The sequence below is a fragment of the Anomaloglossus baeobatrachus genome, chromosome 11, assembly GCF_048569485.1.
Source record: "Anomaloglossus baeobatrachus isolate aAnoBae1 chromosome 11, aAnoBae1.hap1, whole genome shotgun sequence".
In the NCBI taxonomy this organism is placed as follows: domain Eukaryota; kingdom Metazoa; phylum Chordata; class Amphibia; order Anura; family Aromobatidae; genus Anomaloglossus; species Anomaloglossus baeobatrachus.
In genome coordinates, this window is record NC_134363.1 from 179,479,730 (window position 1) to 179,623,908 (window position 144,179).

A 144,179-nucleotide genomic window follows, 5' to 3' on the forward strand; every position below is an offset into this window, starting at 1 on the left:
GCGTTGCACACTCCAACGAATTATAACTAAGCCATTATACTAGCACACACTCAGTGTACCTAGTGGCATCCTATACGTGGCTATTGGACTTTGCTATAGTCCCACTAGTGCAAAGACATTAGCAGAGCACATCTGCCTGCATTGCACACTCCAAGTTTTTTAAACTAAGCAATTTTACTAGCAAACACTCAGTGTACCTAGTGGCATCCTATACGTGGCTATTGGACTTTGCTATAGTCCCACTAGTGCCAAGACATTTGCAGAGCGCATCTGCCTGCGTTGCACACTCCAACTAATTATAACTAAGCCATTATACTTGCACACACTAAGTGTTTTTTAGTGGCATCCTATACGTGGCTATTGGACTTTGCTATAGTCCTACTAGTGCCAAGACATTTGCAGAGCGCATCTGCCTGCGTTGCACACTCCAACTAATTATAACTAAGCCATTATACTAGCACACACTCAGTGAACCTAGTGGCATCCTATACGTGGCTATTGGACTTTGCTATAGTCCCACTAGTGCCAAGACATTTGCAGCACGTCTGCCTGCGTTGCACACTCCAACTAATTATAACTAAGCCATTATACTAGCACACACTCAGTGTACCTAGTGGCATCCTATACGTGGCTATTGGACTTTGCTATAGTCCCACTAGTGCCAAGACATTTGCAGCACGTCTGCCTGCGTTGCACACTCCAACTAATTATAACTAAGCCATTATACTAGCACACACTCAGTGTACCTAGTGGCATCCTATACGTGGCTATTGGACTTTGCTATAGTCCCACTAGTGCCAAGACATTTGCAGCACGTCTGCCTGCGTTGCACACTCCAACTAATTATAACTAAGCCATTATACTAGCACACACTCAGTGTACCTAGTGGCATCCTATACGTGGCTATTGGACTTTGCTATAGTCCCACTAGTGCCAAGACATTTGCAGCACGTCTGCCTGCGTTGCACACTCCAACTAATTATAACTAAGCCATTATACTAGCACACACTCAGTGTACCTAGTGGCATCCTATACGTGGCTATTGGACTTTGCTATAGTCCCACTAGTGCCAAGACATTTGCAGCACGTCTGCCTGCGTTGCACACTCCAACTAATTATAACTAAGCCATTATACTAGCACACACTCAGTGTACCTAGTGGCATCCTATACGTGGCTATTGGACTTTGCTATAGTCCTACTAGTGCCAAGACATTTGCAGAGCGCATCTGCCTGCGTTGCACACTCCAACTAATTATAACTAAGCCATTATACTAGCACACACTCAGTGAACCTAGTGGCATCCTATACGTGGCTATTGGACTTTGCTATAGTCCCACTAGTGCCAAGACATTTGCAGCACGTCTGCCTGCGTTGCACACTCCAACTAATTATAACTAAGCCATTATACTAGCACACACTCAGTGTACCTAGTGGCATCCTATACGTGGCTATTGGACTTTGCTATAGTCCCACTAGTGCCAAGACATTTGCAGCACGTCTGCCTGCGTTGCACACTCCAACTAATTATAACTAAGCCATTATACTAGCACACACTCAGTGTACCTAGTGGCATCCTATACGTGGCTATTGGACTTTGCTATAGTCCTACTAGTGCCAAGACATTTGCAGAGCGCATCTGCCTGCGTTGCACACTCCAACTAATTATAACTAAGCCATTATACTAGCACACACTCAGTGAACCTAGTGGCATCCTATACGTGGATATTGGACTTTGCTATAGTCCCACTAGTGCCAAGACATTTGCAGCACGTCTGCCTGCGTTGCACACTCCAACTAATTATAACTAAGCCATTATACTAGCACACACTCAGTGTACCTAGTGGCATCCTATACGTGGCTATTGGACTTTGCTATAGTCCCACTAGTGCCAAGACATTTGCAGCACGTCTGCCTGCGTTGCACACTCCAACTAATTATAACTAAGCCATTATACTAGCACACACTCAGTGTACCTAGTGGCATCCTATACGTGGCTATTGGACTTTGCTATAGTCCCACTAGTGCCAAGACATTTGCAGCACGTCTGCCTGCGTTGCACACTCCAACGAATTATAACTAAGCCATTATACTAGCACACACTCAGTGTACCTAGTGGCATCCTATACGTGGCTATTGGACTTTGCTATAGTCCCACTAGTGCCAAGACATTTGCAGCACGTCTGCCTGCGTTGCACACTCCAACTAATTATAACTAAGCCATTATACTAGCACACACTCAGTGTACCTAGTGGCATCCTATACGTGGCTATTGGACTTTGCTATAGTCCCACTAGTGCCAAGACATTTGCAGCACGTCTGCCTGCGTTGCACACTCCAACTAATTATAACAAAGCCATTATACTAGCACACACTCAGTGTACCTAGTGGCATCCTATACGTGGCTATTGGACTTTGCTATAGTCCTACTAGTGCCAAGACATTTGCAGAGCGCATCTGCCTGCGTTGCACACTCCAACTAATTATAACTAAGCCATTATACTAGCACACACTCAGTGAACCTAGTGGCATCCTATACGTGGATATTGGACTTTGCTATAGTCCCACTAGTGCCAAGACATTTGCAGCACGTCTGCCTGCGTTGCACACTCCAACTAATTATAACTAAGCCATTATACTAGCACACACTCAGTGTACCTAGTGGCATCCTATACGTGGCTATTGGACTTTGCTATAGTCCCACTAGTGCCAAGACATTTGCAGCACGTCTGCCTGCGTTGCACACTCCAACTAATTATAACTAAGCCATTATACTAGCACACACTCAGTGTACCTAGTGGCATCCTATACGTGGCTATTGGACTTTGCTATAGTCCCACTAGTGCCAAGACATTTGCAGCACGTCTGCCTGCGTTGCACACTCCAACTAATTATAACTAAGCCATTATACTAGCACACACTCAGTGTACCTAGTGGCATCCTATACGTGGCTATTGGACTTTGCTATAGTCCCACTAGTGCCAAGACATTTGCAGCACGTCTGCCTGCGTTGCACACTCCAACTAATTATAACTAAGCCATTATACTAGCACACACTCAGTGTACCTAGTGGCATCCTATACGTGGCTATTGGACTTTGCTATAGTCCCACTAGTGCCAAGACATTTGCAGCACGTCTGCCTGCGTTGCACACTCCAACTAATTATAACTAAGCCATTATACTAGCACACACTCAGTGTACCTAGTGGCATCCTATACGTGGCTATTGGACTTTGCTATAGTCCCACTAGTGCCAAGACATTTGAAGCACGTCTGCCTGCGTTGCACACTCCAACTAATTATAACTAAGCCATTATACTAGCACACACTCAGTGTACCTAGTGGCATTCTATACGTGGCTATTGGACTTTGCTATAGTCCTACTAGTGCCAAGACATTTGCAGAGAGCATCTGCCTGCGTTGCACACTCCAACTAATTATAACTAAGCCATTATACTAGCACACACTCAGTGAACCTAGTGGCATCCTATACGTGGCTATTGGACTTTGCTATAGTCCCACTAGTGCCAAGACATTTGCAGCACGTCTGCCTGCGTTGCACACTCCAACTAATTATAACTAAGCCATTATACTAGCACACACTCAGTGTACCTAGTGGCATCCTATACGTGGCTATTGGACTTTGCTATAGTCCCACTAGTGCCAAGACATTTGCAGCACGTCTGCCTGCGTTGCACACTCCAACTAATTATAACTAAGCCATTATACTAGCACACACTCAGTGTACCTAGTGGCATCCTATACGTGGCTATTGGACTTTGCTATAGTCCCACTAGTGCCAAGACATTTGCAGCACGTCTGCCTGCGTTGCACACTCCAACTAATTATAACTAAGCCATTATACTAGCACACACTCAGTGTACCTAGTGGCATCCTATATGTGGCTATTGGACTTTGCTATAGTCCCACTAGTGCCAAGACATTTGCAGCACGTCTGCCTGCGTTGCACACTCCAACTAATTATAACTAAGCCATTATACTAGCACACACTCAGTGTACCTAGTGGCATCCTATACGTGGCTATTGGACTTTGCTATAGTCCCACTAGTGCCAAGACATTTGCAGCACGTCTGCCTGCGTTGCACACTCCAACTAATTATAACTAAGCCATTATACTAGCACACACTCAGTGTACCTAGTGGCATCCTATACGTGGCTATTGTACTTTGCTATAGTCCCACTAGTGCCAAGACATTTGCAGCACGTCTGCCTGCGTTGCACACTCCAACTAATTATAACTAAGCCATTATACTAGCACACACTCAGTGTACCTAGTGGCATCCTATACGTGGCTATTGGACTTTGCTATAGTCCTACTAGTGCCAAGACATTTGCAGAGCGCATCTGCCTGCGTTGCACACTCCAACTAATTATAACTAAGCCATTATACTAGCACACACTCAGTGAACCTAGTGGCATCCTATACGTGGCTATTGGACTTTGCTATAGTCCCACTAGTGCCAAGACATTTGCAGCACGTCTGCCTGCGTTGCACACTCCAACTAATTATAATTAAGCCATTATACTAGCACACACTCAGTGTACCTAGTGGCATCCTATACGTGGCTATTGGACTTTGCTATAGTCCCACTAGTGCCAAGACATTTGCAGCACGTCTGCCTGCGTTGCACACTCCAACTAATTATAACTAAGCCATTATACTAGCACACACTCAGTGTACCTAGTGGCATCCTATACGTGGCTATTGGACTTTGCTATAGTCCCACTAGTGCCAAGACATTTGCAGCACGTCTGCCTGCGTTGCACACTCCAACTAATTATAACTAAGCCATTATACTAGCACACACTCAGTGTACCTAGTGGCATCCTATACGTGGCTATTGGACTTTGCTATAGTCCCACTAGTGCCAAGACATTTGCAGCACGTCTGCCTGCGTTGCACACTCCAACTAATTATAACTAAGCCATTATACTAGCACACACTCAGTGTACCTAGTGGCATCCTATACGTGGCTATTGGACTTTGCTATAGTCCCACTAGTGCCAAGACATTTGCAGCACGTCTGCCTGCGTTGCACACTCCAACTAATTATAACTAAGCCATTATACTAGCACACACTCAGTGTACCTAGTGGCATCCTATACGTGGCTATTGGACTTTGCTATAGTCCCACTAGTGCCAAGACATTTGCAGCACGTCTGCCTGCGTTGCACACTCCAACTAATTATAACTAAGCCATTATACTAGCACACACTCAGTGTACCTAGTGGCATCCTATACGTGGCTATTGGACTTTGCTATAGTCCCACTAGTGCCAAGACATTTGCAGCACGTCTGCCTGCGTTGCACACTCCAACTAATTATAACTAAGCCATTATACTAGCACACACTCAGTGTACCTAGTGGCATCCTATACGTGGCTATTGGACTTTGCTATAGTCCCACTAGTGCCAAGACATTTGCAGCACGTCTGCCTGCGTTGCACACTCCAACTAATTATAACTAAGCCATTATACTAGCACACACTCAGTGTACCTAGTGGCATCCTATACGTGGCTATTGGACTTTGCTATAGTCCTACTAGTGCCAAGACATTTGCAGAGCGCATCTGCCTGCGTTGCACACTCCAACTAATTATAACTAAGCCATTATACTAGCACACACTCAGTGAACCTAGTGGCATCCTATACGTGGCTATTGGACTTTGCTATAGTCCCACTAGTGCCAAGACATTTGCAGCACGTCTGCCTGCGTTGCACACTCCAACGAATTATAACTTAGTTACATTGTCAGGGATATTTATTCTTTATTATTCTGCTGTTAATAAAGCTAGACCACCACTGCAATCTTCACCACCTCTCAATTTTTACTACCACATTTTCAGTCCACAATCTTGTCGCAATCAACATGAGTGGCAAAATGACAGATGCTGGTGGAAAGGGGAAGAGGCGTGGTGGAAAAGGCAAAAAAGGTTTTGTCAGTGGGGAAGGTGCCAAAGCTCCATTATCATCTGCTGAAGATAGACCATCTACTAGCAAAAGTAAGATGTCTACTACTTATTGTGGACAATCCGATGTGCTCCCTTTTTTACGGACACGAACAAGAGGAACAAAGGTAGATGATGGGCAAAAAAGGAAAATGCTTGAATGGATCTCAAGTGGTCCAACAAGTGCCCTCTCAGCCACTTCAAGTACCGCATCCAAAAAACACCATTCCTCTGAGTTGTCATCCCAATCACACTTGATTTCTCCCAGCTCTGAAGTCTCCATCAGCCCTGCACAGTATGGTGGAACTGAGATGGCTGAGTCTGCAGAGCTGTTCAGTCACACTATAGCCTGGGAATCAGAGGTCTGCTCCCAAGCTACAGTGAGTACAGAACAGGAAATGGTCTGCAGTGATGCCCAGAACCTTTGTGACTCAGATTCAGGCCGTGAGGACCAAGTTTCTGAGCATAATGTTGACCCTTTGTCACAAACTGTAACACCTGTGGTTATAGACAATGAGGAACATACTGATGAAGATGAGACGCAGATACCCGATTGGGATGACAACTTAAATATTCGGTCAGGGCAAGAAGAGGCTCGGTCTGAGGGGGAGGGGAGTGCGAACACAACAATTGATGATGACGTTCTAGATCCCACCTACTGTCAACCCCCAGTCAGGCACTCGAGGAGGTCAACAGAGGCGGTGGAGGAGGATGCAACCGACGACGAAGTTACCTTGCGCCTTCCTGGACAGAGTCGGAGCACTGGTAGCACGTCTACAACTGCATCCTCAGCCACCACTCTGCCTATGAGCATTATTCGGGGTGGATCAACAGGTCGCATGGCCTCTAAGCCTTGCCTAGCCTGGGCCTTTTTTCACATCGAAAAAGATCGCCCAACTCATGTGATATGTAACATTTGTCATGATTCTGTTAGTAGAGGTCAAAACCTCAGCAGTTTGACAACTTCTTCCATGAATCGTCACATGAATAAATATCATAAGTCCCGGTGGGAAGCTCACCGTGCTGCAATGCCGGCTAGCGGAGCGAACCATCCACCGCCCGCCCCTTCCAGTGCATCCGCGCGCTCTTCATCTTCTAGGACTGTGGGGACAGCTGTCACACCTGTTTTTCCACGCAAAACTTCCACCACTGTAACCGCAACAGGCAGTTTGCTTGTAAGGTCGTCAGTTGGTTTGGAAGGGGAAACAAGTGAGTGTGTACAGCTCTCTCAGACATCGATAGCACCAACGTTGGATGAAGGCAACATCATGTCTCCGCCTGCACTTTCCTCACAAACCTGCATTTTTCCAGGGACACCCTACTCAACACCGTCTACACACAGCAGCCAGATCTCTGTCCCTCAGATGTGGTCAAATAAAAGGCCACTTCCTCCGACCCATGACAAAGCTAAGAGGTTGACTCTATCCCTCTGTAAGCTGTTGGCTACCGAAATGCTGCCTTTCCGCCTAGTGGACACACAGGATTTTAGAGACCTTATGTCTGTCGCTGTGCCCCAGTAACAGATGCCTAGTCGCCACTACTTCTCTAAGAAAGGTGTGCCCGCGCTACACCAGCATGTCGCACACAACATCACCGCTTCCTTGAGAAACTCTGTGTGTGAACGGGTGCATTTCACCACCGATACTTGGACCAGTAAGCATGGACAGGGACGTTACATGTCGCTGACTGGGCACTGGGTAACTATGGTGATAGATGGTGAAGGGTCTGCTGCACAAATCTTGCCGTCCCCACGACTTGTGTGTCAATCCTCTGTCTGTCCAAGTTCCGCCACAGCTTCTGCATCCTCCACCTCATCTGGGTCCTCCACCTCCGCCCCAAGCCTGCCTGGTCAGGCCACCAGCGTTCTCACTGCGCAGAAGGAATCACGCACGCCTCATTACTATGCTGGCAGCCGAGCGCAACGGCATCAGGCGGTCTTTAGCTTGACATGTCTTGGTAATAAGAGTCACACAGCTGAGGAGCTGTGGTCAGCTCTGCGGTCCGAGTTTAATAAATGGTTGTCTCCACTCAACCTGCAGCCTGGTAAGGCCGTGTGCGACAATGCTGCAAACCTGGGTGCGGCCCTTCGCCTGGGCAAGGTGACACACGTACCTTGTATGGCTCACGTGTTGAACCTTGTCGTGCAGCAATTTTTAACACACTATCCCGGCCTAGATGGCCTTCTGAACAGGGCACGAAAACTGTCTGCTCACTTCCGGCGTTCAAGCGCCGCAGCTGAGCGACTTGCATCGCTACAGAAGTCTTTCGGCCTGCCGGTTCATCGCCTGAAATGCGATGTGGCGACACGCTGGAATTCAACTCTCCACATGTTACAGCGACTGTGGCAGCACCGCAGAGCCCTGGTGCAATACGTCATGACGTATAGCCTGGGCCAACGAGATGCAGAGGTGGGGCAGATCACCCTGATGGAGTGGTCTCAGATCAAGGACCTATGCACCCTTCTGCACAGTTTCGACATGGCGACGAATATGTTTAGCTCTGACAATGCCATTATCAGCATGACGATTCCAGTCATTTACATGCTGGAGCACACGCTAAACACTATTCGGAGTCAGGGGGTGGGACAACATGAAGGGGAGGAACTACAGGAGGATTCATATGTGCAAGGGACAACAACATCACCAAGGTCCAGACGTTCATCATCACCAACGCAGCAGGCATGGGACCATGGGGAACAGGGATCGACAAGGGCGCATAGTAGCAGGCGAAATGTTGAGCAAGGTGCAGGAGAACATGAAGAAATGGAGGACGAACTGTCCATGGACATGGAAGACTCAGCGGATGAGGGAGACCTTGGTCAAATTTCAGTTGAAAGAGGTTGGGGGGAGATGTCAGAGGAAGAAAGAACGGGTAGCACCTCTATGCCACAAACACAGCGTGGACTTGGTCCGCATGGCTGCGCAAGACACATGAGTGCCTTTTTGTTGCACTACCTCCAACATGACAGTCGTATTGTCAAAATTAGAAGTGATGATGACTACTGGATTGCCACACTATTAGATCCCCGGTACAAGTCCAAATTTTGTGACATAATTCCAGCCATAGAAAGGGACGCACGTATGCAGGAGTATCAGCAGAAGCTGTTACTCGATCTTAGCTCGGCTTTTCCACCAAACAACCGTGCAGGTGCAGGGAGGGAATCTCCCAGTTGTAACTTGACAAACATGGGACGGTCTCGTCATCTTCACCAGTCTACCCGTACCAGTAGGACCGTATCTGGTGCCGGTAACAGCAATTTTATGGAATCTTTTCATAATTTTTTTAGACCCTCTTTTGCAAGGCCACCAGAGACAACAAGTCTGACACATACTCAACGGCTGGAGAGGATGATACAGGAGTATCTCCAAATGAACATCGATGCCATGACTGTGCAACTGGAGCCTTGCTCCTTTTGGGCTTCAAACATAGAAAAATGGCCAGAGCTCTCCAGTTACGCTTTGGAGATTTTGTCGTGTCCAGCTGCCAGCGTTGTCTCTGAACGTGTATTCAGTGCTGCTGGGTGTGTGCTGACAGATAAGCGCACGCGTCTGTCCAGTGACAATGTGGACAGACTGACGTTCATCAAAATGAACAAGTCATGGATCCAGAAGGAATTTACTACCCCTGTGTCATCCTGGGGAGAGTAAATGCTTGTGGATTTGGAATGTGCTTGATGCAAATCAAAACATCCTGTTTGCAACTAGGGCCCAAGTGCTGCCACTGATGGGGTGGGTGTCTGTGTGGCCCAATTTTTGGAAAAAAGGGAGACTCCGCTTGGAGTAACCCTTGCTTACATTGTTTTTAAAAGAAGCCAAGATGAACAAGTCATGGGTCAGCAAAGACTTTGCTACCTACCCCGGTGTCATCCTGGGGACGGTTAATTATGGGGTATTTTTGAATGTGATTGATGCAAATGTAGCTGTGAAGTGTACAACTAGGGCCCAAGTGCTGCCACTGATGGGGTGGGTGTCTGTGTGGCCCAATTTTTGGAAAAAAAGGGAGACTCCGCTTGGAGTAACCCTTGCTTGATGTGTTTTTAAAAGAAGCCAAGATGAACAGAGCTGGGATCAGCAAAGACTTTGCTACCTACCCCGGTGTCATCCTGGGGACGGATAAGAATGGCGTATTTTTGAATGTGCTTGATGCAAATCAAAACATCCTGTTTGCAACTAGGGCCCAAGTGCTGCCACTGATGGGGTGGGTGTCTGTGTGGCCCAATTTTTGGAAAAAAAGGGAGACTCCGCTTGGAGTAACCCTTGCTTGATGTGTTTTTAAAAGAAGCCAAGATGAACAGAGCTGGGATCAGCAAAGACTTTGCTACCTACCCCGGTGTCATCCTGGGGACGGATAAGAATGGCGTATTTTTGAATGTGCTTGATGCAAATCAAAACATCCTGTTTGCAACTAGGGCCCAAGTGCTGCCACTGATGGGGTGGGTGTCTGTGTGGCCCAATTTTTGGAAAAAAGGGAGACTCCGCTTGGAGTAACCCTTGCTTGATGTGTTTTTAAAAGAAGCCAAGATGAACAGAGCTGGGATCAGGAAATACTTTGCTACCTACCACGGTGTCATCCTGGGGACGGATAAGAATGGCGTATTTTTGAATGTGCTTGATGCAAATCAAAACATCCTGTTTGCAACTAGGGCCCAAGTGCTGCCACTGATGGGGTGGGTGTCTGTGTGGCCCAATTTTTGGAAAAAAAGGGAGACTCCGCTTGGAGTAACCCTTGCTTGATGTGTTTTTAAAAGAAGCCAAGATGAACAGAGCTGGGATCAGCAAAGACTTTGCTACCTACCCCGGTGTCATCCTGGGGACGGATAAGAATGGCGTATTTTTGAATGTGCTTGATGCAAATCAAAACATCCTGTTTGCAACTAGGGCCCAAGTGCTGCCACTGATGGGGTGGGTGTCTGTGTGGCCCAATTTTTGGAAAAAAAGGGAGACTCCGCTTGGAGTAACCCTTGCTTGATGTGTTTTTAAAAGAAGCCAAGATGAACAGAGCTGGGATCAGCAAAGACTTTGCTACCTACCCCGGTGTCATCCTGGGGACGGATAAGAATGGCGTATTTTTGAATGTGCTTGATGCAAATCAAAACATCCTGTTTGCAACTAGGGCCCAAGTGCTGCCACTGATGGGGTGGGTGTCTGTGTGGCCCAATTTTTGGAAAAAAGGGAGACTCCGCTTGGAGTAACCCTTGCTTGATGTGTTTTTAAAAGAAGCCAAGATGAACAGAGCTGGGATCAGGAAATACTTTGCTACCTACCCCGGTGTCATCCTGGGGACGGATAAGAATGGCGTATTTTTGAATGTGCTTGATGCAAATCAAAACATCCTGTTTGCAACTAGGGCCCAAGTGCTGCCACTGATGGGGTGGGTGTCTGTGTGGCCCAATTTTTGGAAAAAAAGGGAGACTCCGCTTGGAGTAACCCTTGCTTGATGTGTTTTTAAAAGAAGCCAAGATGAACAGAGCTGGGATCAGCAAAGACTTTGCTACCTACCCCGGTGTCATCCTGGGGACGGATAAGAATGGCGTATTTTTGAATGTGCTTGATGCAAATCAAAACATCCTGTTTGCAACTAGGGCCCAAGTGCTGCCACTGATGGGGTGGGTGTCTGTGTGGCCCAATTTTTGGAAAAAAAGGGAGACTCCGCTTGGAGTAACCCTTGCTTGATGTGTTTTTAAAAGAAGCCAAGATGAACAGAGCTGGGATCAGGAAAGACTTTGCTACCTACCCCGGTGTCATCCTGGGGACGGATAAGAATGGCGTATTTTTGAATGTGCTTGATGCAAATCAAAACATCCTGTTTGCAACTAGGGCCCAAGTGCTGCCACTGATGGGGTGGGTGTCTGTGTGGCCCAATTTTTGGAAAAAAGGGAGACTCCGCTTGGAGTAACCCTTGCTTGATGTGTTTTTAAAAGAAGCCAAGATGAACAGAGCTGGGATCAGGAAATACTTTGCTACCTACCCCGGTGTCATCCTGGGGACGGATAAGAATGGCGTATTTTTGAATGTGCTTGATGCAAATCAAAACATCCTGTTTGCAACTAGGGCCCAAGTGCTGCCACTGATGGGGTGGGTGTCTGTGTGGCCCAATTTTTGGAAAAAAAGGGAGACTCCGCTTGGAGTAACCCTTGCTTGATGTGTTTTTAAAAGAAGCCAAGATGAACAGAGCTGGGATCAGGAAAGACTTTGCTACCTACCCCGGTGTCATCCTGGGGACGGATAAGAATGGCGTATTTTTGAATGTGCTTGATGCAAATCAAAACATCCTGTTTGCAACTAGGGCCCAAGTGCTGCCACTGATGGGGTGGGTGTCTGTGTGGCCCAATTTTTGGAAAAAAAGGGAGACTCCACTTGGAGTAACCCTTGCTTGATGTGTTTTTAAAAGAAGCCAAGATGAACAGAGCTGGGATCAGGAAAGACTTTGCTACCTACCCCGGTGTCATCCTGGGGACGGATAAGAATGGCGTATTTTTGAATGTGCTTGATGCAAATCAAAACATCCTGTTTGCAACTAGGGCCCAAGTGCTGCCACTGATGGGGTGGGTGTCTGTGTGGCCCAATTTTTGGAAAAAAAGGGAGACTCCGCTTGGAGTAACCCTTGCTTGATGTGTTTTTAAAAGAAGCCAAGATGAACAGAGCTGGGATCAGCAAAGACTTTGCTACCTACCCCGGTGTCATCCTGGGGACGGATAAGAATGGCGTATTTTTGAATGTGCTTGATGCAAATCAAAACATCCTGTTTGCAACTAGGGCCCAAGTGCTGCCACTGATGGGGTGGGTGTCTGTGTGGCCCAATTTTTGGAAAAAAAGGGAGACTCCGCTTGGAGTAACCCTTGCTTGATGTGTTTTTAAAAGAAGCCAAGATGAACAGAGCTGGGATCAGGAAAGACTTTGCTACCTACCCCGGTGTCATCCTGGGGACGGATAAGAATGGCGTATTTTTGAATGTGCTTGATGCAAATCAAAACATCCTGTTTGCAACTAGGGCCCAAGTGCTGCCACTGATGGGGTGGGTGTCTGTGTGGCCCAATTTTTGGAAAAAAAGGGAGACTCCGCTTGGAGTAACCCTTGCTTGATGTGTTTTTAAAAGAAGCCAAGATGAACAGAGCTGGGATCAGGAAAGACTTTGCTACCTACCCCGGTGTCATCCTGGGGACGGATAAGAATGGCGTATTTTTGAATGTGCTTGATGCAAATCAAAACATCCTGTTTGCAACTAGGGCCCAAGTGCTGCCACTGATGGGGTGGGTGTCTGTGTGGCCCAATTTTTGGAAAAAAAGGCAGACTCTGCTTGGAGTAACCCTTGCTTGATGTGTTTTTAAAAGAAGCCAAGATGAACAGAGCTGGGATCAGCAAAGACTTTGCTACCTACCCCGGTGTCATCCTGGGGACGGATAAGAATGGCGTATTTTTGAATGTGCTTGATGCAAATCAAAACATCCTGTTTGCAACTAGGGCCCAAGTGCTGCCACTGATGGGGTGGGTGTCTGTGTGGCCCAATTTTTGGAAAAAAAGGGAGACTCCGCTTGGAGTAACCCTTGCTTGATGTGTTTTTAAAAGAAGCCAAGATGAACAGAGCAGGGATCAGGAAAGACTTTGCTACCTACCCCGGTGTCATCCTGGGGACGGATAAGAATGGCGTATTTTTGAATGTGCTTGATGCAAATCAAAACATCCTGTTTGCAACTAGGGCCCAAGTGCTGCCACTGATGGGGTGGGTGTCTGTGTGGCCCAATTTTTGGAAAAAAAGGGAGACTCCGCTTGGAGTAACCCTTGCTTGATGTGTTTTTAAAAGAAGCCAAGATGAACAGAGCTGGGATCAGGAAAGACTTTGCTACCTACCCCGGTGTCATCCTGGGGACGGATAAGAATGGCGTATTTTTGAATGTGCTTGATGCAAATCAAAACATCCTGTTTGCAACTAGGGCCCAAGTGCTGCCACTGATGGGGTGGGTGTCTGTGTGGCCCAATTTTTTGAAAAAAGGGAGACTCCGCTTGGAGTAACCCTTGCTTACATTGTTTTTAAAAGAAGCCAAAATGAACAAGTCATGGGTCAGCAAAGACTTTGCTACCTACCCCGGTGTCATCCTGGGGATAGATAAGAATGGCGTATTTTTGAATGTGCTTGATGCAAATGTAGCTGTGAAGTGTACAACTGGGGCACAACTGCTGCCACTGAAGGGGTGGGTGTGTGTGTGGCCCAATTTTTGGAAAAAATGGAGACTCCGCTTTGAGTCACCTTGCGGTGTTTTACATGATTTTAGAAGGGCGTGCCATGCCTATATCTGTGTGTCCTCCTCTTTTTCCTTGTCCAGCTGTTTTGTTTTCGCATGAGTATATGTCCTTGTCACTTTCCAATGTGTTTGAGTTGTTTGTCACCTTTAGGACACCTTTGAGGGTGTTTTCTAGGTGTTTTTCTGTGTTTGTGATTGCCTGCCATTGTTTCCTATGCAGTTCGAGTTCGGTTCGTCGAACGTTCGACGAACCGAACTCGAACGGGAGGTCCGTTCGGCGAACCAACCTCGAGCCGAACCGCGACCGGTTCGCTCATCTCTACCCACTAGTGCAAAGACATTTGCAGCACGTCTGCCTGCATTGCACACTCCAACTCATTATAACTAAGCCATTATACTAGCAAACACTCAGTGTACCTAGTGGCATCCTAAACGTGGCTATTGGACTTTTGTCTAGTCCCACTAGTGCAAAGATATTTGCAGCACGTCTGCCTGCATTGCACACTCAAACTCATTGTTACTAAGCCATTATACTAGCAAACACTCAGTGAACCTAGTGGCATCCTAAACGTGGCTATTGGACTTTTGTCTAGTCCCACTAGTGCAAAGACATTTGCAGCACGTCTGCCTGCATTGCACACTCCAACTAATTATAACTAAGCCATTATACTAGCAAACACTCAGTGTACCTAGTGGCATCCTAAACGTGGCTATTGGACTTTTGTCTAGTCCCACTAGTGCAAAGATATTTGCAGCACGTCTGCCTGCATTGCACACTCCAACTCATTATAACTAAGCCATTATACTAGCAAACACTCAGTGTACCTAGTGGCATCCTAAACGTGGCTATTGGACTTTTGTCTAGTCCCACTAGTGCAAAGATAGTTGCAGCACGTCTGCCTGCATTGCACACTCCAACTCATTGTTACTAAGCCATTATACTAGCAAACACTCAGTGTACCTAGTGGCATCCTAAACGTGGCTATTGGACTTTTGTCTAGTCCCACTAGTGCAAAGATATTAGCAGCACGTCTGCCTGCATAGCACACTCCAAATCATTATAACTAAGCCATTATACTAGCAAACACTCAGTGTACCTAGTGGTATCCTAAACGTGGCTATTGGCATTTTGTCTAGTTCCACTAGTGCAAAGACATTTGCAGCACGTCTGCCTGCATTGCACACTCCAACTCATTATAACTAAGCCATTATACTAGCAAACACTCAGTGTACCTAGTGGCATCCTAAACGTGGCTATTGGACTTTTGTCTAGTCCCACTAGTGCAAAGATATTTCTAGCACCTCTGCCTGCATTGCACACTCCAACTCATTATAACTAAGCCATTATACTAGCAAACACTCAGTGTACCTAGTGGCATCCTAAACATGGCTATTGGACTTTTGTCTAGTCCCACTAGTGCAAAGACATTTGCAGCACGTCTGCCTGCATTGCACACTCCAACTCATTATATCTAAGCCATTATACTAGCAAACACTCAGTGTACCTAGTGGCATCCTAAACGTGGCTATTGGACTTTTGTCTAGTCCCACTAGTGCAAAGATATTTGCAGCACGTCTGCCTGCATTGCACACTCCAACTCATTATAACTAAGCCATTATACTAGCAAACACTCAGTGTACCGAGTGACATCCTAAACGTGACTATTTGACTTTTTTCCAGTCCCACTAGTGCAAAGACATTTGCAGCACGTCTGCCTGCATTGCACACTCCAACTCAATGTTACTAAGCAAACACTCAGTGTACCTAGTGGCATCCTAAACGTGGCTATTGGACTTTTGTCTAGTCCCACTAGTGCAAAGATATTTGCAGCACGTCTGCCTGCATTGCACACTCAAACTCATTGTTACTAAGCCATTATACTAGCAAACACTCAGTGAACCTTGTGGCATCCTAAACGTGGCTATTGGACTTTTGTCTAGTCCCACTAGTGCAAACACATTTGCAGCACGTCTGCCTGCATTGCACACTGCAACTCATTATAACTAAGCCATTATACTAGCAAACACTCAGTGTACTTAGTGGCATCCTAAACGTGGCTATTGGACTTTTGTCTAGTCACACTAGTGCAAAGATATTTGCAGCACGTCTGCCTGCATTGCACACTCCAACTCATTATAACTAAGCCATTATACTAGCAAACACTCAGTGTACCTAGTGGCATCCTAAACGTGGCTATTGGACTTTTGTCTAGTCCCACTAGTGCAAAGATATTTGCAGCACGTCTGCCTGCATTGCACACTCAAACTCATTGTTACTAAGCCATTATACTAGCAAACACTCAGTGAACCTAGTGGCATCCTAAACGTGGCTATTGGACTTTTGTCTAGTCCCACTAGTGCAAAGACATTTGCAGCACGTCTGCCTGCATTGCACACTCCAACTAATTATAACTAAGCCATTATACTAGCAAACACTCAGTGTACCTAGTGGCATCCTAAACGTGGCTATTGGACTTTTGTCTAGTCCCACTAGTGCAAAGATATTTGCAGCACGTCTGCCTGCATTGCACACTCCAACTCATTATAACTAAGCCATTATACTAGCAAACACTCAGTGTACCTAGTGGCATCCTAAACGTGGCTATTGGACTTTTGTCTAGTCCCACTAGTGCAAAGATAGTTGCAGCACGTCTGCCTGCATTGCACACTCCAACTCATTGTTACTAAGCCATTATACTAGCAAACACTCAGTGTACCTAGTGGCATCCTAAACGTGGCTATTGGACTTTTGTCTAGTCCCACTAGTGCAAAGATATTAGCAGCACGTCTGCCTGCATAGCACACTCCAAATCATTATAACTAAGCCATTATACTAGCAAACACTCAGTGTACCTAGTGGTATCCTAAACGTGGCTATTGGCATTTTGTCTAGTTCCACTAGTGCAAAGACATTTGCAGCACGTCTGCCTGCATTGCACACTCCAACTCATTATAACTAAGCCATTATACTAGCAAACACTCAGTGTACCTAGTGGCATCCTAAACGTGGCTATTGGACTTTTGTCTAGTCCCACTAGTGCAAAGATATTTCTAGCACCTCTGCCTGCATTGCACACTCCAACTCATTATAACTAAGCCATTATACTAGCAAACACTCAGTGTACCTAGTGGCATCCTAAACATGGCTATTGGACTTTTGTCTAGTCCCACTAGTGCAAAGACATTTGCAGCACGTCTGCCTGCATTGCACACTCCAACTCATTATATCTAAGCCATTATACTAGCAAACACTCAGTGTACCTAGTGGCATCCTAAACGTGGCTATTGGACTTTTGTCTAGTCCCACTAGTGCAAAGATATTTGCAGCACGTCTGCCTGCATTGCACACTCCAACTCATTATAACTAAGCCATTATACTAGCAAACACTCAGTGTACCGAGTGACATCCTAAACGTGACTATTTGACTTTTTTCCAGTCCCACTAGTGCAAAGACATTTGCAGCACGTCTGCCTGCATTGCACACTCCAACTCAATGTTACTAAGCAAACACTCAGTGTACCTAGTGGCATCCTAAACGTGGCTATTGGACTTTTGTCTAGTCCCACTAGTGCAAAGATATTTGCAGCACGTCTGCCTGCATTGCACACTCAAACTCATTGTTACTAAGCCATTATACTAGCAAACACTCAGTGAACCTTGTGGCATCCTAAACGTGGCTATTGGACTTTTGTCTAGTCCCACTAGTGCAAACACATTTGCAGCACGTCTGCCTGCATTGCACACTGCAACTCATTATAACTAAGCCATTATACTAGCAAACACTCAGTGTACTTAGTGGCATCCTAAACGTGGCTATTGGACTTTTGTCTAGTCACACTAGTGCAAAGATATTTGCAGCACGTCTGCCTGCATTGCACACTCCAACTCATTATAACTAAGCCATTATACTAGCAAACACTCAGTGTACCTAGTGGCATCCTAAACGTGGCTATTGGACTTTTGTCTAGTCCCACTAGTGCAAAGATATTTGCAGCACGTCTGCCTGCATTGCACACTCAAACTCATTATAACTAAGCCATTATACTAGCAAACACTCAGTGTACCTAGTGGCATCCTAAACGTGGCTATTGGACTTTTGTCTAGTCCCACTAGTGCAAAGATATTTGCAGCACGTCTGCCTGCATTGCACACTCCAACTCATTGTTACTAAGCCATTATACTAGCAAACACTCAGTGTACCTAGTGGCATCCTAAACGTGGCTATTGGACTTTTGTCTAGTCCCACTAGTGCAAAGATATTTGCAGCACGTCTGCCTGCATTGCACACTCAAACTCATTGTTACTAAGCCATTATACTAGCAAACACTCAGTGAACATAGTGGCATCCTAAACGTGGCTATTGGACTTTTGTCTAGTCCCACTAGTGCAAAGACATTTGCAGCATGTCTGCCTGCATTGCACACTCCAACTCATTATAACTAAGCTATTATACTACCAAACACTCAGTGTACCTAGTGGCATCCTAAACGTGGCTATTGGACTTTTGTCTAGTCCCACTAGTGCAAAGACATTTGCAGCACGTCTGCCTGCATTGCACACTCCAACTCATTATAACTAAGCCATTATACTAGCAAACACTCAGTGTACCTAGTGGCATCCTAAACGTGGCTATTGGACTTTTGTCTAGTCCCACTAGTGCAAAGACATTTGCAGCACGTCTTCCTGCATTGCACACTCCAACTCATTATAACTAAGCCATTATACTAGCAAACACTCAGTGTACCTAGTGGCATCCTAAACGTGGCTGTTGGACTTCTGTATCGTCCCACTAGTGCAAAGATATTTGCAGCACGTCTGCCTGCATTGCACACTCAAACTCCTTATAACTAAGCCATTATACTAGCAAACACTGAGTGTACCTAGTGGCATCCTAAACGTGGCTATTGGACTTTTGTCTAGTCCCACTAGTGCAAAGATTTTTGCAGCACGTCTGCCTGCATTGCACACTCAAACTCATTGTTACTAATACATTATAATACCAAAAATTGAGTAAACTTAGTGGCATACAAGAAGTGGCTGTTGTACTCCATTAGTGCCCCACTGGTGCCAAGCTATGTGCAGCACGTCTGCATGACACCCTCCTGCTCTGTTTTTAATAAGCTATAATGATAGCAAAAAATTATGCCATTTAGTGGCATCATAGAACTGGCTGTTGTATTCCATTAGTGCCCCACTGGTGCCAAGCAATCTCAAGCATCTCTGCATGACACCCTCCTGCTCTGTTTTTAATAAGCTATAATGATAGCAAAAAATACTGCCATTTAGTGGCATCATAGAACTGGCTGTTGGACTCCTTTATTGTGCCACTTGTGCCAAGCAATCTCAAGCACCTCTGCATTCTACCCTCATGCACATTTTGCTATGCTAATTTTATAGCAAACTCAGGGAATTCCTTGCTGCATTTGATCATTAGGAGGGATAGAAAGTGAGGCTTCTTTTACTGTTCTGGTACCCACAGAACACGGCCACTGTACCCATCTGTCCACTTTTGCCACGCTATTTAATTTGCACAAAGAGCTGACTCTTTTTCTGCCATCCTAAAATTTTCTGGAATACTAAGTTAGTGTTCCTTTGCTTTCAAGCAAGGTACAACACATGTGCATTCTACACTCCTCCATTTCTGGAATGCAATTATTAACTGCAGGTAATCCAGGCAATCTGTGACGAAGGTGCAGGCGTGGATATAATGAAGCCTGCATCCAATGGTGGTTCTCTCGATGTCTGACAGCTCAACAATACCTTCTGTTTCCACTTCCAAAACAAGTGATGACCTGCCAATCACACTCCCTGTTGCGGGTTAAGGAGTGGAAGTTCAGTGTGAAAAACCATGTGTGACTGCTGTCCCCACAGTCACAGAGGATGAAGAGCACGCAGATGCACTTGATGGGGCAGGCGGTGGTTGCACAGGCACGCTAGGCCGCATTGTAGCACAGTGAAATTCACATTGCGACTTATGCTTCATTTTAAGTCGTGTACAGGGTGGGCTCCCCAGTATGCAGCAAAACCAGGCAACAGGAAAAGGACTCTAGGCAGTTGGGTTGATAAATGATTGTTTAACTTTACCAAAACAAACAATAAGAACCATGCATACAATTTAAATAATTGAACAATCTATTCTGTTGCCTACTACCTGCTAATCCCTCTGTGTAGCAGTAATTGTGTGTTTGTGCGTGTGTGTGTGTGTGTGTGTGTGTGCGAACACGACTTACCAGTGGCGCATCACAAGAGCTTCCAAGTTATCTACCGAAACATAGACAAAACACATGACCCCCCCTGAATACCCTTGTTAGCTGAAGCCTCACAGATAATGCAGATGATAACAGTGTGAATGCAAACCACACAGCTCTGCAACACAGTCATGGAAATCTTGAAAAGCAACAGTCAATGCAAACATGTGTTGCTGTCCCTCTATGATTTAAACTGTACGTGACAATTTGACAGTGCAGAGGCAGCAAGTCTTATTGTCTATATAGTCGGCCTACCCAGAACAGATATGTGTTTTGCTAATAAAACAAAGTGTTGCGTGCCCGCATTATTGTCTGGGCACAGCCTACCGTACCCGGGTACTGTGATGTCCAGTTGCCAGAAATACAGACTTTACGCTCCTCTCACGGTAAACAGTATAGGCAGCACCGTAAGAATGTTGGTCTGTGGCATAGGATGCTGCTCACTGACGTTACAGTTCTCATTATCAAAGTACAACCCAACTCCCCTCACAATTGAACGAAGTGTTTCCACGGTGGATCCTTGCTCTAACACACACCTTTAGCTTTTCCTTCTGTTCATAAACAGCATCTCTAAGTCCACCCCCGAAGAGCAATTTTCTATTGCTATAGTGACCAAAGGCAGATCCAAAAAAACAGCAGCCCCTTGTGTGTAGTCTGCAACAATGCATGCAATGAACGGCAAATAAGCATATTGCGTTGACAGTTGCTAAAGCTGAGCAATACACCTTCACGCTGTCAATTCATATCCATGTGATACTTCATGGAGGAAGTACTCAAAAGTGTGAGTTTTTGCCTTCTACTTACAGATTGTTGACAAATCTTACAGATTCCATGACTTGGGTGATCCTTTGCGATGTCCAAAAATTCACAGGCTAGGAAAGGCTTACAGCCCATGCGACCTGCATAGCCAACACGACATCTGCTCAGAGTCAAAGTTGTGGTCCAGGATTCAGTTGTTGACATGCTTCCAGTACTTTGTCTCTGGCCAGGAAGACGCAACGTAACCTCGTCGTCAATAGCATCCTCCTCCACCTCCTCTGCTGACCTCATCGACTGGCTGACTTTGGTTTGACAGTAAGTGTGGTCTCCAACCTCATCAATAACCCTGTGTGTTTTCATTCCCCTCGTCCTGAGTCCTCCGAGACAACCTCTTCCTGCCCTGACCGAATAGTAAAGTTGTCCTTCCAATCAGGTATCTGTGCTCCTCATCATGTTCCCCATTGTCTCCACCAGGAGGATTTACTTTTTGGAAATGAGGGTGTAGATTAGGCTCAGCACCTTCTTCATCGGGGCCTGGATCACAGTCACAAAGCTTCTGGCCATCTGCGCAGATCATTTCCCCTGTCTCATGGAACTCGCTACCTCAACACGTTAGATTATCTGCTACACACGCAAGCTTCAAACTGAATCTGAAAACTCATGTGTTCAGAAATGACTATAACCTTCAATGACACCACCACCATATGTACTTGACGCTCAACCTAAACAACTCCTACTGTCTCCTCCCAAAAAACTTTTAGAATGTAATCCCGCAAGGGCAGGGCCCTCTTCCCTCTGTACCAGTCTGTCTATAGTTACTTGTATATGTATTCTGTATGTAACCCCCTTCTCATGTACAGCATGTACAGCACCATGTCTTCAATGGTGCTCTATAAATCAATAATAATAAAAATAATAATAACTTCCTTGTCTGTACTCATTGCAGCTTTGGAGCAAACCTCTGATTCCCAGGCTATAGTGCGACTGAACAGCTATGCAAACTCAACCATCTCTGTCACCCCATACTCAGCAGGGCTGGTGGAAACTTGAGAGCTTTTAGGAAGCAAGTGCGATTGGATTGACACCACAGAGGAATGGAGTATTTGGGATCTTGAAATTGGGGTGGAGGAGAGGCCACTTTATGGAGCATTTCAGATCCATTGAAGCAGCTGCTGATTTGGCCTCATCTACATTTGTTAGCGATGGTCGTGTCCATGAAAAAAGGGATCATATCAGATTATCCATGGGAAGAAGTACACCTGTTCTTTTGGATGTTATTTGTTGTTACAAAACGGTGACGCCTTAAACGCAAGCAGCCTGCTGCGGTTTCAGTTGCGCCCAGGCATCAGCTGCCATTTAGGCCTGTGCCTCGGGTTGTCCAGCTGGCTGCTTTCTCCTCCACGTCTAAGTGTGGAGAGGCAGCTAGTGCGCATGCGTGTGCCGATTTACCCCAGCCGCAGCCTAACTCCAGTGTTTCGCCTAGTGAGTATGCTCAGCCTGACTGTGCCATTCCTGAGGCTAAGTCTTCATTTCGGGCTACAGCGCATGCTCCCACACTTAGTGCGAAAAGCCTCTTTGCACAGGTACTTGCACTCCGTGCCGGGTCTAAGTCCTGTGTTGTGCATAGACACCATGCTAAAGCTGATAGTCTTTTTTCAGAGACTGTATTTCATGCAACTGACCATGGTCAGGCACTTACTGCATCAGAAACTAGGTCCGGTAATGAACTCTTTGGCCCTGCCCCTGATGTGGGGGGCCCATTTAGACGACAGGGCATCAGGTGTCCTGACAATGTGGCCAGGCCACTCCCAAATGGCTTGCAGAGGCCCGCCCCTATGACTTGTCACCTCATTATTGATGGTCAGACGATAACTGGTGAGGTGTTTGGGTCATGACAGCCATGAGGTCATCATTGAAGTTGCGGTTCCAAATAGGACGCTAGTTATGCCACTCATGACGTATCACTCTGCTTTTGTCTCCAGGAGGTGCATTGTGGTCCACCCTGGTTTGGGGCGGACCCAGGTTATAGAAGGGGCTAGAGACAACAAGGAGGTGCGCAGTCTTTTATTATGCTCCGAAAGAGCACACCTCCATGTGTTGAACCCATTGCGGCTTTAGGCCAGAGGAAGGCAGGGATAGCGCGTCGATGCAGGCCGCCACCACAGTTGGTAACGCAGAACGGTTAAGACCAGCTCCTGTCCTACAAGTCCTGCTTGTGCAGCCCAGTGGCATTAACAGGCCTGCTGCTGCTGATGCGCCTGCTGTTCACAGGTGTGGCCCCAATGCACACGGTCAGCGTACTGAATGGCCCCTGTGATGTTAACAGGGAGTTCCTGGGCTGGGTGGGCGTGTGGACCCTGTGACGCTAACAGGGCTCCCATCCTCAAGATCCGAGTGGCGTCTAACTTGGTTCAGGCTACTATTAGTTTCATAGCCACAAAGCTCTGTATCCTCCACCGAACCTTCCAGTTGCCAACCTCTCCTTTTCCATCTGGGAGCACGGTGGACACTGACTGCTGATGGGGATATATACCTTTCTCTTTCTTTTCATATTAATTTTCGTTATATAGCGGTAACATAGTATATACCACCTTATCCAAATCTGCCAGTCCCACCATAACAGATAGTGTTTCTTCATCAAATGTTACTTTTGCTTAACCACCAAACCCACGGACCAAAACTTTTTTCCCCTTTCCAACACACCTGTTCCCCTTTTCACCAGCATCTGTCCTTTTTCAACTCATTTTGTATATGACCAAAAGTGCAACTCTGCAGGGACACCGTACTCAATGCCATCTCAGCACAACAGCCAGCCCTCGGTCCCTCAGATGTGGACAAGTAAAAGACCATTTCCTCCTATCCAGGACAAACCGTTGAGATTCACTCTGTGCAGCACTGGTGTTTAGTGGAAAAGCAGATCTAAGATTGCGTACCACCTTCTTAAGATACTCCTGTACACGTGCGTCCCTTTCTATGGCAGGAATTATTTCACCAAATTTTGTCTTGTACCGGGGATCTAACAGTGTGGCAACCCAGTAGTTAGCATTACTTCGAATTCGTACAATCCGAGGGTCATGTTGTAGGTAGTGCAGCAAGAAGACGCTCATGTGTCTTGTGCATCCAGGAGGACCAAGTCCTTGGTGTGTTGGTGGCAGAGAGGTGAGAATCGTGCCTCCTTCCTCTGCCCTCTCCCCCCAACCTCGCACAACCAAAATGTGAGCAAGCTCTCACTCATCTGCTGAGTCTTCCATGCCCATCGCAAGTTCGTCCTCCATTTCTTCATGGCTCCTGCACCTTCCTCAACAATTTTTGCTGATACTATGCGCTCTTGTTAATCCCTATCCCCCACCATGACTGCCGCCTAGGTGCCGCTCAACGTATGGACCTTGTACATCTTATTATCCCTTCTGCATATGACTCCTCCTGTAATTCCTCCCCTTGCTCTTGGACCAACACCTGACTCCGAATAATGCTTACAGTGTGCTCCATCTTGTAGATGACCAGAATTGTCACGCTGAGAATGACATCGCTAGTGCTAAACATCTTCGTCGACATTTGTAAACTGTGTAGAAGGGTGCATAGGTCCTTGATCTGACACCACTCCAGCAGCGTGATCTGCACCACCTCTGGATCAAGTTAGCCCAGGGTATACGTCATACCATATTTCAGCAGGCTCTGCGGTGCTGCCACACATGCTGTAACATGTGCAGATTCCAATTCCTGCGTGTCGGAACATCGCATTTCCGGCGTTTAACCGCCAGACCCTAAGACTTCCGGAGCGATGAAAGTTGTTGAGCTGCTGGGTGTGAAGGATGAAAGTGACCACATAGCAGCGTGCCCGCTGCACAAGGCCATCTAGGCCGGGATGGTATTTTAAAAATTGCTGGAGAATCAGATTCAACACGTGAGCCATACAAGGCCCGTGTGTCACATTGCCCTGAGAAAGGGCTGCAGACAGGTTTGCATCATTTCCGCACACGGCTGTTAAGTCACCAACGTAGTCCACTCAATCAATTTGTACTCTGGTCCCAATGAGAAGACACCACACCCTTTTTTAGGCCCCTCCTGTCTGCAGACCAGTGCCAGACAAAGCTATGAACCTCTTGTTACTGTTACCCCCAGTTCAGTTGTATGAGTTTGTGTGCTTGTTACCTGACTATGTTTCCTGCTTGCTGTTTATGTACCTCGTTGGCTGATCCGCATTTCACCTCTGCTTGTTTTCTGATTAAGTCCTGGCCGTCCCATTCTGTTCCTCTTCCTCAATTAATGTTTTTGACCCTGCATGACTACTAATCTCTGGAACTGCAGCCTTCCACAGGTATTGATCAACTTGGGCCCTGTGTAATTCCAAATCACTGTATAGGGGTTAAAGGGTTTCAGGGTTCTGGGTGTCCAGCTTGGTGAGTGGCTTGCCTCTAGCCTATCCTTTACAGCCCATCTGAGTGTGTCGATCCAGGCAGGTGTTACACCGTGCCTTCTGCAGAAGGCCATGTAGGCCGGGATAGTGTTTTAAAAATTGCTGGACAACCAGGTTCAACACGTGAGCCATTCAAGGCACGTGTGTCACATTGCCCTGAAGAAGGGTCGCAGACTGGTTTGCATCATTGTCGCACCCGACCTTCCCTGACTGCTGGTTGAGTGGAGACAACCATTGATGAAACTCGGTCTCACTCTCCAGAGCTAACCGTCCACAATTCCTCAGTGGTGTCTCACATTTCCCCTACATTTCAAAGTAAACATTTGACCGCCTGATGGCCTTGAGCTCTGCTGCCAGCATAGTAAGGAGGTGTGTGGGATTCCTTGGGCGCAGTTACAAGGAAGGGTGGCCTGACCACACAGGGTTTGGGCCGAGGTGGAGGACCCACACAAGGTTGAGGAGGCAGAAGCAGTGGAGGAACTTGTACATACAGAGGAAGGATTGACACACAAGTCGTGGGGACGGCAAGACTTGTACAGCAAACCCTTCTCCATCTCTCACCATAGTTACCCAGTGCCCAGTCAGCAACATGTAACTCCCCTGTCCATGCTTACTGGTCCAAGTATCTGTGTTGAAATGCACCCTGTCACACACAGAGTTTCTCAAGGAATCGGTGAGGTTGTGTGCGACCTACTGTGGTAGCGCGGGCACGCCTTTCTTGGAGAAGGAGTGACGACTGGCCATCGGCTCTTGGGGCGCTGCAATGGGCATAAGGTCTCGAAAATCCTCGGTCTCAAAAGGGTGTAAAGGCAGCCTTTCTGTTGCCAACAAGTTTCAGATGATGAAACTCAACCTCTTAGGCATGTCATGCCCTTTGAAAATCATGTAAAACATAGCGAGGGGACTCCAACCACAGTCTCCCTCGTTGCCACTAATTGTGCCACACACCCCACTTGACTGGCATCAGTTGACCCCCCTTTTGAAAAAGAAAAAGATGCTTTGCATGAAGCACTCTCAAAAATACTCGTGCCTTTCCCGTTCCCTAACTGACCCAGGGGAAGAAAAGTCCTCTGAGAGCCATGACTTGTTCATCTTGGTTCTTTTAGAAACACAGCGAGGGGACTCCAACCACAGTCTCCCTCATTGCCACTAATTGGGCCACACACACCCCACTTGACTGGCATCAGTTGACCCCCCTTTTGAAAAAGAAAAAGATGGTTTGCATGAAGCACTCTCAAAAATACGCGTGCCTTTCCCGTCCCCTGGCTGACCCAGGGGAAGAAAAGTCCTCTGAGAGCCATGACTTGTTCATCTTGGTTCTTTTAGAAACACAGCGAGGGGACTCCAACCACAGTCTCCCTCGTTGCCACTAATTGGGCCACACACACCCCACTTGACTGGCATCAGTTGACCCCCCTTTTGAAAAAGAAAAAGATGCTTTGCATGAAGCACTCTCAAAAATACGCGTGCCTTTCCCGTCCCCTGGCTGACCCAGGGGAAGAAAAGTCCTCTGAGAGCCATGACTTGTTCATCTTGGTTCTTTTAGAAACACAGCGAGGGGACTCCAACCACAGTCTCCCTCGTTGCCACTAATTGGGCCACACACACCCCACTTGACTGGCATCAGTTGACCCCCCTTTTGAAAAAGAAAAAGATGCTTTGCATGAAGCACTCTCAAAAATACGCGTGCCTTTCCCGTCCCCTGGCTGACCCAGGGGAAGAAAAGTCCTCTGAGAGCCATGACTTGTTCATCTTGGTTCTTTTAGAAACACAGCGAGGGGACTCCAATTACAGTCTCCCTCGTTGCCACTAATTGTGCCACACACACCCCACTTGACTGGCATCAGTTGACCCCCCTTTTGAAAAAGAAAAAGATGCTTTGCATGAAGCACTCTCAAAAATACGCGTGCCTTTCCCGTCCCCTGGCTGACCCAGGGGAAGAAAAGTCCTCTGAGAGCCATGACTTGTTCATCTTGGTTCTTTTAGAAACACAGCGAGGGGACTCCAACCACAATCTCCCTCGTTGCCACTAATTGGGCCACACACACCCCACTTGACTGGCATCAGTTGACCCCCCTTTTGAAAAAGAAAAAGATGCTTTGCATGAAGCACTCTCAATAATACGCATGCCTTCCCCGTCCCCTGGCTGACCCAGGGGAAGAAAAGTCCTCTTAGAGCCATGACTTGTTCATCTTGGTTCTTTTAGAAACACAGCGAGGGGACTCCAACCACAGTCTCCCTCGTTGCCACTAATTGGGCCACACACACCCCACTTGACTGGCATCAGTTGAACCCCCTTTTGAAAAAGAAAAAGATGCTTTGCATGAAGCACTCTCAAAAATACGCGTGCCTTTCCCGTCCCCTGGCTGACCCAGAGGAAGAAAAGTCCTCTGAGAGCCATGTCCACATTGTCAGTGGACAGACACGTGTGCTTATCTGCCAGCAGACCCCCAGTAGCACTGAAGACAGGTTCCGAGAGAACGCTGGCTGCAGGACACAACAAGATCCCCAAGGCGTACGTGGCGAGCTCAGGCAATTTATCCAGATTGGAAGCCTAAAATGAGCAGGGCTCAAGTTGCTCAGTAATGGCATCGACGTTCCCTTGCATATACTCATATCCTTGTCTCCTCCTCTTTTTCCTTGTCCAGCTCCTTTGTTTTCGCATGAATATATGTCCTTGTCACTTTCCCATGTGTTTGTGTTGTGTTGTGAGTTGTTTGTCACCTTTTGGACACCTTTTGAGGGTGTTTTGTAGGTGTTTTTATGTGTTTGTGATTGCCTGCCATTGTTTCCTATGCGGTTCGAGTTCGGTTCGTCGAACGCTCGACGAACCGAACTCGAACGGGACCTCCGTTCGGCGAACCGACCTCGAGCCGAACCGGGACCGGTTCGCTCATCTCTAATAGTAACCTACTGAGCGGGTTACTATAGCAATGGGGATCTCCGATCAGCTGATTCCCGGGGCTGCTATGCACTGGCTCCTGCATAAGCCGCCATATAGCGGTGCCGGTAAACAGGGAGCTAACTCCTGCGGCTCCTGCAGGAGCCAATGCATAGCGGCCACGGTAATCAGGTGATCGGAGATCACCGATGCTATAATAACCCGCTCGGTAGGTTACTATAGCAATCGTGGCATCATGTCACCTAGTACCTACACTACCTACACACTAAATCTGTCCCTGGCTCAGCAGCACCTCCCCCCTACACATGCTGACTGTGGATCACACTGCCGAGCACAGCGCCATCAGGTGTCATATACAGTGATGACGTTGTGCAGCCAGCCAATCACTGTAATGCTACAGCCATGTTGGTTGTGGCATTACATGGTGTGACAGCCAATCCCTGCATGTGGGCTGACACTGTAAACAGCGCCCACATGCAAGGAGGGGGAGCCGAGCATCTACCCGAGCATCTCGCCGGTACATGGCGCACGCTGAGTATACTGAGCACTGAGATGCTCGGGCGAGCACCGAGTAGTGGTGAGCTTGCTCGCTCTTCCCTAGTCATCAATGTCTAATTGGCCAGGGTCCAACACCTTACACCTCCATCGAACAGCTGATCTCAGTCCAGGCAGCAGCAGCTAGGAATGCTCAGTTTTGGAGGTTCTCCGACTTCTGATAGTGGCCTCGACTGCATGCTGCAAATCCGCCACCACCTATTTGAACCAATAGGAGGGGGATGGGCAGCTCCGGAACTTAGCCTTTCCAGCTGCCTACTGCCGAAGCCAAAACTAAGAACTGATCAATAAGAGTGCCGGATGTTGGACCCCGACCCATCAGACATTGATGACCTATCCTAAGGATAGGTTATCAATGTTAAATAATGAACAACCCCTTTAATAGCTTAAACATGTTTTTGTTTTTTTGTTTCAATTTTGTTAAATATTTGTATGTAAAGATCTTTCAAGTCAGATGTAAGTAATTGTATGATCCCATGACTCTCTACATTAAGATGAGATCTCATGATCTTATAATCAATCAATGCCAACCTGCTTTGTAAATTGAATCCTACAAATTATATAAAGCACTTGAGCGTCTGTAAAAAAACAGTCACTCCGCTTGTGATACAAGATTATGATGATGGATTCCTGTCCCTATAAGCGCTACCATGAAGATGGATATGATTCCAGACAATGTCTGGAGCATTATTTTTCCGATAAATCTGATATGGTCTTTGCAGAGGATGCATTGATATTTCCCATTGAAAATCTTATAAAAACTTTCACCGAGGGTATGTATCTTAATCTATCTATGTCTAGTTAATTGATATTTATTAGTTTGGGTAATCAAAAGGGTTAAACAGACTGCCCCATTGATATCCAGCTGAGGAAGCAGAACAAAGCATAGGATGAAGAATATAGAGTCTCCGACATCAATGTTTTCCCTTCTGTTTTCTCCAGAATCCTGGAAAACATGTGAGCATGGAAAAATGATACTGTAATTTAATATTTGAGTTATTGGTACAATTATGATATGTAAATGAGATTTCTTGAAAACTAACATTACACAGATATCCTATTGCTTTGAATGAGCTTTGCGTGCTGAATGAGACGCTCTATTTTTTTTTTTTACATAATAAAGAATAATGCGCCGGCTCTTACGTGCCTGTGTATACCTGCTTTAGTTTATGTGCCATGGGTGAGTTTTATGTACTATACCCCTTAAATTCAGTGCAGCTCTTCCATAGTTAAAGTCTAAGTTTGGGTTTTGGGGAGTTCATTGTAATAATGAGCTGTTTCTTATAAGCTCATCACCACAAATGTGTCATAAGCCCTCCGCCATAAAAGTATCCTTAGCCCTCCGCCCCCCACTGTCAGACAGTAATCATGGCAAATCTGACATTAAATATTCTTAAAATAATAAACCCTAGCCAATAAATTAAGTAATATTACATGCAAGGATGCATACTGAAATAGTTATCTATAGACAGATTAATCAACCAAAACATCACTCCATAAAGATGTTAAATGTAAAAAGACAAAGTCAATGATGGAGTAGGAGAGGACTAGGGCAGTCGTAACAGGACTATTATACATAAGAGGAAAGAAAACGACCAAAGAGCTCAATTGCAAACAGTTAATCTTTATTGAGTTAGTGGTGAGCGGCATACGTAGCAAGAAGGACGCTGACACAGGGTTTCCCAGGGAAAGAGTGACAATGCACTATTGGTATAAACATGAACAAGGGTATATCATATACACAGTATAGATGATGGTAATTCACTAATCCTATAAGGATGGATACAAGAATATACACAGTATACAAGCGGTGCAACTGTAACTAATAAAGATAGTCGTGACCATCCATTATAAGAAGAATTAGCCAAACAGATCATACATATAATTCCAAATGGTGGATAAATAGAATATTATATCATGGGGACCAATTGTGGCTAGTAGCTGGTGTAAGAGATACCCCTTATGCAGTGAGTCATGTAAAGTCCAAGGGACGGATGCCCATCATGAGGCTTACATACCACAAAAATCCGGGAGACCGAATAGCAGCGTCCACCCGACGGCCGTTTCGGCGGAAGAGCCTTCGTCAGGGGGAGCCTCCCTTGTTCATGTTTATACCAATAGTGCATTGTCACTCTTTCCCTGGGAAACCCTGTGTCAGCGTCCTTCTTGCTACGTATGCCGCTCACCACTAACTCAATAAAAATTCACTGTTTGCAATTGGGCTCTTTGGTCGTTTTCTTTCCTCTTATGTGAAATAGTTATCTGGCAAGTAATGGGTTTTCAAGGAAGACGCTCCTCTTCGGCGTTTGTAGACGACTATTAGTGGCACTCTTACAAGACTTGTCTCTAATGTCATCGTCAGCATTGCAAACTTAGTATAAGGTGCATGTGTGTAGAAGGAGGCCCAGCATGCGTGACCAACTAGAATGTGACCACCAGGAGCTGGGATCCAGGGATGGTTGGTCCTCCTGCTGAGCATGCACACCTTATGTGCCACTGGCCAGAGGATACTACTGTTCTGCCCACACAGTACAGCTTTTGCTCCCTCAAATATAATCAGAAGAAAATGTTTTCTGTGTGTTTTGTTAATTAGCTACAGCTTGTGATAATTTTCTCTATTCAGTCATAATGTTCCCCATTTTGGCCTCCATTCAGGAATAATGCCTCCAATGCTAAGTTATTATTTTAAGTAAAGTTATGACAGCAAGTTGAGCACTTGAGAAAGGTGGGGGACCCTAATATGTGACCCCAGGTGTGGATGTTCCATTCTTAATGCAGCACCTCTGCTTAAAGAGTACCAACCATCAGGATTTTCATATATAAACTAATGCCAGTGCTATACTGATGCTATTATGCTGATTCTATACATACCTTAAGTTGTGAGATCGGATGTATACTTTCTGAAATATAGGCAAGTAAAGTTTGTGAAATGCACTGTTACTTGTTGAGGTGCAACAGAATATCTAATAGGTCAGTTGAGTATTGCTAGTTATTCCTGCCACTGTCTGCTGCCTGTCCTTTCTCCCCCTGTTCTTCCTCCTTTCTTCCTCCCCCTGTAATAACAGAGACAGGGAGAGAATTAACAGGCAGCAGACATGGGCGGGAATAACTAGCAAAACCCGACCCACTTAATAATTATTCCGTTGCACCTATCAATCAAATAACAGTGAATTTCACAAACATTACTTGCCTGTATTTCAGAAAGTATACATCCGATCTCACAACTAAAAGGTATGTATAGAATCTGCCTGATAGCACCAGTACAGCACTGGCTTTAGCTTATATATGGAAATCCTGGTGGTTGGTCCTCTTTAAGTTAACTGCAATGGAGTTTTCCATTTTGTCTATGACTCTATACACTGGGGTAATATAGATGATAATCCTTTTGTTGAAGTTATTAGAAAGATGACTGTATATTTCTATCTTTAATATTTGATGTTTGCTAAAAGAAAAACACTGCGGTACTGCCTACCTTTGCATGATTGTGACTTTTTCGTCTGTATGCATGTTTCAATATTCAGGTTTTTTTGCAGGTCATATTAAAGGAGACATCTTGATTGACCTCAATATTACTTCCATGGTTCACCATTTGTTTGCAGCCTGTGAATTTTTCAACCACATTATAGTGCTGAAGGCGAGAGACAGATGCATTATGGAGCTGAAGAGATGGGTTGACTCACGAACAGGAGCTTTTGATTGGAGTCATGTCACAAGACTTCATGCAGACATTGGAGAATGCAGGTGAAGTATTTTACCAAAAATTCTGAAAATCCCATTATCATTATTTCTACAGTATGAAATATATGACTGCAGGTTTAGTATAATATTGTGTATCTTCTGTCTGCCTTATTTTTCAATTACATTTTAGAAATTGATTGCAAAGTTTATATTTGTCTACTCGGGACAAAATGCTCAGTCTTTTTAGCTGTATAATACTGGGTACTGTTGGAAGGGCGCATTAAAGGGTACTTTACACGCTGTGATATCGGTACCGATATCGCTAGCGAGCGTACCAGCCCCAATCGGTTGTGCGTCACGGGCAAATCGCTGCCCGTGGCGCACAACATCAATAACACCCGCCACATGGACTTACCTGCCCTGCGACGTCGCTATGGCCGGCGTTCCGCCTCCTTTCTAGGGGGGGGGTCGTGCGGCGTCACAGCGACGTCACACGGCAGCCGTCCAATAGCAGAGGAGGGGCGGAGATGAGTGGCCGGAACATGCCACCCACCTCCTTCTTTACACATTGCCGGTGGACGGAGGTAAGGAGATGTTCGTCGCTCCTTCGGTGTCACACATAGCGATGTGTGATGCCGCAGGAATGAGGAACACCATGGCTACTTACCTGACAACGATTTTTGGTAAATGAACGACCTCTCATTTGCCAACGATTTTTGACTCTTTTGCGATCATTTAAGGTCGCTCCTGCCTGTCACACGCTGCGACGTCGCTAAATACGCCGGATGTGCGTCACAACAACCAAGACCCCAACGATATATCTTTAGCGATGTCATAAATGGCCCTTTATGCTCTGGTTATATCACATTTGATTCAGAGGTAATAACTGAGAGCTCTGTTGTGCTTCTCCAACATATTCAACTGATTGCCCACTCTATAGAGTGGGAAATTATCGCCATTAACGAAATTGCAAAAAAAAAAAACATAGCATTTTTTCTAATTTCTAATTTAGAAAAAAAAGTATGTCCAATACCCCTGGTTAAAACTACTTTTATTGTGAACAGTTAGGTAAGTTGAAGATGAAATGACCTCTAAAAAGTATAATGTTAAAGATGACACCTTTCCTTTGCATTTTATCCAAAAAAAGTAATATTTTACATTTTAAAAATGACAAAAAGGAAAAAGGGCTGATGCAAAAGTTTGGGCACCCTTGGAGATTTTTGGGCTCTGATAACTTTGACCGAGGTTTCAGCCCTTAATTAGCCTGTTAGGTTTATGTTTTGTTCCCTATCAATGTTAGGAATAGGCAAGAGATGCAAATTTCACAGCTTTATAAAATCCCAGCCTCTTCTAACCAAGTGCCAAAAAACATGGGTTCTTCTAAGCAGCTGCCTAGCACTCTGAAAATGGTGGTGGCACACAAAGCAGGAAAAGGCTATAAAAAGATAGCAAAGCATTTTCAAGCTGCCCTTTCCTTAGTTCAAAATGTAATTAATAAATGGCAGTTAACAGGAACAGTGGAGGTCAAAATAAGGTCTGGAAGACCAAGCAAAATGTCTGTGAAAGCTGCTCATAGGATTCCTAGAGAGGCAAATAAGAACCCCCTGCCTGACTGCAAAAGACATTCAGAAAGATTTAGTAGACTCTGTAGTTGTGGTTCATTGTTCTACTTTTCAGAGACACCTCCACAAATACAGTGTGGCATTCATGGAAAAGTCATCAGAAGAAACCTCTTCAGCATCCTCACCATAATGTTCACACTCCTAAATATACATAAGAACATCTAAACAAGCCTGATGCATTTGCAAACAAATCCTGTGGACCGAAAAGGTTAAAATAAAACTATTTGGCCACAATGATCAAAGGTATGTGTGGGGGAAAAACGGGCTGAGAACTTCAGAAAAAAAACAACTGCCAACCATTAAGTATGAGAGTTGATCAATTATACTTTGGGGTTGTGTTGGTGCAAATGGCACAAGGATCATTTCACAGAAGAGTGAAGAATAGATTCAATGAAATTTCAACAAATTCTTGATGCAAATATAACACCATCCGCAAAAAAGCTGAAGTTGAAAACAGGAGAAAAGAGGAGAAAAGAGGCTGGCTTCTACAAATGGATAATGATCCTAAACACACGTCAAAATCCACAATAGACGACCTCAAAAGGTGCAAACTGAAGGTTTTACAATGGCCCCACAGTGCTCTGATCTCAGCATCATTGATAATCTGTAGCTAGACCTTGAAAGAGCAATGCATGCAAGACGAGCTAGGAATCGCATAGAACCGGAAGACATCTCCAAGGAAGAGCAGTGAATGCAAGACGAGCCAGGAATCTCACAAAACTGGAAGTCACTTTTCCAAGAATGGAGGAAAACAAGACTTGAAAGACTCTTGGCTGACTACAAAAAGTGTTTGCAAGCTTTGATACTTGCCAAAATGGGTTCTACTACCGTATCCCCAAAAATAAAACATATCCCAAAAATATGCAAACATTGGAAATCCAGCAATGCAAAGTAATTGAACCAGATGAGAAGGAATATGATAACAAATGACTTCCTTGATTACATCATTTAAAATGTCAATGTGCAGGGCTGCAGGCATATCATCCATAAAAACACAGAGAGAGGAAAAACACCAACATGCTTTGGGTTTGCTAAGCCTTAGTAATGGTTACACAATGTAACTTCACAGACACCAATCTATATATACAAGTGTATATGTATTACCTGTATATAGATGATATCTGTGAAGTTGCATTGTGTCTGCACATTAACATTTTAAATGATGGAATAAAGGAAAGATTTTTTTGCATATTTCTTCTCATGCGGTTGGATTTACTTTGCATTGCTTGGATTTCATTGTTTGTATATTGTTGGGTCTAGGAGTTTTACTTGCAATGCAGGCAGTCCAAGCATACGATAATCAGGTGAGCCGACATTCATGCTTTTAACCTGAAAATAAGCCCTAGTTTAATTTTTTGGAGGCTTTTTGGAGTATGCCTAAAATATAAGCCTTACTCCAAACATGAGCCCTAGTTGCGGTTTCACAAGGAAGTGTCCAAGCAGCTAAAAAAAATTAAAGAATACAGTAGTACTCTCCATCAAAGAAAGCAGACATACCCAAAATAAAAAAAATCCTACAAAATAACCAGAGTAGATAGCCAAAAATGTAAAAATTGATAAATCTTTATTGAAAAACATTTTAAACTTTTTAAAGATTTATCAATTTTTACATTTTTTGCTATCTACTTTGGTTATTTTGTAGGGATTTGTTGATTCTAGAGTTAGCTGCTTTACATATTTGGTCATTAATTGGTATCCTCAAAATATTGCAGACAACCTCAAAAAAGAAAGACACCCCCCAAAAAAAGGAAAAAATCGCACTCATCAGACCCCAAACAATGGCAAGTGCCGATGGTGCATGGGCTCTCACACAGAGATCTGTGTCGCTGATAGGTCTCTTGCTGTTTCAGCTGCATTGCACTTCAGCTCTCACAAACCAATCAGGTGCCAGTATCACTGCCTTCCAGTCACCAGGAAGCTCCAACCACTGTAGAACACAGGGGGACCTTACAGTGACGCAGGTTTATATGTGAGAGGCCATTCACTTGCCAACTCTAATTGTTTGAGGTCTGGTAAGTGCAATTCTTTTAGAGGGTGGCTGCTTTCTTTTGGCTTTAAACTTATAAGTACATAGAGAATAATACATTTAAGAAGGAAATTTAAACCTTTGTAAATATAATCTATACCCACCACTACAGGATGGTCCTGTACCATGAGAATAGCAGATCAGATAAGAAAATGAACATCTGAACCAGTAATAGGATTAACATTAAATGTTGATGTTCAAGAATGTGATTACATGATTAAATATAAAAATGTTGATTTTTGGTTCAAGAATAAATGTAGATTGCTGTTTATGGGAAAATATAAGACATCCCTTGAAAATAAGCCCTAGCGCATATTTTAAAGAAAAAAAAGGATATAAGACCGTGTCTTATATTCAGGAAAACATGAATAGGTACTAACAGGGTACCAAAACTTTGGTATCTTCCCATTTACCTTTTTCATTAATTTTAAAATGCAAAACATGAAAATTATTTTTTTTGCTTAAAATACAAAGCTAATGTGTCCCCTTTAACTTTATGGGAAAAGGTGTATTTTCCAGCTAAGTTCCGAAACAAGGTAAAATCCAATCTTTAATAGAAAATATCCTTAAAAAGTTTTTGTAACATCATACACAAAAACAAAGATAAAAATGCACTTAAGAACAAATAATTAAAATATATACAATAGTTTAAACATGAATAGACAACCATTGCACATAAGATATAATTGATATTAATAATGGAGCATGATCTCATTTCTATGATTTAAACCTGTGGGAGCCTGAGTTCCCAAAGAAACATATCCAAAATGCTTCTCTATTTTTCAGGGCTTGTTCACAATCTCATCCATGAATACGTTTATCTATGGATTGAATAGCATAGATTTGGGAATTACTAACACTGCGGTTATGATGATTTATGAAATGTTTGGCTGCATTCGATATGTTTCTATTTGACATATCCGTAATGTCATGTAAATGTTCTCTTATTCTGCATTTGAGTTTCCTAATTGTAGATGCCATATACTTTAAATCGCATTCTTTACATGAAATAATATAAACACAAACAAAAAATCGTATGCAATTGAATAAAAATATTTAAATCTTTATTAAGGAATAAAATTAAAAATATAAATATATAAAAAAAGATGTCTCAAGAAACTGAAGAAGAAGCATTGTTAATGTGAAAAGTGCGTCGGGTGTGTGGAACACCATTGTACTTCTCTCCTCCTGATTCCCTTTGTAGGTAAACCATGTGCCATTATGGAACCTTTTTCATGTGTTTATTTTCTGTGATATAACTCTTGTTTAACACATAAATGACACACTAGTGTCTTTAACCTAGGATAAAATGTATTATTATTATTATTATTATTATTATTATTATTATTATTATTATTATTATTATTATGATACTTATATCAGACATGTAGTTAGATTTACTGTGATCTATTTATTTATTTAATACTGGTCGGGTTCTGTTGTTAGATATTAGTATACAGAGGTTTCAGCTAGGTGTTCCCAATATATTCCATCTGCCCCTTTTTTTATATATTAATATTTTTAATTTTATTCCTCAAAAAATATTTAAAACGTGTTATGCAATTGCAGAACAGTTTTTGTTGGTGTTCATATGCAGTGTCGCCAGTGTTCCCATTTTTGAGATTGTGATATAGGTGCTATTATGAAATAATATACACTACAAACTCCGAGTTGCAGTTTAAAAATGTAGTGATTTTTTATTTTTCACTGTTATTATGAATATTGAAATCTCATTTTTTTAAAGAATGATTGCATGTTTTACATGGGAAAGATCCACACTTGAAATATCCACTAGTGGACAACCATGACTTTTCCAGATGCAGTTTATTTTGGGACCCAATTAGAAAAGGAGATAAATATTTCCCTAAAGTTGGGGATTTACAGGGCATTACTCTAATACCTTTTTTAAAATAGAATCAATTACCGGAGTCCATCTTTTAATAAACATATAATTTTTGGTTTACAATATTAGAAATATTTTTGAAAGAACTATTGTATGTTAATACTAATGTAGGAATATTAGAATCAATGGTTGTCACGATTCCCCTGTGCAGACAATCTTGCACACAGTTGATACTCTGCTGTGCCTTCCTGAACTTCAGAGCCAGCAGGTACATTTCCTTTGTGCAGAGCATTTTCCATTTGGAGATGCTCTGCTGTGTTTCTTTGAGCACTAGCTGGCAGGTTGACTGACAGTGCAGGATTCCATGCAGGTTCTGGGAGGTGCTGATTACTCAGGAGTTCCATCTTACTGGCAATTGCTCTGGTTCATTACTCAGCATGCTCTCCCAGAACCTTGCCATTCATACTCTCTAGTTCTGCAGTTGTGCTCTTGGCTTGTGTTTGTGCTTGTGTTCTGATCTATGTTTTTTGACCCCGGACTGTTCATTGACTCCTCTCTGCCCGCTCCCTGTTCTTGTCGTTACCTCCTGGCTTCTGACCTCGGACCATTTACCTGACCACATCACTGTCTGCTCTCTGAATCTAATATGTACTCTCCTGGAATTCTGACCCTCAGCCTGTGACTCGACTGTGCTTCTACTTACTCTCTGTGTCCGGTCGTGTGTTCCTGTTTCCTGACCCCTGCTTATGTGACTACCCTTCTGTAAGTAGTGACTAACATCACACTGATATTATATGATTGGTTCATGTTTTTAATCAAATTTATCCTATCTTTATTTTTTACAATTCTCTGTGAACGTTCCAGAAACCAGGAAGGATAATTTCTTTGTAAAAGATGATTTTTTTTATATTTGCTGACTCTTTCAAAAAATGATCTTTCCTACTACATTTTCTTTTTGCCCGGTAAAATTTCCCACTGGAATCGATTTAATAGTATAGGCCAGGTGAAAACTGTTCGCATTTAATATTGTGTTGCCAGCTGTGGATTTGCAAAAGATTCCACTACTGATTTTTTTTTCCCCATGATAACCTGTAAGTTGTAGATCCAAAAATGTCACACTATTTTTATGAAACATATGAGTAAATCGCAAGTTGAATTCATTGTTATTTAAGTAGGATATATACAGAGGAATATCATCTGTGCCCCCTCCCATAAGATGATCAAGTTGTCTATATACCTTGCATACCACATAATTCGATGAGAAAAAGAGTTTTGAGTATTGTAAATAAAACACACTTCCCACCATGCCATGACTAAATTAGCCACGCTGGTGAGAACTTGAGACTCATTGCTATGCCACTTTTTTGAAGAATTTATTTTATTAAAGTTGAAATAGTTGTGAGTCAAGAGATATGATAGTACTGTATGGATATAATTCTGTAATTCAGGTGTATAGTTGCTATAATTTTTTAAATGATGATTAACTGCTAATAGGGCAACATGTTGTGGGGGTATGCAAGTATATAGCAAAATGATGTCACATGTGAGCCAGGTCCAATGTTCAGACCTGATAATTCAATCATCAAATAATTCCAGGACTTCTCGTATGTCTCATGCTAGAGCAGTAGCAAGATCTCAAGCTTCTAACCATCAGCAACTAAGACGGTGTCCGTGGTGATCTCGTGTTACGGAAGCAGATGGTTTGAACTAAAAAATAATGAGGGTCCATCTCATCAAGTGCGGGCAATTCAAAGCAGCCCGCAGTCCACCGGCAGATCAATAGTGCTCACCACCGCGACACCCCATGAGCCCACAGCATTGACCATCCTGCGCCACCCCTGCTGCCCCTGTAGGCCATATACGGTTTGTAAGACACACACCCATTTTTCCACCAGTTTTGGGGGAAAAAAGTGCATCTTACAAACAGAAACATATGGTATATCCGAACACATCAGAAAAATTAATTAGCTTATTTTCTTAAAACCAAGAGCATCAGTCTTAAGCCTGCTTTACACGGTACGACCGATTGTGCGATTTCACAATCGATCATACCCGCCCCCGTCCTTTTTGCGTCACGGGCAAATCGCTGCCCGTGTCGCACAAAGTTAGTAAACGCCGTCACACATACTTACCTATCGTGCGACCTCGCTGTGGGCGGCGAACGTCCACTTCCTGGAGTGGGAGGGACGTTCGGCGTCACAGCGACGTCACACGGGCGCCGGCCAATAGAAGCGGAGGGGCGGAGATGAGCGGGACGTAAACATCCCGCCCACCTCCTTCCTTCCACATAGAGACGGCGGCGGCCGCGGGAGGCAGGTGAGCTGATCATCGTTCCCGTGGTGTCACACGGAGCGACGTGTGCTACCACGGAAACGATGGTCAACTAAAGTAACCGATATTATGGAACCTAACGAGCAGTACCCGACTCACGATTTGTGAGCGATACTGCGTCGCTAGGAGGTGTCACACAGGCCGGCATCGCCAGCGATGCCGGATGTGCGTCACAAAATCCGTGACCCCGACGATCTATCGCACGATAGATTGCCTGGTGTAAAGCAGGCTTTAGTTGAATTCAATTGTTTGCCCAGTACTGTAAGCCGATGAACCAGTGCTAACCAGTGAACTCTAATGCCGTAATATTCATAATTGACGAGGAGACATTATTTCATGATTTTTTTCCATTTATTTCAGTGACCTGTTACAGGACAAAGAAGGAAAAGTGAGATGAGCCCTTCAGCATGTTATGAAATATGACCTTGAGAAAGAAAATATGTTGGATCCAATTGAACTACCACTTGCAGATTGTATCATCAGTGCTTGGCTTCTAGATGTAATCAGCAAAGATCAAGATGATTTCAGGAGATATATTAGGAAGTTCTCAAAGTTGCTGAAACCTGGAGGACATTTCATACTAATCGGGTGTTTAGAAGAAACCTATTTCACAGTTGGGAAAGACAAATTTCATGCTTTCAGTTATGACGAGGAGGTTGCCAGGAAAGCTCTAGTTACAGAAGGTTTTGTTATTGACCGCAGTGAGGTTAAAAAGAGAACAGTTGTAAGTGATCTTATTGATTATAAAGCCATGATATTCATTGCTGCTCACAAAGAGAAGTAGGTCTGAGATGACACAAGTTGCATCTCCATGTCAAGTGTTATATATAAAGCTAAATTCTATTAATATTCTTAAAGAGAATCAGACACTAGGTCAAAAGTGGGAGTGTATGTATTGGGGGGGGGGTTTACATTTTTAGGCTGCTCTTATTTTTAACCAGTAAGACACCACACATTTGTAAATGTCCGGAAAGCTTAGTACTAAATGCAAGTGCCCAAATTTCTGGTACCATGTAGTGGATTTAATAAAAAATGGCATGTTCAGAAACATCAGAAATAAAATAGGAAAAGAGCTAGTTGCTTCCTTAATTAGTGCCTAGTGCATGATACCAGTGTATAAAAATATATGTTCCCTGTCTTTATTATAAATAGTTTTGTGCACCATGAATTAAGGGGAGAATTAACTTTTTATGGTGAATAAAACTGATGATCATCCCATTATCACTTGTATCTTCATTGCAGCCATTGGATGTTTAGTATTATAAGTGCAAACAATAAAGTTGTTAAAAGGTGAAAGATGTCCAGATTATCTATTTGTGTTCTTTACTACAATAGAATTTTTCATGCTTACATGCTCTCAATTTGACAAAAACTGATTTATGAAAAATGATTGTATTGAATTGAATGTATCCCCATGTTAAGTACAAGAAGTATCCAACACACCAGATGAGAAATATTTGTTTTCGATCAGCATCTTGTGCCATGAAATGGTGCCAAACAGATGTGGAATTTTTGTAAACCACATTTAATAGACCTCAAAATGTATTTTAACGTGCATACCTTCAACATTAACCATTGGTAACAACAATTCATATAACTGATGCAATATATGCCTGGCCTAACTTTAGAACTGAGCGGATGCTGCTCCAGTTTTTTTGTGTGCTGGATTGATTTCAAACAAAAACAATGTTTTTGACATGTCAACTTGGGCTAAATGGAGTCATTGCTTTTTCATATTCTATATTTGCCATCTCTTCTTCCTAGAGAGAAATTATTTGCGAATCAAAGGCTCACCTACCCCAGGAGTTTTTAGTGTCTGTTCAGGATAGGATGCACTTAATTTTTTCAGTCTGGGATAAAATTCAAAAAGGAAAATGTGATATCTCGCTGGGGCCTCCAAATTGTCAAAGATGAGAAGTTTTCTCACTCAGGAAGAGTCAAGGATTGGCACAGTTATACCATGGTGGAGACGAAAAAGTAAAGACATACACTTGTATATTTACTACTTTATTGCTCATATCACTGCTCTTTATATAGAAACCTTTGAATTGGTTAAAAATACATCACATGGGTACTGGAATATTACTATAACAAAACAATTGGCTAGATATTATGGAATAAAGCTTTATGACACATAGACCTTGAACCCCATGAGGGCTCTTGTTGCCCTTCCAAGGACAAAAATAACAATCTTTATTCCAATAAACAGAAAAATAATTCTGACAAACATTTATATGAAACAGTTCACAGCAATACCTATGTATTACTGAACATCTCCCACTCTTTATGAAAACCATCTAGTTCTTAATAGAGATCCGCAAAAACAAGTTATAAAGTTCAACAAAGAGACAAGTCAGTGTGTACAAAGTTCATAACAGATGAAGACTAGGGCCTAATGAAAACATGGTAGCTGCAGACAAAATGGCCTTGTCCTAGAAATATCTTTCACATCATATGGATATCTGTCTGGATTTATATAAGGGTCAGCAAGACACACGCTTGTGTCTTGGTATTAAGACTTTCCTGTGTCCTGTCTGCCTGCAGCCTCTTCTCAGTCTCCTGTTTTCCTAAGGCCTCCAATGCTTTGCTATCTACTTCCCTGTTGCCTCACCTAACTGCTGCATGTGCCCACCCAGACTTAGACCTTGTAGGATCCATGTCGCCAGGGGAACTGAAACACTTTTATTGTCATTCCAGCCAGAGCTTCCATTTCTTAGGTCCATATTGAAACATGGAATGAGATACACATCATCATTAGAGATGGACGAACAGTCAAATATTTGGGTTCAGATTCTTTGTGCCGAATAATTTCTATTATTCGTGTATTCGTACGAAATAAAAAAACAATGTAAGTCAATGGGAAACTTGAATAATTTTATGGAGGACCTTGGAAGTAGGTCTTGGTGGGCTGTAAAAACAATGCAATGGATGGAAAAGTGTTGAAACTAAATGGGAACAGCATGAGGAAGATGTCTGGATGAATTTCTTACTAACAGCTGGCTTCTGGGAATAATGTCAGATTATTATGGGGATCAAAGCAGGAGAATTATACTTACAGTTTCCCATTCCCATGGCTGTCACATTGCTTCCTGGTCTGATCATTAAAGTTCATGAATATGCACTGCTTCCCCTGCCCACCCTCTGCAACAATGTCTGTGATTGGTTGCAGTGTAAAAATATATAAATAATTGGAAAAAAATGGTGCAAGGTCCTCCATATTTTTATACCCAGCGCAGATAAAGCAGACAGCTATAGGCTGCAGCCCCCAGCTTTGTGCGTTATCTTGGTTGTGTATCAAAATACAAGGGACCCCATGCTTTTTTTTAATTATTTAAATAAATAATTTAAAAAACATTAAGAGGTCCCCTAATTTTTATACCCAGCCAAGATAAAGTGGACATCTGAGGCCCTGCCCAGCTTAAAAACTGCAGCCACCCCAGAATTGTCACATCATTAGATGTGCCAATTCCAGCACTTTATCCTGCTCATCCGAATTGCCCTGGTGAGGTGGCAATCATGGTAATAGAATTGGTTAATGACAGCTGTGAATGGTCAAAAAATTACAGCTCTCATCAAGCCCAAGGTTAGTAATAGGGAGGGTTCAATGAGAACTAAAACACAAAACACAAAGAAAAATCCTTTATTTAAAAAGCACCCTCTTTCTCAAATTTATTAACCCCCAAAATACCCTTCAAGGTCCAATGTAATCAGCAGATGGTGCCACAACAATCCCAGCTCTGCTACATCTGAAGTCGCAGTGCATGGTCACATTAGAGGACATTAGGCTCACTGTGGTGTTAGGGACACAGTGACGGAGCCGCAGCTGTGAGTGGTGATGTCAGTAAGTTCACTTGACATCATAGCTGGGGTTACATGAGATGAACTCATTGAACACAGTGACCTCAGTGAAGTCATTGAAGTCAATGCACACATTCAGTATTTGGTTGTGGATATTTCTGCACCAAATCTGCATCTCCTGATAAAAAAATGCACCGATATTGCATCAAAACAGTCAGGGGAAGTCACTGAGTTCAATGATTTCACCTTAGGTCAGTTCACCTGATATCACAGCTGGGGTACCGTGGAAACCCCAGTTATGACATCAGGTGAACTCACTGATGTCACTGCTCACAACTGAGGCTCCATCAGTGTGTCCCTGACACTGCAGTGAGCAGTCACATTTTCAAATGTGACTGCACACTGCACCCTCAGATGTTGCAGAGCCGATCGTCGGGGGGTCTCCTGAGTGTTACATTGGACCTGCAGGGTTGTTTTAGAGGTTAATAAATTAGAGACAGACATTGTTTTTTTTTCTTTGAAATAAGGTATTTTTCTTTGTGGTTTGTGTTTATTTCTTTTTACTTACATAATTAGTAATAGGGAAGTCTCATAGACCTCTCGCCATTACTAACCTCGGGCTTGATCACACCTGCCCCATTTTTTTCCCCAATTTTTTATTTACTAGCTGTAGATCCCTGTGTTGCCCAGGATAGTAACTTAGTCTCTTTCTCCCTCTATGCCCCTCTCCTCCTCTCCCCTCCTCTTCCCCTCTCTTCTTCACTCTCTCACACTGTCTCACACTTTCACTCACACTCTTTCACTCTAACTCTCCCACTCAATCACGGAGAGCAATACCGCAGAAGAAATGCTACCACAGGCCCCCTGTATCTATCCATTGTTTCAGGTGCCCCACATCCTGGATCCTGGATCTGCAGTATTGCTCTCGATGTGTCTTTGACAATTCAACGCAATGGACAGCACTTTGATCACATCCTTTAATAGGTTACTGTCGTTGTTTCATGTCACAAACGTGTCAATAACTCAATAATGAATAAAGCTACATTAAGAATGAGTACACCATTGTTTTTCATGTGCAATTCTCTATGTGTTTGATGTGTCACATGACCCCCTTCCCATTGAAAAAATTAAAGTTGAATTCAAAAAGGCGGATTTGCAGATGGCCACCATGGGCGTCACCTGGCCTCAAATTTTTAGCCCCTCCCATGTACTAATATGCCATAAACGGTAAGGTGATATCAGCAATCACCTCAATTTTATCAGTGTGTATCCATACTTATGGCCAATCCAGTAGATTGTAATGGTAGAGGATTTGCACTGAACTTAAAAGGTCTATAGATCAGTAAATCAGTTAGAGACAGTTTTTAATATTTGAAAATTAGTTTCTATTTTCTTTTTGAGATATTTCATGTTATTTTTTGGGGGGAAGGGTACAGCCATTAGCTGTGTTGATGCAAAAATGTATTAGTTTATCAGTTTTTTCGTGCCAAAAAGTAAACTAAAATATGTGGTGTACTTCTGAAAGCTGGGTCCTTTTTGAGTTATATATTTTGTTTGATCATGTTTTTATTATAATTTCACCTTTAAAGCTCTTTCAATCACTATGTTAATATAAGATCTCATGACTTTATAAGTGAAAATAAAAACTCATTATATATGTACTCACATGCTTTGTGAATTGATTTTTGGTGATGATATAAAGACCTCGAGCACCGATGTAAAAGCAGTCATCCAGGCTGTGATACAAGAGTGGATAATGGATTCTGACACCTATAAGCTCTACCATGTGGATGACTTTGATTCCAGACAACTTTTGGAAGATTACATGTCAGATAACCTTTTTTTTAATTATTTAAATAAATAATTTAAAAAACATTAAGAGGTCCCCTTATTTTTATACCCAGCCAAGATAAAGTGGACATCTGAGGCCCTGCCCAGCTTAAAAACTGCAGCCACCCCAGAATTGTCACATCATTAGATGTGCCAATTCCAGCACTTTATCCTGCTCATCCGAATTGCCCTGGTGAGGTGGCAATCATGGTAATAGAATTGGTTAATGACAGCTGTGAATGGTCAAAAAATTACAGCTCTCATCAAGCCCAAGGTTAGTAATAGGGAGAGTTCAATGAGAACTAAAACACAAAACACAAAGAAAAATCCTTTATTTAAAAAGCACCCTCTTTCTCAAATTTATTAACCCCCAAAATACCCTTCAAGGTCCAATGTAATCAGCAGATGGTGCCACGACAATCCCAGCTCTGCTACATCTGAAGTCGCAGTGCATGGTCACATTAGAGGACATTAGGCTCAGTGTGGTGTTAGGGACACAGTGACGGAGCCGCAGCTGTGAGTGGTGATGTCAGTAAGTTCACTTGACATCATAGCTGGGGTTACATGAGATGAACTCATTGAACACAGTGACCTCAGTGAAGTCATTGAAGTCAATGCACACATTCAGTATTTGGTTGTGTATATTTCTGCACCAAATCTGCATCTCCTGATAAAAAATGCACCGATATTGCATCAAAACAGTCAGGGGAAGTCACTGAGTTCAATGATTTCACCTTAGGTCAGTTCACCTGATATCACAGCTGGGGTACCGTGGAAACCCCAGTTATGACATCAGGTGAACTCACTGATGTCACTGCTCACAACTGAGGCTCCATCAGTGTGTCCCTGACACTGCAGTGAGCAGTCACATTTTCAAATGTGACTGCACACTGCACCCTCAGATGTTAGAGACAGTTTTTAATATTTGAAAATTAGTTTCTATTTTCTTTTTGAGATATTTCATGTTATTTTTTGGGGGGAAGGGGACAGCCATTAGCTGTGTTGATGCAAAAATGTATTAGTTTATCAGTTTTTTCGTGCCAAAAAGTATACTAAAATATGTGGTGTACTTCTGAAAGCTGGGTCCTTTTTGAGTTATATATTTTGTTTGATCATGTTTTTATTATAATTTCACCTTTAAAGCTCTTTCAATCACTATGTTAATATAAGATCTCATGACTCTATAAGTGAAAATAAAAACTCATTATATATGTACTCACATGCTTTGTGAATTGATTTTTGGTGATGATATAAAGACCTCGAGCACCGATGTAAAATCAGTTATCCAGGCTGTGATACAAGAGTGGATAATGGATTCTGATACCTATAAGCTCTACCATGTGGATGACTTTGATTCCAGACAACTTTTGGAAGATTACATGTCAGATAACCTTTTTTTTAATTATTTAAATAAATAATTTAAAAAACATTAAGAGGTCCCCTTATTTTTATACCCAGCCAAGATAAAGTGGACATCTGAGGCCCTGCCCAGCTTAAAAACTGCAGCCACCCCAGAATTGTCACATCATTAGATGTGCCAATTCCAGCACTTTATCCTGCTCATCCGAATTGCCCTGGTGAGGTGGCAATCATGGTAATAGAATTGGTTAATGACAGCTGTGAATGGTCAAAAAATTACAGCTCTCATCAAGCCCAAGGTTAGTAATAGGGAGGGTTCAATGAGAACTAAAACACAAAACACAAAGAAAAATCCTTTATTTAAAAAGCACCCTCTTTCTCAAATTTATTAACCCCCAAAATACCCTTCAAGGTCCAATGTAATCAGCAGATGGTGCCACGACAATCCCAGCTCTGCTACATCTGAAGTCGCAGTGCATGGTCACATTAGAGGACATTAGGCTCAGTGTGGTGTTAGGGACACAGTGACGGAGCCGCAGCTGTGAGTGGTGATGTCAGCAAGTTCACTTGACATCATAGCTGGGGTTACATGAGATGAACTCATTGAACACAGTGACCTCAGTGAAGTCATTGAAGTCAATGCACACATTCAGTATTTGGTTGTGGATATTTCTGCACCAAATCTGCATCTCCTGATAAAAAATGCACCGATATTGCATCAAAACAGTCAGGGGAAGTCACTGAGTTCAATGATTTCACCTTAGGTCAGTTCACCTGATATCACAGCTGGGGTACCGTGGAAACCCCAGTTATGACATCAGGTGAACTCACTGATGTCACTGCTCACAACTGAGGCTCCATCAGTGTGTCCCTGACACTGCAGTGAGCAGTCACATTTTCAAATGTGACTGCACACTGCACCCTCAGATGTTAGAGACAGTTTTTAATATTTGAAAATTAGTTTCTATTTTCTTTTTGAGATATTTCATGTTATTTTTTGGGGGGAAGGGGACAGCCATTAGCTGTGTTGATGCAAAAATGTATTAGTTTATCAGTTTTTTCGTGCCAAAAAGTAAACTAAAATATGTGGTGTACTTCTGAAAGCTGGGTCCTTTTTGAGTTATATATTTTGTTTGATCATGTTTTTATTATAATTTCACCTTTAAAGCTCTTTCAATCACTATGTTAATATAAGATCTCATGACTCTATAAGTGAAAATAAAAACTCATTATATAAGTGCTCACATGCTTTGTGAATTGAGTTTTGGTGATGATATAAAGACCTCGAGCACCGATGTAAAAGCAGTCATCCAGGCTGTGATACAAGATTGGATAATGGATTCTGACACCTATAAGCTCTACCATGTGGATGACTTTGATTCCAGACAACTTTTGGAAGATTACATGTCAGATAACCCTGATATGGCTTTTAAAGAGGATTCCTTGATATTTCCTATTGCAAATCTTACAAAAACATTTTCAGAGGGTATGTATCCTAATCGTTCTGTTTAGATGGTTTTAATTGAATGAAAATTAAGTAAACTAGATTTTTAGTAATTTGGGAGGGAGAATGCAAAGTGACCAACTTATATCAAGCAAAGGAAATAAAACAGAGGTGTATATATTCCATGTGATGAATGCTATAGGATCTTTGGGGTTAGTAGTGTAATTGTTTTCTCCATAATTTATATCACACTGGAAAATATATTAAGAATCATAATAGGTTAAAGTATTTGAGTTGTTTGTACAATTACTTTCAAATCTGATGCACACTGATGTTCACATTTACAAATGTTGTAATGCAGATTTTGCTGCAGATCCATGAAAATCTGCATATACAGCCAAAACAAATTGTAAAGGGAAAGATTTGATGTGGCTTTTGATACAATTTGCCATGTTTCCATCCATACCTGACCTACATAAACAGTGTGAGGATTTTGGGGTTGGACACAATGAACTTGCAGGTCTTTTCCAAATCTAGCATTTTATGATTCTATGACCCTGCAATAGGTCATTCTTCCACAGTATGCTACCCCCATAGTTTCCCAAACAGTGTTATGGCCAAACTTCCCGCCCCCACACAGTATGTTTTCTGAAAACAGCCCTTCACAATATTGTGACTCAGTACTAGAGTTGATCGAATCCGCCAAAATTCGGGACCAGCGGATCACTGCCGGATTGAAAAAAAAATCCGGATCAGCTCCGGATCCCGGTGCCCACATGAATCTATGGGGACCAGAATCCAAAGATTAAAAAACGGTGGTGGAAGGAGTAGGGGGGCAGGAACGCATGCGACATACTCACCCGAGGCTGTGTCATGGCAAAGAACCCCTTCTTGGTCACGCTTTCCCTTCTGGAGCCAGAAATTCAATATCCATCGGTGCGTGTAATTGGTTGCAGTTAAACGTACCCCCACCCTGAGTGGTATTGTGTCAGCTGACTGCAACCAATCACAGGTGGCAGGACAAACAGTGGGCGGGACAAGCAGTGCAAGTGTCTACGGGTCAGTATAGTGAACATGCATGTGTGCCGGTCATGCGATGTCAGACTTGTACAAGTCTGACATGACATCAGCCGCCACAGCCTGTATTCTCAGCCCGCAGCCGCCCTGTCTTGCCGCATCTATTAGATGTGACAAGCCCGGTTCTTTACTGCCTCTTGTCAATTCCCCTGGTGCGGTGGCAATCGGGTTAATAAGGGGTTAATAGCATTGCAGAGCTGCTACTAAGCCCTAGGTTAGTGATGGCACAGGTGTCTATGAGATACCTGCATCACACTAACCTGTACTGAAAGTAAATAAACACAGACAGCGATAAAAATCCTTTATTTGGAATAAAATACAAACACACACCCTCCTTCACCACTTTAATAACCCCCAACACCCTGCAGCTTGCAGCTCCACATTAACCCACACGAGGTCCCACGTCTTTTCAGCTCTGCTACATAACACAGCCAGGGGCCATAGACCATGACTGCAGGCTGTGCAGACAATTACTGAGCCGCGATGACTGCATTTCAGGCAGATACGGTCACAGGCTGGGGGCATGTTTGCCGGCAACCAATCACAGACGAGAGGACGGCCAATGGGCAGGGAAAACAGAAAGCTTTGTGTATACGATGCACAGTACAGGAAGTGAATGCGCGACCTGGAAGCAGTGTGCTGCTATGACACCGAGCCTCGGTAAGTATGTAACACTGTTATAATTCTGTTTTTCTTTATTTTTCAATTATTTTTCCCAGTGCCGTATCTGGATTGTGCACCCGGAATTCTGGATCTGGATCCATCACGCGGAAATCTTTGAAACAGTGCGGATCCGGAGATTTACAATCTGGATCCGCTCAGCCCTACTCAGTACATTTCCCCATACAGCATGATGCCAACACTGAATCCACTATTTTTTTAATCACATCATTTTTATTAAAAACTAGCTGTAGCACCCGGCGTTGTCAGGGATAATAACTGTTTCTCTGTCTCTGTCTCCCTCTATATCTGTGTCTCTCTCTCTATGTTTGTCTGTCTTTTTCCCTGTCTGTCTCTCTCTATTTGTCTATCTCTTTCCCTGTCTGTCTGGCTTTCTCTCTATCTCTTTCTCTGTCTGTCTCTGTTTGTCTCTGTTCCTGTCTCTTTCTCTGTATTTTGCTGTCTTTCCCTGCCTCTGTCTCTTTGTGTCTATCTGTGTCTGTCTGTCTCTCTCTTTCTTTCTCTGCTTGTCTTTCTCTCTGCTTGTTTCCCTGTCTGTCTCTATCCCTGTCTGTCTGTCTCTTTCCCTGTCTGTCTCTTTTGATGTCTGTCTGTATCTGTCTGTCTTTTTCCCTGGCTGCATTGTGACACACCAACATTCTATTCAAGGGCATGGCTGTGCATTCTTCTGAAGTTCTGCATTGTGGCTACCAGCTCCATTGACATTAATGGAGGCAGGTTTTTTGGCGAATAACTGTAAAGCGTGGGGTTAAAATTACAGCTCAAAATATAGTCAATGACATTCCCTGAGTTAAATGGGGTATCTGTTAAAAAATGTTGTGATTGTACATGCAACGGTGTGGATTCCTTTACCGGACACATATACACATACACATAGACATGCATACATACACCCAGCTATATAAATTAGATAAAGTAATTGGTAAAGAGCAAACAGCAATAGACTGTGCATGATGTGTATACAAGTATAACATAGCAATTTAGGTGTCGTAATATTCTGCAAAGGTACAAACCTTCCCTCCGTACAAATCTACATGACCATTTTAATTTTCCCCCCAAAATAAACAGTTAAAGAGTCGAACTGCATAAATAAACACAAATTAACAAAAATTGAAGATTAGATTTAACAACAGTGCCTCTGTCCAGCTTAAAATTTGTTTGCCAGCCGCACCACTCCATAGCATACCCCTGTTTATGTCCACCCTTCTCCCTCCCACCTGGCCATCAAATCAATCTCTTTCAACCTCTTCCCACAGCGCCCCCCTGAGTTCATGACAACATCTGGGTTAGCCAAATCCTTAACTACAAAACAACTCCCTTAATTGCCAACATAATAGCAAATGATCTAACATGCCATCCTGAAGCAACACACCAGAGGGAACACCCGGGACATCCATCCATGGTTGCCAAATTTTGTAAAATTTACTCAGTGCTTTCCTTTTTAAGTAAACTCCTCTCTAAGGACATTATTCATCTTATTTTTAGCTCCTTTACAGTCGGAGGTGAAGGGTCCAGCCAGTGGTAAGCCAACAATGTCCTGGCTTAATAAAGAATACGCACTATACCCAAAGCCACTAGAGAATTCGGATCCACCCCCCACCCCCACACACCTACCAAACAGATATGGGGTGAGGTCTGTATTTGAATATGACACACCTATTCTATAAGTCCCAGGGATTGTCTGCAGAAGTCCCCGATATGACCACATTCCTACATGACATGCATTAAATTGGCATCGTCTTGCCCACACCTGACACATTGTGCATTCATTCTCAGCCCTATCTTATAAATGAAGCTAGGTGTTCTATATACCCTATGAATAATGAACAGCTGAGAGCCTCTGACACTCTGAAACTGCCATTTTGGGAATCTGCTCCAATATGTCAAACCATTGGTCCTCAGTTAAAGGGCAAAAGTCCCGCTCCCATTTACTTTTGACCATTAGCGGATATCTATCCAAATGAGCAGGCAGTAGTCTCTTATATATTTCAAATATTAGGCCTCTAGAGGATTCAGATATAGCAAAAGTATGCAACATAGAGTTATGTGTAACAATCACAGGACCTCCATTGCTTCACAAGTGCATGTCATAATAACTGTAGGTATTGATAGAAAAAAGTGTGTGGGAGGTAAAATTCAGCCGCAATTGTTCAAAACTCTTAATGACATTATTTTGCACAATATGGGACACCAGGCAGACCCCTCTATGTTCCCACCCTTTAAATCCTACATGCTTCGGAATTTCTTGCAGATCCGGGTTCTGCAAGAGTGGCTAATACCCTGCAGGCCATATAACCTTCAGCAGAAGTTTACCCCTATCCCATATCTTGAAAATCATGGCTAACATTGGATGTCGCACTCTGTTCACTTGCCGCTGTCCCACCTCCAGCCAACTCAGTGGGTATTTCCAATCAAAGCCTTCCCTCACCAGTTCACCACTTACATCAAATGCCCCCTTCTTTCCCCAACCTCAAAAGTGCTGCATCTATGAAGCAATAAAATATAAATATGGGTTTGCTACTGCCAGACCTCCCCCCTTCCTTCCCCGAATCCACTATTAGGACGAAGAGCGATGTGATGAAATTCTGGTATCGTGGAAAAGACTGGTGTGTCTGTAAGTTCATGGAAACCAATGCAAAATCTCCCATAGGGTCGCTAACTATCATACGTTGTTAATGTTATTGGTATTTTCATATTGAACTTCTGAGCACCCTAAGCTCCAGGGCCACTGGGCAACTGTAACCCTTGCACACACTGTAGTTATACCACTGTCTGAGGCTGCTTTTAATTAATGCTTGATCCTACCTGCCTTTTGCCCTTTTACTTTGTAGTAAACATTTGGGAGATATATATTTAATACTAGCTGTATTAACCGGCTTCGCCCGGGTTAATAACTGTTGTTAACAAAATAGACTGTATTTACAAAAAATGTATTCTGCACACAAAAACCACAAAACAAATAGATAGAAATGTAATTATTAAAAGGCAAAAACTAAGCTAATAGAAGCATTTCACAACATATATATTTCAACACCACAGATATTCCACACAGATTTAACTAAAATGGCCAAGTAATGTGCTCCATCTGTCTCTTTCCAGGTCTGTCTCTTTCCCCATCTGTCTCTTTCCCCGTCTGTCTTTTTCCCTGCCTGTCTCTTTCCCCGTCTGCCTGTCTCTGTCTGTCTCTTTTTTTGTCTGTCTCTATCTCTCTGTTTCTTTTCCCATGTCTCTTTCTAGGTCTGTCTCTTTCTCAGGTCTGTCACTTTCCCCGTCTGTCTCCCCGTCTCTTTGTCTGTGTCTTTTCCTGTCTGTCTCTTTCCCTGTCTGCCTGTCTCTGTCTGTCTCTTTCCTTGTCTGTCTCTATTTCTCTGTCTCATTGATTGGTAAATTGGAACACGCGGGGTTAAAACTTTGCCTCACAACATAGCCTATGATGCTCTCGGGGTCCAGACGTGTGATTGTGTAAAATTTTGTGGCTGTAGCTGCGACGGTGCAGATGCCAATCCCGGACATACATACATACACACACACATACATACACACATTCAGCTTTATATATTAGATAAAAAGTTACGGTTCTACCAAAGAAAAAGTGCCTTGTTGTGGCTCTGGGCATACACAGCTTAACTGATTTATGTGCCACATCCTATAGTTTTATAAATATACTAGCTGTACTCCCCGGCTTCGCCCGGGTTAATATGGGGAGATAAGGTATGCACTCCAGTGACTATGGAAGGGGAATACATGGAATAGCAGAAACTGCTGTGTGAATACTGACATGAAAAATTCAATAGCTATATGTATAGAATGAAATGTGAAAAATGGAACCTGCATTACTGCCATGAATATATGAATAAAGAGAAATTTAGCTACTGAATTGATCAATGCAGAAGAGCCCCAACACTACGCCAAAGTATTTCTCTACGTTGGGGTCCCTAGCTTGTGTGTGTCCTCTCATGCAGTTAAAAAACTTACCGTGTATGGGACGCTGAGACCCAGGCTATATATGCGTATAATGTGGATTGGCAATAGGTGTGTATGGGGAGGGTTCACAAACGAAAAAACTACTAACATTAAGGAATAACGTTTGGAACTCCATTCTATGTCTGAACTGGGTGCAAAAAACCTAAAAAACATCACTATGGGGAGATAAGGTATGCACTCCAGTGACTATGGAAGGGGAATACATGGAATAGCAGAAACTGCTGTGTGAATACTGACATGAAAAATTCAATAGCTATATGTATAGAATGAAATGTGAAAAATGGAACCTGCATTACTGCCATGAATATATGAATAAAGAGAAATTTAGCTACTGAATTGATCAATGCAGAAGAGCCCCAACACTACGCCAAAGTATTTCTCTACGTTGGGGTCCCTAGCTTGTGTGTGTCCTCTCATGCAGTTAAAAAACTTACCGTGTATGGGACGCTGAGACCCAGGCTATATATGCGTATAATGTGGATTGGCAATAGGTGTGTATGGGGAGGGTTCACAAACGAAAAAACTACTAACATTAACTTTATTCATATATTCATGGCAGTAATGCAGGTTCCATTTTTCACATTTCATTCTATACATATAGCTATTGAATTTTTCATGTCAGTATTCACACAGCAGTTTCTGCTATTCCATGTATTCCCCTTCCATAGTCACTGGAGTGCATACCTTATCTCCCCATAGTGATGTTTTTTAGGTTTTTTGCACCCAGTTCAGACATAGAATGGAGTTCCAAACGTTATTCCTTAATGTTAGTAGTTTTTTCGTTTGTGAACCCTCCCCATACACACCTATTGCCAATCCACATTATACGCATATATAGCCTGGGTCTCAGCGTCCCATACACGGTAAGTTTTTTAACTGCATGAGAGGACACACACAAGCTAGGGACCCCAACGTAGAGAAATACTTTGGCGTAGTGTTGGGGCTCTTCTGCATTGATCAATTCAGTAGCTAAATTTCTCTTTATTCATATATTCATGGCAGTAATGCAGGTTCCATTTTTCACATTTCATTCTATACATATAGCTATTGAATTTTTCATGTCAGTATTCACACAGCAGTTTCTGCTATTCCATGTATTCCCCTTCCATAGTCACTGGAGTGCATACCTTATCTCCCCATAGTGATGTTTTTTAGGTTTTTTGCACCCAGTTCAGACATAGAATGGAGTTCCAAACGTTATTCCTTAATGTCGCCCGGGTTAATAACTGCTGTTAACAAAATATAATGTATTAACAAAAATGTATTCTGCACACAAAAACCACAAAACAAATAGATATAAATGTAATTATAATGTCTGTCTCCCCCTCTGTATATATCTCTCTGTCTCCCTCTCTCTATCTCTTTGTCTGTCTCTTTCCCTGTCTGTCTCTGACTGTCTCTGTCTTTTTCTCCGTCTGTCTCAATCTCTTTCCCTGTCTGTCTATCTATCTCTTTCTCTGTCTATCTATCTCTGTCACTTTCCCTGTCTGTCACTTTCCCTGTCTGTCTCTTTCCCTCTCTTTCCCTGTCTGTCTCTTTCCTTCTGTCTCTTTCCCTGTGTCTGTCTCTTAACCTGTCTCTCTCTTTCCCTCTCTTTCCCTGTCTTTCTCTTTCCTTGTCAATCTGTCTATTTCTCTTTGTCTGTGTCTGTCTCTTTGTGTCTGTCTCTTACCCTGTCTATGTCTGTTTCTTACCCTTTCTGTGTCTGCCTCTTTCCCTGTCTGTCTCTTTCCCTGGCTGCATTGTGACACGCCAACATTCCATTTAAGGGCGTGGCTGCACATTCTTATGAAGTTCTGGTTGCCCTGTGGCTACCAGCTCCATTCACTTTAATGGAGGCAGGTTTTTTGGTGAATAACTGTAAAGCGTGGGTTTAAAATTTCCCCTCAAAACATAGCCTATGACGCTCTCGGGGTCCAGACGTGTGAGTGTGCAAAATTTTGTAGCTGTAGCTGCGACAGTGCAGGTGCCAATCCCGGACACACACACACACACACACACATTCAGCTTTATATATTAAATTCAATAACATTTTTCCTATGTTCAATGTTTGCATACCTCCTGGGGCAGAAATAGCACTTCTGCAATGTTTTGTTTGTATATCATGCAGCTTGCACCTGTTCACACTTACCTCATTCTGTTGAGAAGAGTTTGTCCTTTTCCTATTCTTTGCTATTTGGTTTCTGTGCTATCAGACTTTGTTTCTTAATTATTATCCTCTCAGCTTTATTGAAGTGTCATATTTACAGACTGCTATCAAGGTACATGATAATTTATTTGTTTCTGTTATCCTGGTATGATTGTATACTTACAACTAGGCTGTTTCAGTGTGTAATTGCACATCTGCTACAAAATACTAGGTAGATTACTCATCTCTGCTGTTCCTCTGAATAATCATTCTTATGCAAGTAAGATTGCAGTTTTCCTATCGACAGCTACTATGCCTGTGTGTAACCACATATCTTTAGCAAAATATTAGTTTGCTTATACACTTCTGCTGTTTCTGTTTGTAAACGCCTTTCTGAAGCAAGATACCAGTTGTCCATATATCCTTCCTGTTCCAATACTATTCGTACATTTGCTTGAGCTGCATTCAGTGATTTTGTCTCCGCTTGCATATCTGCTGTTTTGCATACTCTGCTGTACTAGTTCTTACTGATGTGAGGAGTAGATTGGGTGCAGGAATATGGTGTAAAAATTTCAGCATCAAATCTACATCTCAAAAAAAAATTCGCAAACATGGTTTTCATGCCATTTTAGGGAAGCTTTCTGCCAGGAGGTGCAAATTTGGTGCTGAAACATCTGCACTAGATTTCATCACCAAATTTACACCTCCTGGCAGAAAACCACACTGAAACGATGTCAAAGCCGCTTTTGTGTATTTTTTGGCCAAGAGATGCAGATTTGATGCTGAAATTTCTACACCATACACCATATTCCTGCACCAATCTACACCTCCTGGTAAAAAAGCATCAAAACAGCATGTGTTATGATGCGGTTTTGATGCACTTTTTTGCCATGAGGTGTAGATTGGGTACAGGAATATGGTGTAAAAATTTCAGCAGCAAATCTACATCTATTGGCAAAAAAATGCAGAACATTTTTGATGCTATTTTGGTGCATTTTTTTGCCAGGAGGTGCTGAAATGTCTGCACCAGATTTCAACACCAAATTTGCATCCTGTGGCAGAAAATCACACCGATATGGTGTCAAAACCATTTTTGTGTATTTTTTGGCCAAGAGATGCAGATTTGCTGCTGAAATCTTTAAACCATATTCCTGATGCACTTTTTTTCCAGTTGATGTAGATTAGGTGCAGGAATATGATGTTAAAATTTCAGCACCAAATTTTTATCTCTTGGTAAAAAAAAATGCAGAAAAACAGTTTGGATGTTATTTTGTTGTACTATTTTGCCAGGAAGTGGGAATTTAGTGATAAAATCTGGTACAGATAAATTGAATGTATTGAAAGTTAAGAGTTAAAAGATATAGTACTCAAACGTAATTTTTTTTTTGTCTAGTTCTTAGTGGTTTTCATTTATGCCTAATTCTTTTTTTAATCTTATGCCCACTTTTTAAGTGTTCTCCTGTTTTTTAAGTTTGCCATTGTGGGTGGGGGTAAATTTTCCATTTTTTTTTTTACTGATTCATCAATTGCAAGTATTTAAGTCACAAAATTTGGTGCAAATGACCTTTTGGGGTACTTTGCACACTACAACATTGCAAGCCGATGGTAGCGATGCCGAGCGCGATAGTCCCCGCCCCCGTCGCAGCTGCGATATCTTGTGATAGCTGCTGTAGCGAACATTATCGCGACGGCAGCTTCACATGCACTTACCTGCCCTGCGACGTCGCTCTGGCTGGCAACCCGCCTCCTTCCTAAGGGGGCGGGTCGTGCGGCGTCATAGCGACGTCACACAGCAGGCAGCCAATAGAAGCAGAGGGGCGGAGATGAGCGGGACATAAACATCCCGCCCACCTCCGTCCTTCGCATAGCAGGCGTGAGCCGCGGAACGCAGGTAAGGAGATGTTCCTCGCTCCTGCAGCTTCACACACAGCGATGTGTGCTGCCGCAGGAACGAGGAACAACATCGTACCTGTCGCTGCCATGACATTATGGAAATGACCGACACTACACCGATGATACGATTTCGACGCTTTTACACTCGTTAATCGTTTCAAAAACGATTTACACACTCCGATGTCGACAGTGACGCCGGATGTGCGTCACTTTCGATTTGACCCCACCGACATCGCAGTTGCGATGTCGTAGTGTGCAAAGTACCCCTTAGTCTCTCACTGTTGTGATTTCATAAGCACCAGATATGTTGGAGCAAATGTGCCATTTAGTGAAATGTGTGAGTTCTTGCATTAAAAAAGTCACAAAGCAGATCAAAGAGAAAAATAAAGAATATTTTTTATCTTGCACAAAGTTCATGAACCATATATTCTAGTTTGGAAGAATTTGGCACAAATAAAATCAACAAATATCACAGGACATAAAAAGAAAAGTGACATAAAAAAACAACGCAAATAATGAATATGCCAATAGTTAATAATGAAAGTAGTGTTGATGAATCCAGCTACTGTAACTTTTTAAACTTCATTTACTGTATGTAAATTTTATATTTGGATTTTTCTGCAGGTCAAGTTAAAGGAGACATCGTGATTGACCTCAGTCATGGTTCCACGGTTCATCATTTATATGCAGCTTGTGACTTTTTCAAGCATATCATAGTCCTGAAGGTCAGTGACCAATGCATCATGGAGCTGAAGAGATGGGTGGATGAACGTACAGGAGCGTTTGATTGGAGCCATGCCACTAAACTTCACGTAGACATAGGAGAAGCCAGGTGAAGTATTTATCTAAAAATTAGGAGAAGTCCACTGTCATTGTTTCTACAGTAGAAAAGATATAATTGTGTGATGCCCACGGTAAACCTCTGATGTCATGGTGATGGGTCCGAGTGGTGATGTGGCCATACCGGGCGCATGCAACAGGCTTTCGTAATGGGCATTAAACACGATATTAAAAAGGGAACAAAATAAAATAAAAAATAAAGAGCTCCTGACTCCAGTTTGGATGTTCGGCTTTGGCATGGCTGGGCACTGCTTGAGGTCCACAGGAGATAGGTGCTGATGCGCAGTGCCAGAGGGTTGTGCTCTCGCCCCCCCCAACTAGGACTGGTTCCTGGGGATGTTGAGGTAGGGATGGCGCAGTAGAGAACAATTCAGTCAGAGACAGGAAAGGGAGCTTTTACCTTTACTGGTGCTCTGTAGAACCTTCCAGAACATTTCTCACAGCCATTACAATGATGGTGGTTCTTCCTGCTCTCATGAGAGGTTGGCTTCTCTGCAGTGTGGTGGTAGTATACTGCCCCGCTCTCAGCAGCCGAGCTGCTCGGATCCGGTCCTTCTGTGGGTGACTTGAGGGTCTCTGGACCCAGGGGTCTCGCGGTCACTTCAAATGAAAAGGGGAGTGATGGGATGGTGGGTGTAGGACGTATATGTACGGGTTGAGCCGTACGAAGTTCGTGACGCCACCCACGGTATGTGGTGATATTGGACACCACCGCTGCAGTTACGGGGCACCCAGGGGAGATGTTGTGCAGCAAGTTGTTAACCCCTCCGTGGCCATGGATGGTGGCCCCGGGACCCATTGAAGTTTGGTGGTGCAGGGAGATGGGCGACCGGAGGGTGCTGATGTACTCACTATGAGGAAAACACACACGAGTCTCTGGTAAACCAAGGTGATGGTGGTCGGTGCCCACAGCCGGCTGCGTTCGGGTGCCCCCACCCGGCTGGTGGTCTCTGTCTTTCTCCTGCACCTGTTTTGGAATGGTGGACTGCCTGTGCTTGTAACTTCAGGAGTCCGCTCCCGGCTGGCTGTGGCCTAAGGAGCCCTTTGCCCTCACAAATCAGTTAATTAACTAGTTCCAGTCACTTCTGGGCCTAGCTTAAGTGTCTGAGTACCCCCCTGTGTGCTCCGGTTTCCGAGTCGGTTCGCCGGGTCGGTACCGGTGGGCTACTACCCTGTCCCGGTCCACCTCGGTTCCACTGAGCCGTCTTCCCGGCTCCTGCAGAGGGAGGCCGCCATCTGCCTCCTAGCCAAAGGCACCAGGGCTCCTACCCTGGTACCTGTACAATTTGGATATTCACCTCTGCTGGAGCTTTACACAGCTCCAGCCCACACTCCTCTCCAACTTGAACTCTAGACTTGACTGACTTTTCCCCGCCCTGGGCTATCTAAAACTCCTAGGTGGGCGTCTTCCAACTGCCTGGTTCCACTCCCTGGTGTGTCTATCAAGCCCTTAGGGGGGTGACTAGGGTTTTGAGGTTGGCTGATGTCACCTGTGAGGGAAGGGTGTAATGCGGGGCCCTATTTGTGACTACCTGGCCCGGCCTGCGCGTCACAGTAGCGTATTCTTCCTGTCGCTACTTCCCTACCTGGGAATCGGTATTTTGGTATCCTGGGATTTTCAAGACAAGAGAACTCTGGATTTTTAATCCCTTCCGGTGAGCAGGCGATTTGAATCCTGAAGGAAAACTCACTGTTTCTTCTAGAAGTTTCCAGACTCAAACTTTGCTCCCAGGCAAATTCATTGCTCCTTATAAAAAGGATTATCACAGTCTCTCAGTTTGCCACTGACCTTGAAATTCCTGGTGGCCTAGGGACTTATAACCTGCCAATCTGTAGTTGGCCCCTCCAAAGGTTTTAGCGGTAACTTCAGGACATTACTGTCTCCATATTACCTTCCTCTCACACGTTCACCCTGGCTGCAACTCCAACTCTGACTGATTTACCTCAGACTTAAGCTCACCCTATCTCCTCCTAGGGCTCATACTCAAGTGTTGGTTTTATCTCAAGTGAACAGCCCCAGTAAGGGAGTGTGCTTTGTTGTGAACAGCAGAGAAAACCATATCTCATTAAAGCTGACAAGATATGTTATACATAATATACAGATATAAATACACATGTAGTTATTATTTGTGGCGACTAGGCACAGGGCACCACAACTGCAATCTTAATGTAATTTTGTGCATCTTCTATCTACTTTACGTTACATTGCCAGTCTGTTCAAAATGAAATTATATATGTCATTAGAAAAGTCTAGATTTGCCCACTTAGCTCCAATGAATTCCTCTGATTAGTCATATACTGTGAAATATCGTCACTGATCATAGTGTAAAAAAAAGAGTATACCTGTATAATTTTTTTGCAGTGGCCTTATGTATAGGAAAACTCTATTTCATGCACTTTTCATTTAGTTAAAATGTTTTATCAGAATTTAATACCTTAAAGGAAAATGATAAGACACAATAATGGTGTCAATTCGGTGAATGGGCCCTACGACTATCTTAGATGTATATTGAGGGAACAAAACATTTATATCCAAACACTGTGTGAAAATGCAATAACCTTGGCTTAATTCAATTTTTTACCCCAGTACTGGAAGCCAATTATTCAGTGCTAACCACTGAGCTCTAATGCCGTCCTATTCAATATTGACTGTGGGACAATCACTGTCTTCATTGTTCCAATTTCTTTCAGAGATCAGTTACAGGACAAAGAAGGAAAAGTGCGATCAGCTCTTCAACATGTTCTGAAATGTGACCTTGAGAAAGAAGATATCATGGATCCGATTGTCTTACCACCAGCCGATTGTGTCCTCTGTTTCGGGCTCTTGGATGTTATTAGCAAAGACCAAGATGATTACATGAGATATCTCAGGAAGTTCTCAAAGTTGCTGAAACCAGGAGGACACTTGTTGTTAATTGGGTCTTTAAATATTACATATTATACAATTGTGAAACACAAGTTCCATGCTTTCAGTTATGATGAGGAGTTTGCCAGGAAAGCTCTAATTGGAGAAGGTTTTATCATTGACCGATGTGAGGTTAAGAAGAGATCGGGTGTGAGTGACCTCACTGACTATACGGGCATGATATTCCTTGCAGCTCACACAGAGACATAGGTCTGAGATGACACAAGATGAGTCTCCATGTTAATTGAATATATAAAGCTTAAATCTAGAGTTGAGCGAGTATCTAACTATTCATACTCGCTATACTCATAACGAGTACTGTCTAATACTCACATATTCGTTCAGAATTTTGTGTGCAATTCTAGTCAATGGGGAAAAACTCACAAAGTAACGCAAATACTGTACTATTCGTGCGAGTAGCGAATAGTGTGGAATTCGGGTTACTCGTTACATTACGAGTATTCCCCATTGACTTGCATGGCACATGCTATTCAGAGCGACTACGAGATTACTAGATAGTAATCGTTATGAGTATAGCGAGAACGAATAGTTAGCTACTTGCTCAACTGTAGGTAAATCCTATTAATATCCTTAATCTGTGTCTAGTGCATAATACAAGTGTATAAGACAATAATTGTTCTTTATTATAAATAGTGATGTGCACCATGCATCCCTGGGAAAATATCAAAATGCACCCCATACTGATGAACATCCATGCAGACGCGTATCTTCCACTAAGCGGTTGGATGATTAGTATTATAAGTACACACAATAAAGCCATTATAGAAGACAAATGTTCAATTTACCTATTTGTGTCCTTGCCTGTTGTCCTGAGGAAGGAGTCTGCGACCTCCGAAACGCGTAGACCTGTGCATAAAGAAGAAAGACATGGAATAATTAAGTTACATCTTGGTGTGGTGATAGCGCAGCAAGACACCTGGTTCTTTCTTCTTAATTCACTCTACTCTGCTCGGGGCTTCAGATGTTCGCTTGTATATGACGTTGATATAGGAGTTGTGACTTGCACAACTCCTCTAGGTGAGTTCTCGACTATTATTATCCTGTTGTGTTATCTGGTAAGACCCGATTGTGCTTCTCCTCCACAGTTCTATCTTCTATTGTTAAAATGTAGGCATGGAGCCATGAGATTTGTCACACACATCTGTTAAATGGCAACAAAATTGAGCAAATCTCTCAAAATTCAATTCCATCTTCTATTTTCTAACTTCTATCCTCCTTCCAGTAAAACACATCATCATCAAACTGTATGCCATCATGTGACAGTGGATGCTTATCACTAACATATAGGAACAAAAGGAAATCCAGCGCCTTGGCAAGGAGTCTCGAGTAATAAAACTCCAAATTTTATTGAATCTAGAATAAAAACACAAAAATACAGACCACTTCGTGGGGGGGGAGGAAAAGGTGGGTGATCCACGGACAGAGGAAAAAAATTCCTATATGTTTCGACCGATAGAGGTCTTAGTCATGGAAAGATGACTAAGACCTCTATCGGTTGAAATATGTAGGAATGTTTCATGCTAAATATTAATTTTTAGGCTGAAGAGGACAAATCGAACATGAAGTAAAATTTGGAGAGTTGCTGGTTTTTAGTGCGAGTGAAATACACTCCTTCTATGCCATTGGAACTCCAAATGCGTAAGATTTGTTTTACGAGCACTCGGAAATCATTGTAGCATACACGCTTTGTGGTGTACTGAAAGTTTCTGCTGTATTACATCATGTGATCAATTTATGTAGTACCCCAAACAAAGAAATAACTCCTCAGAACTATGCACCAATAAGAGCCGCAGGGGTGTGTACAAAAATGTGATATTTCCCTGCTCATCAGTATTAGCTGAACCCTATGATCCAGGGAACTAGTCTGATTGCTGTATGTGGAGTCAGGAAGGAATTTTTTTCCCCATTGGAGCTTATTTGACACATTGGGGTTTTTTTGCCTTCCTCTGGATCAACATGTTAGGCTACGGGTTGAACTAGATGGACTTAGGCGGGCTTTGCACGCTGCGACATCAGTAACAATGTGTTACCGATGCTGCAGCGATAGTCCCGCCCCCGTCGCACGTGCAATATCTAGTGAAAGCTGCCGTAGCGATTATTATCGCTACGGCAGTTTCACACGCACATACCTGCCGTGCGACGTCCCTCTGGCCGGTGACCCGCCTCCTTCCTAAGGGGGCGAGTCGTGCGGCGTCACAGCGACGTCACACGGCAGGCGGCCAATTGAAGCGGAGGGGCGGAGATGAGCAGGATGTAAACATCCCGCCCACCTCCGTCCTTCTCATTGCAGCCGGCGGCAGGTAAGGTGAAGTTCCTCGCTTCTGCGGCTTCATACACAGCGATGTGTGCTGCCACAGGAGCGAGGAACAACATCGCACCTGTCGCTGCACCGGCATTATGGAAATGACGGAGGCTGCAGCGATGATACGATAACGACGCTTTTGCGCTCGTTCATCGTATCAAAAAGGATTTGCACGTTGCGATATCGACTGCGACGCCGGATGTGCGTCACTTTCGATTTGACCCCACCGACATCGCACGTGCAATGTCGCAACGTGCAAAGCCGCCCTTAGAGTCTCCCTTCAACCTTAAAAACTATGAAACTATGACATCATTCAGTTATAAGACAAGATGGTTCTAGAAGAACTTAATATTTATAATTTTTAGGCTAAAGTGGACAAATTGAACATGAAGAGAATTTAGGAGATTTGCTGATTTTTTGTCTGCACTTCATGTACTAACAACCACTCTATTAACAACCACTTCTGTGACCAGGAAAAGGCATGTTACGTCTACAGCAATCTTCTGCCTCTTGCAATGCCGATAGAAAAAATTAACAGCCAAGTGGCACAATTTCCTCTATAAGGCAGGTGTCATACTTGCGAGTGCCTCGCATATATCTCGCGCCATTCTCGCGGTGCATCACCCGTCACGGACTCACACTCTCCTCACAGGAGAATCTCAGCTGCATAGAGATGCATGCAACTGACCTGCTCCTGTGAGGAGAGTGTGAGTTCATGACGGGTGATGCACCGCGAGAATGGTGCAAGATACACGTGAGGCAATTGCAAGTGTGACACCGGCCTTACAATCACTCTTTCCCGTCATGTCAGTTCGGGTCTTATTAAAATTAATGACAGCCGTGAGAGTCACTAGTTGTAGGTCTCTAATAAATTACATAGTCAACCAGTAAGGTTATTGCATCTGATCTGAGTAATAGGCCAAACAATCCCAACATTAGCCATAAAAGTGCAAAAAACAGTCTGCTAATAGATTTGTACCACCTATAAACAAACACCATACTGGCATACAAACTTTTGTACTAGTTTTATAATTAAGACAGCCAGTAATTTGCCTGTGCTATGGATTTTCCCACAGTGTAAAGGGTTAAAAATTATCATTGCTATGTGACTGTGTACATTATAATTATACTTGGCTGTTAGCAGATTATCGCTTCTCCTGATCCTCATGCTCTGTCATTATTTGCTGAGGATGACTCCTTTATACAGACATTGCGCATTACTATTAACATAGAAATTGTAATGTGAAATGATTACATGATGATATTTACTAATTAGGTATTTTATAAGCCTTGCAAAAATCCAGATCTTATCACATATTCTGTAGTTACACTGTTCCTGTTAGTGCTATCCTTGAAACCAGTTCCCATAGTGCCATACAGTACACACATAGTGGTATAATATGGGCACATACAACCAAATGTATTAATACAGATTTATCAAAATGTCCACATAATGACAATGAGCCCTAACGTACCATACTGAGGCGTTTTTTGGCACCATTTTGGATTACATATAAAGATCAGCCAATCTGCCAAGACTCAAAATAAGAGGAACCACATGCGGCTTTTTTTTTAACTATTTAAATAAATACTTTAAAAAACTGACATGTGGTCCCCAAATTTTGATATTTCGATGCCCAGCCATAATAAAGCCTGACATTGAGGCTGATATTCTCAGACTGGGGAGGCCTATGGTTATAAGACCCCCCCAGCCTAAAAATAGGATCCTGTAGCTGCCCAAGATTGTTGCATCCATTAGATGCTACAATCTCACAACTTTACCCAGCACATCCCGATTGCCCTGATGTGGTGGCAATAGGGGTAATGAGGGGTTAATAACAGCACATAGCTGTCATCAAGCCCAGAATTAGTGATGGGAAGAGGTCTTCTATGAGATCCCCAATCACTAATCCTTTAAGTAAAAAGAATGTGCACTCTGAGAAAAATCCTTTATTTGGAATAAAATACAAAATCACCCTCTTTCTCCACTTTATTAACCCCAAAACACTCAGGTCCGATGTAATCCACACAAGGTCGGTTCTGGCTCTGCTACATCCAAGCCTGGAGAGACCGAAAACATGTCTGATTTCTCCAGACTCCAGCAAACACTGACAAGAAGGACCCGGCTGGCAGCAGTGAGTCACTCAGTTCCTCGGACATCATACCCAGGTTCCCATGGTATGATCTCTGATGACCTGAAGAACTTTTGTCATAAAGGGTAGGACCGTGTCCTGCACCCTGCCAGCACTTTAACAGTGACAGGACTGGCATGGAGATGTGGGCTGCTCCACACTCACTAGATGCTATTGTCAATGTTAAAGTTTGCGGCCATGTCCTGCTCCCCGCCAGCCGGTCAATACTGACAATGCCATCCGGGGAGTGTGAGCATCCTGCACGTCCATGCCGGCACTGCCAATGTTAAAGTGCAGGGCTATGTCACACTGTGTGTTGGCTGCCCCGCACTTTCCGGATGGCATTGTCAGCGTCCCATTCCCTTCCAGCCCTCCAACACTAACGTTGCCTTCCGGGGAGTATGGGGCCTCCCCAGTCTGAGAATACCAGCCCCAGCTGGCTTTATCATGGCTCTGTATCAAAATTAGGGGAGACTGCATGCTGTTTTTTAAAATCTATTTAAATAATAAAAAAGCCTCATGTGGTTCCTTTTATTTTGATACAAAGCCAAGATAAGCGCAGGGCTGGCATTGTAGCCGACTTTATCTGTGTTGTGTATCATAATATGGGGGGACCCTGCACCAATTTTTTTATTTATTTATTTTTATACCACAATACTGATGGTAAATGCTACAGTGTATGGGCTCCTTCGAGGTGTGACGTCATGTCAACTTGACCTATCACATGATGGGGGCGTGTTCAAAATGCAGTCCAACGTTTCCAGCCAAAATAAACATTATTTTTCTAAGTCCACGTGGCCATGCAGTTGTTTATAATAGAGGCAGGGTTCGGGGGTAAGACATCAGATAGGGTGGGTGCAGGGGAGGCAAAGCACCCTTGCATGATTATGGTGGACACCCCCATCTGGGGGTCTTACTCTCAAACCTTAGCTTCTATTATAATTAACTCCATGCCCACATGGACTTAGAAAAATAGTGTTGCTTCCTCGTGTCAGCTATGTTGGCGGAGTCCTTATCTGATGTAATGCCCATATGACTAGAAGTTGCGGCCCTTCTGGTCACATGGGCATGACATCAGCAAAGGTCCTTTCAGTCACTGGGGTTAAGACGTTTCTGTAGCAGCAGATTTGAAGACGCAGACCTGGAAGCAAGAGCCTCATTGGTGACAACATTGCCGTGCTTAGTCTGGGGATGCTCTTATATTTTGGATATACTTGTACCACATTTCTATTTTCTCGATTTACTGCCTTGCTAGTGCATTGGGACTTGTTACTTAAGCGGGCTTTACACTCTACGATATATCTAACGAGATGTCGGCGGGGTCACGTCTTTAGTGACGCACATGTGGCATCGTTAGTTATATCGTAGTGTGTGACACCTACGTGCGACCCTGATTGTGCATTAAAACGTTGGTCGCATACACGTCGTTCATTTTCTAAAAATGAACGTCAGGTTGTTCATCGTACCCGGGGCAGAACACATCGCTATGTGTGACACCCCGGGAACGATGAACACAGCTTACCTGCGTCCCGCCTGCAATGCAGAAGGAAGGAGGTGGGCGGGATGTTACTTCCCGCTCATCTCCACCCCTCCGCTTCTATTGGTCGGCCGCTGTGTGACATCGCTGTGACGCCGAACCTTCCCTCCCCCTTCAGGAAGTGGATGTTCGCCGCCCACAGCGAGGTCGTTTGGAAGGTAAGTACGTGTGACAGGGGTTTACTCGCTTGTGCGACACGGGCAACAAATTGCATGAGCCACACAAATGATGGGGGCGTGGCATGTGCGATCGCACAATGAAATTGTAACGTGTAAAGCAGCCTTTAGTCACCATTTAACTGCTAAAATTATTATATTGTTTTCTGCAAAAACTTAAAACCAATTCTAATTCAGGAATCAGAAATGTAAATGCCAGATAAACCAGCATTTAAACATGTTACCTCCATGCTCAGGTTTCCAGCACCAGGTCGTAGATTTGGTGCATAAAAGTCATTAATCCTTTTTAGGCTCATAGCTCTTATCATTATGTGCTAACGCTCCCAAACATATTGTGTGCACTCAGACTACATAGAGCGCTATGACATGCTGGATAAAAACGAACATAAGTTTAATACTGTGTGCACATAATGCAGATATATTTAATTTTTTATGCAATTTTCAGTGCAAATTTGTCACAATTAGAGATGAGCGGATATTGAAAAATCCGGGTCCGGCGGCTACCCGGCGGTTTGAGAAAGAAGTCCGGATCCGATCCGGAAGAGAGAGAGAGAGAGAAAAAAAAAAAAAACGGATCCGGATCGTGCACCCGGAATCCTGCGTCCGGGTCGGATTCGGATCTGCCGCTAAAACCGTGCGGATCCGGATTTTGCTGTTCCGGGTCTGCTCAACACTAGTCACAATATCTTAAAGTTTTTCTGATGCCAGCAAAGTCAATGAGAATCCTAAAGTCTCATGCACAAGTGGATTCTTTTCTTCTTGCAGATTTGGTGCAAATTTAAATCTGTAGGATGTCAAATGTTTCAATCTCCACCAAAATTATGAGGCTAAAATGCATATTTTTGCTGCTGTGTTTTTCCTGACATAAGATGCAGAAAAGGTGCAGAAATGTCAGCACTAAATGTGTGCACATATCCTAACAAACATTTTTATATGAAATTAAAACAGGTAAAATAAAGGGTAAAAAGAGGGAAAAAATCATTGGTAAACTACACAAAATAAAAACAGTGCAGCCTGGTGTTTTGTATTGCTCGTCTCTCAAATACATGCCCAAAAATGATATATGGAGAACCTGCACCCTGCAACAAAGCTACAAAGACCTCACAAAGCTACAATGATGCTAAGAAATAAAATGTTACTAGTTTTTTTAATTGCAAATTCTTGAAGACCTGGTCCTTAGTGAGTTAAATAATTTGTTTTTGTTACATTTTTACATCTAAATATCTTTCCATCCTCATGTGATTGGAGGATTCCAAGACTCTAAATGAACAGAAGAACTCATGACCTGATAATTAATTCTTACACTCTTTGCAAAATAATTCCTGCTGCTTATATAAAGACTTTGTGCATCAGTTTAGAAGGAGTCGCTCTGTCTCTGATACAAGATGAAACAATGGATCCCAGTTCCTATAAGCTCTACCGTGTGGATGGCTTTGATTCCAGACAACATTTGGAGGATTACATGTCAGATAAACCTGATATGGTCTTTGCAGAGGATACTTTAATATTTCCTATAGAAAATCTTTTGAAAACTTTCACAGAGGGTATGTATCTGCTGAAGCATCAAAGAGCAGGCGAATGTCTTTTTGCATGGCCATACCTACTACAAAGGTGGTCATTACTTGGGCCACTGGTGGTTCCCAGTGGAGCACAGTTTGTATGGTGCAATCATTTTCCATCTTCAGAGTCATTGGGTAAGGCTACTTTCACACTTCAGTTTTTTGTATCAGTCTCAATCCATTTTGTGACTGATGCGACCAGAATCTGACTGGCTACCGGAGGAACCTCCAGTAATACCAGGCCTGGCCACGGTTACTTGCACTGAACTCTGGAGCTCTTACCTGAGCTCTGGAGTGGAGCCTGGACTGAACTCAGGATGTGCAGGTCTGAACCGCAAGCGCCAACTGATTCCACGGCGATTGCGGTTCAGTTCATGTCACAGCTGCGGACAGGTCGGGCTGAACTCTGCTGCTCAGGTGACAGCTTTGGAGTACAGCCTCCCTGTCCGCAGCTGCCATGAACTGAACCACAATCGCTGGGGAATCAGTCAGCTCTCGCGGTTCAGTCCTACAAACCCCAAGTTCAGTTCAGGCTACACTCTGGAGCTCTCACCTCAGTGTAGGTAACCGCGGCCAGGCCTGGTATTACTGGAGGTTCCTCCAGTAACCAGTCTGACACTGGATGCGACTGATCTGTCGCAGATAGTGTGTTAAAATGATGAGACGGATCTTGTTGAAAAACGAGAGAGAGAGAGATTTTAGCCAGAATTTAAACATCAGAGCATGCTCAGTTCCTAAAGGACGGATCTGTCAATGGAATCAGTCATTTGACGGATTGCAACAGATCCGTCGTCCATAGGCTTCCATTATAACACACAACAGACGCCGACGGATACGTCGCTGTCCATTTTTTTTGGACGCACAAACAAACGTTACATTCTGCGTTGCTTCCGCCCGACAGTTGTTAATACAAGTCTATGGGGAAAAAACTGAATCTTGCAAAATATTTTGCAGGATACCGTATTTACTCCAAGCAATGGATGCAACTGATGTAAAAAGACTGACATGTGAAAGTAACCTAAGGGTACGGTTGCACTTGCGAGAGCCTCGAGTGTATCTCGCATTGCATTACCCGGCTTGCCTCTCTCCTGACAGGAGTGGGTCAGCTGCATGTATTTCAAAGCAGCTGAGATGCTCACATCAAGAGAGAAGCAAGCCATGCCGGGTGATGTGATGCGAGATACGCGCGAGTCTCTCACAAGTGGAACCGTACCCTAAGGCATTCTTTTCTGTAGAATGTAAGCTCTTATGGTCAGTGTGGTTCTTTCCTCCTCAAGTGTATTTTCCAAGATACTAGAAGCTTTCTAGTACTGAGTATTTGAATTTCAAAATATTCACTCATCTCTGGTATTAGATGATGGTGCGTCCTATTCTTGTGACTTTTTACACCTACACGTATGTATTCTGTAACAGTCTGAATTTTTTCTGCAGGTAATATTAAAGAAGACGTCATGATTGACCTCAGTGCTGGTTCCATAATTCATCAATTATATGCAGCCTGTGATTTTTTCAAGCAAATCATAGTGCTCAAGCCCAGTGACCGATGCATCATGGAGCTGAAGAGATGGGTGGACTCACGGACAGGAGCGTTTCATTGGAGCCATGCTTCTTTATATAGACCTAGAAGGAGAAAGGTGAAGTATTTGTCCAAAAAATTAAGAGGAACCTAATGGCATAATTTGTACAGTATGTAAGACATGATTGCAGCCTAAAGCGGGCTTTACATGCTGCGACATCGCTAGCCGATGCTAGCAATGCCAAGCGCGATAGCACCCGCCCACATCGTACGGCCGATATGTGGTGATCGCTGCCGTAGCGAACATTATCGCTACGGCAGCGTCACACGCACTTACCTGCTCTGTGACGTCGCTGTGACCGGCGATCCGCCTTCTTTCTAAGGGGGGTGGTTCGTTCAGCGTCACAGTGATGTCACAGCAGCGTCACTGAACCGCCGCCCAATAGAAAAGGAGGGGCGGAGATGAGCAGCCGGAACGTGCCGCCCACCTCCTTCCTTCCTCCTTTTCCAGTGGACGCAGGTAAGGAAATGTTTGTCGTTCCAGCGGCATCACACACAGCGATGTGTGCTGCCGCAGGAACGACAAACAACATTGTACCTGTTGCTGCAGCGATATTAAGGAAATAAGCGACGTGACAACGAGCAATGATTTTTGACGTTTTTGTGCTCATTGATCGTCGCTCATTTGCGTTACACGCTGCCATATCGGTAACGGCGCCGGATGTGCGTCACTAACGACGTGACCCCGACGATATATCGTTACCGATGTTGCAGCGTGTAAAGCCCTTTTTAGTGTAATATCGTATATCTTCTGTCTACTTTGTTTCAGTGATAGTTTATTCAAAAGGAAATTCTAAATGCCGGTAGTAAAGTCTACATTTGTGCACTAAGATCGAAATTCTAAGTTATGGTAGCTGTAGAATATTGGGTCCTGTTGGAAGGGCATAGTAAGGCTCTGTTCACATTACAGTTGGGTGGAAAGTACGATAGTATCCAAACCTCAGCTCTGACATACATATACAATTGATTCCACTGATTTGCCATACAGTGGAAAATGTTTGCCATTGACCAAAGTGCAAAAAGAGTATAACATGGTATACATTTTTTTACAGTGCCTCTTTGTAGCGGAAACTGCTATTTGCTGCACTTTTTTATTTAGCAAAAAAAAATGTTGTTAGTATGTAATACCTTATTTTGGCCACAATATAAAAACTTTAATAAAGGACCACCATTCCAAATCTTTTAAAGTTTAGAAGGATGTATTCCATACAAGCAAAATACATGATTTAATAACGTGTCATTAATGCCTGTATTTTGCTCATATGGAATAAATCCTTATAAACTTTCGGTGCTAGAAAAGGAGAAGCGGAGTTAATGCCACGCTGCCGCCGAATGAAGAAATTATTGATTATTAATAAATAATTTTATTTGATAGTTCTACACGTTTCAGGGATCCAGTCCCCTTCTTCAGGACCAAAGGCAAAATCAAGATTGTTGATTCTGCCTTTGGTCCTGAAGAAGGGGACTGGATCCCTGAAACGTGTAGATCTATGAAATAAAAGAATTTATTAATAATCAACAATTTCTTCATTTGGCGGAAGTGCGGCATTAATCCTGCTTCTCCTTTTCCAGCACTGAATATTAACTCATGTTCATACGGGTTGTGACTCTCAGAACCCTGATAGGTGAGTGTAATATTGTGTACACCACATTTTAAATCTGGTAGGACCCTATTTGCGCTCTATATCCTCAGCTTTCCGTATAAACTTTAGAAGATTTGGAGTGCCGGTCCTTTACTCAAGATTTTATATTGTGGATGCCTTCATCGGACACTTGCACCTTGGATTGTGTTCCGCCTGGAATATTTGTTTCTGATTATTTTGGCCACAGTTATGTGAATGGAGACCTATGGCTTTATTACATATCACGGGATCTGAACATTTATTTCTGGACACAATGAAAAAGTATAAAGTGTTGCTTGGATTCCAGTCTTTTCCCCAAGATTTGAATCTGATGATCAAGCACTAACGACTGAGCTCTAATGCCATCCTAGGTATATTGAAGAAAACTGTGGTGTAATCTACTCTGCTGCAAGAAGAGATCAAAGTACACAGATGAGGATTATCTGTTGTTTATTTCACGTGTTTCGAAGTAAACCAACTTCTTCATCAGGATACCACCAAGTCACTTGTTGGTATCCATGTGATGTTGGATTACCTTCAAAGGCATTGAATAAACTGCTCATAATCCACATCTGTGCACTTGGATTCCTTCTTGCAGCAGCACAGGTTAAACCATGTTTTCTTCTCAATATATCTTGATCTACGAGTGACTCATTGTGCCTGCAGCAGCAGCCACACCATTTATATCTCATCAGTGTTGCATGTTCACAACCTCATAAGGTGCACAAATCCTCTGTTTATTCTCATGTGTCTTTTCAGATAAGACCCTATTGCACTTGTTTTCTCTGCAGCTCTCCTACAATCATGCTATCCTATTCATTATTGAATGAAGGACAATCACTTTCATCATTTTCCCATTTCTTTAAGTGACCAATTAGAGGACAAAGAAAGAAAAGTGAGAGCAGCCCTTCACCATGTTGTCAAATGTGACCTAGAGAAAGAAGGAAAGCCAGGAAAGCTCTGGTTGGAGAAGGTTTTGTAATTGACCGCTGTGTGATTAAGAAGAGAACAGTTGTGAGTGACCTCAGTGACTATAAGGCTGTCATATTCATTGCAGCCCAAAAAGAGAAATAGGTCTGAGATGACACAAGTTGAGTCTCAATGTCACAATTGATATTTAAAGCCTAAATTATATTAATATCTGTGTCTAGTGCATGATACAAGCATATGAAAACATAACTGTATCCAAGGAGAAATATAGTTTTTAAGGTACCAAATACAGTCCCTGACAGAAGTTCTGTCGCTTATCCATGTTATGTAAATAAAAGCTCATAACCTGACTTTAAATTCATCCATTGGTTTTATAAATTACTCTTTTGAAAGCTGAAATCCTCCCAAATTTGGTTTAGGGTATGAAAATAAAGTTTCTGCAAAGCTGAAATATTGATCATGTAATGAACACAGAAAGGTCAGATTTTGGCAAGAAAAAAGTTTTGTCGCCCACAGAAAGTAATGTGAAATTCACACAAATAATTAACTTCTAATACAAAGATATGTTGCATAACATTGGTGAATGAAGTTGTGGTGCTATTAGAGCCATATTTAATATTTTGTGTGACCTCCATGAGCTTGAAGGACTGCATCCATGCGGTTCAACAATGATTCACACAATTTATTGATGAAGTCATCAGGAATAGCAGAGAATGCATCTTACATGCCTCCCAGAGTTCATCTAGATTCTTTGGTTTTGTCTTCCAAGCTTCCTCTTTCATCATACCCCAAACATGCTCAATGATGTTCATGTCTGGGGTCTGGGCTGACCAGTCCTTGAGCACCTTCATCTTCTTTGCCAGGAGGAACTTTGTTGTAGAGATGGATGTATGAGATGGAGCACCATCCTGCTGCAGAATTTGACCCCTTTTATGATTGGGAATGTAAGAGGTAGCTAATACTTCTTTATATTTTAGGCTATTGATATTGCCTTTGTTATGGCAATCAGCCAAGCCACATGCCCAATGAATGGTTCGTCGATGGGAGGAAGCCAGCCAGCAATGTCAATCGTGTGGTTACCCAGCTGAGCAAATGCCGAGGGGGTTATTAATTGAAAATCTTTAACATATTAGTCAATGTAGACCATCATACATTGGTCAATCTTATCAATATTGCATAATGGTTGGTTACACCCCTGTTTATCATCTATACTGATTGGTTCATCTGGAATATTACATAAATCATAGACCACCTGATTCAAATGGATATCAAGATAATATTCTTGGCACTCCTCATGGTCCAAGATGGTCTTTATCTTGTTCTTACACAATCTAGGGACTTTTTAATAATAGGTTATGTAATGTGAACATGCAGAGTCATGTCATGTGCATCAGGGGCCACTCTTAGAGAGAAGGACTGGTACATGTTGCAATGCATTAGCACTTAATATATTATTTTATATTTAAAGGCACATTACACTGAATATGGCCTTCATACATATTTAGATGTTATTCTATGTTAAGTGTAGCAAAATCAAACAACAATAATATCAATCTGATCTTGTAGACCAGATTAATACTTTAACACCTTCCACCTTGCAAATGTTTCGCGCACCCCCATACTGAATGTAACCCCAGACCATGATCTTTCCACCATCAAACGTAACTGTTTTCTGGATCCATACGGGCTCCAGTAGGTCTCCTGCAGTATTTGCAGCGGCTGTGGTGTAATTCAATTGAAGATTCATCAGAGAAATCCACCTTCTGCCACTTTTCCAGCGTCCATCTTTTTAGCAGGTTGTAAGACGTGGCAAATGCCACACGGTTTTTTAATTGCCTTTTGTTTAGTGCTGGCTTCTCTGCACTGATTCGACCATGGAGGCCATTTCGAGACAGAATCCTACAAGCTGTTCTAGTTGACACAGGTACTTGAGGTGACCAGGCCTGTTGAAGCTCTGCTGCAGTGGAAGAGGGTCTGGCTTTGGATTTTCTAACCAACAAAGTTTCTCCTGAGCAGTTGCCTTGTGGGGTCTGCCGGACCTGGGTTTGTCAAAAACATCTCCAGTCTCTTCAAATCTTTTTTTAATTCTTTGTACTTGACGCTGAGACACATTAAAGGTGCCAGCCACCTCTGCAGTGGATCTGGTCTTCAGACCTCTTGCTAATCAAGGGGTTCAGGGTGGATTTTTAGCATGTTGTCAGACGTCAAGTTGCAGTTCAACTGAATGTCTGGGGTGCTGGGTTTCTTTTTGATACACCCACTAATTAACTGATCATTTAGTGAGCACAGGTAAGGATGTAAACTAGGATTGGGTGCATTATATGACAAGGTGACAAAACTTTTGTCTTGCCAAAATCTGACCTTTCTGTGTTCATTAAATGATCAATATTTTAGCTTTCCAGCAACTTTATTTTCATAACCTAAACCAAATTTGGGAGGGTTTCAGCTTTCAAAAGAGTAATTTATAAAACCAATGGATGAATTTAAAGTCAGGTTTGTAAGCTTTTATTTACATAACATGGATAAGCGACAGAACTTCTGTCAGGGACTGTACTGAGGAACATCTATTCACAGTTGTATCTTCCATGAAAGTGCTGGATGTTTGGTATTATAAGTGCACATAATAAAGCCATTATAAGGCGAAAGATGTCCGATTTACCTATTTGTTCCTTTACCAAGACAATATTTTTGAAGCTTATTTATTCTGTTTTGTCAAAATGAATGTATGAGCAATGCTCATTTTCAGTGTGATCTACCAGTACAGTTCTCAAAATTGAAAGTGCTACACCAAGAAGGAAAAGTCATAGAATTATGGAAATCACAAGATGGAGACAAGTTACTGATCTGCAATTGATGAAAAATTGGAAACTAATTTTTAAATGTTTCTTGATTTATTTAGTATTGTGTGTTAGCACCATGCGTGGAAATCCCCGTACTTACTATCAATTAGGTTATTAATAGTCACCTGAGGGATGCTCTGTCGTGGAATGCACTAGGGAAAATCATCAAGATCCACTGCCGGCAGCTACTATATAATTACTGACCAAAAATGTCCCAGATGTGCTCGGTGGGAGACAAGTCTGGAGACACTATAGCCAGGGGAGCACATTTAGTCCATGCAGGCTGTTCACAGTAGCATCAGGAACATGCAACCTTGCATTTTCTTGTTGACAAAAGGCACCTTGGACACTTTGTAGAGATAGTCATTCCACTGAGCCCTTTTCGGTTTTTACAATTTCAATGTTGAAGAGTGTACAGACAAGAAGTAAAAATAATTAAATCAGATCAAACAGATTTTTGACAGCTATCTGCTTTCATCAGCATCTTGTGAAATAAAATGGTTCCAATCAACAGTAACAGATGGCGTAAACTGATGAGCTTTAGTAAACTACTTCCAGTAGATCTCAAAATTTTTATCACACTCCATACAGTTACTTCATTATCTTGTTTAACTAACTACTGGTAAAACCATGTTCGTCTTTGAAAAGCATATACCTGCTGTAGTATACAGGGTGTATCACTTATCTTTAGAAGGATGCAGAAACACTGGACCTTTGCTTCAAACTTGTAGACCCGGATGCAGATATACTGGACCTTTGCTTCAGCTTTGTATACCAGGATGCAGAAACACTGGACTTTTGCTTCAGAATTGTAGACCCGGATGCAGGTACACTGGACCTTTGTAGACCTTGAGTTGGTTTTAGAAGCTGCTTAACCTGCATCTTACCTATAAACAACATTTCTGGTGTGCTACTTTAGACTCAACATGGTAGACATTTGTACAAAATAATACTTGAACAGAAGATAGCTGCAAAAACAAGAGTGGCCTTTTGAGTGAGGTGTGGTACTTCAGGACACATTGCAATTATACAACAGTGACTCAAAATAAGAAGATGAGATAGGATTATTAATATGTAATCAAGGGTGTAATGATCGCGGTCACAAAGTGTGAGACCAAGACCAGGCCCGAGTCAGAGTTTCTGCCCATGCCAGTGCCTATTTCAGCTGGATGTGTGCTCAAAGACACACAATCAACTGAAATGTATTGTTACGCAGAGACCGGCCAGATTTCAGTAAACAGCAATTTTTGCCATCAACCAACAAGAGGCCAGGAGCTGAAGTGTGCCAGCCACAGGAGGCATATAGGAGTGATGTCATGCATCACCCATAGCAGGCAGGCCAAAGTCAGCTGCCGTTTTTTGCGCTAACTAAAGAAGAGGATGCTGCGCTTCATGGGAGCAGGAAAGGTCAAAAGAAATGTTTTTTTTAAGCAGTGTCAGAACTGGGAACATTATTACATAAGGGACAAAGATGAGGGATATTATACCGGGAATGGGACCCATGATGGGTGACATTACTTCTGGAAGGTGCACAGGTTGGAGGACATTATATCAGGAAGGGGCGCAAAATGTATGACATTAGTTCAGGATGACGGACATTATTATGTTATTATTATTATAATATGTCTTTATAGCATATAGAATACTATAAGGGTGAATATATCTGACCAACAGGCAGGTGGACTATAATTATGCCACTGCATTAATTATTATATTTAACCTTCTACAATATCTTTGTTGTCTGTATGGTATAGTCCTAATACACAAGTGATGTTTCTGATGGTAGATAATAGGCCCTGATGACCTTAAAGGGTGCTTTACACGCTGCGACATCGCTAACGATATAACGTCGGGGTCATGCCGTTAGTGACGCACATCCGGCACCATTGGCGACATCGCAGCGTGTGACACCAATGAGCGACGATCAACGAGCGCAAAAACGTGAAAAATCGTTGGTCGTTGACACATCGTTCATTTCCTTAATATCGTTGCTGCTGCAGGCACAATGTTGTTCGTCGTTCCTGCAGCATCACACATTGCTATGTGTAATATCGCAGGAACGATGAATATCTTCTTACCTGCGTCCACCGGCAATGAGGAAGGAACGAGGTGGGTGGCATGTTCCGGTTGCTCATCTCCGCCCCTCCTCTGCTATTGGACAACTGCCGTGTGACTTTGCTATGATGCCGCAAGAACCGCCCCCTTAGAAAAGAGGTGGATCGCCAGCCAGAGCGACATCGCAGGGAAGGTAAGTCCATGTGACGGGTGTTAGCGATGTTGTGCGCTACAGGCAGCGATTTGCCCGTGACGCACAACCAATGTGGGGCGGTTACGCTCGCTAGCGATATCAGTACCGATATCGCAGTGTGTGAAGTACCCTAAAGTGTTGATCAGCTCAGGTCCAGCATCAATATAACATTGGAAACACATAGTTAGAATCACTTGGATAAGTGAAAGCATTAAGAATTTATATAAATTATTTGGGGGTAAAACTCAAGATCTAATACTTACCACTACAGAACATCATCTTGATATATATTCTAGGAAAGTTCTTTTATGAGAAAAAATCCAATAAGTTGCTTCTGAACAAATTGTACATCAAATGAATTTTGGAGATTTGCTGATTTTTAGTATGCACTTCATCCTTTACAGTGGGGAAAAAAGTATTTATTCAGCCACCAATTGTGCAAGTTCTCCCACTTAAAAAGATGAGAGGCCTGTAATTGACATCATAGGTAGAACACAACTATAAGAAGCAAAATGAGAAAACAAATCCAGAAAATCACCTTTCTGATTTGGCAATATTTTTTTTGCAAATTAGGGTGGAAAATAAGTATTTGGTAACCTAAAAACATGCAAGATTTCTGGCTCTCACAGACCTGTAACGTCATTAAGAGGCTCCTCTGTCCTCCACTCATTACCTGTAATAATGGCACCTGTTTGAAATTGTTCTCAGTATGAAAGACACCTGTCCACAACCTCAAACAGTCACACTAAAAACTCTACTATGGTAAAGACCAAAAAGCTGTCCAAGAACAACAGAAAAAAAATTGTAGCCCTGCACCTGGCTGGGAAAACTGAATCTGCAATAGGCAAGCAGCTTGGGGTGATGAAATCAACTGTGGGAGCAATAATATGAAGATGGAAGACATACAAGACCACTGATAACCTCCCTCGATCTGAGGCTCCACGCAAGACCTCACACCGTGGGGTCAAACTGATAACAAGAACGGTGAGCAAAAATCCCAGAACCACACAGGGAGACCTAGTGGATGACCTGCATAGAGCTGGGACCACCATAACGAAGGCTACCATCAGTAGCACACTACGCCATCAGGGACTCAGATCCTGCAGTGCCAGACGTGTCACCCTGCTTAAGCCAGTACATGTCCGGACCCATCTGAAGTTTGCTAGAAAGAATTTGAATTATCCGGAAGAGTATTGGGAGAATGTCATATGGTCTGATGAAACCAAAGTAGAACTGTTTGGTAGAAACACAACTCATCATCTTTGGAGGAGACAGAATGCTGAGTTGCATCCAAAGAGCACCATACCTACTGTGAAGCATAAGGGTGGCAACATCATGCTTTGGGGCTGTTTCTCTGCAAGGGAACCAGGATGACTGATCCATGAACATGAAAAAATGAATGGGGCCATGTATCGTGAGATTTTGAGTGCAAACCTCCTTCCATCAGCTAGGGCATTGAAGATGAAATGTGGCTGAGTCCTTCAGCATGATAATGATCCCAAGCACACCGCCAGGGCAATGAAGGAGTTTTAAGAAGCATATGAAGGTTCTGGAGTGACCTAGCCAGTCTACAGATCTCAACCCCATAGAATATCTTTGGAGTCAGTTGAAAGTATGTGTTGCCCAGCGACAGGCCCAAAACATCACTGCTCTATAGGAGATCTGCATGGAGGAATGGGCCAACATACCACCAACAGTGTGTGCCAATGTTGTGAAGACTTACAGAAAACGTTTGACCTCTGTCAATACCAACAAAAGATATAGAACAAAATATTGAGAAGAACTTTTGTTTTTGACCAAATACTTATGTTCCACTATAATTTGCAAAAACAAATCAGACACGGTGATTTTCTGGATTTGTTTTCTTATTTTGTCTCTCTTAGTTGTGGTCACCTACAGTATGATGTCAATTAAAGGCAAATCTCATCTTTTTATGTGGCAGAACTTGCACAATTGGTGGCTGAACTACTTTTTCCCCCACTGTAACAACCATTCTGTACTTTCACCGAGAAAAGGAAAGTTACTAGGGATGATCGAATACCTCAAATATTCGGCTTCGCGAATATTTGCCGAATAGGTCGCCACTATTCGACTATTTGTGAATATTCGATGTGCAATGCAAGTCTATGGGAAACCTGAATAACAACTATTCGGAACTATTTGGGCTTCCCATAGACTTACATTGCGCATCGAATATTTGCATAGCGGAGACCTATTCGCTGGATATTCGCAAAGCCGAATATTTGAGGTATTCCATCATCCCTAAAAGTGACGTCTACAGCAATCTTCTGCCTCCTACAATACCGATAGGAAAAAGAAACAACCAAGTGGCACAATTTCCTCTAGGACAATTAATGATGAGCGAGTTTCGAAATACTCGGATTTGAGATACTTGTAACGAGCTAATACTCGCGTATTCATTCTGAATAGAATGTGCAATGCAAGTCAATGGGGAATACTTGCAATGCAATGAGTAACCCTAATTCCGCACTATTCGCACGAATAGTACTGCATTTAGGATAGTCATTACTTTGCGACTTTTTCCCCATTGACTTGCATTGCATACACTATTCGGAATGAGTATACGATTAGTCAATAGTACTCGTTACGAAGATTGCGAATTCGAGTATTTCTAAACTCGCTCATCATTAATAACAATCTCTCTTTCACATAATTTCAGTTAGGGTCTTATTATAATTAAGGACAGCCATAAGTCACAGGTGGTAGGTCTCCAATAAATGACATAGTCAACCAATAAGATTAATGTATCTGGTCTGAGTAATAGGCCACACAACCCCAACACCAGCCATAAATGTGCAAAAAAACAGTCTGCAAATACTTTTGAGGGAGGGGCTCGGGTTTGCCAAGCCTGAACGACCAAGCTTAAGCGGGCTTTACACACTACAATATATCTAACGATGTGTCGGCGGGGTCACGTCGTAAGTGACGCACATCCGGCATCATAAGTGTTGTTGTAGCGTGTGAAACCTATGTGCGATCAGGATTGTACGATAAAACTTTGGTCGCATACACGTTCTAAATTTCTAAAAATTGAACGTCCGGTTGTTCAATGTTCCCGAGGTAGCGCACATCGCTGTGTGTGACACCCCGAGAATGATGGACTCAGCTTACCTGCATCCCGCGGCTCCCGCTGGCAATGCGGAAGGAAGGAGGTGGGCGGGATGTTTACGTCCCACTCATCTCCGCCCCTCCGCTTCTATTGGCCGGCAGCCGTGTGACGTCGCTGTGACGCCGAACGTCCCTCCCACTCCAGGAAGTGGATGTTCGCCGCCCATAGCGAGGTCGTATGGAAGGGTAAGTACGTGTGACGGGATTTAATCATTTGTGCGACACGGGCAACAAATTGAACGTGCCACACATACGATGGGGGCGTGTCACATCGCATACGAGATCGCATGTGAAATTATAAGGTGTAAAGCAGGCTTTAGGCTCATACCGAATTTAAAATTGGCGAACCTTTATCAAAAAGGTTCGCTCAATTCTGATTAGTACCACTTTTTAACAAACACTATACTGGTATACAATCTTTTGCACTACTTTTATAATTAAGACACCTTATAATTAGCTTGTGCTAGTATTGATATTTCCCACACTGTAAAGGAGTAACTAAAATTATTTTTGGCATGTGACTTTGTACATTATGGGTATACTTGGCTGTTAGCGGATTATTGTTTCTCCTGATCCTCATGTGCTGTTATTATTTGCTGAGGATGACTCCATAATACAAACATTGCTCGTTCCTACTAACATTGAAATCATAAGGAGTCAGAAGATATTTACTAATTAGATATTTTATGAGCTTTGCAAAAATAACCTGATCTTGGCACATATTCTGTAATTACACAGTGGGAACATTAGTGCTATCCTTGAAGCTAGTTCCCATAGTGTCAAACAGTGTACACATAGTGGTATAATATGAGCACATACAACAAAATGTACAGGTGCATCTCAATAAATTAGAATATCATCAAAAAGTTTATTTTTTTAGTAATTCAATGCAAAAAGTGAAATGCATATTTTATATAGAGTCATTACACACAGAGGGATCTATTCCTCTATATTATATAGAGTCATTACACACAGATGGATCTATTTCACGTGTTTATTATATATTATAAAGAGTCATTACAAACACAGGGATCTAATTCAAATTTTTTTTTTTTTGTTAATGTTGATGATTATGGCTTACAGCCAATTAAAAGCCAAAAGTCATTATCTCAGAAAATTAGAATAATTACCACAAAACACTTGCAAAGGCTTTCTAACCATTTAAAATGGTCCCTTAGTCTGGTTCAGTAGGCTACACAATCATGGGGAAGACTTCTGACTTGACAGATTTCCAGAAAGCAGTCATTGACACACTCCACAAGGAGGGTAAGCCACAAAAAGGTAATCGCTAAAGAAGCTGGCTGTTCACAGAGTGTTACATCCAAGCATATTAATGGAAGGTTGAGTGGAAGGAAAAAGTGTGGTAGAAAAAGGTGCAGAAGCAACTGTGATAACCACAGTCTTGATAGGATTATTAAGAAAAGGCCATCAAAAATAATGGGGAAATACACAAGGAGTGGACTGCTGCTGAAGTCAGTGCTTCAAGAGCCACCACACACAGACATATCCACGACATGGGCTACAAGTGTCACATTCCTTGTGTCAAGACACTCATGACCAATAGACAGCAACACAAGCGTCTTACCTGAGCCAAGGAGAAAAAACCTGGACTGTTGCTCTGTCGTCCAAGGTCTTGTTTGCAGATGGAAGTAAATTTTGCATTTCGTTTGGAAATCGCAGTCCCAGACCCTAGAGGAAGAGTGGAGAGGCCACAATCCAAGCTGCTTGAAGTCTGTGTAAAGTCTCCACAATCATTAATGGTTTGGGGAGCCATGTCTTCTCCTTGTGTAGCTCCACTGTATTTTATCAAGACCAAAGTCGACTGCCAGGAAATTTTACAGCACTTCATGCTTCCCTCTGCCGAAAAGCTTTTTGGAGATGGAAATTTAATTTTCCAGCAGTACTTCGCCCCTGTCCACACTGCCAAAAGTACCAATACCTGGTTTACTAACCACAGTATCAATGTGATTGATTGGCCAGAAAACTGACCTGACCTAAACCCCATAGAGAATCTATGAGGTATTGTCAAGAGGTAGATGAGAGACACCAAAGCCAACAATGCAGACAAGCTGAAGGCTGCTATCAAAGCAACCTGGGCTTCCATAACACCTCAGCATTGCCACAGACTGATCGCCTCCTGCCACATTGCTGCATTGATGCAGTAATTCATGCACAAGGAGCCCCGACCAAGTATTGAGGCATTTACTGTACAGACTTTTCTGTAGACACCAACGTTTCTGAGTTTAAAATATTTTTTCAGTTGGTCTTATATAATATTTTAATTTTCTGAGATAATGATTTTGGGGTTTTCATTGGCTGTAAGCCATAATCATCAACATTAACAGAAATAAACCCTTGAAATAGACCCCTCTATGTGTAATGACTATATAATATATACATTTCACTTTTTGTATTGAATTACTGAAAGAAACTAATTTTTTGATGATATTCTAATTTATTGAGATGCACCTGTATACAGACTTATAAAAATATCCGCATAATGATGATGAGCCCCAAATGTGCCATACTGATGCAAGATATGACTATTGGCATTTTTGGCACCATTTTGGATTACATATATACAAGGTAGCCATAAAATAACCTAAGGTGTTTGGAGCGGTGTGCAGACTGACCCAGTGGACAGAATTGGCTGAAAATTGGTATGTATACTATTTAAGTCACGGAAGCGGAAACGGAAGGTATCTTAAAAAAATAGATTGATTGATTGAGATCGGGTGAGCGTGGTGGCCATACGTTAGGGAAGGAGCCGCTCAAAATCCTGTCATCGGGAAAATGTGCACACAGAACGTTCTTCACTTGATTTGCGATGTGAGGACGTGCTCCATCATGCATGAAGGTAGTCATCTGAAGTCACTGCTGCTATTGGAGTTGCAGAACGACCACTGTTTCCAGCATTCTCTGGTATCTCACTGCTATCGCGGAAAAGGCAGCAACCCTAGTTGGCCTCATTTCTTCGTAAAAGAACATAAAAGATGTCTTCCATATCCCCATGCCGTGAATAGCATACATACCAATTTTGAGCCAACTCTGTTCTCTGGGTCAGTATGTACATGGCTCAGAACACCCTAGGTTATTTTATGGCCAACTTGTAGATGAACTAATGTGCTAAAGTTCAAATTTGGCAGATTGCTCAAGTTTGGAAGGGAAAATTGATTCACATGGAATTTAATAAATTTGAATTTTATGTTTCTTATTGAGGTCTGTGGTTTCTCCAGAATGCAGAGCATGTAGGGTGTAAATAATGTAATACTGACCTTTTTGCTGACATCCCATGAACATCCAGTCCTCTACTCTGACCATCCTCTTCTTTCTTCTTTTCATAAGAACATAATGTCATCTTCGGTCTTATTCATTCTGATCCAGGACATCTGGCACCATGTTGGCCTCTTAGGTTAAGTCCTCACAGTGGCAATGGGACAGATGAGAGGCAAGATGAGTAGAGATGAGCGAACCGGCCGTGGTTCGGCTCGAGTTCGGTTCATCGAACGGAGGTCCCGTTCGAGTTCGGTTCGTCGAACGTTCGACGAACCAAACTCGAACCTATAGGATATAATGGGAGGCAATCACAAACACATAAAAATGCATTATAAATGTTTTTGGTTCCCAGCCGGGTACAAATAGGCAACTGGGGGTTGGAGGCATCCCGTGGCTGCCTGCTGTACCTGGCTAGCATACAAAAATATGGCAAAGCCCACGTCTTTTTTTTGGTGGGCAAAAAACTTCTGCATACAGTCCTGGATGGAGTATGCTGAGCCTTGTAGTTCTGCAGCTGCTGTCTGCTCTTCTCCATACAGACAGACAGCAGCTGCAGAACTACAAGGCTCAGCATACTCCATCCAGGACTGTATGCAGAAGTTTTTTGCCCCCTGAAAAAATTATGTGGGCTTCGCCATATTTTTGTATGCTAGCCAGGTACAGCAGGCAGGTACGGCTGCCCCCAACCCCCAGTTGCCTATTTGAACCCAGCTGGGAACCAAAAATAAAGGGAAGCCCTTTTTTTATTATTTCATGAATTTCATGAAATAATTAGAAAACAAATGACGTAGGCTTCGCCCCATTTTTGTGTCCAGCCAGGTACAACTAGGCAGCTGGGGATTGGAATCCGCAGCACAGGTTGGCCTGAGCTTTCTGGGCCCCACTGCTGCGAATTGCAGTCTGCAGCCGCCTCAGAAAATGGCATTTTCATAGAAGCGCCATCTTCTGGCGCTGTATCCAACTCTTCCAGCACCTGCCTGCTATACCTGGCTAGCATACAAAAATATGGCGAAGCTCACGTCCTTTTTTTGTAGTTTTTTTGGCAAAAAAAATAAAAAATGCTTCCCTGGATTTTACATTGCCAGTGAAGGTAACACCAAGCAGTGGGGGTTAGCAGCCAGTAGCTGCTTGGATTACCCTTAGCTAGCAATACAAAAAATGCAGCAGGAGCCCATATATATTTTTTTTAATTATTTATTTAAATAACTAAAAACAAAATGGGCTTCCCTGTATTTTAATTGCTGGACATCACAGTGCTGTAAAAATAAATCTTTAAAAAAATGACGTAGCGCTCCGCGGTATTTTTGATTCTCAGCGCAGATAAAGCAGACAGCTATGGGTTGCCACCTCCATCTGCCTGCCGTTACCTTGGTTGGCAATCAAAATACAGGGAAGCCCATTAATTTTTTCTATTTAAAAAATAGTTTAAAAAAAAATGACGTTGGGTCCCCCCATTTTTGATAGCCAGCTAGGGTAAAGCAGACGGCTGTAGCCTGAAATCCACAGCTGGCAGCTATACCGTGGTTGGGGATCCAATGTGGAGGTCCCCTCAGGCTCTTTTTTTATAATTATTTTATAAATATTAATAATTACACAATAAAAGTAGGGTCCCCCCCAAATTGGATCACCAGCCAAGGTAAAGCGGACAGCTGTGGTCTGGTATTCTCAGGGTGGGAAGGTCCATAGTTATTGGGCCTTCACAGCCTAAAAATAGCAGGCCGCAGGCACCCCAGACGTGGTGCATCCACTAGATGCGCCAATCCTGGCGCTTCACCCCAGCTCATCCCGTGCCCTGGTGCAGTGGCAAACGGGGTAATAAATCGGGTTGATACTAGCTGTAAAGTCACCTGAGATCAAGCCCAGCAGTTTGTGATGTCATGGCGTCTATTAGATACCCAACATCATAAACTGTCAGTACTAACAAAAAAAAATCGACAAAAGAAATTTATTTGAAAAAACAGTCCCCAAAACATTTCCTCTTTCACCAATTTATTGTAAGAAAAAAAATAAAGGGGTCCCACGACGACTCTGGACCGTCTAGAATATGGGGGGGAGACACTCAGGGAACGTATCCCCCATTTTCTAGGAGTGCGGACCCTTCATGTGAGGAGTGTGGGTGCAATGAATCTGCACTCACTCTCCCCGGGTCCACAGCAGCAGAGTCCATGTCGTAATGGTTGCTACCAAAGCTGCAATGCCCTGCTCATGAGGTAAGGGCATGCCTAATCAGGAGAACTATTCTACATTTCCAAATATTGGTATTTGCTGATATTATTGCTATTCCACCTACTATATATTGGGGATAGGATCTTGGAGATGGAATACCCCTTTAAGTCCAGTTATCCAGCTGAATGAATACTTAACAACAGAGCTCGCTATTTAGATGTGTTTTCTTGTGGCGTATAACGGACTCTCATGTTTGGTAGTCGTTCAGCAGGGAAACTATAAAAGCAAATCCCTCCATTTGGAAATGTAGTATATAGCTCTCCTGATCAATTATGTTCCTTACCTCATGAGCAGGGCATTGCAGTAATAATAATAATTTATTCATTTATATAGCGTTATTAATTCCATAGCGCTGTATGTCTTTGGAGTGTGGGAGGAAACCGGAGTACCTGGAGGAAACCCACGCAAACATGGGGAGAACATACAAACTCCTTGCAGATGGTGTCCTTGGTGAGAATTGAACCCAGGACCTCAGCGCTGCAAGACTGCAGTGCTAACCACTGAGCCACCGTGCCGCCCATTTAGCTTACAGATGCATAACCACCACTCACTGTGTCTGAACACAGGAAGCTGAGCTGACAGCCGCTTTGTGCATGTGGCAGCGTCTATTGTGAAGGAGAGGGCCGTGGGGGGATCAACGCTGCACAGGTACCGTGGGACACCGAGGAACACCGGTGGGGCTATAGGGGGTGACCTGGCAGGGCCTGGGGAGGAGTTTTCTGTCGCATGTGTCATGGCACATGCGACAGAAATCAGAGGAGTAGGGTGAATGCGGCCGGCGCGCTGCTGTGCGCGCGGCCATCTTGGATTTCTGGGAGGGCATCAAGGGGGACACTTTGGCGACACCGGGGGCCCGGAGGGGACCGGGGAGGAGATTTATCATGTTTGTTCATGCCAGATGGGAGATAAATAATTTTTTACCGGCGCTGTCATTTACTGTAACGTGATCATCGGTGTATGGTGTATACCTGTGATCACGTGAGCGGGGACCGGAAAAACCGTCCTGAATCATGATCTCCAGGGTCTCAGCTAGCCCTGAAACCCCGGAGATTTTCTGATGCCGGGGGGCATTATTCACTTATTTCTGCCTGATGTTTATAAACGGCAGATCAGAATAAGGCTACATTAACACGACCGATCCATTTTTGCGGTCTGCAAAAAACAGTCCGTTTTTTTTCACGGGTGCATCCGTGTGGCATCCGTTTCCGTTCCGTAGACGGTCCGTATGTCATCTGTTTGTCATCCGTGTGCCTTCCGTTTTTTTTGTGTATTGCAAAAAAACTGAAGGAGGGTAAATGCATAAATTTACCCAGGATCCATAGCTTCATCCTACATGAGGCGGTCACATGTTCACTCCAGTGCCATTTTCTACTGCTTTTCACAGCATAGAGCGCTCTGGTGATTTTCTTGTGCTTGTGCACTTCATATCAGTCTTTTCTGTCATTATAATGGCAGAAAGACACATAATGTCCCACTCTCCTGCATTTTGTAATTTTGCACCCTTTGGTGCCTTTCATGTGGCACTAAGGGGTGCTTAGCTTTGTATTTAGCCAAAAAAATGAAAAAAAAAAATGACGTAGGGTTCCCCCTAGTTTTGTAGCCAGCTAGGGTAAAGCAGACGGCTGCAGCCTGCAGACTACAGCTGGCAACCTCATCTTGGCTGGTAATCCAAAACTTAGGGCACCCCACGCTGTTATTTTAAATTAAATAAATAATTAAAAAAAAAAAAACACGTAGGGGTCCCCCCAAAATTGGATCACCAGCCAAGGTAAAGCAGACAGCTGTGGTCTGATATTCTCAGACTAGGGAGGTCCATGGTTATTGGACTCTCCCCAGCCTAAAAATAGCAGGCCGCAGCCGCCCCAGAAGTGGCGCATCCATTAGATGTGCCAATCCTGGTGCTTCGCCCCAGCTCATCCCGCGCCCTGGTGCGGTGGCAAACGGGGTAATATATGGGGTTAATACCAGATGTGTAATGTCACCTGGCATCAAGCCCTGGGGTTGGTGAGGTCAGGCGTCTATCAGATACCCGACATCACCAACCCAGTCAGTAATAAAAAAAAATAGACGACAAACACATTTTTATTTGAAAAAACACTCCCCAATACATTCCCTCTTTAACCAATTTATTAGAAAGAAAAACAAATCCAGGTCTGGTGTAATCCAAGGGGTTGCCATGACGATCCACACTGTCCCAGTCAATGAAGAGCAGGATGTTCCCCATTGGCTGGGAGAGCAGTGCACTGACCTGAGCTAACATCAATGGGTCAGCCCAGGTCACTGCAGGGCATGATAAGTGCTGCTGTCAGCGAGGTACATTACCTGCGCTGATCTCCTGCACTGCCGACAGCACCTGTCACTGAGTTCAATGACCGCCGCCTTCACAGCCAAGTATCGCGAGAGGCCCGTGACGTCACCGCTAGTTAGTCTCGGGTCGGAAGCGAGAGAAGGTGATGTGACAAGCGGCGGCCATGGAGGACAGTGACAGCGCTGAGGTCGGGACTTCATCACCGCAGGTAAGCCGAGCGGGACCATGTGTGCAGAGTGACAGGAGGACATCAGTGTCGTGGACTGCATGGCTGGGGACTAGAGATGAGCGAACCGGTCCCGGTTCGGCTCGAGGCCGGTTCGCCGAACGGGGGTCCCGTTCGAGTTCGGTTCGTCGAACGTTCGACGAACCGAACTCGAACGTATAGGCTATAATGGGAGGCAATCACAAACACATAAAAATGCATTATAAATGTACACAAACAGTTAATAAACATTGCCATAACACTTACCGGTCCTCGCGATCCCTTCTGCACTCTGTCTCCTGCCGCTATTCCATCCGATGATCGCTGAATCCTCCCGGTGACCTGCACTGCCAGCAGAGAAGCAGGACCTATCGTGACGTCAAAATAGCCATGTGACCAGTCACGTAGCTATTATCTCATTGGCTACAGACTGGTCACATGACTATGACACGTCATGTAGGACCTGCGAGTGCATCTCTCCGGTACACGGTGCACATATGTGTATCGCCGTGTACCGGCGACATGCTCTAGCACACGGTCGACTCCCCGTTCCGTTAGGGACCGGCTGACACAGCCGGTCATTAACGGAGATCACCGTTGCCATAGCAACGCAGTTAGCGGTGACGTCACCGCTAACCGCGGCTCCGGGAGCACCGTTGCTATGGTAACGCGTCTGTCAGCGTTACCGCTAGCAGCCAGCAGTGATCACTCACGGAGTGAAGGCTGCACGCTGCTTCCCGATTGTAGTGAGCATTGTAGTTAGGATGGAGGTTCCCCAGCCCCAAGTGATGCCCCTCACTACAATCGTCACTACTACTACACTAGAAAGAAAGAAGACAGAAGAGCAGGATCGTGGAGGGCTGACAGGGGTAATAAAGATGGAGTCTCTAATGTGTCTGTGTATTTATTTCTATTAAAGTATTTTTTCTCTGTGTGGTGTCTTTTTTTAACCCTTTATTGGAGATTCTTAATGGCCGGGTCAAACGTGCCTGACATTAAGAATCTCTGGCTTAATACTGGCTGGTAAAACAAAGCCAGTATTAACTCATGATTACCCAACAAGCCACCCGGCTCCAGGGCTGTTGGAAGAGTTGGATACAGCGCCAGATGATGGCGCTTCTATGAGAGCGCCATTTTCTGGGACGGCTGCGGACTGAAATCCGCAGCAGAGGCGCCCACAAACCTCGGGCTAACCTGTGCTGCGGATTCCAATCCCCAGCTGCCTAGTTGTACCCGGCTGGACACAAAAATAGGGCGAAGCCCACGTCATTTGTTTTTTAATTATTTCATGAAATAAGTGAAATAATTAAAAAAAACGGGCTTCCCTATATTTTTGGTTCCCAGCCGGGTACAAATAGGCAACTGGGGGTTGGAGGCAGCCCGTGGCTGCCAGCTGTACCTGGCTAGCATACAAAAATATGGCGAAGCCCACGTCATTTTTTTGGTGGGCAAAAAACTTCTGCATACAGTCCTGGATGGAGTATGCTGAGCCTTGTAGTTCTGCAGCTGCTGTCTGCTCTTCTCCATACAGACAGACAGCAGCTGCAGAACTACAAGGCTCAGCATACTCCATCCAGGACTGTATGCAGAAGTTTTTTGCCCCCTGAAAAAATTATGTGGCTTCGCCATATTTTTGTATGCTAGCCAGGTACAGCAGGCAGGTACGGCTGCCCCCAACCCCCAGTTGCCTATTTGTACCCGGCTGGGAACCAAAAATAAAGGGAAGCCCTTTTTTTATTATTTCATGAATTTCATGAAATAATTAGAAAACAAATGACGTAGGCTTTGCCCCATTTTTGTGTCCAGCCAGGTACAACTAGGCAGCTGGGATTGGAATCCGCACCACCGGTTGGCCTGAGCTTTCTGGGCCCCACTGCTGCGAATTGCAGTCTGCAGCCACCTCAGAAAATGGCATTTTCATAGAAGCGCCATCTTCTGGCGCTGTATCCAACTCTTCCAGCACCTGCCTGCTATACCTGGCTAGCATACAAAAATATGGCGAAGCTCACGTCCTTTTTTTGTAGCTTTTTGGCAAAAAAAAAAAAAATTGCTTCCCTGGATTTTCCATTGCCAGTGAAGGTAACACCAAGCAGTGGGGGTTAGCAGCCAGTAGCTGCTTGGATTACCCTTAGCTAGCAATACAAAAAATGCAGTGGGAGCTAACATATATTTTTTTTAATTATTTATTTAAATAACTAAAAATAAAATGGGCTTCCCTGTATTTTGATTGCTGGACATCACAGTGCTGTAAAAATAAATCTTTAAAAAAATGACGTAGCGCTCCGCGGTATTTTTGATTCTCAGCGCAGATAAAGCAGACAGCTATGGGTTGCCACCCCCATCTGCCTGCCGTTACCTTGGTTGGCAATCAAAATACAGGGAAGCCCATTAATTTTTTCTATTTAAAAAATAGTTAAAAAAAAAAAATTACGTTGGGTCCCCCCATTTTTGATAGCCAGCTAGGGTAAAGCAGACGGCTGTAGCCTGAAAACCACAGCTGGCAGCTTTACCGTGGTTGGGGATCCAATGTGGAGGTCCCCTCAGGCTCTTTTTTATAATTATTTTATAAATATTAATAATTACACAATAAAAGTAGGGTCCCCCCCAAATTGGATCACCAGCCAAGGTAAAGTGGACAGCTGTGGTCTGGTATTCTCAGGGTGGGAAGGTCCATAGTTATTGGGCCTTCACAGCCTAAAAATAGCAGGCCGCAGGCACCCCAGACGTGGCGCATCCACTAGATGCGCCAATCCTGGCGCTTCACCCCAGCTCATCCCGTGCCCTGGTGCGATGGCAAACGGGGTAATAAATCGGGTTGATACTAGCTGTAAAGTCACCTGAGATCAAGCCCAGCAGTTTGTGATGTCATGGCGTCTATTAGGTACCCAACATCATAAACTGTCAGTACTAACAAAAACAAAAAATCGACAAAAGAAATTTATTTGAAAAAACAGTCCCCAAAACATTTCCTCTTTCACCAATTTATTGTAAGAAAAAAAATAAAGGGGTCCCACGACGACTCTGGACCGTCTAGAATATGGGGGGGAGACACTCAGGGAACGTATCCCCCATTTTCTAGGAGTGCGGACCCTTCATGTGAGGAGTGTGGGTGCAATGAATCTGCACTCACTCTCCCCGGGTCCACAGCAGCAGAGTCCATGTCGTAATGGTTGCTACCAAAGCTGCAATGCCCTGCTCATGAGGTAAGGGCATGCCTAATCAGGAGAACTACTGTAGAGGAAGCTCTGCTCACTGGTATATAGGTGCTCAGAGGTAATAATAGATAAAATTAGTGAGTAACCTCGGCACTCTATATCTCCCAGACTAAGTCAGTAAGTCACAACGGATAGTAATGCAAAATCACTCTTTATTGGTCCGTATTAAGAAAATTTTTTTTTCATAAGCATATATGTTTTTGTCCAAAACAAGTTACAAATGACGTTTCGGCCTGAGCCTTCGTCAGATTGGTCTTATCTGCATGTAATCATGAAAAATGACAATAATCAGTATCACATAAGAGTGAGAGAACAATAACATAAACTCGAACAATGTAGAGGTACAATTGGGATGCAGCAAAAAAATTGCAACACAGCAAGAAATGAAACACATTATACAAATGTCATAATACAGTACAAGGACAATATAGTAATGACAAATATGGGGTCAGAGTAGACTTAGACAGCTCTGGTACGAAAGAGATGTCAATCATAAAGTAACATGTGCAGTAGGTGTAGAGCTACACTATGCATGGCAGAGCTAATGGGTAGACCGACCATAGAAAAAGTAGAGAAAAAGTGGAGAAAAAGTGGAGAATAAGTGGAACATAAGAGGAGAAAAAGTGGAGAAAAAGTGGAGAAAAAAGTGGAGAAAAAGTGGAGAAAAAGTGGAGAAAAAGTGGAGAAAAAGTGGAGATTAAGAGGAGAAAAAGTGGAGAAAAAAGTGGAGAAAAAGTGGAGAAAAAGTGGAGCCTAAGTGGAGAAAAAGTGGAGAAAAAGTGGAGCATAAGAGGAGAAAAAGTGGAGAAAAAAGTGGAGAAAAAGTGGAGAAAAAGTGGAGCATAAGAGGAGAAAAAGTGGAGAAAAAGTGGAGAAAAAGTGGAGCATAAGAGGAGAAAAAGTGGAGAAAAAGTGGAGAAAAAGTGGAGCATAAGAGGAGAAAAAGTGGAGATTAAGAGGAGAAAAAGTGGAGAAAAAGTGGAGCATAAGAGGAGAAAAAGTGGAGAAAAAGTGGAGAAAAAGTGGAGAAAAAGTGGAGAAAAAGTGGAGCATAAGAGGAGAAAAAGTGGAGATTAAGAGGAGAAAAAGTGGAGAAAAAGTGGAGAAAAAGTGGAGAAAAAGTGGAGAAAAAGTGGAGCATAAGAGGAGAAAAAGTGGAGAAAAAAGTGGAGAAAAAGTGGAGAAAAAGTGGAGAAAAAGTGGAGATTAAGAGGAGAAAAAGTGGAGCATAAGAGGAGAAAAAGTGGAGAAAAAAGTGGAGAAAAAGTGGAGAAAGTGGAGAAAAAAATGGAGAAAAAGTGGAGAAAAAGTGGAGAAAAAGTGGAGAATAAGAGGAGAAAAAGTGGAGAAAAAGTGGAGAAAAAGTGGAGAATAAGAGGAGAAAAAGTGGAGAATAAGTGGAGAAAAAAATGGAGAAAAAGTGGAGAAAAAGTGGAGAAAAAGTGGAGCATAAGAGGAGAAAAAGTGGAGAAAAAAGTGGAGAAAAAGTGGAGAAAACGTGGAGAAAAAGTGGAGAAAAAGTGGAGAAAAAGTGGAGAAAAAGTGGAGCATAAGAGGAGAAAAAGTGGAGAAAAAAGTGGAGAAAACGTGGAGAAAAAGTGGAGAAAAAGTGGAGAAAAAGTGGAGCATAAGAGGAGAAAAAGTGGAGATTAAGAGGAGAAAAAGTGGAGAAAAAGTGGAGAAAAAGTGGAGAAAAAGTGGAGAAAAAGTGGAGAAAAAGTGGAGCATAAGAGGAGAAAAAGTGGAGAAAAAAGTGGAGAAAAAGTGGAGAAAAAGTGGAGAAAAAGTGGAGATTAAGAGGAGAAAAAGTGGAGCATAAGAGGAGAAAAAGTGGAGAAAAAAGTGGAGAAAAAGTGGAGAAAGTGGAGAAAAAAATGGAGAAAAAGTGGAGAAAAAGTGGAGAAAAAGTGGAGAATAAGAGGAGAAAAATTGGAGAAAAAGTGGAGAAAAAGTGGAGAATAAGAGGAGAAAAAGTGGAGAATAAGTGGAGAAAAAAATGGAGAAAAAGTGGAGAAAAAGTGGAGAGAAAGTGGAGAAAAAAATGGAGAAAAAGTGGAACACCCTTTGGTACCTTTCATGTGGCACTAAGGGGTGCTTAGCTTTGTATTTAGCCAAAAAAATGAAAAAAAAATGACATAGGGTTCCCCCTAGTTTTGTAGCCAGCTAGGGTAAAGCAGACGGCTGCAGCCTGCAGACCACAGCTGGCAACCTCACCTTGGCTGGTAATCCAAAACTGAGGGCACCCCACGCTGTTATTTTAAATTAAATAAATAATTAAAAAAAAAAACACGTAGGGGTCCCCCAAAATTGGATCACCAGCCAAGGTAAAGCAGACAGCTGGGGCCTGATATTCTCAGACTAGGGAGGTCCATGGTTATTGGAATCTCCCCAGCCTAAAAATAGCAGGCCGCAGCCGCCCCAGAAGTGGCGCATCCATTAGATGCGCCAATCCTGGTGCTTCGCCCCAGCTCATCCCGCGCCCTGGTGCGGTGGCAAACGGGGTAATATTTGGGGTTAATACCAGATGTGTAATGTCACCTGGCATCAAGCCCTGGGGTTGGTGAGGTCAGGCGTCTATCAGATACCCGACATCACCAACCCAGTCAGTAATAAAAAAAAAATACACGACAAACACATTTTTATTTGAAAAAACACTCCCCAAAACATTCCCTCTTTAACCAATTTATTAGATTGAAAAACAAATCCAGGTCTGGTGTAATCCAAGGGGTTGCCATGACGATGCACACTGTCCCAGTCAATGAAGAGCAGGATGTTCCCCATTGGCTGGGAGAGCAGTGCAGTGACCTGAGCTAACATCAATGGGTCAGCCCAGGTCACTGCAGGGGGGTGACAAGTGCTGCTGTCAGTGAGGTACATTACCTGCGCTGATCTCCAGCACACTGACAGCCCCTGTCACTGAGGTCAATGACCGGCGCCTTCACATCAAGTATCGCGAGAGGTCCGTGACGTCACCGCCAGTGTCAGTCTCGGGTCGGAAGCGATAGGTGATGTGACAAGCGGCGGCCATGGAGGACAGTGACAGCGCTGAGGTCGGGATGGCGGGACTTCATCACCGCAGGTAAGCCGAGCGAGCGAGCGAGCGAGCGGGCGGGCGGGCGGGGGGGGGGGGGGGTGGATGTGTGTGTGTGTGTGTGTTTGTGTATGTGTATGTATGTGTACATGCCGCGGGCAGGAGGGGGTGGAGCGAGCTGAGCGGGAAAGTGTGGGCTTCCTGCACGTAACTAAGATAAACATCGGGTTACTAACCAAAGCGCTTTGCTTGGATACCCGATGTTTATCTTGGTTACCAGCTTGTGGCAGGCTGCCAGCGATGGCTCCTGCTCACTGTAGCTGTAAAAAGCCCTGCTTTTTGCTGCTAGAACCGTTCTCGAACGTATCTAGAACTATCGAGCTTTTAGCAAAAAGCTCGAGTTCTAGTTCGATCTCGAACAGCCCAAAAATCACTCGAGCCTAGAACTGGAGAACCACGAACCACGAACCGCGCTCAACTCTACTGGGGACGTGTGTGTGTGTGTGTGTATGTATGTGTACATGCCGCGTGCAGGAGGGGGCGGACCGAGCTGAGCGGGGAAGTGTGGGCTTCCTGCACGTAACTAGGATAAACATCGGGTTACTAACCAAACCGCTTTGCTTGGATACCCGATGTTTATCTTGGTCACCAGCTTCTGACCAGCGATGGCTCCTGCACACTGTAGCTGTAAAAAGCCCTGCTTTTTGCTGCTAGAACCGTTCTCGAACGTATCTAGAACTATCGAGCTTTAGCAAAAAGCTCGAGTTCTAGTTCTATCTAGAACACCCCCAAAAATCACTCGAACCGCGAACTGGAGAACCGCAAACCGCGCTCAACTCTAAAGATGAGTCTTCATTTCTTAAAAACTTTTTACCAAACTTTTTCAATGGTGACAGCATTGACTGCATAAATATTCAGATTTAGGAGAATGCACATTTTTCATAAATGTGTGGAAAAGTCAATTTGCCTTGAACATATTAGGTCATCTCTAGTCATATGCAATCTTTTGAGTGCTTGTGTTGAAATTTTTGGGAAAAAACTGTGGACTGAAAAGCCACAAATCAGATTTTTTTATATCCAAGACTTTGTCCACATCAAATAATACATTTTAGATTGTATTTTTAAAGATGCAGTGATAACAATTGTGCTTGTTTCTTGTTTAAATTTTTTTTTTTATTTTCCAGGTGAAAAAATAGTTGAACTTTTTTTTTCCTACATGTTACATATTTTTTTATTCCCTCTTGCTGACTTCAACTGTTTTATCACATGTTCGATGTTTTCCAATTAGAGATGAGTGGATTGTTTGAAATTCGAATTTACCGGATTCTCTGAATTTTCCACATATGTTTGATTTGCCACGAATGTATTAGCGGTGTGAGACATGGTATTGGTCAATTTTAATTTTTTTTTAAACCACAAATCAAATCTAAAAGTGGTTATATTTCCATGAAACCACGAACACGAATTTCAGGAAATTCAGGTCAAACTCAATTCTCCAAAGTTCAATCTGCTCATCTATAGTGTGTCCACCCATATCCTGTCCACCACCATTAACTTGAGAATGGCGGCAGCTATAAGCATATAAGTGGTGTCTAGGTATAGTAAAGTAGCTATGTGCTACGCAATGAAACCACCTATAGCGCCACTTGGTGGAAAACAACGGGGTTAGCATTTTTATTTCGAAAACAGAACGAGATAGAGAAAAAAACTAAATTACAAAGTTGTAGGGCATCATCAATTCAATACGAATTGACACCTTGCATACAGAAATGCTATGATATGAAACCCATGATTCCCCAAAACATTGAATGCTGGTAACGCAAATGGCGCTCATTTAACTTTGATGCTCTTGGTGGCCACCATCAGCTGCAATGGACATCTGCACTCTGGACAGCATACTGTATCTTGCTGCAATGCACATCTGGCCTCTGCACAGCATACTGTATCTTGCTGCAATGCACATCTGGCCTCTGCACAGCATACTGTATCTTGCTGCACGTTGTGCAATATGGTGGGTGACACGTTTGCACAAGCATCTGTGATACATCGTCATAGATCCTACAATGTTGGTGGAGGGGTCGCATACACCTGCTGTTTGATGTGACCTCACAGAAAGAAGTCCAATGGGGTCAGATCAGGTGAGTGTGGAGGCCACTCCACGCAGCCACTATACCCAATGACTTGTAGGAAGGTCTCCATGAGGTATCGCTTCACGTCCGCAGCTTTGTGAGTTTTACAGATTCTAATTATAGCATTTTTGTATGCAAGGTGTCGATTCGTATTGAATTGATGATGCCCTACAACTTTGTAATTCCCTTTTTTTCAATGCATGATGTCAAATAAACAAAAAAGAGAACATAAAAGATGATTTCCAGAGATCAAGGATTAAGTAGTCATCACTTGTGACAAATGAAGTAAATATGCTCACCTTTCCAGGACAGACCTGATGCGTGTTTCCCAAGTGCTTAGTCTGGGGATGCTCTTAGATTTGGAATATACTTGTATCGCATTTCTATTTTATGGATTTACTGCCTTGTTATTGCATTGGAACTTGTTACATAGTCACCATTTAACTGATATAAATTATTATATTCTTTTCTGCAAAAACTATAAAACAATTCTAATTCAAGAATGAGAAATGTAAATGCCAAATAAACCAGCACCTAAATATTTTACCTCTCCGCTCAGGTTTCCAGCACCAGGTCTGTAGATTTGGTGCATAAAACTCATTACCCTTTTGAAGTTATACTGTAGCTCTCAGTATTATGTGCTAAGGCTCCCTAATATATTTTCTGCACCCAGACTACTTAGAATGCCATGACATGCTGGTAAAAAAAAATATATATGTTTTAGGCTGCGTGCACACATTGCAAATTTATCTTGCTTTTTATGTGATTTTCAGTGCAAATTTGTCATAGAACCTTAATTGTTTCAATGGGAATTCTTAAGTCTCATGCACACAAGGAGTAATTTCTCCTTTTAGATTTGGTGCAGATTTAAATTTCCAGCATGTCAATTCTTTCAGTATTTTTGCTGCTGATTTCACCCATACTAATGTAAGGGAAAAATCTGCACCAAAAACGTGTGGCAAAAAAATCTAAAATATGGTAAAAATTTAGAAATGGTGCAGAAATACTTGAATGAAATACTTTACTAGTTTAGATATGCTAACAAATGTTTTATATAAATTTGAAACAGGTAAAAAAAGTTAAAACTGTTTTTATCTTTTTTTTTTTTTTTTTTAAATCATCGATGTACCACACAAAATAAAATCATTACAGAATGGTGTTTTGTATTGATTTTCTCTCAAACGCATAAACATAGATCCGGATTGGACGCCGCGGGACCCTTGACCCAGGATTACTGCGGAGGGGGGTTCTTTATTTCAATAAAGATGGAGTCCCTAATTGTGTTGTGTTTAATTTCTAGCAAAAATATTTTTCTGTGTGTTGTGTTTTTTTTATCTGTACTAGAAATTCATGGTGGCCATGTCTAATATTGGCGTGACACCATGAATTTTGGGCTTAGGGCCAGTTGATAATATACAGCTGGCCCTAACCCCATTATTACTCAGCGTGCCACCCGTCACCAGGGCAGTTGGAGAGAGTTGGATACAGCGCCAGAAGATGGCGCTTCTATAAAACCGCCCTTTTCTGGGGTGGCTGTGGACTGCAATTTGCAGCAGAGGGGCCCAGAAAGCTCAGGCTAACCTGTGCTGTGGATTCCAATCCCCAGCTGCCTAGTTGTACCTGGCTGAACACAAAAATTGGGCGAAGCCCACGTCATTTTTTTTAAAAATTATTTCATCAAATTCAAATAATAATTAAAAAAAAAAAAAAAGGGCTGCCCTATATTTTTGGTTCCCAGCTGGGTACAAATAGGCAGCTGGGTGTTGGGGGCAGCCCGTAGCTGCCTGCTGTACCTGGCTAGCATATAAAAACATGGCGAAGCCCACGCAATTTTTTTTTGGGGGGGGGCAAAAAACTCCTGCATACAGTCCTGGAAGGAGTATGCTGAGCCTTGTAGTTCTGCAGCTGCTGTCTGTCTGTATGGAGGAGAGTAGACAGCAGCTGCGAACTACAAGGCTCAGCATAATCCATCCAGGACTGTATGCAGGAGTTTTTTGCCCACCCAAAAAATGACGTGGGCTTCGCCATATTTTTGTATGCTAGCCGGGTACAGCAGGCACCTATGGGCTGCCCCCAACCCCCAGCTGCCTATTTGTACCCGGCTGGGAATCAAAAATATAGGGAAACCCGTTTTTTAATTATTTCACGAATTTCATGAAATAATTAAAAAGAAATCGACATGAGCTTCGCCCCATTTTTGTGTCCAGCCAGGTACAACTAGGCAGCTGGGGATTGGAATCCGCAGCACAGGTTGGCCTGAGCTTTGCGGGCCCCTCTGCTGCGAATTGCAGTCCGCAGCCGCCCCAGAAAATGGTGCTTTCATAGAAGCGCCATCATCTGGCGCTGTATTCAACTCTTCCAGCTGCCCTGGTGACGGTGGCTCCCTGGGTAATAATGAGTTAATACTACCTTTGTTTTACTAGATAGTATTAAGCCAGAGATTCATAATGTCAGGCAAGTTTGACCAGGCCATTAAGAATCTCCAATATAGGGTTAAAAAAAAAGATACCACACAGAGAAAAAATACTTTGATAGAAATAAATACACAGACACACTTAGAGACTCCATGTTTATTACTCCCTCTCATCCCTCCACGATCCATGGTCTTCAGTCTTCTTTCTCCTTCAACCCATACAGCGCTGCTACATCAGCAGCGCTGCATGGGAGGAAGACGCTGCTGCTCCCCGTGCAGTCTTTTCACTCCGTGAGTGAGCTGAGGCTGCTGGCTGTAAGCGGTGACGTCACTGCTGACAGGCGCGTTGCTATAGCAACGGTGATCTCCGTTATTGACCGGCTGTGGCAGACGGTGAATAACGGAATGGGGAAGCAGAATGGAGAGTCGACCATGTGCCAGAGCATATCGCCGGTACATGGGGATGCACAAACGAGCACCGCGTACCGGAGAGATGTACTGACAGGACCTAGCAATGACGTCTAGCCATGTGACCAGTCTGTAGCCAATGAGATAATAGACACGTGATTGGTCACATGGCTATTTTGACGTCACGATAGGTCCTATGCTGGTGATGGTTAACGTGAGGATGCAGCGATTATTGGAAGGAAAAGCGGAGAGAGACAGAGTGCAGGACGCGTCACGGGGACCTGTAAGTGTTATGGCAATGTTTATTAACTGTATGTGTACATTATAATGTGGTTTTATGTGTTTGTGTTTGCCTCCCATTGTTTTCAATGGGATTCGAGAGGTTTGTTGAACGGCTCGCCGAACCGAACTCGAATGTGGCCTCCGTTCGACAAACCGAACTGAACTCGAGCCTCTAGAGGCTCGCTCATCTCTACTGGTAATTAAAATGTCCTGTGCACAAAATGGTCTGGCAACCAGTAATAGGATTAGAAAAGGAGATCGAGCACAGTCCAATCAATAAAACTCCACTTTCTTTAGGTTTTCTAAAAATCCAGAATATGCAGCTCATGACACAGAGGTCAGTGAGAACATGATTAAGACCTAGCGTTGAAATGATTAGTTCTCACTGACTTCTGTATCATGAGCTGTATATGCTGGATTTTAAGAAAACCTAAATAAAGTGGAGTTTTATTGATTGGACTGTGCTGGATCTCCTTTTCTAATCTTCATCAGGATAGTCCCAAGTCCCTTCCATATGAAGTTGGATTTCTTTCAAAGGTGTCGAAAAAACTGCCCAATGATCCACATCTGTGTCCTTTCATTCCTTCTTGCAGCACAGGTCAAACCATGTTTTTTTCCCCAATATATCTGGATCTATGGCTCGTGGCATCTGCCACACCATTCATATCTAATCAGTGTTATGTGTTCACAACCTAACAAGGTGAGTGAATTCTCTGTTTATTCTCACGTGTTTCCTCAAATACGACCCTATTGGTCTTGTTTGCTCTGCAGCTCTCCTGCAATACTATTCATTATTGACTGTGTGGGCAATCATTATTTTCCAATTTATTTCAATGACCAACTAGAGGACAAAGAAGGAAAAGTAAGATCAGCACTTCATCATGTTGTCAAATGTGACCTCGAGAAAGAGAATATGATGGATCCGATCGTCCTACCACCAGCCGATTGTTTCATCAGTGCTTGGCTCTTAGATTTTATCAGCAAAGATCAAGATGACTACATGAAATATCTCAGGAAATTATCAGGGTTGATAAAACCTGGAGGACACCTCCTATTAATTGGGGGTTTAGAGATGAACTATTACACTGTGGGCGAAGACAAGCTCCATGCTTTCAGTTATGATGATGAGGATTTTACCAGGAAAGCTCTGGTTGGAGAAGGTTTTGTAGTTGACCGCCGTGTGATTAAGAAGAGAACAATTGTGAGTGACCTCATTGACTATAAGGGTGCCTTATTCATCGCAACCAACAAAGCGAAATCGGCCTGAGATGACACAAGTTGAGTCTCAATATCACAAATTATATTTAAAGCCTAAATTCTATTAATATCTATGTCTAACGCATGATACAAGAATATGAAACATAATTGTATCCAAGGAGAAATATCATTTATAAGCTGCTGAATGCTGAGGAACATCTATTCACAGTTGTATCTTCCATGAAAGTGTTGGATGTTTAGTATTATAAGTGCCATTATAAGTGTCACTATAAGGCGACAGATGTCCGATTTAACTTTCTGTCCTTTAGCAAGACAGAATTTTTGATGATTATTTGCTCTGTTTTGCAAAAATGTAATTATGTGATTACATTACTACAGTTTTCAAAATTGAAAGTGCAATACCAAGAAGGAAAAGTCATAGAATTATGGAAATCATAATATGGAGACAAGTTACTGATCTGCAACTGATGAAAAATTGGAAAAAATTTTTTAAATACTTGTTGATTTATTTAGTATTGTGTATTAGCGCCATGCGCAGAAATCCCTGCACTTTCTATCAATGAGGTTATTAATAGTCATCTGAGGGATGCTCTGTCATGGGATGCATTTGGTCAAATCATCAAGATCCACTGCCGGCAGCTGCTATATAATCACTGACCAATAATGTCCCAGATTTTATTTTTGCGCAGATGCTATGTTTTGATCGCCTGTTATTGCATTTTGCACAAAATTTGCAACAACCAAGAAACATAATTTTGGCATTTAGAATTTTTTTCGCTACGCCGTTTGCCAATCAGGTAATTTGATTTTATATTTTGATAGATCAAGTATTTCTGAACATGGAGATAAAAAATAAGTGTATATATTTTTTTTTGTTTAACCATTTAATTTTCAATGGGGTGAATGGGGGTGATTTGAACTTTTAAGTTTTGTTATTTTTTTACTTTGTTAAAAGTTTTTTTTTTACTTTTTTATTTTATTTTACTAGTCGCCTTAGAGGACTAACAGGATCAGCAATCTGATCACTTGCTAATTTCTGGTGATCAGAGCTACACATCTCTAATCAGCTGAAATGCTGTGTTGCTGTTACAGCCGACATCCTGTCAGCTGTAATAGAAACTAAGTCATGATTAGAGTTGAGCGCGGTTCGTGGTTCGTGGTTCTCCAGTTCTAGGCTCGAGTGATTTTGGGGCCTGTTCTAGATCGAACTAGAGCTCGAGCTTTTTGAAAAAGCTCGATAGTTCTAGAAACGTTCGAGAACGGTTCTAGCAGCAAAAAAACAGCTAATTCCTAGCTGGCTTTCCGCTGTAATAGTGTAAGTCACTCTGTGACTCACACTATTATGACATTTCAGTGTATAGTGTGCGTGAACAGCGCCTTCAGATCACTGCTGTTTCTATAATGGCGATCGCCATTTTTTTTTTCCTTGTCTTCCCTCCCTAAGCGCGCGCGTCTTGTGGGGCGGGCCAGCATGTCAGCCAATCCCAGACACACACACAGCTAAGTGGACTTTTAGCCAGAGAAGCAACGGCATGTGTGATAGGATGTCCATGTCACATGTCCCTGCATTATAAAACCGGACATTTTCCTCCAGGACGCCATTATCTCTTCTGCGTCCTTGGTGTCAGACATCACTGGCGCAGCTCCGTCCTGAGTCCTATCGCCGATACTGCTGTATGCGCTCCATACACAGCGCTGGACAGCTTAGGGATAGCACTTTCCATCAGTCCTTTTAAGGGCTCGTACCGGCAGGGTCAGAGCCATAGGTGACAGGTCCTGAAAACAGCGACAGCGTCTGTGTAGCAAAGGTCAGGGATTTCCTCCCTGCATTTCCCTATTAGGAGGGAATAGAAAGGCAGGCTTCCATTCCTCTACCCAGAGCACCACAATCCTGCCACTGTACCCTCCTGTCCTCTGCACACTCCAACTCATAACTAAGCCATTATACTAGCAAACACTCAGTGTACCTAGTGGCATCCTAAACGTGGCTATTGGACTGTTGTCTAGTCACACTAGTGCAAAGACATTTGCAGCACCTCTGCCTGCATTGCACACTCCAACTCATTACAACTAAGCCATTATACTAGCAAACACTCAGTGTACCTAGTGGCATCCTAAACGTGGCTATTGGACTTTTGCTATAGTCCCACTAGTGCAAAGACATTTGCAGCACCTCTACCTGCATTGCACACTCCAACTCATTCTAACTAAGCCATTATACTAGCAAACACTCAGTGTACCTAGTGGCATCCTAAACGTGGCTATTGGACTTTTGCTATAGTCCCACTAGTGCAAAGACATTTGCAGCACCTCTACCTGCATTGCACACTCCAACTCATTATAACTAAGCCATTATACTAGCAAACACTCAGTGTACCTAGTGGCATCCTAAACGTGGCTATTGGACTTTTGTCTAGTCACACTAGTGCAAAGACATTTGTAGTACGTCTGCCTGCATTGCACACTCCAACTCATAACTAAGCCATTATACTAGCAAACACTCAGTGTACCTAGTGGCATCCTAAACGTGGCTATTGGACTTTTGCTATAGTCCCACTAGTGCAAAGACATTTGCAGCACCTCTACCTGCATTGCACACTCCAACTCATTATAACTAAGCCATTATACTAGCAAACACTCAGTGTACCTAGTGGCATCCAAAACGTGGCTATTGGACTTTTGCTATAGTCCCACTAGTGCAAAGACATTTGCAGCACCTTTACCTGCATTGCACACTCCAACTCATTATAACTAAGCCATTATACTAGCAAACACTCAGTGTACCTAGTGGCATCCTAAACGTGGCTATTGGACTTTTGCTATAGTCCCACTAGTGCAAAGACATTTGCAGCACCTCTACCTGCATTGCACACTCCAACTCATTATAACTAAGCCATTATACTAGCAAACACTCAGTGTACCTAGTGGCATCCTAAACGTGGCTATTGGACTTTGCTATAGTCCCACTAGTGCAAAGACATTTGCAGCACCTCTACCTGCATTGCACACTCCAACTTATTATAACTAAGCCATTATACTAGCAAACACTCAGTGTACCTAGTGGCATCCCAAACGTGGCTATTGGACTTTGCTATAGTCCCACTAGTGCAAAGACATTTGCAGCACCTCTACCTGCATTGCACACTCCAACTCATTATAACTAAGCCATTATACTAGCAAACACTCAGTGTACCTAGTGGCATCCTAAACGTGGCTATTGGACTTTTGCTATAGTCCCACTAGTGCAAAGACATTTGCAGCACCTCTACCTGCATTGCACACTCCAACTCATTATAACTAAGCCATTATACTAGCAAACACTCAGTGTACCTAGTGGCATCCTAAACGTGGCTATTGGACTTTGCTATAGTCCCACTAGTGCAAAGACATTTGCAGCACCTCTACCTGCATTGCACACTCCAACTCATTATAACTAAGCCATTATACTAGCAAACACTCAGTGTACCTAGTGGCATCCTGAACGTGGCTATTGGACTTTGCTATAGTCCCACTAGTGCAAAGACATTTGCAGCACCTCTACCTGCATTGCACACTCCAACTCATAACTAAGCCATTATACTAGCAAACACTCAGTGTACCTAGTGGCATCCTAAACGTGGCTATTGGACTTTTGCTATAGTCCCACTAGTGCAAAGACATTTGCAGCACCTCTACCTGCATTGCACACTCCAACTCATTCTAACTAAGCCATTATACTAGCAAACACTCAGTGTACCTAGTGGCATCCTAAACGTGGCTATTGGACTTTTGCTATAGTCCCACTAGTGCAAAGACATTTGCAGCACGTCTGCCTGCATTGCACACTCCAACTCATTATAACTAAGCCATTATACTAGCAAACACTGCTGCCAGTTTAAGGGCCGTAGTTGCATTGTTAGGGATAATTATTCTTTATTATTCTGCTGTTAATAAAGCTAGACCACCGCTGCAATCTACACCACCTCTCAATTTTTACTACCACATTTTAAGTGCACAATCTTGTCGCAATCAACATGAGTGGCAAAATGACAGATGCTGGTGGAAAGGGGAAGAGGCGTGGTGGAAAAGGAAAAAAAGGTTTTGTCCGTGGGGAAGGTGGCAAAGCTCCATTATCATCTGCTGAAGATAGACCATCTACCAGCAAAAGTAAGATGTCTACTACTTACCGTGGACAATCCGATGTGCTCCCTTTTTTACGGACACGAACAACAGGAACAAAGGTAGATGATGGCCAAAAAAGAAAAATGCTTGAATGGATCTCAAGTGGTCCAACAAGTGCCCTCTCAGCCACTTCAAGTACCGCATCCAAAAAACACCAGTCCTCTGAGTTGTCATCCCAATCAAACTTGCTTTCTCCCAGCTCTGAAGTCTCCATCAGCCCTGCACAGTATGGTGGAACTGAGATGGCTGAGTCTGCAGAGCTGTTCAGTCACACTATAGCCTGGGAATCAGAGGTCTGCTCCCAAGCTACAGTGAGTACAGAACAGGAAATGGTCTGCAGTGATGCCCAGAACCTTTGTGACTCTGATTCAGGCCGTGAGGACCAAGTTTCTGAGCATAATGTTGACCCTTTGTCACAAACTGTAACACCTGTGGTTATAGACAATGAGGAACATACTGATGAAGATGAGACGCAGATACCCGATTGGGATGACAACTTAAATATTCGGTCAGGGCAAGAAGAGGCTCGGTCTGAGGGGGAGGGGAGTGCAAACACAACAATTGATGATGAAGTTCTAGATCCCACCTACTGTCAACCCCCAGTCAGGCACTCGAGGAGGTCAACAGAGGCGGTGGAGGAGGATGCAACCGACAACGAAGTTACCTTGCACCTTCCTGGACAGAGTCGGAGCACTGGTAGCACGTCTACAACTGCATCCTCAGCCACCACTCTGCCTATGAGCATTATTCGGGGTGGATCAACAGGTCGCATGGCCTCTAAGCCTTGCCTAGCCTGGTCCTTTTTTGACATAGAAAAAGATCGCCCAAATTATGTGATCTGTAAACTTTGTCATGATTCTCTTAGTAGAGGTCAAAACCTCAGCAGTTTGACAACTTCTTCCATGAATCGTCACATGAATAAATATCATAGGTCCCGGTGGGAAGCTCACTGTGCTGCAATGCGGCCTAGCGGAGCGAACCATCCACCGCCTGCCCCTTCCAGTGCATCCGTGCGCTCTTCATCTTCTAGGACTGTGGGGACAGCTGTCACACCTGTTTTTCCACGCACAACTTCCACCACTGTAACCGCAACAGGCAGTTTGCTTGGTAGGTCTTCAGTTAGTTTGGAAGGGGAAACAAGTGAGTGTGTACAGCTCTCTCAGACATCGATAGCACCAACGTTGGATGAAGGCAACATCATGTCTCCGCCTGCACTTTCCTCACAAACCTGCATTTTTCCAGGGACACCCTACTCAACACCGTCTACACACAGCAGCCAGATCTCTGTCCCTCAGATGTGGTCAAATAAAAGGCCACTTCCTGCGACCCATGACAAAGCTAAGAGGTTGACTCTATCCCTCTGTAAGCTCTTGGCTACCGAAATGCTGCCTTTCCGCCTAGTGGACACACAGGATTTTAGAGACCTTATGTCTGTCGCTGTGCCCCAGTACCAGATGCCTAGTCGCCACTACTTCTCTAAGAAAGGTGTGCCCGCGCTACACCAGCATGTCGCACACAACATCACCGCTTCCTTGAGAAACTCTGTGTGTGAACGGGTGCATTTCACCACCGATACTTGGACCAGTAAGCATGGACAGGGACGTTACATGTCGCTCACTGGGCACTGGGTAACTATGGTGATAGATGGTGAAGGGTCTGCTGCACAAGTCTTGCCGTCCCCACGACTTGTGTGTCAATCCTCTGTCTGTCCAAGTTCCGCCACTGCTTCTGCATCCTCCACCTCATCTGGGTCCTCCACCTCCGCCCCAAGCCTGCCTGGTCAGGCCACCAGCGTTCTCACTGCGCAGAAGGAATCACGCACCCCTCATTACTATGCTGGCAGCAGAGCGCAACGGCATCAGGCGGTCTTTAGCTTGACATGTCTTGGGAATAAGAGTCACACAGCTGAGGAGTTGTGGTCAGCTCTGCGGTCCGTGTTTAATAAATGGTTGTCTCCACTCAACCTGCAGCCTGGTAAGGCCGTGTGCGACAATGCTGCAAACCTGGGTGCGGCCCTTCGCCTGGGCAAGGTGACACATGTACCTTGTATGGCTCACGTGTTGAACCTTGTCGTCCAGCAATTTTTAACACACTATCCCGGCCTAGATGGCCTTCTGAACAGGGCACGAAAACTGTCTGCTCACTTCCGCCGTTCAAGCGCCGCAGCTGAGCGACTTGCATCGCTCCAGAAGTCTTTCGGCCTGCCGGTTCATCGCCTGAAATGCGATGTGGCGACACGCTGGAATTCAACTCTCCACATGTTACAGCGACTGTGGCAGCACCGCCGAGCCCTGGTGCAATACGTCATGACGTATAGCCTGGGCCAACGAGATGCAGAGGTGGGGCAGATCACCCTGATGGAGTGGTCTCAGATCAAGGACCTATGCACCCTTCTGCACAGTTTCGACATGGCGACGAATATGTTTAGCGCTGACAATGCCATTATCAGCATGACGATTCCAGTCATTTACATGCTGGAGCACACGCTAAACACTATTCGGAGTCAGGGGGTGGGACAACAGGAAGGGGAGGAACTACAGGAGGATTCATATGCGCAAGGGACAACAACATCACCAAGGTCCAGACGTTCATCATCACCAACGCAGCAGGCATGGGACCATGGGGGACAGGGATCAACAAGGGCGCATGGTAGCAGGCGAAATGTTGAGGAAGGTGCAGGAGAACATGAAGAAATGGAGGACGAACTGTCCATGGACATGGAAGACTCAGCTAATGAGGGAGACCTTGGTCAAATTTCAGTTGAAAGAGGTTGGGGGGAGATGTCAGAGGAAGAAAGAACGGGTAGCACCTCTATGCCACAAACACAGCGTGGACTTGGTCTGCATGGCTGCGCAAGACACATGAGTGCCTTCTTGTTGCACTACCTCCAACATGACTCTCGTATTGTCAAAATTAGAAGTGATGATGACTACTGGATTGCCACACTATTAGATCCCCGGTACAAGTCCAAATTTTGTGACATAATTCCAGCTATAGAAAGGGACGCACGTATGCAGGAGTATCAGCAGAAGCTGTTACTCGATCTTAGCTCGGCTTTTCCACCAAACAACCGTGCAGGTGCAGGGAGGGAATCTCCCAGTTGTAACTTGCCAAACATGGGACGGTCTCGTTATCTACAACAGTCTACCCGTATCAGTAGCCCCGTATCTGGTGCTGGTAACAGCAATTTTATGGAATCTTTTCATAATTTTTTTAGACCCTCTTTTGCAAGGCCACCAGAGACAACAAGTCTGACACATAGTCAACGGCTGGAGAGGATGATACAGGAGTATCTCCAAATGAACATCGATGCCATGACTTTGCAAATGGAGCCTTGCTCCTTTTGGCCTTCAAATCTAGAAAAATGGCCAGAGCTCTCCAGTTACGCCTTGGAGATTTTGTCGTGTCCAGCTGCCAGCGTTGTCTCTGAACGTGTCTTCAGTGCTGCTGGGTGTGTGCTGACAGATAAGCGCACGCGTCTGTCCAGTGACAATGTGGACAGACTGACGTTCATCAAAATGAACAAGTCATGGATCCAGAAGGAATTTACTACCCCTGTGTCATCCTGGGGAGAGTAAATGCTTGTGGATTTGGAATGTGCTTGATGCAAATCAAAACATCATGTTTGCAACTAGGGCACAAGTGCTGCCACTGAATGGGTGGGTGTGTGTGGGGCACAATTTTTGGAAAAAAGGGAGACTCCGCTTGGAGTAACCCTTGCTTGCTGTGTTTTTAAAAGAAGCCAAGATGAACAGAGCTGGGATCAGGAAAGACTTTGCTACCTACCCTGGTGTCATCCTGGGGACGGTTAATTATGGCGTATTTTTGAATGTGCTTGATGCAAATCTAGCTGTGAAGTGTACAACTGGGGCACAAGTGCTGCCACTGAAGGGGTGGGTGTGTGTGGGGCACAATTTTTGGAAAAAAGGGAGACTCCGCTTGGAGTAACCCTTGCTTGCTGTGTTTTTAAAAGAAGCCAAGATGAACAGAGCTGGGATCAGGAAAGACTTTGCTACCTACCCTGGTGTCATCCTGGGGACGGTTAATTAGGCCGTATTTTTGAATGTGCTTGATGCAAATCCAGCTGTGAAGTGTACAACTAGGGCACAAGTGCTGCCACTGAATGGGTGGGTGTGTGTGGGGCACAATTTTTGGAAAAAAGGGAGACTCCGCTTGGAGTAACCCTTGCTTGCTGTGTTATTAAAAGAAGCCAAGATGAACAGAGCTGGGATCAGGAAAGACTTTGTTACCTACCCTGGTGTCATCCTGGGGACGGTTAATTAGGCCGTATTTTTGAATGTGCTTGATGCAAATCTAGCTGTGAAGTGCACAACTAGGGCACAAGTACTGCCACTGAATGGGTGGGTGTGTGTGGCTCACAATTTTTGGAAAAAAAGGGAGACTACGCTTGGAGTCACCTTGCGGTGTTTTACATGATTTTAGAAGGGCGTGCCATATCTATATCTGTGTCTCCTCTTTTTCCTTGTCCTGCTCTTTTGTTTTCGCATGAGTATATGTCCTTGTCACTTTCCCATGTGTTTGTGTTGTGTTGTGAGTTGTTTGTCACCTTTTGGACACCTTTGAGGGTGTTTTCTAGGTGTTTTTATGTGTTTGTGATTGCCTGCCATTGTTTCCTATGCAGTTCGAGTTCGGTTCGTCGAACGTTCGACGAACCGAACTCGAACGGGACCTCCGTTCGGCGAACCGCCTCGAGCCGAACCGGGACCGGTTCGCTCATCTCTAGTCATGATAGCTACAGAAGTCATCACATGACCCTGTGCTACAAAGTCAACCATCGGCCCCTGGTGATCACATCATGGGGCCTTCGATGGTGGCGTGGGAAGGCAAATTCCCCGCTGAGGCCATTGAAATCGGGCTGTCACATTTTGACAGTGCGTTTTAAAAGGTTAACAGGCCTGGGTGGATCGCGGCTCCACCCACACTTGTAAGCCACACATTTATGCTGTTCAAATCAGCAACCATGTGCAGGGAACATTGTCAGCTCACCACAGCAGCCAGTGGTGATTACATCAACAAGATGTAGGACGTACCCAGTACGTCCAATGTCGGTAAAAGGTAAATGTGATTCCGGTCCTTGTGCATTGTTATCCAGTTGCTGGTGAACATCTGTGTGCTGATTGGTCTGTTATGGCAATTCTCTTGTTGTCTGATTACATCCTCTTTTCCTTTTGTTTTCTCCTGATCACATATTGTCTACACCTATGTGGGTAACTGCAGTGAGTTTGAGATTTAGTTTTCACACAGTCTGTTTATTTGTGTTGAATTAACCACTCCTATTCTGGCACTTTCCTATGTGGAGGGACGGAGGCCACTAGACCTGGTTGTTCGGGAGCTAGGGCAAGGAAGGTGGCCCAAACATCATCTTCAGACATACCTTTGGAAACAGGGTCAGCTAGGGTTCCCCTAACCTGAAGGCTAATTTAGACTCCCCTGCCTCTACTGATCCCGTCATCCCCATGACAAATGGAGGATATTATACCAGGAAAGTGCTCAGAATGGAGGACATTATACCAGGAAGAGGCCCAAGATGGAGGACATTATATCAAGAAGAGACCAAGGATGGGTGACATTAATACAGGATGGGGAGACATTATTACATAATGGGGGCAACACATATGTCTTTATAGGATATGGTAAACTACAAGGGCCCATACATCTGATCAACATGCAAATGGACTCTAGTTAAGCCACTGCATTACTAGTATATTAAACCTTCTACAATACGTATGTTATCTGCGTGGCATAGTCCTAATACAGGAGCAATGTTCCTGATGGTAGATAATGGGCCCTGATGACCGTAAGTGTTGATCTGCTGAGGTCCAACATATTTATAACATTGAAAGCAAATTGTTAGAATCAGTTGGGTAAGTGAAAGCATTAGGAAGTTATAAAAAGTAATTGGGCATAAAACTGAAGATCTAATAGTAACCACTAATCAGGACACCATCTTGATATATTCAAGAAAAGTTCTTTTATGAGAAAAATTCCAATAAGTTGCTTGTACGACAGGTTTTCCACCAAATTACACTGAACAAACATATAAACACAACACTTTTGGATGAGCTGAACCCAAAAATCTGACTTTTTTTATGTCCACAAAATACCTTTTTTTCTCAAATATTGTGGAGTAAAAAGAAAAGTGTTGCAATTGATGTTTTTGTTCAGTGTACACTCATGATATCACTATCCAATCTGACACTTCTTGTACTACTAGATAGAGAAGAGCGATAAATACACTCACAATGGCATCTTGCAAGAAATCGGTAAATATTTTAATTTACTTGTTGGGATATTGGAATTTTTTTATTCGGCCAGCCATGTTTCCTCTTTCCTAAGTTATGAACTACATATCTTAACTCAAACAGAGTCCATAAAATAATTACAGGGACCAATGACCAGGGGCCAAAAAAGGACCATGTGATTCTCTGAAGACTATTGTTTATGGTAAAATAAGTTATAAGACAATCTTTACTGTGTGACTTTGTGTATCCTCTTCAGTTAGAGGATGATCCCTTCTCCTGATCATTATGCACTGTATATATTTGTTGAAGATGACTTAATTGAACAAAAAACATTGTTAATTCTATTGACAAAGAAATCATACGGTGTCAGATGATTACATGGTGTCAATAAGTCCACAATGCACCAATTGTAGTGCTGTATATAAATAGGTTGTGTATACATTTTTAGGGGATATTATTAGGCCATGATTCATTTTACACTGTGAAACTGTCATAAAAAGCTGCTAATTTTTTCTTCAACTCCGCATTTTTACACCATTTTCACCAAGTTCTGACAAAGCGGGTGAAGCTGGGACATGACGACCCCCAGTCATCAAATTCATGACAGGTGGCAGCATTCATTACGGCAGAAACCTTAATCCAGTTCATGATTTAATTAATATTTGTGGCGAGCTATACAACAAGCACATGCCACTTATCACCTTATCAGATTCATTAAGTGGCAAATACCTGCAAATAGAGATGAGCGATCCTGCCGAGGATCAGATCAGGCCAGGATTGCCGAACCCGCCTTGGTTCACCGATCTGATTGAAGATCCTAGCCAAACCCATTAAATTTAATGGTAGACAAAAGTTATGTGTTATAAAATGGTGTAGGAGGGCTGAATATGGTGTAGGGGGTGAAAAAGACAGAAAATAAGGAAGGAATAAAGTAGGAAGTACCGAGTCTCCCTGCAGGTTTATCGTTACTTCCGGGGGTGCTAATTAACCCTCATCCAAATTCACTGTTTTCCGCGCCAACTGGCATCTCTGATTGGCTGCAGTAAGACGGCACGCCCAAGCTCTCTGACAGAGTTATACTGCTAGTGTAAAATAAATAGATAAACATGAAAAAATGCTGTGTGGTCCCCCTATATATTGATACCAGCACAGGTAAAGAACATGGCTACAGCGTGCAGCCCCCAGTCGTGCACTTATCTTGGCTGTGTATCAAAATAAGAGGAACAGTATGCAGCTTTTTTCTTTTAATTATGTAACTAAATAGTTAAAAAATCCAGCGTACAGTACCCCGATTTTAATACCCAGCCATGATGAAGCCAACAGCTGGGGGCTGGTATTTTCAGGCTGGAGAGGCCCATTGTTTTTAGTCCCTTCAGCCTAAAAATAGCAGCCCACAGTCACCCAAGATTCCTGCATCCATTAAATGTGACAATCCCAGCACTTTACCTGGTTCTTCCCAATTTTCTGGTGCGGTTGCAGTCAGCATAATAAGGAGTTAATGGCAGTCCACAGCTGCTACTAAGCCGTATATTAGTAATAGGAGGTGTCTATGAGTCCCCCATTACTAATCTGTAAGGGAAAATAAATAAACTTAAACACCGGAAAAATGCTTTATTTGAAAAAAAATACAAAAAACACTCTTTTTCAACTCTTTATTAACCCCAAAACACAAAGGTCCGATGTAATCCACATGAGTTCCCACATCGATTCCAGCTCTTTTACATCTGAAGTCACAGCGAGTGGCCAAAGAACAGCAATTAACGGTGATGTCCCTCAGGTTAGTTGCAGTCACAGCTGGAGGTTTCCATGGCATGCCACCTGTGACCACATGTAACCTAAACCCAGTGGAACTCAATGAACTGAGGTCAGGTTACCTGCCGTCACAGGTGGAGGGCCATTATTATTATTATTATTTATTATTATAGTGCCATTTATTCCATGGCGCTTTACAAGTGAAAGAGGGTATACGTACAACAATCATTAACAATACAAAACAGACTGGTATATGAAGAGAGAGGACCCTGCCCGCGAGGGTTCACAGTCTACAGGGAATGGGTGATGGTACAATAGGTGAGGACAGAGCTGGTTGCGCAGTGGTCTACTGGACTGAGGCCTATTGTAGGTTGTAGGCTTGTTGGAAGAGGTGGGTCTTGAGGTTCCTCTTGAAGCTCTTGGGCCATGAGATAATGCACTGTCAATATTTGTTGAAGATGACATCATTAAACGAAAAAACATTGTTTATTCTATTGACAAAGAAATCATACAGTATCAAATGATGACATGATGTTAATATGTCCAATCTCTTCATTGTTGAATGGAGTTAAAAAATTATCTGGGAAAACACAGTAACAAATATGCCCTAAAAACTGCTGGTAAAAGCACTCAGGAAATAACCAAGAAAACATTTAGAAAGCCACTTCAGGTAAAAATAAACCCACTCTGGTTTCAAGAAGAGTTTTCTTTGTGAAAAATCTAAAATCTCGACAAATTTGTCCGGTTGAAAAAAACATTTGCTGAACATTTTCAAATTGTTTATATAATTAGATCATACAATTTCCATGTGACTGCACGATCACATGACTATATATTAATATTAGGGCTCACAAGCTTTGTAAATTATATAAAGACCTGTGGAGCCGTAGAGAAAAAAAACTCATCTGTGACTCAAGATTAGAAGATGAATTCCTCTAACTATAAGAGCTACCATGAAGATGACTTTGATGCCAGAAATCCTCTAGAAAATTATTTTTCTGATAAAGTGCCTTTTGTAGACGATTCCATAAAATTTCCCCTTGAAAATCTTACAAAAACTTTCTCAGATGGTATGTATCTTATTACTGTCTCTACAGATTTCTATGTTTAATTGGTTTTAAATATTTGGAAATAATACAAATTTGAAAAAATTATATTTTTAGTAGTTCGGGTGAAGAGAGGGAGAAAACATTCTACTCGGTCATATCCAGGAGAGCAGACCGAAGCTCTGGCCATTGAATATATCAACAGTGTGGGGTCTTTGGGATTCATAGTGGAATTGTTTTCCCCTCTGTAATTTCAAGATCATAAATGTATGAAGTCTTGATTTTTGCAGGATGAGTGGTACTTTTGGTTGACGCCATCCATTTATCCATTATATCATGCTACGTGTTGCAAAACAGGAAACATGTTCAAAGCGAGGGAAAAATTGCAAAAAAAATGCAATTCCACATCTGTTTTTTTGGGGTTTTGTATTTATAGCATACATTGTTCAGTAAAAATGACCAGGCAGTATGATTTTTCAGGTCAATACAATTACAGTATATAAAGAGAAGGGCTGCACACCAGTGACAGGGCAAGGGGAATAAATATAAAGCAGAAACTGCTGTATGAACACTGACATGAACAATACATATATGTAATGTGGACGAGGTGTTGGGGCTCTGTTGCATTGATCAAATCAATAGCTAAATTTCTTTTTATTCTTAACCCCTTCACGACCGGCCGATTTTTCGCTTTCCGTTTTTTTTTTCGCAATTCTTTTCTGAGAGACGTAACTTTTTTATTTTTCAGTCAATATGGTCATGTGAGGGCTCATTTTTTGCAGAACGAGCTGTACTTTTAAATGAAACCATCAGTTTTACCATATAGTGTACTGGAAAACAGCAAAGAAATTCCAAATGCAGAAAAATTGCAAAAAAAGTGCGATAACACTATTGTTTTTGAGATATTTTATTCACTGTGTTCACTATATGGTAAAACTGATACGTGGGTGTGATGCTTTAGGTCAGTGCGAGTTCGTAGACACCAAACATGTATAGGTTTACTTTTATATAAAGGGTTAAAAAAAGTGGCACACGTTTTACGCCATATTCTGTGACCCGTAGCCTTTCTCATTTTTCGTGATCTATGGCTCAGTGATGGCTTATTTTTTGCGTCTCGAGCTGACGTTTTTAACGGTACCATTTTTGCGCAGATGCTACGTTTTGATCGCCTCTTATTGCATTTTGCGCAAAAGTTGTGGCGACAAAAAAACGTCATTTTGGCGTTTGGAATTTTTTTGCCACTACGCCGTATACTGATCAGATTAATTGATTTTATATTTTGATAGATCGTGCGTGTCTGAACGCGGCGATACCAAATGTGTGTATATTTTTTATTTTTTTAACCCTTTAATTTTCAATGGGGCGAATGGGGGGTGATTTGAACTTTTAGGTTTTTTTGTTTTTTTTTAAATTTTTTAAAACTTTTTATTTAACTTTTTTTTTTATTTTAGTAGTCCCTCTAGGGGGCTATTGCGATCAGCATTCCGATCGCTGTGCACTATCTGCTGATCACAGCTATACAGCTGTAAACAGCAGATACGCTCACTTTCTTTTTCACTGTGCCGCGGGCACAGTGAAAGTGAAAGCAATTCATGTGTAGTACAGGAGTCATCATCACATGACCCTGTGCTACCATGACAACTACCGGAAGTCACGTGATCGCGTCACGTGACTTCCGGTATTGGGCGGTAAGTAAAAGTTTACCGCAATCGCGCTTATAATGGTGCTGTCACATATTGACAGCGCCATTTAAGGGGTTAAACGGCATGAGCAGATAACGATTCTGCTCGTGCCTAGCAGGCACACATCTCAGCTGTAAAAATCAGCTGAGATGTGCGCCGAACACAGCATGCTGCCGCTGGCAGACCGTGGGCAGTAACGTTATGACCACTAGGACGTAATTTTACTGCCCGCGGTCATTAAGGGGTTAAAGTTCATGGCAGTAATGCAGATTCCATTTTCATACTTTCATTTCTACATATAGCTATTGTATTGTTCATGTCAGTATTCATACAGCAGTTTCTGCTTTACATTTATTCCCCTTGCACTGTCACTGGTGTGCAGCCCTTCTCTTTATATAGTGAAGTTTTTTTAGGGTTTTTGCACCCAGTTCAGACTAAAGCCTGCTTTACACGTTGCAATTTCGCATACGATATCATATGCGATTTGCAAAGCCCCCATCGTATGTGCAGCATGTTCAATTGGTTGAACGTGCCGCACAAATGATTAACCCCCGTCACACATACTTACCTTCCATACGACCTCGATGTGGGTGGCGAACGTCCACTTCCTGGAGTGGGAGGGACGTTTGGCGTCACATCGACGTCACGCGGCAGCCGGCCAATAGAAGTGGAGGGGCGGAGCTGAGCGAGACGTAAACATCCCGCCCACCTCCTTCCTTCCGCATTGTGGGCCGGGAGCCGCAGGAGGCAGGTGAGATCTGTTCATCATTCCCAGGGTGTCACACACTGCGATGTGCGCTACCCCGGGTACGATGAACAACCTGACGTTCAATTCGTCAGGAATGAACAACGTGTATGCGATGAACGGTTTTTTGTTCAATCGCAATTGCACGTCGCTGTCACACACTGCAACATACCTTACGATGCCGGATGTGCGTCACTTACGACGTGACCCCGCCGACACATCGTAAGATATCTTGTAGCGTGTAAAGCAGGCTTTAGAATGATGTTCCATACATTATTTCTTAATTGATTTGTAGTCTTTCGTTTGTGAACCTGGCCCCACCCACACCTATTGCCAGTCCGCATTATACATATATAGCCTGGGTCTCAGCTTCCCAACACGGTAAGTTTTTTAACTGCATGAGAGGAAACACACTAGCTAGGGACCCCAACGTAGAGAATGCCGTGACGAGGTGTTAGGGCTCTGTTGCATTGATCAATTCAATAGCTAAATTTCTCCTTATTCTTAAAATTCATGGCAATTAAGCCGATTCCATTTTCATTACTTTCATTTTTACATATAGCTATTGTATTGTTCATGTCAGTATTCATACAGAAGTTTCTGCTTTATATTTATTCCCCTTGCACTGTCACTGGTGTGCAGCCCTTCTCTTTATATAGTGATGGTCTTTTTAGGGCTTTTGCACCCAGTTCAGACTTAGAATGGTGTTCCAGACATTATTTCTTAATACAATTACAGTAACACGAAGCTCTTCTTAATATGTAAATGGTGAAAAAATATTGCAAAATCGTAAAAAAAAATATGAATATATATATATATATATATTTGTTTGTGTCGCCATTTTGCAAGACTTGTACATTCTTGTTTGATCAAGCCAGGTGAGGGTTTGTTTTTCGCATGATGAGCTAATATTTTTATTAGTGTAGAAAAGATATTTGTAACTCTTGCGGCCAGTGTAGAGTAGAGATGAGCGATGTTCAAGGTTCGAGGTTCGCCAATTTCATGTTCGAGTGATTTTGGGGGGTGTTCGAGTTGTTCGACAAACTCGAATGATTTGGTAAAAGTTCGGTAGTTCGAGTTACATTCGAGAATGGTTCGATCAACAAAAAGCGTACCTAGTTACTAGCTGGCTTCTCAGTTTAATAGTGTGAGTCACTGTAAATCATGATATTATTAAAATTCAGCGTATAGTGTGCGGGGGGACGGGATTTAGATCAGTGCTGCTGCTGAGTGCTGATATAATGCCAATCGCCATTTTTTTTTCTAACCGCGCGTACAGTGGGGCGGGCCAGGCTGACAGCCAATTACAGACACACACACAGCAAAGTGGATTTTTGCCAGACAAGCAAGGGCATGTGTCATAGGCTGTGCATGTCACATGTCCTTGCCTTATAAGACATGGCCATTTTCCCCGTCGCTGCCATTATCTCTCTGCTGCGAGTGGGTGACAGTCACCGCTCCTGCTGCTGTTGCTGCTGTATGCACTATAGACAGACAGTGCTATCTACACAGCTCTTTAGGGATTAGGGACTACTTGTAATTTCAGCCCTTTTCAGGGCTACATTACAGCCATTCATAGGCATTGTTGCTAGGCAGGTCTGTGCCAACGCTGTGCTGGGCTTTAGATAAGAGGGTCTGGCTACATCAGCTCAGGAAACTCATTTTCAAAATGCATTTTTTCATTGGCAGGGATAGAAACTGAGGCTTCCTTTGCTGTCCTGCTACCTACACCACCTCTGCATTCTACCCTACTGCCCATTTTTGCTACGCAATTTTTATAGCAAACAGTGCTGACACTTAGTGGCATACAACGAGTGTCTGAGATACTAAGTTAGTGTTCCTCTAGTGCCACGCAAGGTACACCACCTCTGCATTGTACACACCTGCCCATTTTTGCTACGCAATTTTTATAACAAACAGTGCTGACACTTAGTGGCATACTAAAAGTGTCTGGGATACTAAGTTAGTATAAAGGGGGCTTTACACGCTACAATATCGTTAATGTTTTATCGTCGGGGTCGCGTTGTTAGTGACGCACATCCGGCGTCATTAACGACATCGCAGCATGTGACACTTACCAGCGACCTAAAGCGACCTCAAAAATAGTGAAAATCGTGCATCATGGAGAGGTCGTCCCAAAACCAAAAATCGGTAATGGTTGATTATCGATGTTGTTCGTCGCTCCTGCGGCAGCACACATCGCCGTGTGTGACACCACAGGAGCGAGGAACGTCTCCTTACCTGCCGCCGGCCGCAATGCGGAAGGAAGTAGGTGGGCAGCATGTTACGTCCCGCTCATCTCCGCCCCTCCGCTTTGATTGGCTGGCCGCTTAGTGGCGTCGCGGTGACGTCGCTGTGATGCCGAACGTCCCACCCCCTTGAGGGAGGGATTGTTCTGCAGTCACAGTGACGCAGCCGACCAGGTAAGTGCGTGTGACGCTGCCGTAGCGATAATGTTCGCTGCGGCAGCGATCACACGAAATCGCATGCATGACGGGGGCGGGTGCTTTTTTGTACAATATCGCAAGCAATTGCTAGCAATATTGTAGCGTGTAAAGCCCGCTTTACTCTGGTGCCACGCAAGGTACACAACCTCTGCATTGTACACACCTGCCCATTTTTGCTATGCAATTTTTATAGCAAACAGTGCTGAAAGTTTTAGGACCATAGTTGCATTGTCAGGGATAGTCAGTGTTGGATCTTCAGCTGTCAATAAAGCTCGACCACCTCTGCGTTGTACACCACCTCTCAATTTTTGCTATGACTTTTTAAGTGTCCTATCTGGTCACAAACAAAATGAATGTCAAAAAAACAGATGCTGGTGGAAAGGGGAACAGGCGTGTTGGAAAGGAAAAAAAAGTTTGTGTCTGTGGGGGAGGTGGTAAAGCTACAGTAACATCTGCTGAAGAAAGGCCATCTTCAAGCAAAAGTAAGATGTCTACTACTTTCCGTGGACAATCCGATGTGCTCCCTTTTTTACGGTACAGAACTACTGTAACAAAGGTAGATGATGCACAAAAAAGAAAATGCTTGAATGGATCTCAAGTGCTGCAACAAGTGGCCTCTCCTCCACCTCAACTTCAACATCCAAAAACCAACAGACCTCTGAGTTGTCACCCCAATCGCACTTGCTTTCTCCCAGCTCTCAAGTCTCCACCTGCCCTGCAGAGTATGGTGTAACAGAGATAGGTGAGTCTGCAGAGCTGTTCATTCCACTATAGCCTGTGAATCAGAGATCTGCTCCCAAGCTACAGGGAGTACAGACCAGGAAATGATCTGCAGTGATGCCCAGAAGCTTTGTGAGTCTCATTCAGGCCCTGATGAACAAGTTCCTGAGCATAATGTAGTCCCTCATTCACAAACTGTAACACCTCTTGACGGAGACAATGAGGAACATACTGATGACGATGAAGAGGTTAGGTCTGAGGGCGAGGGGAGTGCAAACACAACAGTTGATGATGAAGTTCTAGATCCCACTTACTGTTAACCCACAGTCAGGCACTCGAAGAGGTCAGCAGAGGTGGTGGAGGAGGATGAGACTGACGACGAGGTTAGCTTGCGCCTTCCTGGACAAAGACGGAGTACTGAAAGCAACAACCGCATCCTCAGCCACAACTCTGCCTCTGAGCACAAGTCGGGGTGGCTCTGCAGTTCGCATGGCCTCTAATAGTTGTATTGCTTGGTCCTTTTTTTGACATCGCAAAGGATCACCCAACTCATGTGATCTGTAGGCTTTGCCGCAATCTGTAAGTAGAGGCCAAAAACTCATAAGTTTGACCACTTCGTCCATGAACCATCACATGAATAACAAGCATAAGTCCCAGTGGGAAGCTCATTGTGCTACAATGCGGCCTAGCGTAGCGGGCCAACCACCGTCGGCCCCTTCAACTACATCTGTGCACTCTTCATCCTCTATGACTGTGGGGACAGCTGTTACACATGTTTTTCTACGCAGACCTTCCACCTCTTTAACCGCAACAGGCAGTTTGCTTGGCAGGTCATCATCAGTTGTTTTGGGGGGGGAAACAGGTGCTGTTGTGGAGCTCTCTCAGACATCGAGAGCACCAACATTGGATGAAGGCAATATCATGTCTCCGCCTGCACTTTCCTCACAGACCAGCAGTTTTCTAGGGACACCCTACTCCACACCGTCTCCGCACAGCAGCCAGATCTCGGTCCCTCAGATGTGGACAATTAAAAGGCGGATTTCTCTGAGCCAAGAATAAGTTAAGAGGTTGACTTTCACTCTCTGCAAGCTGTTGGCTACCGAAATGCTGCCTTTCCACCTGGTGGACACAGAGGATTTTCGAAACCTTATCTCCGGCGCAGTGCCCCAGTACCAGATGCCCAGTCGCCACTACTTCTCCAAGAAAGGTGTGCCTGCGCTATACCAGCATGTCGCACACAACATCACCGCTTCCTTGAGAAAATCTGTGTGTGACAGGGTACATTTCACCACCGATACTTGGACCAGTAAGTATGGACAGGGGCATTACATGTCACTGACTGGGCACTGGGTAACTATGGTGCGAGATGGAGAATTGTCTGCTGTACAAGTCTTGCTGTCCCCACAACTTGTGCGTCAATCCTCTGTATGTGGAAGTTCCTCCACTGCTTCTGTCTCCTCAACCTCGTCTGCGTCCTCCACCTCCGCCCCAAGCCTGCCTGGTCAGGCCACCAACGTTTTAACTGCGCACAAGGAATCCCACACACCTCCTTACTATGCTGGCAGCAGAGCTCAATGGCATCAGGCTGTCTTTATGTTGAAATTTCTGTGAAATAAGAGTCCCACAGCTGAGGAGTTGTGGTCAGCTCTAGAGAGCGAGTTTAGTAAATGGTTGTCTCCACTCAACCTGCAGCCACGGAAGGCCGTATGCGACAATGCTGCAAACCTGGGTGCAGCCCTACGCCGAGGCAAGGTGACACACGTGCCTTGTATGGCTCACGTGTTGAACCTTGGTGTCAAGCTAGTTTTAACCCATTATCCTGGCCTAGATGGTCTTCTGCACAGGGCACGGTCACACTCTGCTCACTTTCGCCGTTCAACCGCCGCAGCTGACTGACTAGAATTGCTCCAGAAGTCTTTCGGCCGGCCGGTTCATTGACTGAAATGCGATGTTGCGACATGCTGGAATTCGACTCTCCACATGTTGCAGCGACTGTGGCAGCACCACCGAGCCCTGGTGCAATACATTATGACGTATAGCCTGGGCCAACGTGATGCAGAGGTGGGGCAGAATACGCTGCTGGAGTGGTCTCAGATCAAGGACCTATGCACCCTTTTGCACAGTTTCGACATGGCGATGAATATGTTTAGCGCTGACAATGCCATTATCAGCCTGACAATTCCAGTGATTTACATGCTGGAGAAAGTACAGGAGGATTCATATGCGCAAGGGATACCAACATCTACAAGGTCCAGATGTTCAGCATCACTAAGGTGGCAGGCATGGGACGGAGGGAGAGAGGGATTAACAAGGGCGCATGGTAGCAGCCAAACTGTTGAGGAAGGTGCAGGAGCCCAGGAAGAAATGGAGGACGAACTGTCGATGGGCATGGAAGGCTCAGCAGATGAGGGAGACCTTGGTCAAATTTCGGTTGAATGAGGTTGGGGGGAGATGTCAGAGGAAGGAAGCACGGTTATCACCTCACCGCCACAAACACAGCAAGGACTTGGTCCGCATGGATGCGCAAGACACATGAGCGCCTTCTTGCTGCACTACCTACAACATGACCCTCGGATTGTCTGAATTAGAAATAATGATGACTACTGGGTTGCCACACTATTAGATCCCCGGTACAAGTCGAAATTTGGTGAAATAATTCCAGCCATAGAAAGGGACGCACGTATGCAGGAGTATCAGCAGAAGCTGTTACTCAATCTTAGCTCGGCTTTTCCACCAAACACCAGTGGTGCACGGAGTGAATCTCCCAGTTGTAACTTGCCAAGCATGGGACTGTCTCGTCATCATCAGTCAAACCGTACCAGTAGCACTGTATCTGGTGCTGGTAACAGCAATTTTATGGAATCGTTTCATAATTTTTTTAGACCATCCAATGCAAGGCCACAAGAGACAAGAAGTCTAACACATAGTCAACGGCTGCAGAGGATGATACAGGAGTATCTCCAAATGAACATCGCTGCCACGACTTTGCAACTGGAGCCTTGCTCATTTTGGGCTTCAAATCTCGAAAAATGGCCTGAGCTCGCCACTTACGCCTTGGAGATCTTGTTGTGTCCTGCAGCCAGCGTTGTCTCTGAACGTGTCTTCAGTGCTGCTGGGTGTGTGCTGACATATAAGTGCACGCGTCTGTCCAGTGACAATGTGGACAGACTAATGTTCATCAAGATGAACAAGTCATGGATCCGCAAGGACTTTACTACCCCTGTGTCGTCCTGGGGAGAGTAAAGGCTGGCGTATTTTGGAATGTGCTTGATGCAAATCATCCTGTCAAGTTTGCAACTGGGGGACAACTGATGCCACTATAGTGGTGTCTGTGGTCCAATTTTTGGGAAAAAGGGAGATTCTGGTTGGAGTCCCCTTGCTGTGTTTTAAATGATCTTAGAAGGGCATGACATGCCTATATCTGTGTCTCCTCCTCTTTTTACTCATCCAGCTCTTTTGTTTTCGCATGAGTATATGTCCTTGTCACTTTCCCATGTGTTTGTGGTGTCTTGGGAGTTGTTTGTCATCTTTTGGACACATTTGAAGGTGTTTTCTATGTGTTTTTATATGTTTGTGTTTGCCTCCCATTGTTTTCATTGGGGTTTGAGTGGTTCGTCGAACGGTTCGCCGAACGTTCATCGAATGGGCCCTCCGTTCGACGAACCAAACCGAACTCGAACGCTGGGGGGGTGGATCATCTCTAGTGTAGAGGCAGAGAGTTGAATGTGATCACGGGGAGCCGATGGTTGCCATGATAGCTCGGGGTCATGTGATGATCCCTGATGCTTTCATGACGTACTCCTGCAAGACTCGTCAGAGCGTCGGCTCGCACAGGAACATTGCATTTCTGCTTATCAGAGCTGTCATACATACACTTAGCTTTATATATTGGATTTAAAATAAAATTTATGTCTTATATTATTCAGTGAAGATGACTGATGCTTCTCTTCTATATGGCATAACTATTGTAAAGGCCCCTTTACACGCAGTGACAATGCTAAGGTGATATCGTTGGAGGTCACGGAATTCGTGACGCACATCCAGCCTTGTTAGCAATGTCGTTGCGTGTAACACGTACGAGCGCCTGCAAACGATGAAAAATACTCACCACATCGTTGATTGTTGATACGTCGTTCATTTCAAATATCGTTGCTCGTTCTGGATGCAGACTGTTCGTCATTCCTGAGGCAGCACACATCTCTACGTGTGACACCCAAGGAACGACGAACAACAGCATACCTCCGTCCTCCGGCAACGAGGTGGGAGTGACGATCCTGCGGCTTCTCTGCGCCCCTCCGCTTCAATTGGTCTTCTACTGGGTGACGTCAATGTGACATCGAACAAACCACCCCCTTAAAGAAGAGATTGTTCGGCAGCCACAGCGACGTCGTTTGTAAGGTAAGTTAGTGTGATGCATACCAGCGATATTGTGCACCACGGGCAGCGATTTGCCCATGACGCACAAACGACTGGGGCAGGTGCTTTCACTAGTGACATCAGCGATGTCGCGACGTGTAAAGCGGCCTTTAGAGTCAATTTTACTTAATTGGTTCAGTTGCACAAAGACTAAAATGTGCTTTTGGGATGTTTTTGGTGTTATAATCATTATGCTTTGAGAACTGGAAAGAACATAGTATGGAACATTCAATTTTCAGCAAATAACTTTGATGATAATCACATTTTCTTGCTAAATTTAAACAAACTTCCAAATTAAAATGTTGGCACTTTCATTAATTTCTAAGGTGATATGTCAACAGAACATTTATTTTACATCAAAAAATCAAAAAGACACATTTCAATGGGGCAAACTGCACCAAAAAGTTCTCTCAAATGCAGACAGGGTCCAGAAGCGTAACTTTTTTACATACAGTGGAACCTCGGTGTGTGAGTATTTTGCTATACGAGCAAAGCTTGCTCTAAATTTGTAACTCAGTTTACGAGCAAGCTTTCCTGTACGAGCAAATACTCACCGCACACACTTCCGGTTCCATACTTTAACCGCGCTCTGACCTGCTCTTGCAGTCCGCATAAACACACACAAACAAACACACACAAACACGCACAAACATGAACAAACATGCACAAACACACACGCACACACACATATTATGCTCACCTTACCTTCTATCCCATCGACGGCCTCATGGTTCTTGTAGTTCGCCGGTACAGGATGTGTATTAGGTAATCATCGCGACGATGGAGGTACTTCCACTGTCAGCTGCTACTCAAAAGCAGCGCGCTGACCAATCAGAGGCAGGCGGCTCATGCCTTTGACGTCAGCGCTCTGGCAGCGGAAGTTCCGGGGCATCGGTTGCGATGGTTTCCCGATACACTTCCTGTACCGGCAAACTACAGGAACCAGGAGGCCGACGATGGAACGGAAGGTAAGGTGAGCATAATATGTGTGTGTGCGTGCATATTTGTGTGTGTTTGTGTGTGTTTGTGCGTGTTTGTGCGTGTTTCTGCATGTGTGGAATGGCACAATAGGGGACCAGGATGGGACATTGAACAAGTTGTGGAACGAATTGTCTGAGCTTGCATTATTTCCTATGGGAAATTTTGCTTTCTTAGACAAGTAACTTGGTTTATAAGCACACTAACAGAACGGATTATTCTCCTTAACCAAGTGTAATGCCTGATTGAAGCCACAGACTCAGACTGGCTGTAAGGGGAGTCTAGAGAAAAGCCGCTCACAAAGCAGGATCCCAAGAACTCTGCAACCCTTTAACCCCTATACAGGGATTTGGAATTACACAGAGCTCCAGAGATCACTACCTGTGATAGGCTGTAGTCCGTGGTCATCAGGCAGGGTCAAAAACCAGGAGGTGCAAAACAGGAACCGAATTGGCAGGCAAGGGCATTGTGAGGAGACAAAGCAGAGGTCAAATCCGGAACTGGCAGCAAGGTATAAAAACGACAGGCAGGAGGGTGGTCAAAAAACAAGCAAAGGTCAGGACACAGGAAACAACATACAAACAGCACATTAGCTAGGAGTACAGAACTAGCTCTGGCAGTGGTCATGTGACAGGAGGGGGAATAAGAAGGGTGTGGTGTCTTCCCATTGGCTGCAGGTGAATGTTGTCAACTTCAGCTGGAAGACACACACGCCACCTACAGTCAGCCAGTGGTACTGCAGGTTCCAGGGAAACCCAGCCTAGTGGATGAGCAGAGCCTGTGCTCCGCAGAGCCACGGGCACCGACTCCTCTCCCACCACCTGCACTATCCATGGTGGGAACATGGCGTCGTCTGGCGATCGGAGCAGAAGTCGCAGGAGCGTGCCCCGGTGGGGACGTGACACCAAGGTTACACTGTATAGGGAAGTGTAACGACTGAAGCGTTAACTTTGGAAATGAGAAAACTAATGTAAGTGAATCCTTAATTGTTCGGGGGGAAAATCACAAAGGAAAGATGAGTGTTAGGGATGTGCGACCCCGAACTCTAAAGTTCAAGGTTTGTAAGGGACACCAAGTGTCCAGTGCTCGAACCTGAACATGAACTTCTCATGAAAGTCCGTGTCTGAGTTCGGAGTTCAGCTGTTGCTCAGATAATGAATAAAGCTTGTTGAAAGGCTGCAGCATAGCCAATCATTGAGCTTTTCAGCAAAGGGAAGATGCCTGGACTCTGCTGGGAACAAAAAAAATAAAAAATTTTAAAAAATGAAGTGAGGTGTACATATTTTGGGAATTACGTTTTAATCATCTTCTTCATTCTTAAAGGGGCTGTTCCCTATATGGACGACCCCTTTTAAATTAAGTAGTTCCCCTTTAAAATAAAAACATTATATGCTCAACTCCCAGACTGGCATGATGTTATTACCGGATGTCCCATGACATTAGTAATGCCACCTTGCCGTCAACGAGTGGCCACTATTGGGCTGCTGTGTTCCCATTTCTTGTATTATTTTTCCAAAGGAAGAGACCAATATTGGCCACTGATCGGCAACAGGCCCATTGTGAGTATATGGTAATTTTATTTTACAAGGGGTCTACTTAATTTAAAAAGCGGTTGTTTATATAGTGAATAACCTGCTTAGAAGATAGAATGTATAGTTTACTTTTACCACTTGTGTGCATATAACAATATTTAGACTTTTTTCTATAGGTCACATTACCGGAAATATCTTGATTGAGCTCAGTGCGAGTTCCACAATTCATCATTTGTTTGCAGTCTGTGAATTTTTCAAGCACATCATTGTGCTGAAGACCAGGGATGAAAGCATCATGGAGCTGAAAAGATGGGTGGACGAACGTACAGGAGCATTTGATTGGGACCATGCTGCGAAACATCATGCAGGACTGGAAGGAAAAAGGTGAAATATATTCTACTGGGGCTGTACAAACAATATGAAAAGATTGAGAATGTTCTATATCTTCCGTCTACTTTATTTTCAAATGTTAGTCTACTGAAAATTAAATTTAATCTGTCAGTGAAAAGGTCTACCTTTATCCATGAAGATCCAAATTCTTAATTATTAGGTTCTCCTGAAAGGATAAAGCAAAGCAGTGATCACATCACATTCAGGTCAGAGGTATAATCGGGAGATTTCCAAGTCTTGCTCTGCGTATACCTCCGTGTATGACAATAATTAGCCATATAGTGACATATACAGTATCACTCATTGGCCACAATAAAAAAAAAAGAGTATTCCACCATGTAAAGAATTTGACAATGGCCTATTCTATCGGAAAATGCAGTTTTCCACTGTTTCATATTCATTTTATTGTTGCGGGGACATGTCTAGGTAATCTACTAATCAAGACGATGACTGGTTCTCTATTCTTAATTCCCTTGAGGCCCTTTTGCTTTTTATGCTCGTTACAAGTCTCAATAGATATAAAAGGTCCAGGTTAAGCTATCATATACTCTTCCCCCATCCTGGAGGACTAGTTCTCCAAACTTTCCCTACTAAATAACATGGAAAATTTATTTACCATATCTCCTGCCATCATTATGACTTTATATAATATATAGGAATAGATTCCTCTGTGTGTAATGACTCTATATAATATATAGGAATAGATCCCTCTGTGTGTAATGACTCTATATAATATATAGGAATAGATCCCTCTGTGTGTAATGACGCTATATAATATACAGCAATAGATCCCTCTGTGTGTAATGACTCTATATAATATATAGGAATAGATCCCTCTGTGTGTAATGACTATATAATATATAGGAATAGATCCCTCTGTGTGTAATGACTCTATATAATATATAGGAATAGATCCCTCTGTGTGTAATGACTCTATATAACATATATTAATAGATTCCTCTGTGTGTAATGACTCTATATAATATATAGGAATAGATCACTCTGTGTGTAATGACTAAATAATATCTACAAATAGATCCCTGTGTGTAATTACTCTATATAATATATAGGAATAGATACCTCTGTGTGTAATGAGTCTACATAATACATAGGAATAGATTCCTCTGTGTGTAATGACTCTATATAATATATAGGAATAGCACTCTCTGTGTGTAATGACTATATAATATGTAGGAATAGATCCCTCTGTGTGTAATGGCTCTATATAATATATATTAATAGATTCCTCTGTGTGTAATGACTCTATATAATATATATTAATAGATTCCTCTGTGTGTAATGACTCTATATAATATATAGGAATAGATCCCTCTGTGTGTAATGACTATATAATATCTAGAAATAGATCCCTGTGTGTAATTACTCTATATAATACATAGGAATAGATCCCTCTGTGTGTAATGACTCTATATAATATATAGGAATAGATCCTTCTGTGTGTAATGACTCTATATAATATATAGGAATAGATCCCTCTGTGTGTAATGACTCTATATAATACATAGGAATAGATTCCTCTGTGTGTAATGACTCTATATAATATATAGGAATAGATCCCTCTGTGTGTAATGACTCTATATAATATATAGGAATAGATCCCTCTGTGTGTAATGACTCTATATAATACATAGGAATAGATCCCTCTGTGTGTAATGACTATATAATATATATTAATAGATTCCTCTGTGTGTAATGACTCTATATAATATATAGGAATAGATCCCTCTGTGTGTAATGACTATATAATATCTAGAAATAGATCCCTCTGTGTGTAATTACTCTATATAATATATAGGAATAGATCCCTCTGTGTGTAATGACTCTATATAATATATAGGAATATATCCCTCTGTGTGTAATGACTATATAATATCTAGAAATAAATCCCTGTGTGTAATTACTCTATATAATATATAGGAATAGATCCCTCTGTGTGTAATGACTCTATATAATATATAGGAATAGATCCTTCTGTGTGTAATGACTCTATATAATATATAGGAATAGATCCCTCTGTGTGTAATGACTCTATATAATATATAGGAATAGATCCCTCTGTGTGTAATGACTCTATATAATACATAGGAATAGATTCCTCTGTGTGTAATTACTATATAATATATATTAATAGATCCCTCTGTGTGTAATGACTCTATATAATACATAGGAATAGATTCCTCTGTGTGTAATGACTCTATATAATATATAGGAATAGATCCCTCTGTGTGTAATGACTCTATATAATATATAGGAATAGATCCCTCTGTGTGTAATGACTCTATATAATACATAGGAATAGATCCCTCTGTGTGTAATGACTATATAATATATATTAATAGATTCCTCTGTGTGTAATGACTCTATATAATATATAGGAATAGATCCCTCTGTGCGTAATGACTATATAATATCTAGAAATAGATCCCTCTGTGTGCAATTACTCTATATAATATATAGGAATAGATCCCTCTGTGTCTAATGACTCTATATAATATATAGGAATAGATCCCTCTGTGTGTAATGGCTATATAATATCTAGAAATAGATCCCTGTGTGTAATTACTCTATATAATATATAGGAATAGATCCCTCTGTGTGTAATGACTCTATATAATATATAGGAATAGATCCTTCTGTGTGTAATGACTCTATATAATATATAGGAATAGATCCCTCTGTGTGTAATGACTCTATATAATACATAGGAATAGATTCCTATGTGTGTAATGACTCTATATAATATATAGGAATAGATCCCGCTGTGTGTAATGACTCTATATAATATATAGGAATAGATCCCTCTGTGTGTAATGACTCTATATAATACATAGGAATAGATCCCTCTGTGTGTAATGACTATATAATATATATTAATAGATTCCTCTGTGTGTAATGACTATATATAATATATAGGAATAGATCCCTCTGTGTGTAATGACTATATAATATCTAGAAATAGATCCCTCTGTGTGTAATTACTCTATATAATATATAGGAATAGATCCCTCTGTGTGTAATGACTCTATATAATATATAGGAATAGATCCCTCTGTGTGTAATGACTCTATATAATATATAGGAATAGATCCCTCTGTGTGTAATGACTCTATATAATACATAGGAATAGATTCCTCTGTGTGTAATGTCTCTATATAATATATAGGAATAGATCCCTCTGCGTGTAATGACTCTATATAATATATAGGAATAGATCCCTCTGTATGTAATGACTCTATATAATACATAGGAATAGATTCCTCTGTGTGTAATGACTCTATATAATATATATAGCAATAGATCCCTCTGTGTGTAATGACTCTATATAATATACAGGAATAGATCCCTCCGTGTGTAATGACTCTATATAATACATAGGAATAGATCCCTCTGTGTGTAATGACTCTATATTATATATGCATTTCCCATTTTGTATTGAATTACTGAAATAAATTACAGTTTTGATGATATTCTAATTTATTGACATGCACCTGTATCTTTTTATAACAGATTCTCTACTTTGCCTTTTGTAAAGTAAAAATTATTAAACAAAAATTGAATTTGACAAAAAAAAGGTTTTGCTAAAAGAGACCAAAATTACACAGCTTTTGCCCCTGTTGAGTGAATGCCGCCTTATGGATACTTTTAGTATATGTATAGTACTGGCACTCCCAGGGCATGCATCACATATAGTCCCTAAAACACAGTGTGAATATAGCTTTCAAAACTAAAACCCAGTGCATCCAACTTCCTTAAATTCAAGCCATTTCCCAAAAACTGGAAACCGATAGTCCAATGAGAACCATTTAGCTCTAATATTTTTCTATTCAAAAATGGCTGTGATACAATCATTTTCTTCATGGTTCCATTTCAGTGACCAGTTTCAGGACAAAGGTAGAAAAGTGAGATCATCCCTTCGACATGTTATGAAATGTGACCTCAGGAAAAACAATATCGTAGATCCGATACCTCTACCACCGGCCGATTGCATCATCATTGCTTGGTTCTTAGAATTTATGAGCAAAAATCAAGATGAATTCGAAAATTATCTTAAGAAGATCTCAAAGCTGCTGAAACCTGGAGGACACCTCATGTTTTTTGGGATTTTAGGAGCGACTTATATTACAAACAGGAAAGACAAGTTCCATCTTTTCAATTATGATGAGAATGTGGCCAAGAAAGCTCTGATTGCCGAAGGTTTTGTTATTGATGACTGCAAGATTCATAAGAGAACGGCTGTGAGTGACCTCAGTGACTACAATGGCGTCCTATTCATTGCAGCTCACAAACAGAAGTAGAAACGTATAAATTAGGTCTGGATGCCAAGAATTTCCATGTGAAGCTTTATAGTAGAATAATCATATAATACCTATACATAAATATAAATATATAATATATACTGTATTTTTCGAATTATAAGATGCACTTTTCCTCCCAAAAATTTGGGAGGAAAATAAGGGGTGCATCTTAAAATCCAAATGTAGCTTACCGGGTGGTGATGAAGAGGGGTCACAGGAGACAGGACAATGCTGTGTACTGTGCTACCGGTGCTGCTCTCTGCGGCACTGTTCCATGCGGCGGGCAGGCGGCAAGGTTCTGTGCAGCGGTCGAACGGCAAGACTGTGTGGTGGGCAGGCAGTAAAGGCCACTTTACACACAGCGACATCGCTAGCAATGTCTCTGGTGAAAGCACCCGCCTCCGTCGGTTGTGCGTCACAGGAAAATTGCTGCCCGTGGTGCACAACATCGTTAGTCCCCGTCACACATACTGACCTGCCTAGCGACGTCGCTGTGACTGGTGAACCGCCTTCTTTCTAAAGGGGGAGGTTCGTTTGGTGTCAAAGCGGCGTCACTAAGCCAATAGAAGCGGAGGGGCGGAGATGAGCGGCCGGAACATCCCGCCCACTTCCTTCCTTCCTCATTTCCGGCGGCCGCAGGTACAATGTTGTTCCTCATTCCTGCAGTGTCACACATAGCGATGTGTGCTGCCACAGGAACGACAAACAACCTGCATCCTGCAACAGCAACGATATTTGAGATTAGAACGGGTCAACGATCAACGATATGGTGAGTAAATTTGATCGTTAGCAGTCGTTCATGCGTTTCACACGCAACAACATCGCTAACGAGGCCAAATATGCATCACGAATTCCGTGACCCCAACGACATCTTGTTAGCGATGTCGTTGCATGTAAAGCCCACTTAAGGCTGTGTGCAGTGGGCAGGCAGTAAGGCTCTGTGCGGCGGGCAGGCAGTAAGGCTCTGTGCGGCGGGCAGCCCTTCTCTGTGTGGCGGGCAGGCCATTCTGAAGATGTCAGCTATAAATTCTTCAAATAATGGTGCCAAGAGTCAGCGCATTCGCAGATGGAGCTCTCGGCTCAAGCTCTCATCTGCACAAGTATTGACTCCGGCCGCCGTTTCTTTGATGCCCACACCACCGACATCTTCAGAATGGTCAGTGCCTCTATGCCCGCAGCAAGCACTAGCAAACAGCAGCGCCCACTGCCGCAGCACAGCACCACAGTGAACATCTGGGTCCCTCTCTGCACCGCCCACAGGATCAACCTGCTCCACAACCGCCGCTGCCTTCAGTGTTAACCCCCCTATGGCAAGACACCACTGGATTATAAAACAGACCCCTTATTTTATTTTACCTTTTTTAGCTCTAAATTTGGTGTGCGTCTTATAAAATAAAAAATACGGTAATTCCTTAGCATTTGTTATAAAAGGTTCTGTATCCCAGGAGAAATATAATATATATGATTAAAGCACCAATTCAGTACGGGATACAGCGAGGCTCCAATGATTTAATATACTAAAGATGTCACACAGGAACAAATTACAATTGATAGTCTAAGAGGGGAGAAGATGCCTAATATTCTAACTATACACAAAAAAGCATGTATAAAGTGACAGTGAAAGAGATTATGTATAGTGTACCATGCTATCGAACAGCTTGTCCCTTATTTAATTGCTGTTCTGTTTTCCATCTGCTTTATATGAATAATGAATTAAAGAGAATCATATCATATCTGTTTGTTTGTGTTCTTTGTTAATGTAAGGTGCTTGTTGCTAACTGGTTCTATTGTTTTACAGAATTTAATTGCTAGTGTTGCCAATACACGATTTATCAAGATTGGGCTATAAACTCAAATATAAATCCTATAAGAAAAAGTGGACACACTTTAATAAAGAATAAAATTAAATATTTATTAATCAATTTTGTTAAAAACACATATCAAAAAAGATGTCAAAAGGAGTTCCAAGGGAAAAACAGCACAAAAATTGGATCACAGGGAACTGGGAATGTAATGCTAATAATGTTTAGACTATCACAGTGAAATATAAATCATATAAATAATATTACATAAATACAATAAAAATATCAGAAATATATAATGTCCAAGTGCAAAAACATGTTTGAACATGATCATATTAATCATATACATAAAGTGCAAGTGCCTCAGTATATCTTAATACGATCAATTAAAACTGAATGTATAGAAAGAAAACAAAATCTGTGACCCATGAAATAAATATATACAGACATCAAATCAAATAAATAGAAATATACATTGTAGTAAATGAACCAAATCAGTGTCTAGTACTCCAGGACCCAAAGAGTTCAATTTTGGTCTCCTTTGACCATATTATATTTTACCAGTATTTCACAGGCTTGTCTAAATGTTGATGAGCAAACTTTAAACCTGCTTTTTGCTCAGTAATTGAGTTCTTAGCGGTGAGCGTGCATACAGGAGCGTGCATACCGGCCATGGAGGAGGAGTGCTTTACTATTTGTTTTCTTTAATACATTTGTACCTGCTGATTCCAGGTCTTTATGTAGCTCTTCACACGTTGCCCTTTGCTCTTGAATAACTATTCTGAAAGTTTATTATACTCTTCTGTCTAAATCTTGGAGAAATATCAACACTTAGGGTACTTTGCACACTACGACATCGCAGCTGCGATGACGGTGGGGTCAAATCAAAAGTGACGCACATCCGGTGTCGCAGTCGATATCGTAGTGTGTAAATCGTTTATGATACGATCAACGAGCGCAAAAGCATCGTAATCGTATCATCGGTGTAGTGTCCGACATTTTCATAATTGCGCTGCAGCGACGGTACGAATGTGTTCCTCATTCCCCTGCGGCAGCACACATCGCTGTGTGAGAAGCCGCAGGAGCGAGGAACATCAGCTTACCTGTGTCACCGAGGCTCACGCCGGCTATGCGGAAGGACAGAGGTGGGCGAGATGTTTACGTCCCGCTCATCTCTACCCTTCTATTGGCCGCCTGCTGTGTGACGTCGCTGTCACGCCGCATGACCCACCACCCTAGGAAGGAGGCGGGTCGCCAGCCAGAGCGACGTCGCAGGGCAGGTGAGTGCATGTGAAGCTGCCGCAGCGATAATGTTCGCTACAGCAGCGATCACAAGATATCGCAGCTGCGATGGGGGTGGAGACTATCACGCTCGGCATCGCTACCATCGGCTTGCGATGTCGCAGTGTGCAAAGTACCCCTTACAGCCTTGGCTGCTATAAATAAGGTTATCAAAGGCTGTTTAATGAATGTTCTGCTATGACGTGCTTTGGGGAAATTTTCAAGATCTGCTGCCTACAGCTCCCTGTTAGTGACCCCCCCCCCCCCCCCAATGTTGGTGTTCGGGAGATTCGCCCAAACATTTTGTAAAGTTCGAGTTTGGGTTCTGAGATAATGCAAACTTGCATCCGAACACCGAACATGGACTTTACAGTTATGTGACGGGGTGAGGGGGCTGTAAAATAAAGAATATAGTTAATAATAAACATTGTCCATATACTTTTAGGTCCCGCAATGCGTGCCACAGACTCTGTCTTCCAGCCGCTACTGCTTCCGCGTCCGATCATTGCTGTGCCCAGGATAACCACACTGACTAAAGGAACTTACATGATGTCATAGCCATGTGACCAGTCTGGTGTGAATGTTGTACAAACATTGGTTTACAGACTAGTCACATGGCTATGATGTCATGGAAGGTCATGTTAACTTTCAGAGGTATTCACTGCACTGCTCATCACTCGGCAATCTTTGGCTGTGTTCAGCTGTGTTTGCGGTGATATCAGACTTCACCCGGGTCCATGGCTTCCATGAACTCGGGTGAACTTTGACTGTTACTGTGTGAGTCTCGCACTGTGCGGACCCGGCATGGCGCACAATCTCCCAACAGCAGCGGGTCAGCTGCATGTATTTCTGTGCAGCTGACCCACTCATGTTGGGAGAGTGCCAAGCCATATCGGGTGATGCCCATGCAAGACTTGCACGAGTCATACACAAGTGGAACTCCGGCCTCAGTGTCAGTCTGATTCTCAGTCTGTATAGATGCTGTCTGTACAGATTGATGAAGCAAAGCTGACATTGCTCTACCTGTGAATTCAAGAGCTGTGAAAAAAAGTGCAAATAGGGTCTTACCCCAGAAAAAATGGGAAATAAAGGAAAGAAACGCACTCACCTATAGAAGTTGTGCCAGTCACAACTCCTATAAACGCATATGTAGTCACCGTTGACAGCAGCAGCCTCGAGTTGGCAGATAACAGAGAACAAACAAAATGGGTTTTTCACCGTGCTATCAAACGATCAGGACCAATGTTTGATCAATGTTTCTTTATTTGCACAGGTCTACTTGTTTCTGGAGTCTCAGCTCCCTTCATCAGGACTTCAGGCAGAAAACATCAACATCTGATTTAATATTTTCTGCCTGAAGTCCTGATGAAGGGAGCTGAGACTCCAGAAATGCGTAGACCTATGCAAATAAAGAAACATTGATCAGACATCGGTCCTGATCGTTTGATAGCGCGGTGAAAAACCCATTTCCTTTGTTCTCTGTTAATTGGTCTACCTGTGGACTACATCGGACTAAGGAGTTTTTTATAATAAAGATGGAGTCTCTACATTTTTTTTTGTTTTATTTCTTATAAAAAATGTCTTTATGTGTTGTGTTTTTTTTTTACTGTTTACTGGAAATTCATGGTGCCATGTCTCATTTGGTATGACAGCATGCATTTTGGGCTTAGTGCCAGCTGAGAATACAAAGCTGGTATTAACCCCTTTATTACTCAGTGTGCCACCGCTATCAGGATTGCTGGATGAGCTGGGTAAAGCACCTGGAAATGGCGCTAAGAAACAATGCGCCATTTCTAGGGGCGGCTGCGGGCTGTGGTTCTTAGTGTGGGGGACCAGAACACTTGGGCCTTACCATGCTGAGAATCCCAGCCCGAGCTGCCTGGTTTTAGCTGACTTGTGATCAGAATACGGCGGGAGCCCATGCATTTTTTTTATTTTTTTTTAAATAATTAAAGAAAAAATAATGGGCTTCCCTGTATTTTGATTGCCAGCCAAAGTAAAGCCAGGCAAATGGGGGTGGTAGCCCTTAGCTGTCTGCTTTATCTGCGCTGAAAATCAAAAATACTGTGGAAAGCTACGTCATTTTTTAAAATTATTTATTTCTTTTTATACAACTATATATTGTGTATATATGTACAGCTTTGGGAAAAATTAAGAGACCACTGCAAAATTGTCAGTTTTTCTGATTTTTCTCTTTATAGGTATATTTTTGAATAAACTGTAAAATGTTCTTTGATTCTATAAACTACTGACAACATGTCTCCAAATTTCCAAGCAAAAAAAAAAAAAAAATTGTATTTATTTTTTTGATGTGGTGGTCCTACATCCACACATCGATTGACAATGCTGTGTAGCATGGCGCATTGTCCTTCTGGAAAAATCAGGCCTCAGAGTTGGGGAACATTGCCTGAGCAGAAGGAAGTAACTGGTTTTCCAGTATAAGGGTACGCTCACACGAGCGTATAACTCGCATGAGTATCGGACCGCATCACCCGGCGCGCCTAGCTTCTCTGCTGACAGGAGCGGCTCAGCTGCATGTATTTCTATGCGGCTGACATGCTCCTGTCCGGAGAGTGTGCGGCCGCACCGAGTGATGCGGTCCGATACTCATGCGAGTTATACGCTCGTGTGAGCGTACCCTAACCTTGTATGCGGCTTGATTCATACGTCCTTTGCAAAGTTTAATCTGCCCATTTCTATACTTGCTGAAGCATCCCTAGATCATCACCGATACTCCACCAAATTTCCCAGTGGGTGCAAGACACTGTGGCTTGTACGCCTCTCCAGGTCTCCATCTAACCATTAGACAACCAGGTGTTTGGCAAAGCTGAAAATTAAACTCTTCAGAGAAGATTACTTTACTATAGAAACTGGGCAGATTAAAGTTTGAGAAGGATCTATGAATCAAGCCGCATACATGGTTATCTTGGAAAAACAGTTACTTTCTTCTGCTTGGACAATGTTTTCCAACTCTGAGGACTGTTTTTTTCCAGCAGGACAATGCGCAATGCCACACAGCTAGGTCAATCAATGTGTGGATGAAGAACCAACATATCAAAACTTGTCAAGGCCAGACCAATCTCCAGGCCTGAACCCCATTGAAAACCTCTGGAATATAATCAAGAGGAAGATGGATAGTCACAAGACATCAAACAAAGAAGAACAGCTTACATTTTTGCACCAGGAGTGGCATAAGGTCACCCCAAAATCAGTGTGAAGATTGGTGGAAAGCAGCCAAGACGCAGGAAAGCTGGGATAAAAAATCATGGTTATTCCACAAAATATTGATTTCTGAATCTTCCTGAGGTAAAACATTATTAGTATTGTTGTGTTTAAATGATTATGAACTTGTTTTCTTTGAGTTATTTGAGGGTTGAAAGCACTGTGCATTGTTCTATTATTTTCACCATTTCTCATTTTCAGAAAATAAATACAAAATTCATTGCTGGGAAATTCAGAGACGTTGTCAGTAGTTTATAGAATAAAAGAACAATTTACATTTTACTCAAAAATATAAAGAGGAAAATCAGAAAAAATTGACAATTTTGCAGTGGTCTCTTAATTTTTGCCAGAGCTGTATATGTAGATTGTATATTTGAAAACCTTAGATTCAGTATAATTGTATCTATACTTACATGTTTGATAAAAAAAAATTAGAAGTTCATTAATTAATCATTTAGATCTCTATTTATTAATGAAAATAATATTTTAAATTTAAAAAGAAGTAATAAATATATAACATTTTAAGTGTTTCTTTTTTTCATAAATGTGATAATTATTCTTATTTTTCTTAGATTTCCTTGGATTTTCCCTCCAAAAGTAGAATTAATTAAATGTTTTCTTTATAAAAAAAAATGTCCTCACACAGAAATTGTAATAACTGCATGAATATATGTATACATATATCTAATAATCAGTACTATGCTTGAGTAATATGTCAAAATTGAGTTTTTGTGTGACAATATATTTCTGCTTACAAATATTTGCTTTTTGCTAAATGTTTTGTTTTTGCATTTTAAATAGCTAAAGCATTTAGTGAAGCATGTGACTTTTGAATTCTGAGCTAATACGTGAATACTATATGGTGTCATGACCATGCTCTACAGGCCCGCCATCCTGCAGAGCCAGCTATTCCGCTTTCTCTCTGCAGGACGGCTTCCTGAGTTTTTGGCCTCTCCCTGACTTTGGCGGAGCCTTTGCTCCGGGCTTCGATTTAGACCCTCCCCCCCCGCTTTATTATGGAGCCAATCCTGCTGCAGCGCTGCGCGTGATATTTCCGATTTTTGCAAGTACTCAGCTCTGGTCTGCTTGTGGCTTTCCTGATCTTGTCCCACTACCGCTACCCTCCTCTGTCTCTCCCGACTTCCTCCCTCTGCCCATGTCTGCATTCCCTCACCTCTCCGTAACCCCCTCTGTCTCATCCTCTGATTCCGTCCCACTCATTCTGGTGTTCTGTCCTACTCCCTCCATGTACCTCCCTCTATCTAACCCACCTTCTCCACTCCTTCCCATTCCAGTGGACTAATCTCTTCCCTACCAACTGACTGACTTCCTGTGTGTACTGACTTCGGCTTGCTCTCTGACTCTGTCTCGGTTTTCCCTATTGTCCTGATGTTACCTCTCTGTGTATTGACCTTGGCCTGTTTGACTACTCTCCCCTAGGTTGTATCCACTGCGCCCTCTCCCATCCACCCCCACCCTATCCCAGCCGCCGTCTCACAATCACAGATGCTCCTTTTAGATGCCGCTGCCCCACCATCTGCTGCCGCCCCATCTGCCGCCCCCTCCCCCCCATTTTCCGCTGTTTTTTTTTTCTATGCCATGGGGGTCTAGTTTCCAAAATGGGGTCACATGTGGGGGAGCTCCACTGTTTCGGCACCTCAGGGGGTCTCCAAACAGCATGGAATACGCTAATTATCCCAGACAATTTTGCGTTTGAAACGTCAAATGACGCTCCTTGCCTTCCGAGCCCTGCTGTGCGCCCAAACATTTGAGTTCCACCACATATAAGGTATCTGCGTACTCAGGAGAAATTGCACAATACATTTTATGGTGCAATTTTTCCTGATACCCTTGTGAAAAAAAAAGCTACCTGGTTGAAGTAACAATTTTGTGGTAAAAAGTTTTTTTTTTATTTTCACGGCTCAACTCTATTAACTTTTGTGAAGCCCCCAGAGGCTCAAAGTGCTCAATAAACATCTAGATAAATTCCATGAGGGGTCTAGTTTCCAAAATGGGGTCACATGTGGGGGAGCTCCACTGTTTCGGCACCTCAGGGGCTCTCCAAACGCAACATGGTGCGGCTAACGATTCCAGCTAATTTTCTGTTCAAAAAAGTCAAATGGCGCTCCTTCCCTTCCGAGTCCTGCCGTGCGCCCAAACAGTGGTTTTTTCGCCACATATGAGGTATCTGCGTGTTCAGTAGAAATTGCCCAACAAATTTTGGGGGTTCATTTAATCCGTCTACCCTTGTGAATATGCAATATTTGAGGCTAAATTAACATTTTTGTTGCAAAAAGTAAAATGTTCATTTTTTCCTTCCACATTGCTTTAGTTACTGTGAAGCACCTGAAGGGTTAATAACCTTCTTGAATGTGGTTTTGAGTAGCCTTAGGGGTGCCGTTTTTGGAATGGTGTCAGTTTTGGGTGTTCTGTGTCATGTAGACCTTTCAAAATTGCTTCAAATGTGATGTGGTCCTTAAAAAAAGTGGCTTTGTAAATTTTGTTGTAAAAATGAGAAATTGCTCATAAACTTTGAACCCCTATAACTTCCTTAATTTTTTTTTTTTTTCCCCAAAATTGTTCTGATGTAAAATAGACATGTGGGAAATGTTATTTATTAATTATTTTGTGTCATATGTCTCGTTGGTTTTAGAGCATAAAAATTCAAAGTTTGAAAATTACAAAATTTTCAAAATTTTCGCGAAATTTCCGTTTTTTTCACAAAGAAACGCAAAAAATATCGGCCTAAATTTACCACTAACATGAAGCCCAATATGTCACGAAAAAACACTTCAATACTTCAAATTAAAGATAATACTTTCATTATGCGCATTAATAGTTAAAGAAACAATATTTTTTCTAAATGTTTGTATATGTATGCATACTTTCTTATGTGAAATTAATGGGTTGAAAAATCTGTGACATTCTGAAGATTTAAATGTGCCAGATAAATAAATAAGCAGCTGCTGACTGTAATGAGACAGTGATTATGCTATGTGGATTGTATGTTTGAGGACTCATGAATAATTACACTTTTTTTTAACTAAATTCAATTTCTATATAATATTACAAATACGTTTAAAATTATGGGAATATTAAGATAAATATTGAAATATAATATGTTCAAAATATATTATCGATATACATATTTCTTTGGTAATTATCGTTATCAGGACTTAGTTAACTGTGAATAAGTAAAAACACATCAAAGTTTTATCCAGAAGACGTATATTCTTTAGAATAATTATCTCTAATGTTTTTACTTTTATAGAATTTTATATTATTGTATTATAATGGTTACACAGATTTGTAAACATTTTTTTTTAAACAAATAATTTGATATAAAGGTGATATGGAGATTTATCCAGAAGCTTTTTCTCTGCGTGATGGTCTCCTGCAGAGCTTGCTTACCCTTTTTGTCCCGTCCGGGTTTTTCTGCTTCTCTCTCGATTTGGACCCTCCGGGTTTCCAGCCTCTCTCTGACCCTGGGGGAGGGGTCCTCCAGACCTTGATTTGGACCCACCTCTGCTTTATTACAGAACATATGCTGCGCTGCCAGTGATCTTTCCAGTTTTGGCAAGTATTTGGCTTTGATATGCTCGTGTCTTCCCTGATCCTGTCCCATTACCGCTCCCCTCCTCCGTCTCTCCCGACTTCCTCCCTCTGCCCGTGTCTGTATTCCCTGACTTCCTCATGACCCCCTCCATCTCATCCCCTTATTCTGTTCTGCTCTTCCCGATGTTCTGTCTTTCTCCATCTGTTTACCTCCCTTTGTGTTAGCCACATTCTCCTCTCATTCCCATCCCGGTTATTTAGTTCATCCCTTCCTACTGACTGACTCTCTTTGTGTACCGACTTCGGCTTGTGCTTTGACTCTGTCTTGGTTTTTCCTTTTGTCCTGACGTTACCTTTCAGGGCATCAACCTCGGCCTGTTTGATTACTCTTCCCTAGGTTCTGCACCACCTAGGGCTTTCTTCTATTAGTTCCTATCTGGTTGTGCTTGGGCAACACCTGGTGGTTCAGCCATAAACTGCATCAGGTTAGCTTCACAGAAGATTTACAAAATAACTTTTAATTTTAATCTTGATACATGAATTAATTCATAAAACCATATT

The 144,179-nt window shown here is 43.1% G+C and overlaps 3 protein-coding genes and 1 pseudogene across 4 annotated transcripts; all 4 read left to right on the forward strand.

Annotated features, from left to right (window-relative positions):
* The first annotated feature begins 29,689 nt into the window (after positions 1-29,689).
* Positions 29,690-41,884, forward strand: LOC142256889 (indolethylamine N-methyltransferase-like). Of its 2 annotated transcripts, XR_012727575.1 has the most exons (4): positions 29,690-29,861; positions 32,622-32,829; positions 38,933-39,019; positions 40,949-41,884. XR_012727575.1 is itself a non-coding variant. In XM_075328851.1 (3 exons), the coding sequence occupies exons 1-3, from the start codon at positions 29,705-29,707 to the stop codon at positions 40,983-40,985; spliced, it is 402 nt and encodes a 133-aa protein (XP_075184966.1). In that variant the 5' UTR covers positions 29,690-29,704; the 3' UTR covers positions 40,986-41,884. The 2 variants fall into 2 exon arrangements, 1 of the variants encoding a protein (XP_075184966.1); XM_075328851.1 differs by lacking the exon at positions 38,933-39,019.
* Positions 41,885-48,820: 6,936 nt separating this feature from the next.
* On the forward strand, positions 48,821-62,814 carry LOC142256980 (nicotinamide N-methyltransferase-like). The gene is made up of 3 exons (XM_075329011.1): positions 48,821-49,061; positions 59,407-59,614; positions 62,314-62,814. The coding sequence occupies exons 1-3, from the start codon at positions 48,821-48,823 to the stop codon at positions 62,735-62,737; spliced, it is 873 nt and encodes a 290-aa protein (XP_075185126.1). The 3' UTR covers positions 62,738-62,814.
* Positions 62,815-70,072: 7,258 nt separating this feature from the next.
* Positions 70,073-103,359, forward strand: LOC142255908 (nicotinamide N-methyltransferase-like; annotated as a pseudogene).
* A 13,045-nt stretch (positions 103,360-116,404) lies between these two features.
* LOC142256235 (indolethylamine N-methyltransferase-like) lies at positions 116,405-135,473 on the forward strand. Its single transcript, XM_075327813.1, has 3 exons — positions 116,405-116,556; positions 129,229-129,436; positions 133,335-135,473. Exons 1-3 carry the CDS (start codon positions 116,412-116,414, stop codon positions 133,756-133,758), a joined length of 777 nt encoding a protein of 258 aa, XP_075183928.1. The 5' UTR covers positions 116,405-116,411; the 3' UTR covers positions 133,759-135,473.
* The last annotated feature ends 8,706 nt before the right edge of the window (positions 135,474-144,179 follow it).

Bases quoted from the DNA above. Each gene is read 5' to 3' on its own strand.
- LOC142256889 (XM_075328851.1), top strand. From the start codon at position 29,705: ATGATGATGGATTCCTGTCCCTATAAGCGCTACCATGAAGATGGATAT. The intron at 29,862-32,621 runs GTATGTATCTTA...GTTTTTTTGCAG, and splicing joins TATAAAAACTTTCACCGAGG to GTCATATTAAAGGAGACATC. The intron at 32,830-40,948 runs GTGAAGTATTTT...CATTTATTTCAG, and splicing joins GCAGACATTGGAGAATGCAG to TGACCTGTTACAGGACAAAG.
- LOC142256980 (XM_075329011.1), top strand. From the start codon at position 48,821: ATGCTTTGTGAATTGAGTTTTGGTGATGATATAAAGACCTCGAGCACC. The intron at 49,062-59,406 runs GTATGTATCCTA...ATTTTTCTGCAG, and splicing joins TACAAAAACATTTTCAGAGG to GTCAAGTTAAAGGAGACATC. The intron at 59,615-62,313 runs GTGAAGTATTTA...AATTTCTTTCAG, and splicing joins GTAGACATAGGAGAAGCCAG to AGATCAGTTACAGGACAAAG.
- LOC142256235 (XM_075327813.1), top strand. From the start codon at position 116,412: ATGAATTCCTCTAACTATAAGAGCTACCATGAAGATGACTTTGATGCC. The intron at 116,557-129,228 runs GTATGTATCTTA...TTTTTTCTATAG, and splicing joins TACAAAAACTTTCTCAGATG to GTCACATTACCGGAAATATC. The intron at 129,437-133,334 runs GTGAAATATATT...GTTCCATTTCAG, and splicing joins GCAGGACTGGAAGGAAAAAG to TGACCAGTTTCAGGACAAAG.